Here is a 132722-nt window from a genome sequence, read left to right on the forward strand (position 1 = left end):
GTGTGTGTGTGTGTGTGTGTGTGTGTGTGTGTGTGTGTGTGTATCCTTCTGGAGAACCTTGCCCCGGCCCTGCAAGTATTGTCTGGTGTTGTAACTGAGTCTTCAAAAAGCCATTTCACCATTCTATCAAAACAGCTGTTCAGAATAGTGAGAAAGATGGTAAGGACAGTGAATTCCATGAACATGGGCCTATTGGCACACTTATTTTTCTTTGAAGTGAGTTCTTTGATCAGAAGCTTGCTATGTGGAATACCATGATGGCAAATAAGGCATTCTGTAAGTCCACAGGTGGTAGTTTTGGCAGAATCATTGCATACAAGGAAGGCAAATCCATATCCAGAGTGAATGTCAATTCACATAAGAACAAAATGCTCCCTTTTCATGATGAAAGTGGTCCAGTGTAATCAACTGCCACCTAGTAGCTGGCTGATTACTCCAGGGAATAGTGCCATAGGGGAAACTTGGTGTTGGTTGTTGATGCTGCCAGATTGGACACTCAGCTGTGGCTATGGTGAGGTTGACCTTGGTAAGTGGAAGTCCACGTTGCTAAGTCCGTGCATAACCTCCATCCCTACCACCATGGCCACTTTGTTCTTGAGCCTACATAGAGTGATGACAGGAGTAGCTGGGGAAAGAGGCTGACTGGTAGCCATGGAATGAGTCATCCTATGCACTTCATTGCTAAAAATCCTCCTCAGCTATGGTCACTCTTAGGTGAGCATTCACATGGGACATAAATATGTCTTCATGTTTTTTTCCCTATTCAGAGGGTCTTTCCACATATATCTTCCCTAAATTTCTTTGTTACCAATTTTGTAACCATGTTCTTTCAAGTCCCTGGCCTTCGAGTCAAATCATTGCCTACAGCCCATGAATCAGTATATAATTATATACCTAACCATTTCTCTTTCCAAGCAGAGTGAACAACCAAGTGCTCTGCTCAAAGTTCTGCCCCCTGGGAAGATTTCATTTCACCACTATCCTTCAGGCAATATCCCAGAAATGGACTATAATGCTACAGCTGTTCACTTTTGATGGTACCTGTATGTCATGCAGAATCATCTGCAAACCAGGCCCAAGTCTTCTCTTCTGTTAACTGAATGTAAGGATTGAATGAGGTCATAGGTACAGGTTGGGTTAGTGAAGTCAGTGTAGCAGGAATGGGAGCATGAACATTTGAGCCACTTATTCATTTAACTTATTTGTGCCTTCAAGGCCTCCTTGAGCCATATCACATATATACTACTTCCATTTGATGATGTAATGCTTCTGTGTATGCTCAAATTTATGTCTTGGTGATTCAGATAACACCAAGTTCATAACCCAAGTTGCATAGTAATTTGATGGCCCACATGACTAGGCATTCAGTCTCTACTACTTTCTCAAAAGGATAGTAGTTTTCTGTGGAGAATGGTAGGACTTTGCTCCAAAATCCTAAGGGCCTATAGTGTATTTCACCTATACGGACCTGCCAAAGGCTCCAAACAGTATCTGTATCTGTCACTGACACCTCAAGCACCATTGGATTTGCAGGATCATGGGCTCAAGTGGCAGAGTAGCTGGCATTGCAGCCTGACCTGTTATAGAGCTTTCTCTACTAATCACAATTAACATCAAAATTAGCAGCTTTTCGGTTCACTCAGTAAATGGGCTGAAGTAATACACTCCAATGAGGAACATGTTGCTTCCAAAATCCAAAGAGGCACAATTGGTGTGTGCCTCTTTTTGGGTTGTAGGAGGGGCTAGGTGCAACAACTCATCCTTCAATTTAGAAAGGATATCTTGAAATGTCCTTTACCATGTCCTTTAGACTCTTAGAAATTTCACTGAGGTAGAACCCCTGAATTATTGTTGGATTTATTTCCTTCTCTCTGTTATGCAAATGTCTTACCAATAAATCTAAAGCAGCTGCTACTTCTTGCTGACTAGATCCAGTCAGCCTAAGGTCATCAGTGTAACAAACCAGTGTGATAATCTTGTGGAAGGGAAAGGCAATCAAGATCTCTGCAAACTGAATTATGACACAGGGCTGGAGGTTGATAATCCCCTTAGGTAAGACAGTGAGGGTGTATTGCTGTCCTTGCCAGCAGAAAGCAAACTTCTTCTGGTGGTCCTTATTGACTTGTATGGAGAAAAAAAAGCATTCGTATGCCAAGTAAAAGGATATGTTAATTTGCTCAAGCAATGAAACCACATCTGATACAACAGCTGCAATTGGAATCATCACCTGGCTAAAATTATGATAATCCATGGTCATTCTCCAAGATCCATCCTTCTTCTATGTAGACCAGACAGATGAGCTGAATAAGGATGTGGTGGGAATCACTACCTCTACATCTTTTAAGGTATTGATGGTGGCACTAATTTCTGCAGTCCCTCAAGGAATGTGGTATTATTTTTGGTTTACTATTTTCCTGGTTAGAGTCGGTTCTAGAGACTTCCCTTAGTCTTTCCTGCCATAAAAGCTCTAACTCCACAGGTCAGAGAACTAATGTGGGAATCCTGCTAGTGGAGCACACAGTGTGTCTATTCCAATTATGTGTTCTAGAACCCGCGGAGTTGACCACAGGATGGGTTTGGGAACCCACTGGGCACACTCAGATTTGGACCTGAGCTAATATTTCACTGATCACTTAGTATCTACATGGTTTGGTTTGACTAGTGAACTACAATGACATTTAGGTTTCCTGGAATTCATATCAGTTCAGAGCCAATGTCTAGTAGTCCCAGAAAGGTTTGATTATTTACTTTTCCCCAGGGATTTATCCTGATAAAAGTTATAGGTCCCTTTGGAAAGGGATGGGAGAACTGTTAATGGTATAAATTTTTATCAGGCCTCCTCTTCATTCAAGGGGTTTTGGGTGGTTAACTGGCTCGAGTCTGGGAATTGATTGAGGGACTGTGACTCTTTGTTTTTGTTCCGGTTAAACTTTTGTTCACTTGACCTAGAATTTTTCTGTTTATACAATCAAGTAAGAATTTAGTCATTTTCATATCTCTTCCACTTTTAGGAACACCACAATCAGATACAAAATGCCATTGGTTTACATGAGTCAGACTGTTCTAATTGCTGCTTTGATTCTGTCATCTATTACCATAACCATGTCACCCTTGCCTTTGGTGATTGAGTGCTACCACTTGGCCCCTGCCTCCCTGTAACCCAGTTACTCCCACTGCATTTAGGTTTCCCAATTCAGTGACAACAGTTACCACTGTAAGGTCTGACCTATAGAGAAGAGCTGTCATAGAGTTCTTCAAGGATGCCAGGATTCTTCTTACCAATTTATTTCTCACAGTAGTGGTGAAAGGCATGCCTTTTAAACCCTTCCATTGTGAGTGAGTAGGTCTTAAAAGACAAATTTACTCCAACATTCCAATATTTCTAAGCCTTTAATCCCTTTCCATTAAACCAAGGCAGGTCTGACATTTCCAATTTATTCACCATAGGCTGGCCGCCTTTTAGTCCATGTTTCAGCCAACCAACCAAACTATGAGAGTCCTTCTTCACTCCCCAAAGTACAGCATTAAATGCAGAACCTCTGCTTACTGAAATTACTTAAGTAAATTCAGCCTAACCCAAATTTATGCTCTTTCCACACCCTCAATATTGTTTTACACACATATTCCACAGATTTCTGTCTGTATAAGTTAGGAAGCTTAAGTAGTTCTTTTGGAATGTAGTACACTTCCTTATGAGTTATACCTCATACCTCACCTTTAGGGGTCTGCTGCAAGGAGTCTAGTTATAGGTCAAAAACCAAAGAGGGTGGGGCCTCTGAGTGGCTCAGTCAGTTAAGCATCTGACTTCTGCTCAGGTCATGATCTCGCACCTCATGAGTTCAAGCCCCACATCGGGCTTGTGCTGACAGGTCAGAGCCTAGAGCTTGCTTTCAATTCTGTGTCTCCCTCTCTCTCTGCCCTTCCCCCACTCATGCTGTCTCTCTCTCTCGCTCTATCTCTGAAAAAAGTTTTTTAAAAACTAAAGAAAGGAGGGTTTGTGGGAGTGGGTCATGAGGAGAATCAGCATTGCTTGTATGACAAGTACATCAGAGAAGGCCATTACAGTTTCCTCAGGCAATGCAGGGTTAATCCTCACAGAATAGGGTGGGATGCAGTGAGTGGAGAGGCTGCTGCTACCACTTGGGAGTGGGGAAGCCACTGCTACTGGGATGGGGAGGCCATTTCTATTGAGTGTGGTGAGACTATTTCCACTGGGAGTAAGGAGGCTGCTTCTACTTAAGGGGGTAGAGAGGCCGCTTTCACTGCCAAAGAAGACTCATCAGACTTTAGGGGCTCAATGTCACTAATTTCAACAGAATCTTCCCACATAGCTTTATTCCAACTTACAGGAACCCATTATTTCCCCATCAGGTGTCCTCACTTTAACAGTAAACACCCTGTGAGAGTTGGAGTTCAAATTGTACTGAATTGTACTATAATTTAGCCAGACCCAGGATGAGATTTTGTCTTTAATTTTCAGTAATCTCAGTCCTGAAACTATAGGAGATAGGGATATCTTTCAGGGCACCCATAGAAGCTTTCACGTTTTTATGCTTGAGCTGTGAATTCCAATCTCTGAGTTCATCCTTTTCTTTCACTATTTGTCCAGCTAATTAGGAGCAACAGTAATCTCAATATATTTGTTAGTTTTCCAAAAATGTTCAAAAGTATCATATGCACAGTCTCCCAACTCCTTGCTTTTTTTAAATGTTTATTTATTTTTGAGAGAGAGAGAGAGAAAGAGCACAAGTGAGGGAGGGGCAGAAGGGAGACACAGAATCTGAAGCAGGCTCCAGGCTCTGTGCTATCAGCGCAGAGCCTGATGCAGGGCTTGAACTCACAGACTATGAGATCATGACCTGAGCTGAAGTCTGTCATTCAACTTACTGAACCACCCAGGTGCCCCATCTCCTTGCTTCTTATAAATGGTTGATTGAAGTATCCAATAGAGATAATTTGTATATCTGTGTTGCCAGATTGTATCATGGACTATCGGTGCCATCTTTACTTCTGGAAATAGAGTCATTAGTGTTTCTAAATTTAATCAGGTTAGAGATGCAATTCTGGAAAGCCTAGAACCAATCCAGAAAAAATTGCCCTTAAAATTTTGTTCTAGTCTGGGCTGCCTGGGTGGCTCAGTAGGTTGAGCATCCGACTTCGGCTCAGGTCATGATCTCATGGTTCATGAGTTTGAGCCCTGCCTTGGGCTCTCTGCTCTCAGCACAGAGCCTACTTTAGATCCTCTGTCTCCCTCTCTCTCTGCCCCTCTCCAGCTTATGCTTTCTGAGTCTCTCTGTCTCTCAAAAATAAGAATAAACATTAATTTTTTTTTTTAAATTTTAGTTCTAGTCTGTGTTCTCCAGAGAAACAGAACCAATAGGATGCAAGACACACACACACGCGCACACACACACACACACACACACACACAGACACACAGATCATGGGAATTGTCTTATGTTGTTACAGAGGCTGAGAAGTCCCACGGTCTGCATTTGGTAAGCTTGGAGACTCAAGAGAGCTCATAGTGTAATTCCAGCCTGAATCTAAAGGCCTGAGAATCAGAATTGCTAGTGGTCTAAGTTCTAGTCCAAGTCCTTTTGGTTTTTCAGTCAGGCCTCCAGTGGAGTGGATGAGGCCCATCCACATTAGGTAGAACAATCTGCCGTCCTCAGTCTACCAATTCAAATATTAATTTCATCCAGAAACACCCTCACAGATGCACCCAAAATAATTGTTGGCCAAATATCTAAGTACCCTGTGACCCAGTCCAGTTGACACATAAAATTAACCATTGTGCTCCTTCTTTCTCACTCATTCATTTATACCAGCATAAATGCATATATTCTTGTTTTTTCAGTGGGTTTTACATATCTCACTTTCATTACTTTGGTGCTGAAATTTTCTCATATTTGGTTTATGACAGCCACTTTCAACTGATATCTGTGTCACTTGACATGCTTGCATTTTTCTTTTAGGGGCTTTTTTTTCTGGCATAACTATTCCAGGCCCACTTTATACTTTCTTTCCCCAGCCCTGAAATTTAGCTGTTTCTCTAAGAAGGCCTGATTTCTCTTAGCAAAAGATGGTGTTTTTAGAATTGAAGATCTTGGTATTTAACGTGCTCATTGTTACTGGGGTGGTATTGTTGCTAGATCCACTCAGCAGAGAGAGCTAGGAAAAATATCTTATATGTACATACATACACATATGATGTGCTTTTAAATCTACCTATGTATGTGTATATGTGTATATGTGTATATGTGTGTGTTTTAAAAAATGAGTTTCCACCAACATACCAATACTCTCAATTCCCATCCAGCATCTAACACACTGACCTAAGAATTTTCAAACACCGTACCTTTCTATATATATGTAAATCCCTTCTCTCAACTCAAAATATTTACTGACATGTTCATTTTCACGTGTATTTAACCACTCTTCCAACCATACCAGCCATGTCCTCAAGACCCCAGCCTCACTGCTGCTATTTCAGTTTCAGTTTTTCTATCACCTCTTTGGCCCTTGAGCATGCTGCCACCTCCATGTCTCATGGTCACACTGCCACCTCTAAGGGGAGGCAACAGAAGGGAGCTTCAACAACTTCTTAGTATTATATTATTTATTTATTTATTTATTTATTTATTTATTTATTTATTTATTTTAATATATGAAATTTACTGTCAAATTGGTTTCCATGCAACACCCAGTGCTCATCCCAAAAGGTGCCCTCCTCAATACCCATCACCCACCTTACCCTCCCTCCCACCCCCCATCAACCCTCAGTTTGTTCTCAGTTTTTACAGTCTCTTATGCTTTGGCTCTCTCCCACTCTAACCTCTTTTTTTTTTTTTTTCCTTCCCCTCCCCCATGGGTTTCTGTTACGTTTCTCAGGATCCACATAAGAGTGAAACCATATGGTATCTGTCTTTCTCTGTATGACTTATTTCACTTATCATCACACTCTCCAGTTCCATCCACGTTGCTACAAAAGGCCATATTTCATTTTTTCTCATTGCCACGTAGTATTCCATTGTGTATATAAACCACAATTTCTTTATCCATTCATCAGTTGATGGACATTTAGGCTCTTTCCATAATTTGGCTATTGTTGAGAGTGCTGCTATAAACATTGGGGTACAAGTGCCCCTATGCATCAGTACTCCTGTATCCCTTGGGTAAATTCCTAGCAGTGCTATTGCTGGGTCATAGGGTAGGTCTATTTTTAATTTTTTGAGGAACCTCCACACTGTTTTCCAGAGTGGCTGCACCACTTTGCATTCCCACCAACAGTGCAAGAGGGTTCCTGTTTCTCCACATCCTCTCCAGCATCTATAGTCTCCTGATTTCTTCATTTTGGCCACTCTGACTGGCGTGAGGTGATATCTGAGTGTGGTTTTGATTTGTATTTCCCTGATAAGGAGCGACGTTGAACATCTTTTCATGTGCCTGTTGGCCATCCGGATGTCTTCTTTAGAGAAGTGTCTATTCATGTTTTCTGCCCATTTCTTCACTGGGTTATTTGTTTTTCGGGTGTGGAGTTTGGTGAGCTCTTTATAGATTTTGGATACTAGCCCTTTGTCCGATATGTCATTTGCAAATATCTTTTCCCATTCCGTTGGTTGCCTTTTAGTTTTGTTGGTTGTTTCCTTTGCTGTGCAGAAGCTTTTTATCTTCATAAGGTCCCAGTAATTCACTTTCGCTTTTAATTCCCTTGCCTTTGGGGATGTATCGAGTAAGAGATTGCTACGGCTGAGGTCAGAGAGGTCTTTTCCTGCTTTCTCCTCTAAGGTTTTGATGGTTTCCTGTCTCACATTCAGGTCCTTTATCCATTTTGAGTTTATTTTTGTGAATGGTGTGAGAAAGTGGTCTAGTTTCAACCTTCTGCATGTTGCTGTCCAGTTCTCCCAGCACCATTTGTTAAAGAGACTGTCTTTTTTCCATTGGATGTTCAACTTTCCTGCTTTGTCAAAGATGAGTTGGCCATACGTTTGTGGGTCCAGTTCTGGGGTTTCTATTCTATTCCATTGGTCTATGTGTCTGTTTTTGTGCCAATACCATGCTGTCTTGATGATGACAGCTTTGTAGTAGAGGCTAAAGTCTGGGATTGTGATGCCTCCTGCTTTGGTCTTCTTCTTCAAAATTACTTTGGCTATTCGGGGCCTTTTGTGGTTCCATATGAATTTTAGGATTGCTTGTTCTAGTTTCGAGAAGAATGCTGGTGCAATTTTGATTGGGATTGCATTGAATGTGTAGATAGCTTTGGGTAGTATTGACATTTTGACAATATTTATTCTTCCAATCCATGAGCAGGGAATGTCTTTCCATTTCTTTATATCTTCTTCAATTACTTTCATAAGGTTTCTATAGTTTTCAGCATACAGATCTTTTACATCTTTGGTTAGATTTATTCCTAGGTATTTTATGCTTCTTGGTGCAATTGTGAATGGGATCAGTTTGTTTATTTGTCTTTCTGTTGCTTCATTGTTAGTGTATAAGAATGTAACTGATTTCTGTACATTGATTTTGTATCCTGCAACTTTGCTGAATTCATGTATCAGTTCTAGCAGACTTTTGGTGGAGTCTATCGGATTTTCCATGTATAATATCATGTCATCTGCAAAAAGCGAAAGCTTGACTTCATCTTTGCCAATTTGGATGCCTTTGATTTCCTTTTGTTGTCTGATTGCTGAAGCTAGAACTTCCAGCACTATGTTAAACAACAGTGGTGAGAGTGAGCATCCCTGTCGTGTTCCTGATCTCAGGGAAAAAGCTCTCAGTTTTTCCCCGTTGAGGATGATGTTAGCTGTGGGCTTTTCATAAATGGCTTTTATGATCTTTAAGTATGTTCCTTCTATCCCGACTTTCTCAAGGGTTTTTATTAAGAAAGGGTGCTGGATTTTGTCAAAGGCCTTTTCTGCATCGATTGACAGGATCATATGGTTCTTCTCTTTTTTTTTGTTAATGTGATGTATCATGTTGATTGATTTGCGAATGTTGAACCAGCCCTGCATCCCAGGAATGAATCCCACTTGATCATGGTGAATAATTCTTTTTATATGCTGTTGAATTCGATTTGCTAGTATCTTATTGAGAATTTTTGCATCCATATTCATCAGGGATATTGGCCTGTAGTTGTCTTTTTTTACTGGGTCTCTGTCTGGTTTAGGAATCAAAGTAATACTGGCTTCATAGAATGAGTCTGGAAGTTTTCCTTCCCTTTCTATTTCTTGGAATAGCTTGAGAAGGATAGGTATTATCTCTGCTTTAAACGTCTGGTAGAACTCCCCTGGGAAGCCATCTGGTCCTGGACTCTTATTTGTTGGGAGATTTTTGATAACCGATTCAATTTCTTCGCTGGTTATGGGTCTGTTCAAGCTTTCTCTTTCCTCCTGATTGAGTTTTGGAAGAGTGTGGGTGTTTAGGAATTTGTCCATTTCTTCCAGGTTGTCCAGTTTGTTGGCATATAATTTTTCATAGTATTCCCTGATAATTGTTTGTATCTCTGAGGGATTGGTTGTAATCATTCCATTTTCATTCATGATTTTATCTATTTGGGTCATCTCCCTTTTCTTTTTGAGAAGCCTGGCTAGAGGTTTGTCAATTTTGTTTATTTTTTCAAAAAACCAACTCTTGGTTTCGTTGATCTGCTCTACAGTTTTTTTAGATTCTATATTGTTTATTTCTGCTCTGATCTTTATTATTTCTCTTCTTCTGCTGGGTTTAGGCTGCCTTTGCTGTTCTGCTTCTATTTCCTTTAGGTGTGTGGTTAGATTTTGTATTTGGGATTTTTCTTGTTTCTTGAGATAGGCCTGGATTGCAATGTATTTTCCTCTCAGGACTCCCTTCGCTGCATCCCAAAGCGTTTGGATTGTTGTATTTTCATTTTCGTTTGTTTCCATATACTTTTTAATTTCTTCTCTAATTGCCTGTTTGACCCACTCATTCGTTAGTAGGGTGTTCTTTAACCTCCATGCTTTTGGAGGTTTTCCAGACTTTTTCCTGTGGTTGATTTCAAGCTTCATAGCATTGTGGTCTGAAAGTATGCATGGTATAATTTCAATTCTTGTAAACTTATGAAGGGCTGTTTTGTGACCCAGTGTATGATCTATCTTGGAGAATGTTCCATGTGCACTTGAGAAGAAAGTATATTCTGTTGCTTTGGGATGCAGAGTTCTAAATATATCTGTCAAGTCCATCTGATCCAATGTATCATTCAGGGCCCTTGTTTCTTTATTGACTGTGTGTCTAGATGATCTATCCATTTCTGTAACTGGGGTGTTAAAGTCCCCTGCAATGACCACATTCTGATTAATAAGGTTGCTTATGTTTATGAGTAATTGTTTTATATATCTGGGGGCTCCGGTATTCGGTGCATAGACATTTATAATTGTTAGCTCTTCCTGATGGATAGACCCTGTAATTATTATATAATGCCCTTCTTCATCTCTTGTTACAGCCTTTAATTTAAAGTCTAGTTTGTCTGATATAAGTGTGGCTACTCCAGCTTTCTTTTGGCTTCCAGTAGCATGATAAATAGTTCTCCATCCCCTCACTCTCAATCTAAAGGTGTCCTCAGATCTAAAATGAGTCTCTTGTAGACAGCAAATAGATGGGTCTTGTTTTTTTATCCATTCAGATACCCTATGTCTTTTGGTTGGTGCATTTAATCCATTTACATTCAGTGTTATTATAGAAAGATACGGGTTTAGAGTCATTTTGATGTCTGTATGTTTTATGCTTGTAGTGATGTCTCTGGTACTTTGTCTCACAGGGTCCCCCTTAGGATCTCTTGTAGGGCTGGTTTAGTGGTGACAAATTCCTTCAGTTTTTGTTTGTTAGGGAAGACCTTTATCTCTCCTTCTATTCTAAATGACAGACTTGCTGGATAAAGGATTCTCGGCTGCATATTTTTTCTGTTTAGCACACTGAAGATATCATGCCAATCCTTTCTGGCCTGCCAAGTTTCAAAAGAGAGATCAGTCACGAGTCTTATAGATCTCCCTTTATATGTTAGGGCACGTTTATCCCTTGCTGCTTTCAGAATTTTCTCTTTATCCTTGTATTTTGCCAGTTTCACTATGATATGTCGTGCAGAAGATCGATTCAAGTTACATCTGAAGGGAGTTCTCTGTGCCTCTTGGATTTCAATGACTTTTTCCTTTCCCTGTTCAGGGAAGTTCTCAGCTATAATTTCTTCAAGTACCCCTTCAGCACCTTTCCCTCTCTCTTCCTCCTCTGGGATACCAATTATGCGTATATTATTTCTTTTTAGTGTATCACTTAGTTCTCTAATTTTCCCCTCATACTCCTGGATTTTTTTATCTCTCTTTCTCTCAGCTTCCTCTTTTTCCATAACTTTATCTTCTAGTTCACCTATTCTCTCCTCTGCCTCTTCAATCCGAGCTGTCGTCGTTTCCATTTTGTTTTGCATTTCATTTAAAACGCTTTTTAGCTCCTCATGACTGTTCCTTAGTCCCTTGATCTCTGTGGCAAGAGATTCTCTGCTGTCCTCTATACTGTTTTCAAGCCCAGCGATTAATTTTATGACTATTATTCTAAATTCACTTTCTGTTATATTATTTAAATTCTTTTTGATCAGTTCATTAGCTGTTGTTATTTCCTGGAGGTTCTTCTGAGGGGAATTCTTCCGTTGGTCATTTTGGATAGTCCCTGGAGTGGTGAGGACCTGCAGGGCACTTCCCCTGTGCTGTGGTGTATAACTGGAGTTGGTGGGTGGAGCCACAGTCAGCCCTGATGTCTGCCCCCAGCCCACCTCTGGGGCCACAGTCAGACTGGTGTGTGTCTTCTCTTCCCCTCTCCTAGGGGCGGGATTCACTGTGGGGTGGCGTGGCCCGTCTGGGCTACTTGCACACTGCCAGGCTTGTGGTGCTGGGGATCTGGCGTATTAGCTGGGGTGGGTAGGCAAGGTGCACGGGGGCAGGAGGGGCAGGCTTAGCTCGCTTCTCCTTAGGTGATCCACTTTAGGAGGGGCCCTGTGGCAGCGGGAGGGAGTCAGATCCGCTGCCGGAGGTTTGGCTCCGCAGAAGCACAGAGTTGGGTGTTTGCACAGAGCAAGCAAGTTCCCTGGTAGGAACTGGTTCCCTTTGGGATTTTGGCTGGGGGATGGGCGGGGGAGATGGCGCTGGCGAGCGCCTTTGTTCCCCACCAAACTGAGCTCTGTCGTCCGGGGGCTCAGCAGCTCTCCCTCCCTTTGTCCTCCAGCCTTCCCGCTTTCTGAGCAGAGCTGTTAACTTATGACCTCCCAGACTCTACATAGTGCTTGCTGTCGGAACACAGTCCATCCGGCCCCTCTGCTTTTGCCAGCCAGACTCGGGAGCTCTGCTTGGCCGGTGCCGCCCCTCCGCCCCGGCTCCCTCCCGCCAGTCCGTGCAGCGCGCACCGCCTCGCCGCCCTTCCTACCCTCTTCCGTGGGCCTCTCGTCTGCGCTTGCCTCCGGAGACTCCGTTCTGCTAATCCTCTGGCGGTTTTCTGGGTTCTTTAGGCAGGTGTAGGTGGAATCTAAGTGATCAGCAGGACGCGCCAGTGAGACCAGCGTCCTCCTACGCCGCCATCTTCCCTCCAACCTATATATTTAAATATAGTATGCATTTAGAATATATAGATTTAAAATTCACAGATTTAGATATCGAAAAGAATTCCCCCAACGTCTTTGTAAGAGTAGATAATTCTACTGAGGCATGAATTTACATTAAACATGCAGGGCTGTATTTAAAAGAAAGTCATTTACTGTGGGAGCTTTAAACACATCCACAAATTCTTTGCTAGTCTTCCCATGAATAAGGGCTAAGCTTAATGATTTGCCTTTAACAAACAGAATATGGCAGAAATGATACCACATTATATCCAAGGCCAGATCTTATAAGATGATCTATCTCTTTTCCTCTTGGGATGCTCTCTTTTGGAGCCATGCTATGAGAAACCCCAGGCCATATGGAGAGTCTACGTATAGGTTCTGGCCAATATCCCAGCTGAGGTCTCAGATTATATGATTACCAGCTTATGTGAGGACTCCAGTCCCCAGCCATTGTATGACTGTAACCACATAAGATAACCTGAGCACAAACTGTCTAGCTGAGCCCAATTAACTCCCAGACTCATGAGAGAGAATAATAATGAAACATTTGTGTTTCCTGTAGGCTGCTGAGTTTTGAATGGTTCATTACACAACAGTAGATAATCAGAACATTTATCTAATGACTGTGTCTATCCGCTTGTCCAGAATCTGATCTCAACACAGATTTGCCATTTATATTTTATTTTATTTTATTTTGTTTTATTTTATAATTTTTTAAAGTTTATTTATTTTGAGAGAGAGAGAGAGAGGATGCACAAGCAGGGGAGGGGCAAAGAGAGGGGGATAGAAAGTAGGTTCTCTGCTGTCAGCGCAGAGCCTGACATGGGGCTTGAACTCATGAACAATGAGATCTTGACCAGAGCCAAAATCAAGAATCAGATGCTTAACTGACTAAGCCACCCAGGCACCCTGCCATTTATATTTTTGTATGGTAACTTATTTAATTCTTATAACAACTCTATCAAGTCAACATTAAAATCACCATTTTTTAGAGTTGAAGAGTAATATGTTATTATGGAAACTTGAGAAATTAAGTCTCAGACAATGTTAAAGGGTCTGCTGAACTCATTTTTGTTTTTGTTTCTGTTTTTTTCAGAATCTAAAACCTTGATTACCTCAAAGCTTTTTCATTTATTCCCTTTGACTTGTATACAGCATTTAAAACCACACAGCATCACTTTCTTTAAGAAATTTTCCTTTTTTCTAGCTTCCATGCCATTATAATAGCCAAATTTTTCATCCACTTCTCCAACAATTTCTTCTCTGCCTTCTTGACTCTTCTTTCTGCCCCCCATTTCCCACGGTGACATTTCCCAAGGTGAAATCTGAAGTATTCTCCTCTCTTTACAGTCTTTCCCAGAAGTCTTCTCTCACTACAATTATCATTTCTAAACAGATAAATTTCCCTATCTGTATTTATAGCCCTGATTTTTTTCTGTATTTATATTTTCCAGCAAATAATTCCCTCTTTAAAACCTCAATGTCATCCCAAAATACAATTAGCATCAGAATCACACTTTCAACTTACTTATCAAATATGACTCTGTCTTTTGACATACTTATTCCAGTCTTTGGCATCATTACTTTCTTAATATATCCAAAGTTTAAACTTTATAATCCTTTGATCACTGGGTGATGAAGTCCTGATTCTTTTTTACACTGGGTGATGAAGTCCTGATTCTTTTCATCCTTTCTATTATATTTGACATTACCCCTATCTGAGCAGTTGCCTGATAACTGGTTGCTAGGCTTCCAACCTCTTTCTTCCCTAAGCTATCCTACTTATTACTATGAGTTCATATGACTAAAGTATTTTCATATTAAATCCTGATTGAAAATTTCCAAATGCATCTCCTTATTTAAGACATAAAGAGTCTCCAGAACTTGACCACAACTGTTTTACTAATTTTCTCATCTTCACCTCTCAAATGTAATTCCAGCATCAGTTGGATAGGTCTGTTCACTGTCCCTTAAAATTTCTTGCACATGCGGGGCGCCTGGGTGGCGCAGTCGGTTAAGCGTCCGACTTCAGCCAGGTCACGATCTCGCAGTCGGTGAGTTCGAGCCCCGCGTCAGGCTCTGGGCTGATGACTCGGAGCCTGGAGCCTGTTTCCGATTCTGTGTCTCCCTCTCTCTCTGCCCCTCCCCCGTTCATGCTCTGTCTCTCTCTGTCCCAAAAATAAATAAAAAACGTTGAAAAAAAAATTAAAAAAAAATTTCTCCTTTGCTTTCTAGAGTTCTCTCATTTTTTCCTATTTGTTCAACTTCAACCCTCATTGCATTCTTATCAGCTCAAGTGGTGATAAAAGGGCTTTGAAGAAAAATAAAACAGTATTAAAGGGAGATATGTATATGTGAGAGGTGGGAGGTATTAGTTTATATACAGTGGTCAGGGGATCCCTCTGTCTCAGAGGAGATCTGAAAGAAATGAAGAGAGATCCACAGATATATCTGAGAGAAGACTATTCCAAACAGAGGAATCAACAAATGCAAAAGCTCTGCACCAGAATGTTCTTGGTGCAGTCAATAAACAAGAAAGACCACAGGGCTAGGGTAGAATGAGCAAAGGGAAAGATTTGGACATGAAGTCAGGTAGGTTGGGGTGCAGCTTTTCCAGAATGGTGATGGTCGTTTTAAGGATTGTGGCTTGACTCTGTGTAAGAAAATCATTGGACTGGAGGATTTGGACATAATGTCATCTGGTTTATGTGTTAGATCAGAACTTTATCATGGTGTCCCTTCTCTGGAAATATCAGGAATCTGGAAATTCTCTATAAAATCAAGAAAACCTCCCTTTTAACAAAACTCATTTAACCTATGGATTATTTTACTATAAGTATAAATCGTAATATGTTCAATATTTGGAGATTTCAAAAATTTATGTGCTTGTTTCTTAATTTTTTTTCTGCTTTTTTTCTTTGTTTTTGGTGTTTTATAACATAATTTTATTCTCCAAAGTAATACATATGCATAGTTTAAAAGATAAATATTGGTACAAGTTTATAAAAGAAATGGTGTTCCTGTCTTCTGCCTTTCCTACCTTTGACTCCTGCTCTCCAATCTAGCTTTTTACGTTGTTGTTGAGAAGTTTGATATTTGATTTCTACACTGTTACATTCTGTTTAATTAGCATGAAGTGAGGGTCTCTATTCACACTCTCAACTAATCCCATTCTAGGACATTCCCTGTTTTCACAGATATCTTGTGCCTCTAATTTCTGACCTTTTGCTCTTACTTGGCAACACTTTCTGTTGGCACTTAAGTTTTAACTTATCTGCTCTGTTAAATTAGGGACCACTCAATTATCTATTTTCCATCTTCCAAAGTTATATTTAAATATCCTGTTTTCTTAATTTTTCCACTTATTTTTCTTGTGGGCTTTATACTTCTTAGAAATTTCTTTATATGGATTTGTGGACCTTTCAGGGATTAATATGCCATGTTTAAAGGAAGTTAAGGATTTCAGAATTTTAAGACGTAAGCCTATCTTTCCACCTTTGTTTAAAGAACTCCAATTTCCATATACAGTCTACTATAAAGTACATTCCCTAATAGTGCAAAGTAACATCTGCTAATATAAAAGTGCTTTAAGATAAGAACTGAATTCATGAATAACAAATCAACACATGTTAGTCAGGGTCTAACTAGGCATCAAGAGGATATAAAAGACCATATAATATGGTCTTTTCTTTTGGAGCACTTACCATCTTGTTGGAATGATAAAGCATACACACTATCATAGCAGAGAGTTAAAGAGTTTATTAGAAAAATAGAAAAATACTAGAAATGGACTTGAATAAAAAAATGGATTATTTAATTAAGTGGACTAACTAAGATAGGTGATTCTGAGAAGAATGGGAATGTATGAGTAAAGGCATGAATATAAGTTTAAACATAAAAACGATCAGAAAATAAAATACATTTGCAACACTGATACCTACCTATTTTGTCCACTTTATGTAATGTTTTTGGGAGGATTTTGAAGGTTGTAGCAATAATAAATCTCAAAGAAATGTTAGTGACCTTAATTATTTATAGTCATTTTAGGCCTTAAAATAGGTTTCTCTTCAGACAGATTTTTTTGAGTTTTTCTGTTTTAGCTACATGATTCGAAGTGGAGATCAGCCCCTGTGTCTGGCAAAGCTAGACTTAATTGGATTAGCAAATGCAAGTCTAGAATTTTAAATACCAAATTTGTGCACATTCTTGGCATTCTAAACCCATTGAAGGCATTTCGGAATGCTTAGAAGTCTCCAAAGGGTCCAGACTAACCAATCTACCCACTCGGGCAAAAATTTCAAACTAAGGAGACGACATTTTCATTTTAAAATGTTTTCTAATTTCTCAGTGTACCACTGCAGTTTAGCTCCTTGCTCGTGAGCCTAAGTGTATCAGAGAATATACTTCTTATTCTCTTTTCTATCTCCCTGGATAGTTGCTAGGCTTTTATGTACCCATTTGCAATTTTCCCCATTTGTTAAGTGAATGTTAAATACAGTTACTGTATTCAGACATGTGAGTGCTCATCCAAATGTGATCCTCAGTGAAAGAATGTTAATATCCCTTTCTTCCCTTACTGCCCTCATCTTTACAATCCTGGGAGTTTAACTAACTTGCCTTTATGAAGTTTAACTTTGCTGATAGCTTTCAATCTTCTTCAATGTTTAATTCAATTCTACTGTTCTGACATAAAGCCTTTCTCAATTCTAGTATATATTTAACCCTACATTACCTGAATTGTGTTTTATCACATATTTACACTCTAACATGTACTACTTCTCTAATAATATGATATATATTTGATGTGATCAGTCCCCCTAGATTGATGAAGAAATAAGTTTCAAAGATGTCATATTATGTATAGCATGTAGTTTTGCTGGTAATTCAATCTTTCATTGGACATATATAAAGTAATTTTACTGCAACTGATTATAACCAGTCATAACTATGTTTCAATTGTGATAGTCTTAGTTAAAACCAACAATCTTTCAAGACATACATGTTTCCCTAAAAAAATACATTCTAAAACTAGGTTTTTGCATGTGAAAAGTATTTTCACCTCAGAAGTTAATTTTCCACCCCAGAAATATATTTTCATTTCAGGAATCTTGAAATTCATGGATAAAATGTTTTCAGTTGTTGAACTGTATGTTCGGTGAGTGGAGTTTTATGAAGAGACAATGAACATCAAAACTCCAGCCTAATCTTTAGCAGTTCTTTTGCACATATCTTCCCCTTGTACTCTAACTTGAACTTTGAACTAGTGGCTAGATCTAAGCAAAGATGAAATAACATGTGTATCTTTTTGCCTTTGCATTCTTACTTTCACACACTCTTTCGGTTTTAGGTTACTCTGTATTTAAAGACTAGTCTCTCTGCACTTTTTACAAACAGAGCAATAGACAAGGGAAAGAAGGAAGGGGGGCAGGTAGGAAGAGTGGGAAAGAAGTAGGAAGGAAATTGGTCGAGTCATATTTTTCATTGTTTATAGTTTTCTTCAAGAGGGTTAAGGAGGAAGGGTTAGATTTTAGAGCTTGGAGCCTTTTCTACCTTCTTTCTAGTTCATTCCTTCATTTTTTGGGAGTCATCAAGAAGTATTTCCTCTTGTCTTACCTAAAACACATCTATTTCTATGCAGGTGCTGGAAGCATAGCTTCTCCTCTGAAATGGGCTTTTAAAATCTTGTCTTGAATAAAGACCGCCCTCTTCTTGCAAGTGAGTTTTCTATCAGCTGTCAAGGAAACTGAAGTTTATTGATATCCTTAGACTTTAAGATTCCTTAGCTTTTTTTGAACATCTTTAGAAGTAACCTGGACACCCAACCTTATAAACTTATATCAGAGTAAAAGACACCTGGTCCATGGTTCATGAGATATCCTGTGGCCATGTATGCCTTCAACATTTCAAGATAACCCATCATAAACATGGCCTTTTGTAGAAGAAGAAAAAATATATTGGGAAACGGTAACTTCAAGAACATTGCTTTGTGTTTGAAGTATCATGTATTATCACCATAGTAGTTAACATTTAATAAACATTTACTTGGGTTAGGTACTGGTCTATGTCCATTCCCTACAAAGATCATGTAAGGTCATTGTGTTTATTTCCTGCTATAACAAGTTACCATAAATTGAGTGGCTTAAAACTCACCTGTATTCTCATATAGAGGCCAGAAGTTGAAAACCAAAGAATCTACAGGGCCATATTCTCTTCGAAGGCTCTAAGGGGAATATCTGTCCTTGCCTCTTCCAGCTTCCTGTGGCTCAAGCATTTCTTGGCTTGTGAATACTGCCAATCTCCACCTTCAAGTTCACATGGCCTTCTCTTCTCCCTGTGTGTCTCTTCTCTGTGTGTCTCTTATGAGGGCACTGTCATTGGACTTAGCATCCACTCAGAAAATCCTGAATCATGCCTCAAGATCCTTGACTTAATTACATCTCCAAAGACACTTTTTCCAAATGAGGTTACATTCACAGGTTCTGGAGGTTAGAACACAGACATATGGGGACTACCATTGAACCCACTACTGTCATTAAAACTTTTTTAATGGGTGAAGAAACCAAGGTTCAGAAAATCCACATAACTTGGTCAAGATTAGGTAAACAATTTGAATCTGGATTAATCTCTCACCAAAATCTGTGCTACTTTTATTACATTGTCTCTTATGTGAAACTCTGGATTGCATGTTTATCTTGAGGAGAGTTGGAAATTTATAAACACAGTGAATCTTACTCTCTTTTCTTATTAGCCTGTGCTATTGTCATCCTAGTGCCCCTCCAAGTAAACCTACCTTTACCGGGAGACATACCAGTGGAACTCTTTTTTGATAATATGCCTCAAGCATAGTTATCCCAGTTATCCCAAGTTAAAGCACTAATAAAGAGCATCAATTCCCCCAGCAAATCAATCACTGCACTGCCTAAAAAACAGTTGCCTGATATGTTTTGTCCAGTCTTAGCGATGTTTATGGCAAAAAGTCTAGCTTGGTACCATTTACTCCATGATAGCTAGAAGGTGAAACTCTATTTAGACAATTAAGCAGAGAAGTAGAGTATTCTATTTGTACTTTAGAAGGGTCACTCTGCAGTCACAAGTGAATTGGTGGGGAACAGGATTAGGGACAGAAACACAAACATGTGACAGTGGCAGCAATCTTGGTGAAAAATTACTTCTTTAGTAAATATATATTTAGTGCTCACTACATTGTAGGCATGATTCTCATTTTAGTATTAACTTGCTTAATCATTACAAGTCAGGACCAAGTACTAGTGTCATCTCTGTTTCATAGACTGGAAAACTAAGGGACACTGAGAATAAGTAATTTGACCAAGATACATAGTAGGGCTGGAATTGAACCCAGGCTGCCCGACTCGAGTCCATGATCTTTAATACATACAATGCTATGGTAAGAGGCCCAGACTAAAGCAATAGAAATGAGTAAGCTTTGCTTCATGTGCCTGGAAATGATGTGCTTCCCTTTCCAGACATTATTATCAGCAAACATTCTGAGTTTCCAGTGTGAATAAAATGATAACCTCGGCATCTTCGGGGATAAGGAAAGGGATTCAAAGGAGAAAAGATTCTCAGCCTACAGTCTAGATAAAGAATGTTAAAAAGACATGAAATCATGAAATAAGTAATCATCAAATTAATATACTGCAGAGGAACTCCTGAAGGGCTAAGCAGATGTTAAGTCACAAGTGCAAAGATAGGAAAGACTATAAGATATAAAATCAGAGTCTATTTTTATATAGGTTACACTTGACAATAGAAAGTCAGCCATGGTCCTGAGAGCAATAGCCAGCAAGTCTCTGATGAGAACTTGCCTTATAATTTATGAAATCATTTGCCTCCAAACCAAATTCCCCAGCTATAAAATGGGACTAATGTTATAACAATCAAAGCATAAAACACTGAATTAATTTTCATTGAAAAAGGACCATGAAATTCTCTGTAAAAATGCACTTTGGTGCAAATGCTGAGGGAAAGAGCTTAAATGAATTAGGAAATAATAAACCTACAGTATGAAAAAAATGATGAAAATTTGCCATTCTTGGGCCAAAGTATGAAACAAAATATCTGTTATTTTGAAATAACTTTATTTGAGAGGTCAGGAAAAATAGCAGCTGAGGCTAAAATCAAAACCTTCAGAAAGGTTGTGAGCTCAGAACATTGGGTTTAGGTCAATGTGTCATGTGTACTAAGTTAAGGGTGTCTTCTGAATTTTGGTGGCAAACAACCACTAAGATTAAAACATGCCATAAAAGTCATATTTTGAAAACTGTGGTTTACATTCGTCTGTAGAAAACTGGGTCTTGCTGATAGCCCAAATGTATGACTTAAGCCATCTGCTACTTCTGCTGATATGAAAGAGAATGACATAAATGTCCCTTATAGCAGTGATCTCCTTAGCTCTGCTTAGCCCTTCAGGAGTTCCTCTGCAGTATATTAATTTGATGATTACTTATTTCATGATTTCATGTCTTTTTAACATTCTTTATCTAGACTGTAGGCTGAGAATCTTTTCTCCTTTGAATCCCTTTCCTTATCCCCGAAGATGCCGAGGTTATCATTTTATTCACACTGGAAACTCAGAATGTTTGCTGATAATAATGTCTGGAAAGGGAAGCACATCATTTCCAGGCACATGAAGCAAAGCTTACTCATTTCTATTGCTTTAGTCTAGGCCTCTTACCATAGCATTGTATGTATTAAAGATCATGGACTCGAGTCGGGCAGCCTGGGTTCAATTCCAGCCCTACTATGTATCTTGGTCAAATTACTTATTCTCAGTGTCCCTTAGTTTTCCAGTCTATGAAACAGAGATGACACTAGTACTTGGTCCTGACTTGTAATGATTAAGCAAGTTAATACTAAAATGAGAATCATGCCTACAATGTAGTGAGCACTAAATATATATTTACTAAAGAAGTAATTTTTCACCAAGATTGCTGCCACTGTCACATGTTTGTGTTTCTGTCCCTAATCCTGTTCCCCACCAATTCACTTGTGACTGCAGAGTGACCCTTCTAAAGTACAAATAGAATACTCTACTTCTCTGCTTAATTGTCTAAATAGAGTTTCACCTTCTAGCTATCATGGAGTAAATGGTACCAAGCTAGACTTTTTGCCATAAACATCGCTAAGACTGGACAAAACATATCAGGCAACTGTTTTTCAGGCAGTTCACAATATCCAGTTTAAGTCTGTGATCCTTGAGGAGGAAAAGTCACAAAGTGAGTCCCACGATTGCCCAGTTCTGGATTACTGACGCAGTTAGAAAGTGGTGGGTGGGGCATCATTGAGAAAGGGAGCTGTCCCAGAAATCTGTGATGGACCACCTTAAGTCCATGACTGAGGAGTCCATGAGCTGTATATTCTCAGGACAAATCACTCACAGCTTAATAGCTACCAGCTGCTATAAGTGTGAGAGCTTAACAAAGATATTGGAGGTGAAACAATACCTACCGACATTGAAGTTCCAGCTTTGCCAGAGTAGAGAGATTTTTCTATGAAGCCTCTATAACACCCCTGACATCCAACTGAGACACCAGAAAGGCATTTTAGAAGTAAGGACCATACCCTAGAGTAAGACCTACCATAAAATTGCCTTAAGAAATCCTAATACCTAGTTCTCAGGAGATCCATAAAGCAATAGAGTTTGGAGGTTGAGTCCCACTAAGTTAGAAGGGCTGACAAAATACCTTGGGTTTTCCATAGCTCTTCACTAATAAAGCATAAAATCAAACCTATACAGATTCTAAGGGATTAGCCAGCAATTGAACTTGTTGCCAAATAGAAAGTGAGGAAAATAGAAACATAGAAATGCAATATATAGTTAAGAAAGAAAGTCAATAGAAACAGTTGATTTTCTGCAAGGTAATTCAATGGGAAAATGATAGTATTTTCAACAAATGATGCCAAAACAATTGTAATGTGATCTAAATGTACAAAACAATAGATTTCAACTCTTACTTCACACCATATATAAAACTAACTCAAAATTGATGTTATACCTAAATGCAAAGATGAACACTATAAATCTTTTAGAAACAAACATAGGAAAACAGAAAAACGAGTAACCATAAAAGAAAATATTGATAAATTGGATGTCCTCAAAAATTCAAACCAATTGCTTTTCAAAGGGGAAACTCAAGAAAGTGAAATGGCAAGCAACATACTAAAAGAAAGTACTCATAACACATATAACTGACAAAGTACTTGGATATAAAGAACTCATACAACTTAATGATAAAACAATCAACCCAATTTTTTAAAATGGCAAATGAAGTAAACACATTTTATAAAAGGCAAAATACAAATGGCCAATTATGTAAAAAGATGTTCAACATTATTAGTCATTATTGGAAATATAAATTAAAATCATAATGAAATACATTTCAAAACTATAAAATGTCTACAATTAAACAAATTGGTAATATAAAATATTGGCAAGGATATGGAAAAACAAGAATTTTCATAAATTTATGGTGAGATATAAAATGGCATGACCACTTTTAAGAATAGTCTGCCATTTTCTCTAAAGTTAAACATACTTATCAAATGACCTAGCCAATCTTTTCTGTGGTATTTCCTGAAAAGAAATGAAAACTCATGTGCAAAAAAGACTTGTACATAAATGTTCATAGCCACTTTATTTATAGTGGCCAAACAGCCCAAACAATATTATAGAATATCATAAAATCAATACTAGTAAGCAATAAAAAAGAAATAAACTATTAATACATACAACATGGAGAAATTTCACAGATATGTTGAGTAAAGAAACCAAGAGTTCATATGGAAAAATATATTTATATGAAACTGTAGAATAAGTAAAACCAAATCATAAAGTGATTAAAAGCAGAGCAGTTTTTACCCAAGTCAGAAGGTAGGGGAGCAAGATAGGAGATGATTATAAAGTGATGCTAGCAAACTTTCCCAGGAAATGAAAATATTCTATATTTTGGCTGGAGTGTGAGTTACACATGTATACATTTGTCAGAATTCTTTTGAGCTTAAATCTATGCATTTTATTGAATGTAAATTCAATTCACTTCCTTAAAAAAATTAGATCCTTCATATCCCAACTTCCACCCCACTCTGCAGCCTAATCTCAAACTGTTTCATCTTGAACTTTAAATTTTCTCCATTTTAGGTATTTCTTACCTCAAGTTTTTGCGTAAACTGTCCCTACTACTTGATAATCTTTCCACTTCTTTTTCATCTTGAGGAAAGTGTTTCCTTCTAACACTAGATTGGTTAAATGCTCTTCCCATCTGTTTCCAAAGCATTCTAGCATAATGCTCAGTAGAGAATATATTTTGTACATTCTTATTACATGTTATTGTTTTTGCTTGTTTGTCTGTCTTTCCTGTAAATGGTAACTTCCCTGAATATAAGTACTGTGTCTATGGGGCGCCTGGGTGGCGCAGTCGGTTAAGCGTCCGACTTCAGCCAGGTCACGATCTCGCGGTCTGTGAGTTCGAGCCCCGCGTCAGGCTCTGGGCTGATGGCTCGGAGCCTGGAGCCTGTTTCCGATTCTGTGTCTCCCTCTCTCTCTGCCCCTCCCCCGTTCATGCTCTGTCTCTCTCTGTCCCAACAATAAATAAAAAATAATAATAATAATAATAAGTACTGTGTCTGCTTTGTTTGCCACCATACCTATCAGAGCCTTGGCTTACAGTTGGCACTTATTACATATTTGTTGAATGAATAAATGAATGAACCAATAAATGAACAAATGAGCTCACATAAACCTCCTGAAATCTTTAGGTAGATTCTCAGTGATTTCAACGTTCTGTTTTCTAAGTAAAATTAATTGAGGGCTTCCCCTTCTGAATGTTATTTTTGGTATGGCACCACACATTTTATTATAGGCATTTTTTTTTTCTAAATGGTATTTCTCAGAAGCCATCGTTTTTGTAGGAGTAGTGAGTCACAGAAATGCAATTCTTGGCTGTGCCTTCCCCCACCATCCCGTCCCCCCCAGCTAGCCAGACCAAACATTCCATAGTAACCATGTTTTTGATTGTCTACAGGATTTCTGTCTGATTTAGATTGTCTATCAAGATATTTTATAGTCTTCTTCCACTCTGAAAAGTGTAGCATATTTTCCCTTCTTATAATGTTCTCTGCTTTTTTGCAAATGCTTTTGAAAAATAAGTGCCTTACATATATATTATATGTAAATATATATATATATATATATATATATATATATATATATGAAGCCTAAAAAGATAAATTCTTATCTACTCTGCCATGGTTTCTTGTGTCTTTTATTCTATTTTGACATGGAGTTTCAAACCTTTTAGGAAAAACTATGCTACTCTTCGTTCAATTCAAAGTATCAGAGAGAATATTAGGGTCCCCTTCTCAAATAGCTTAAAGTCTGGTAGGAACTTATAAACAAACCGTTGTCTACTCTATGACACAATAAAGTCATGTCCAGGTACTAGGGATTGGAATCTGCAACTCTGTGTACATTATATCTAGTTGTTAAACACTCTTCTAAGATAGGCATTAATAGTCCCACTTTACAAATAAAGATAATGAATTACAGGACATAGTGTTTTCAAAGTCACATAACTAATAAGTGGCAGATCCAAAATCTAGGCCTGTCAGAATTTTAAGCCTTTGTCTTTATATGTGTGCAGCATTGCTCTCCTAAGTGTAGTGAGGGAAGAAAATTAGGGAGTCAAGAATGAACCACAGTTTTCCAGCTAAGTAGACTGGGTATCAAGTGGTGGCATCCATGTTCTGAAACCAGGTATGCAGGTAGAGGGACATGTTTGGAGGAGAACATGGTATTTGGAGATATATTAAGATTAGTATTTAATGATATTGAGACAGGGATGCCTGTAGGCCATTATATTCAGCTACTTCAGGTGATGGAAATGAAACTTTGGAGCACAAGTTGTATGCTTGGGTTGGAGATGAAGGTGTGAACACCAAAGTACCTATGTAGTGGTACTTTGGGTATATATTGAATCACCCAGGAGGAGTATGCAGATTGACAAGAGGGTTAAATGTCCAACTTTGATTTATTGGCCTCTAGATTCCTCTTGTATATCTTATATAAAAATCTCATGCATGTATCACAAGACATCCAAGAGATACGATATAAACATCATTGATATAAACTCCTCCAAGTTTACTACTTCTGTTTCTGTTCTCTTTGGAAGCTATTCATCACTTAACAAATGATAAAATTTTTTCTTTCTTGAACATGTTATGCTTAAAACCATTTCCTTTAATGCTAAAGAATGCAAGTGGACCTCAGAAAGACTGGAACTTAGAATTAGAAAGCTATAGGGAGAGCCAAGGATGACCTCATTCCATTTTCTATTCCTGCTTCTCGCTGTATGTCTGGTTCATCTTCTCTAAGCTCCTCTTTGCTCCTTCTGTCCTCTCTCTCTGCTCCCAAAGCTGACTGAAAAAATATGACCACCCAGAGTAGAATATGCTTACTAAGAATTTTCCTAGTCTTGAGTTCCTGTTGGTTTTCCTTTCTCCACATTGTGCATGTATTATTTTTAATCCTTACAATAACACTTCAAGACTGAAATTATTCTTTCTGCATTATATATGAGGAAACTGAAGCTGAGAGAGATTGTGGCCTGCCAGGTCACTGTCATCTGCTGGGGATTCAAAAATGAAAAGACAAGGCCTCTGTTTTCATGGACTTCATAGCCCAATATTGAAGCAGATATTTATCATTATAGATACAGACATAAATTCTTATTACCAAATTCTGTGAGAAGTGCTGTAATAGCTCTGTAAAAACACATTGTGTAATGCCTGGAGAAGCAGGGAGAGCACTGTATAAAGGACATTTGAACCAAAGTTGGAAGAATGTGTAGCTCTCTAGGAGGTACAAAAGGGGTAAGTGACATTTTAGGTTGTAGAGGCATAAGGGTGTTTATTATAAACAGGGAAAGCAGTGCTGTCCATGTTTCTTTTTCAACCTATGGCTCACCTTTTGAGTTGGCAGCCAGAGCTCAGGTGTGCTTTATGTGAGCTTGGCTACAGCCTTCTAAAATGGTTCAAAATAATCAGATTTCTAGTAAGCTAGAGAAGAAGACACTTGAGACCTAATATTTGGCTCAATTGGTTAAATGTCTGACTGTTGATTTCAGTTCAGCTCATGATCTTGTGGTTCATGAGTTTGAGCCCCACAGCCTGCTTGGGATTCTCTCTCTCACTGCTCCTACCCTGCTCACTTTCTCTCTGCCCCTGCCCTGCTCACACACGGTCTCTCTCTCTCAGAATAAATAAATAAACTTAAAAAATTAAGTCTCTCTTTTGCTTCTGTAGTTTTCTTTTTCTCCTCCCTACACACCCACCCCACCACAGTATAAATCAGCACAGACAACAATGTGGGATTTGGCAGTAATTGCTATTAGTTTTGAAAATGAATACATACCAAAACTTAGGCATTACAAAAGCTGTTTGTGTTGCACATTATACTTTGTTTTAGGCTATCCCCAGGTGTATTTGTCAGATTATTTGTCAGATATATTTCTCCATCTTACAGTCTATATCATCCTGCTCTGTATAGAACTTTTGAAATATCCCACCAAATAAGATGACTCTGGATTCTGTACAGACTTATTTGGCAAGGTATGGGTTACAGCCTTGCATATGTCTCTTCAGAAATAAGGTTGAAATGTAGGTGCTGTCTATATACAAAGCAGCTGAAGACTGTAGCTTGCTATGAAGGAAGAAAAGTACTGACAAATTTTACTACTTATGAGGTGCATTTTCTCATAGCCAAGTATACCCTAAGAGATGTTTAAAAAAAAGTTTTTCCTTAAGCCATAAAAAAATCTTAATCAAGAAAGCTTTAGTGCACAAAACATGATATTTAAGTTTCAGTAGAATTGTACCTGAACATTTATTTATAAACTCATTCTATTCCTGAAGTTCTGAAGAAAGTGGATGGGTGTTTCTATAGAATTCTCTTTCAGCTTAGCATTTGTCAGTAGGACAATTCAACATGAATGTCTTTTCTGCATGCCATTTTATCAGAAATAGCTTTATTTTTTGAACCCTAGGTCTTGCTGGTTCAGGACATAAAAAATATTGCCTATACTAAATTATCTCATTTTATCTCATATAACTAAAAATTGACTAGTCCAGAAGGACTCAGGTAAAAGCCAGCACAAATTTATTTAAGTATGTTACCCTACTGGCCCTCACCACTAATGGGGATGGCATACAATGATGGCATGTAACTTTTGTAAACATTTTTTGTCCAGGCAATTGTATGGGTATGTAATAAAAAATGAAAAAATATAACATATATTTGGTAAGGTGAGAGTATGTCTTCTTCACCATTACTGCCAGCCATATAGCCCCATCTCCAGAGGCATTTACCATATCCAGACTTTCTCTGTCCTTCCAGAGATATTATGTACGTGTGTGTGTGTACATGCCCATTCCTTTAATTCTATACAGATGGTAGCACACAATACACCTGTTTCACATCTTGCTTTTTCATTTAACACATGTTGGAGTTGTTGCCTATCAGTTCATGCAGATATGCCTCATTCTATTTAATTGCTGCTTAGGATTCCATTATTTCATTGCACTGTAATTTACTTACCAGATCGCTATTAGTGGAAATTCATGTTATCTCCAGTTTTTGCTAATATAGACAATGCTGCAGCGAATATACTTTGAATATATATGGGATTATTTGTCAGATATATTTCTGGAAGCATAATTTCTGGGTTAAATATGGGGAGTGGAAGTAAAGGCATTTTTTGAATAAAAGCTTGGAAATGATCAGAGATTTTAAGTCTTAGCTTAGCTCTATGTCTCTTTCTCTTAGTTCTGTCTCTTTCCTAGGGATTCCTAAGCTGAGACTACAGTACATTTCATTCTACTTTACAGACTACTCTGAATTCTTTTGTCTTTTTATCCTGTCTGTTCCATCAATTATCAAATCTGGATTAATCAAAACATGTGCCTTCTTCACTGTATACCTAGACTGTCAACTGTTTGGGGGAGACACATGTAATTTGGCTCTATTACAAACTTATGTTTCCTAAGATCATTTAGAGACTTCATACTATTCATAAATCCTTTTACTTACACCTAACTCATTGTTTCCTATTTCCAGCATTGGCCATTCCACTGGCTGATCTGTAGTTACAACTTTCTATCTTACTTTTACCACCACAGGGAATGGCTTGGTTCCCTACTTATTACAGAAACACAGCTCATTAGCTAAGAACCCCCTTAATTTCTCTTTTAATCCTCAAAATTTCTACATGAAATCTTCTGATCTCAAAACAGGAGTTTCCCTTTCACTAACCAGTCCTAATCTTGCCATATTTTCCTATTCCCACTGCCTCTCTACTGATTGGTTTACTCCATGGTATAAATAAATTTTTAAAAATAAAAATCCACTCTCTACCCTTTATTTTCCTCCAGTGATTGCTTCCCATTTCTTCCCAAATAGCATTCTTAAGACAGCAGGCCAAAGAATAGATATTGCCACCATGTCTAATTTCCTATATGCTTGCCCATTCACTGAAGAATGCCTCTACCACAGCACTGTGGTCTCCAGAAAATGTCAAATTTCCAAGACTTTTGAGTAGTCTTGGGCATCATCATACTTGAATATTTCCCCACATTTGACACTTGATTTTCCCCGAACCTCAACCCCTCCAACAAAATTTCTGTTGTTTTCATTATAATTTCACTTCTTGTTTTCCTTTCCTTTTTAAAAGTAAACTATTCTAGTTTCTTTCTGACTTTAAGTCTTTAGGTCCTGTGTTCCCTAAGGTTAAGTTCTTAGCACGTTTTTCTTCTCTTTTTTTTTTTTTTTTTTTTTTGGTTTGTTCCCTGTTATTATGGTGTGAAGTCTGAATTCTTTAAATTCTTTTTTTGTTGTTGTATTTGACACACAATGTTACATTAGCTTCAGGTGTACAGCATAGTGATTTAACAACTCTATACATTATGCTATTCTCACAAGTGTAACTGCCATCTGTCACCATACAGTACTACAAATTACAGTATCATTAACTATATTCACCATGTTGTATCTTTCAGCCTCGAGACTTACTCATTCCATAACTGGAAGCTTGTACCTCTCACTCTCCTCTGCCCATTTTACCCATCCCTCCAACCGCTCCCATCTGGCAGCCACCAGTTTGTTCTCTGTATTTATGGGTCTGTTTCTGCTTTTTTTGTTTGCTTTGTCTTTTAGATTCTACACATAAGTGAAATCATGTGGTATTTGTCTTTCTCTGTCTGATTTATTTTACTTATTTATTTTACTTCAGCACAATGCCCTCTAAGTTCATCAATGTTGTCACAAATGCAAGATCTCATTCCTTTTTATGGCTGGGTAATATTCCATTGTATGTATATACAACATCTTTATCCATACATCTATTGATGGATACTTAGATTGCTTCCATATCTTGACTGTTGTAAATAATGCTGTAACCATAGGGATGCATATATATTTTCAAATGAGTATTTTCATTTCCTTTGGGTAAATACCAGTGATGATCTTTATTTTAAAAACTTTGTCCCTTACTTGTGGCTTCCTGACTCAATCATCTTCATTTACATTGAGCCAATGGCTAAGATGATGATGATGATTGTAACAAAGAGGAGGAAGAAGAGTTAACCTGAGCAATGGCATGTTTCAAGGTACAGGGGTTCTCCCTTTCTTTTGTGGATGTTGTCGTGAGGAATGTGAATTTTGGAAACACTGAAAATATTCATTAAATAGAGAAAAGTTGTTGCTTCTGTATCCCAAAATAAGGGAACATGTGGTCACCAGATGTGATGAAATAGAACTCCAGGTTCTCACTGTTTTCAACTTTTTAACCTTTTATCCCAAACTACCAGGTCCCTTTTGCATGTTACCTCTGCCTAGAATACACCCATACCATTTCCAAGACAATGTTTCTAGACTCTTGGCTATATTTTCTTTTTTTGGTCTCAGCCATTTGAAGCAGAACTCCAGTTTATAACAGTTGTAAAGTATTTGGGGTGATGATAGCATCAGTTATTATTTGTCTGTTCAGCTTTCTTAAAGTTGAAGAAAATAAGCAAAGTTTTATGGAAATATGTCTTATCTTTACCAGTCACTGCTTGACTTTCCTCCATTCTGGAGCTCTAGGCCCATTTCACGCTCCTTTCCTGCTAGACCTGTGTGTATCTCCAGCTTTGGTCTCACATGCTGTATATCAGTGCCCAGCTCTACTGTTCCTTTTGCCAGATACAGCCAGTTTTACAAATGAAATTATACATTTGAACCAGATGAGTTTGGCTTGGTGATTGGCCCTGTGCACAGTCTACAATTTGGGTCAGACTTATGAAAAGTTTGGTGAATTTGGCACCATCTTTGAGGAAGTGTGGACTGTCTTAAAACTCCAAAGATAAACCTTTAGGATCTCAGACATTCCATCTTTTGTGGGCTTCCAGAAAAGGCCACCCTCAGCTGGCATGAGAGAGAGGGCTTATTTTCAAACTATTCAAGTCATGTTGTGACTAGAAGTTGAAGTCTGGTGCAAAACCATGAAAACTGAAGAGATAATTTGCACTGATCCTGGAATAAGCAGATTCACTCTACTGTGTAGTGACGCTGGTGTAGATGGTTCAGGAAGAGAATATTTCTACTGCTGAAGCATAATTTTATGATAGAGTTTCTTCAAGCTATTTGTGTTCCTTAGAATAAATATCATTTCTAAAATGTGAGAAAAAATAGGGCCAAGTTAGTTTAGGGAAGACAATGACCTGATTCCTTGTATCAATTAAAATAGATTTATACGTTCCAAGGTGTGGGATACCTCTGTGCTGTTCCTTCTTGTTGGCTTCAATAGGAATGAGACTTAAATTAGGATCCCAGTGCTAAGGCCTGAGAATTTTTTCCATCTCAGATTTTCAAAGAATCATAAAGCAGCTTGAAAGAAAGCCTCACTCACTCACCCTTAAACCTCCACTGAAAAATAAATAATTGAAGCCATTGCTGAGCATGATTAATGAAGATACATTATAATAATTTATTATACTGTTTTTGGAGGGCTGTTTTTCCTCCATTTTTTCTCATCTGTCTCCTATATTACCTCTACTACGACTCTGGAGACTGAGCAAAATGCAGATGTTAAGAACATAAAGATATCAAAAAGTTAGTTTTGGCTGAGTTAGCAGTGACCACATTACAGGTCTCAGAATTTCCCTCCTTCGTGTGGCTTTTTTGTAAGTTGGACAATAAATTTACTAGTATGCAGTTACTTCATATATGATCCAAACATGCTTCATTGGATAAAAGGGAGTAACTGTGAATAGGTCTGCAGGGAACTGTGAATAGGTCTGAGCCTTTGTACATCAGGCTCAAGTATGGATGGAGGGACCCAAGAATTTACGTAAACTTTTCAAATCTTACAAATACATTGCTTAAGACATTTGTAAAATTTTTAAATAACAGAAAGCCATTCTTATGCCTAATTACCACATATATTTTTCTACAGGAAGTCATATAAATTAATTATAATTTGTTAATGCTGGTGCTATTTACCTGACTATATCTCTACCTTTTGGTTGAGGTATTGCCTTTTTAACATTAAAGAACCTTCTTGATTGCACCACCTACCCCTTGCATTTATAAAGCCCTGATATTTAAAAGTGTTTAATCTCATACAGATGATCTGAATTCATCCTAAAACACTGTGCTAAAATGGTGTGTTTCTTACTTAAATTGTTAAAGCTCTTGTCTAGCCAATAAGAGCTTCTATATTTTTATCTCAAAAGACTGTATTTAGAGCAATGATTCTTAACCTTAGCTTCACATTAGAATCATCTAAGGAGCTTTAAAAAATTCTGATGCCTAGGCTGTAGCCAAGACCACTTAAATCAGAATTTTAGGACATGGCACCTAGGCATCAGTACTTTTCCTGGCTCCCTAGATGATTTCAACGTGTAGCCAAGATTGAGACTACTGATTTAGAAAGGTAGCATTTTGTGATGAAAAGAGCAAGGGCTTTGGAATCAAGCCAGTTCTTTGGTTGATATTCCATTTCCAGCATTTAATTCATTCATTCAAAAATATTTGAGCATCTAATAAAAAATAAAATGCCTAATATACACTAGAACATTCAATATATGGATAGAGTTTGTTATAGTAATAGTCACATACTATTAATAAAAGTATTTTATGAATGGCATTATATACATATAGAAAACAAGTATATTAGTTTAATAAGATTGCATTTTAAGTGCCTTGCTATGCTTCACAGTTAAATTATGTATGCTGTATTAATAAGGATGACAAAGCCAAATAGGTATATCTCACTCACCTTTGAGCACTTTAAACACCTTATACTTCCTTTAAGTGATTATTTTAATTTTACTTTGGAGTGTATACATATTATCTTCATCAGTGCATGAAAAAATTTCTTCTTTGGTACATGCTAAGCTCTAAGCTTCTTGAAAACAAACAGTGTTTTCTTACTCAAGCTGGCATCCTCTCTGAGCATAGTGAATCACTCTCCATGATACTAGCATGCAACCTGGTTTCTGAAACCAGTGTTATAAATAGCTTGCATTGTATTAGCTTGGCCATATTTGGGAGGCGATTAAAGATAGGATATCAGATGAATTATAAATTGCACATCCATATGGATCTATGTGTGTGTGTACATGCATATCTGCCTTTGCGTGTGTCTTTGTGTGTGTGTATATGTGAGTGTGTGTTTATAAAGAGATTTTATATTAAAGGAAACTGTGCTTAGCTTAGTTTGTTCCTTGGCTCATGGTCCCTGGTAGTAGGCATTTTCCTGAGCGTTGTCAGAAGACTGATCTTGTGGGTGGTCTGCCATACTGAATTTGGGAACGAAGATCTCAGCTCCAAGGCCCTCATCCTCCATAATGCCAGCAGACGGTACAGTCCATCAACGCCTAATTACTTCCTAGTAGTTTGAACCCACAATCTTTTTTGGTTTGGTACCAGAATCAACTTCAGAAGATGTTGAAGAAAGAATGTCTGGAATTGGGAGCCTAAATATGTAGACTTTCCTTTGGGAAGTAATTGATCAGAAGAACATGTGTTGTCCACAGTACTTATAAATGACAACTTTGAGAACGAAAGATTTTCTGACCTCATGGCAACTGTTGTCCACTATAATTTCTTCCCTGATTGTTTTTTGCCTTAGCAGCCTATTTTTAATAATAATTTGAGGTAGAAACCAGTTAATTAAAAAGATATCATTCTTTTAAGTACCAATTGGCTGTGTGTCTAACCACACTGCCCCAGACCTCACTTGCAGCTAACATCTCCACAGAACTGACTCCATGACATGTTCTAAAGTAACTTGGGGGAAAACATTAAATAAGGATAAGGAATATTTCTGAAAATGGTCTTTTAAGACAGAGAAAATATCTTTTAAAGAGTGATGAAATACAAGAGACTTTCTCCAATAAATTTATAGTCATGTAGACCATGATATAAAAATTCTAGGAACTATAAATAGGCTTAAATTATTTTATCCCCCTATTAAAAGGAAATCAGTCTCAACAAATTTTGCATCCTAATTAATCATCACAACTCCCACAACACCAACAAAGACAAAAGCCATGTAAATCTATTTAGGAAGCAGAGCAGAAAAATAGTGGTATGTACATGACAACTTCCTTCTTCTCTTAATACCTGTAAGGAAACATGCTGGTTTCCTATAGAGGGACTGACTAGCTTTCTTCTTTTTTTTTTTTTTTTTTTTGGGACAGAGAGAGACAGAGCATGAACGGGGGAGGGGCAGAGAGAGAGGGAGACACAGAATCGGAAACAGGCTCCAGGCTCCGAGCCATCGGCCCAGAGCCTGACGCGGGGCTCGAACTCACGGACCGCGAGATCGTGACCTGGCTGAAGTCGGACGCTTAACCGACTGCGCCACCCAGGCGCCCCTGACTAGCTTTCTTCTAATATGGATTATTTATTGTATTAAAATTCTGCTTAACAGAGTAATGTGACTGGGTATAAAATTGTGCTGAATATATTTCACCATTGCCACAACAGATCTCAGTCCTAATCAGTATCAACCCTAAGTATATATGAGCATCTTCTAGCAAAACTAAGTTAACTTTGGAAAGGAAAAAGGTACATTTAATCCTGATTCTTAAAGCTAATTTAAAGAACAGAAATCCTTTAGTTCTAAAAAGTAATACTGATTGTCATCAAATATTGTTAATTTGGAGGTGTTACATGGAGTAGGGAATATTGAAATAGGAAGAAAGGAGTCTGAAGTTTCCAAAGCACACCTATCAATCAATACTTAGAATTTGAATGTATCAGAAATCTAAAATAATTCTTCAGTCAATGGTTTCTGGTGTATCTTACCTGAAGAAAGAAGAGGCTAGCACTTGCTTCAGCAGCACATATACTAAAATTGGAATGATACGGAGATTGGCATGGCCCCTGCATAAGGCAAGAGCCTGTTGAAAGAAAAACTTAATGCTACTATTTCCATCCCCACCCAAATACCTCTGTGAAGTCCCATTCATTCTTCACAATGGTAAACAGACATCTCTGATGTACAAAGATTTTTGCATTCATATAACAAATTTCTCCTGGTTTTCCCCCACTATTAATCAGCTACTCCTGATTTGCTGTTGTCAATCAAATATTGCATCATTAATCCATTTACAGTAAAAGTGTAATAAATTTTGTAGTAAAATTTTGTTAGATCAAAAAGATCTTGTTTCATCCCTATATCATGGGAAAACACCTGCATTTTAGATGATAATTCTAAGTAAGTTTAAGAACACCAAGCTTGACATCCTGTAATACAAATGTATTTGAAAACCACAGGTTTTTAAAAATAAAACACCATTAATGCTTTAACTGATGAACCACAAAGCAAAATGCAAGCCAATGCAAGTCACATCATTTTTTCTAAAATAGTTGGAAAATTCAATTAAAAGAATGTTTTAAATGGTGTTTTAAGATGTTTTAAGATTAGTATTGGGCAGAGAAAGACAGATACCATATGGTTTCACTCTTATGTGGATCCTGAGAAACATAACAGAAACCCATGGGGGAGGGGAAGGAAAGAAAAAAAAAAAAAAAAAGAGGGTAGAGTGGGAGAGAGCCAAAGCATAAGAGACTGTTAAAAACTGAGAACAAACTGAGGGTTGATGGGGGGTGGGAGGGAGGGCAGGGTGGGTGATGGGTATTGAGGAGGGCACCTTTTGGGATGAGCACTGGGTGTTGTATGGAAACCAATTTGACAGTAAATTTCATATATTAAAAAATAAAAAATAAAAAAAAATAAAAAAAATATTAGTATTGGGGCTTGGGTCTTCCTCTAGACTTTATAATATATGTTTTGTGTAATCTTTCCCCTGTTCACCCTTATCTTTCCTCACATTTAGCATTGATTTAGATGATTTGGAATGGAAAGGTTTACCTTTCTCTAAACAAATCTTTCTAGCACAGAAGATTCACTGGACTCCCTTCCTAATTGGTAAGAGATACTAGATAATTCTTGGAATTCCCCTCTAAGAACTTTACTAGCATGATTGATCCATTTGGTGTTAATCTTCCCTTTATTCTGCTTTGTGATCTAGGTTATGATGGGGCACTGCCTAAGAAAGCTGTAGCACTAGTGAGCTGGATCCTAATTTCTTCTATAAAATTTCTTTTTTTTTAGTTAGGGTTTTGAGCTTAGCTTCTTACTATTTATATGAAGGCAAAATATAGCTGACCCAAAGATATTCTAATAGCACATCATGGGAAGACCAACCAGCCAAAAACATCATTTGATGTTCATTTTGTTCCCTAGTTTAAGGATAGAAAAGCAAATCACACCTTATATATAATGCCACAAATGTGCTTTCTTTGGTCGATTATGAAGAGTGGCATTGGATTTTAACACATTGATCTTTGACTTTGGGAGGTGACACATTTTATAATCATCTGATCATCTGATTTGCTTCCAGTGTAATCATTTAATTAAGGTATAAAGTTGTAATGAAGGCAACATGGAAAGTATTAATATTAATATTAATATGTAACATTTCTTGAATGTCAACATTGCCCTAGGAATTGTACAAAGCACAAGATTACAGTGCCTGCCAATTAGCTTAGCATACATCTGCCAATTTTTTTAAGCAATTACAAAATTTTTAAAAAGACCTAGAAAGTATCTTTGTAACCAAAAAGATTTGGCTAATCCCTTTCACCCAAAACCATTATCATTGATCTATTTTAATAATAACTGCTTAGAAATGCTACTTCCATTGTCTTAATAAGTGTGCCAAGAAGAACTAGAATAGCTAAATCTTTCTGTCAAGTTAGCAATGGTGTGAGGGGTGGGGTGTGGATAAATAACCCTAGCAAAAAATAATTTTAATCTAGAGAGCCAACTGAAGGAGAGATTGTGTCTCATCCCAATAAGCCTTTTAGCATAAGTCACTGTATGCTACTGTATATTCCCTAGATTAAACAGATTGTAAGTATCAGGTTGATTTTGAATTCTTCAGTGGTTTCACTGGCCACATATTCACAAAGAGGGAAAGCCAGTAGCTATTCTTACAAATACTTCCTGTGTTTTTAAAGTATCATCCTATCTCCGTTTTTCTATTTGTGACTAAATTAATGCCCCCCAACAAAAAAAAAAAAAAAAAGAAGAAGAGGAAGGAGACAGAGAAGGCAGTCACACATATGCTACCTGGTTTTCTTCACCACTCACTTTTCTTACTTTCCAAATTGACATCCACTCCTACCACTCAGGGAAAACTATTACAGATCTCTTGCAACCTCTGATTACCAAATCGAAAGGCTTTTATATAGTCTTTACTTGTTACTTTTACTTAGTCCTTGTTTTCGTGCAGAATGTGAAGCAGTTGACATTCAGTTAATACTATTGAACAGTCTCTTTTATTAATTTCTCTTTCCAAGGCTTTGCAGCACTGTTTTCTTCTGGGGTCCCCTTGCCATCTTCTTTTAATATCCTTTACTACCTCCTTATCTTTTCCACCTTCTAAACAGAGGCATTTCCATAAATTCTATTCTTGATATCTTATTTGCTTTCTCTTCAAAGACTCCCTTAATTCTCATGCTCACTGTATGAATTTAACTGTGAGATCGAGTCCACGTGTCTGTGATCTCCCTCTTGTCCCTCTGCTCTAGCCACACTGGCCTTTTTGGCATTCCTTGTATTTGTCAATCTAACTCTCACCTCAGAGGTTTTGCATTTAATGCTGTCTTTACTTGGATGCTCTTCCCCAGGTATCTAAATGGCTTCTTTCCCCATCCCCTTCAGCTCTCTGCTCAAGCATTACCTTACAGGTGAGGCTGTCCCATATCATCCCACGTGAAATAGTAATTCCTATGCTCCACACTCACTTTCATGTCTCATATTTATCTATGCTATTTTAACACTATCAGACATTATATACATTTTTTTGTTTGCTTATCATCTGTCTCCCCACCCTCTAATATATACCTTGAAAGGCTGGGATCTTTACCTGTTTTTGTTCACTGCTATATTCTCAGTGCTTAGAATTGTACACAGTAAGCACTCAGTAAATATTTGTTGCATAAATGTATGAGTTAGCAGAGTCATAAGAAAGTCAAAACTCTTCATAGGTCCACAATTCCTATATATGGCTTTCATTCATCTCCCTGTGGGATGACAGCAGTAGGGAATCTTCTTGGGTCACCTTTCAGACTATGGTATGAGGATTTGTATGGAAGTGACTTATGAAGGCACTTCTCTAGAGATAGTGCTGGAGAAAAGACACATTATTAGGCAGGAGATAACCCAGAATCTGACTCCAGTGCTTTTGTCTGGAAAGCTCCTTACAAGGTGAGAAGAATTAGTCAGACATCAGTTTTATTACAATCTTGAGTTCAGCTGAATTAATTACTTTATATCATCAACAATTTGAATTGTTAGCCAAACAAAGTTTATTGAGAAAGTCAGTAATGTATGGAAGCCAAGAAAGATTTTAAAATTCCATGGTCTTGGCAGGCCATTTCACCAATAACCAAATGATATGCCACTACAAATCACAAAGGTTCTTACTTTGAATTTTCACTGTATTCATATTGGACTCTTCTAAGACTAGAGTATGGTCTCCCCATTACTTTTTATGTCCATAGGCCCATAAATCCCATTGAATTAAAAAAAAAAAGTCTTCATAAAAATATTCTGTCAAAAGGCTTTCTGTTAACAAAACTAAGTTTTTTTATACTCCTGAAAATTTGTCATAAAAATCAGAACTCTCTGAAGTCTGGTTAATTCACAGAACATTAGCTTGCTTTCAAGAAAGCAAATATCACAGTGAGTTCAAAGTAAAATGTTCGGGCACAAGAGTATATAGCCATGTTAGAAAAGCTTTTATTTTAAAATACTTCCTTTGAGGAACATTTGTCTAGACATGTCTTCTTGCCTCATGTGAAATTAATAGCTTAAAAAGAACTCTGTGAATAGTTCCAAATGCAAACTTCAAAATTGTTGAATAACTTAATAAGGATACATTTCATTCCTGGTTCACCAAATATGGTTTTGACAATGCTTCCAACAGTCAAGATGGTTTCTATAATGGAGAATGCCACATTATTTAATAATAATGACACCCTAAAAGGAGAACTATAAATTCTCCTTAAGACATTACCTGCACAGGCCATCTACTTAGTATTGGAAACCTAAATTGATGAAAATGTTCTTTAAGATCATTAATGGAGTCACAAAAGGTTTTCTAACTCAGAAAAAGTCCTATATCAGAGAAAAAGTCCAAGCCACTCCCCTATTAGCAAAGAGAACTGTTCACTTGAGCAATAATTGGGTAAAATAGCATTGGTTTTTGTGAAGTAGACACACACTTTGATGGAGAAAGTAGACTCACTGAGATTCTATACATAGTATCTGTGTCTCAGATACTCTTGCATATCTTGTCATCTTCAGTCCTCAAAAACAACCTTGTCACATAGTTTTAATTATGTGTATATTACTGATTAAAAAAAAAACAAACTTATAAGACATTCAGAGACTTGTGGCCAAGCTGGAATTTGAACCCAGGTCTTGTGACTCCATAGCCAGTGTTCTTTCCCCTGAATCACACTATCCCATGAGTCTATCCAATTACCTGAGACAGAAATGGTATTCACAATCTCTTGGTCAAAAAATATCATTAGCACTGTCACAGATTTCAGTACTCTACCCAAACTACTTCAGAAACTTCTCACAGAAACATTTACATTTTCTCGGCCTGTTCCAGATTCTATGGCTGTGTAACAAATTACCCCACAACTCAGTGCCAGAAGATCAACCATTTATTATATTCATGGATTCTTCAGATTAGGCATTTGAACCAGGCATAGCAGGGACAGAATGGCCTCTGCCCATGATTTCTGGGGCATCAGCCAGATGGCTGAGGGATTGAATCATTGGAAATCCACCTCATTCACATGTCTCTGGTTGATGTTGGCCATGGTCTTAGATCTTAGCTGTAGCTGTCAGCCAGACATCTCCATGTGGCCTGGGCTTCCTCATTACATGGTACTTCAGTTCTAAGAGCAAGACTAGCCCAAGGGGACTCAGAACCAATTGGGTATAACACCTTTTTGAAGTTAGGCTTGGAATTCACACAATGTCACTTCTGCTGCATTGTGTTCATTAGTAGTGAGTCATTAGGGCAAGCCCATATTAAAGAGAGGAAGAATTTGGCTCCGTTTTATGGGAAGAGTATTGGAGACTTTGCGAAAATTTAAAAGTTTTACATTATTACCACAGTGCTCCTACCTCTGGCTTCTGAGTGCTTTTGCTTGCAAAAGCTTGCCCTGTGACTCTCCCTTGAAGGACTGCCATCAAGTTAAGCCATCTTGCTCCCAATGTCAGACATACCTGAAAGTTGACATGAGGAAACCCTTTTTCATAGGGTGGAACATAACTCACATTCTAATTCTGCAAATTAAAAAAGAAACTTCCCTCCACAGAACTTTGCCTAAAAACACACCCTTGCTTGGTTCCTTTTTTTTCCCCTTATATTCTAGAACTTCCCTAATAAATTTTTGTACACAAATTTTTATCTCATGGTCCTTTCCCTGGGGACTCAATCTATGACAGGGGTAACTAGCATGTCCGCAAAATTATTCTGACTCAGAAAGGCAAATTCTGATGGTACCATCTTTACTGTCCCTAATCTGCCCCAAACAAGTAACACATAGTTGTTTATTCTAAAGGTTTTGCCAAGATTTATTAATTCACAGATTTTGATCATCACAAAAAAGTATTTGGGAATACTTTATATTTTAAAGATCTGAGCCTCTTTTGATGGTTGAGAGGTTCAACGTGGACTTTTTTTTTAATTTGAGACAGAGAGAGAGAGAGAGAGAGTAAATGCAGATGAGAGAGGGGCAGAGAGAGAGAGAGAGAGAGAGAGAATCCTAAGCAGGCTCCTGCTCTGTGAAGAGTTCATCACAGGACTCAAACTCACCAAACTGTAAGATCATGACCTGAGCCAAAATGCAGAGTTGGATGCTCAACCAACTGAGCCACCCAGGTGTCCCTCAACATGTACTTATATTAAGCTTTCTTCTCTAGTTAATTTCTAGTTAATTTCTTAAAGACACATTCCCTTTGCAGTAGAGCTTTAGATTTCTCTGAGCAATTAATTGGTCATTTCCCCACTAATTATATTTACATACATTATTTGTGCATCAAAGCAGAGAAAAATATATTCAATAGAATTTCCTTTGAAAAGACAATGGAGGGGCGCCTGGGTGGCTCAGTCGGTTAAGCATCTGACTTCAGCTCAGGTCACGATCTCGCGCTCAATGAGTTCGAGCCCCGCATCGGGCTCTGTGCTGATGGCTCAAAGCCTGGAGCCTGCTTCGGATTCTGTGTCTCCCTCTCTCTCTGCCCCTCCCCCGTTCATGCTCTGTCTCTCTCTGTCTCAAAAATAAATAAACGTTAAAAAAAACCTTAAAAGAAAAGACAATGGATGTGACAATATGGATTATAGGTACTATCACAAAAGGCGGATGCAATCATATGAAGTAAGTACTTAGGGAAGAAACAGCAGGAAGAAAAGAGAGCGCAGAGGGAAAGGGAAAAGAAAAGAAGAAAAAATAAAGGAGAGAGTGAGGAGAAACAAGAAGGTAGAGGAGGGAAGCCAAAGAGAGGGTGGCAGTATATTTTTCAGTGTGATTTCTTCACAGTGATCTCAGAATTTTTCATTAAATCTACAAACCATAATGTGTTTCATGTGTTGGGTTTCCTGCAGAAGCAGAAATAGAGAAAAATTTTGTGTTGAGTTTGTACAAGATGCTAAATCTAATTGATGCTGGAATGAAAACAAAAGATTCACTAGATGTTTGTCAGATACTTGCAGAGGTCATTGGGAGGCCACTGGACATTCCAGGTTCTGAAACTCGGAGTTTGGCACACTCTGTAAGGGTCAGGGAAGTCCCAAGTGACATCTGGGTTACACTTGTTTTTTTCCCAGTGAAGGGATGAGAGCAAAATGCCTTGTCATCACTGGGACTGCCACAGAATAGCCTGCCATAATGGTGAACTTTTTAGTCTACTTTATGAACATGGTTCAGTCTGGATGTCTCTTAGGATAGTTACCTTCATTTTTAATTTAGTGAAAACCTGTAGCAACTCATAATTTCCACTTAAAATAGCATTTGTGGTTCAATGAGTGAGATGTTTTCTCAAACTAAATTTTCTAGAATCTTCATTATTAAGTGGCAGTGTTGTAGTATAGATTGAGAATATTCCCTATTTCTGTGCTTTCAGAAATATCTAGGAAGCAGGTTAAATCATGTTATTTTGCCCATTTTTTAATGAAATTTAAATTTCACTTGCCAGTGATCTCAGAACAAACCCCTGGATCCTATAAACCCTGAACTACCAATACTTCATACTTCTCATAGTGTGGAATTAGAAGTTAGATTCAGAGACATTCATTTTGGTGATACCATGCCTACCAGTCAGGGTTCTACAGAAAACAAAATGACACAATCAGAGGGGTTGAACTGAATAAATTTTGGAAGAGATTATTTACAGAGGCATAAGCAGGGCCAGGGCAACCAGTAAGGTATGACTGAAGTATGCAGGGACTATTAACAGCAAGAAACCATTGTCACTGCAAGGCCTGAAGAGGCAAAAAGAGAAAACATTTCTACTAACAGGCTAATGAGAACTGGGACTGTGAGAAAAGGGCCACTGGAGAGGAACTGTTACCTTAGGGGCACAGCCACTAGCATAACTGCAGTCAGACAGGGAGAGAACAAGAGGAATGAATATCCCAACCTTTCTTCAATTTCCTACTGGCTCTGCTCATTGGCAGGACCTACAAGAAAGCCAGAGGATAAGGGATCTTGGTTAACTACTCCATAGAGGTCAACTTTCCAGCCCAAAACAAGGCAGAAAAACTGAGAAATTAGGGGAGGGAAGATGCTAGCAAATGGAAAATAACCACATAAGAAGTTTAGAATATCATTAGAATGGACTGTGTTGCTTTTTTCCAGTGCTATAGGAAGCTCTTGTTTCTTTTAAACTTATGAACTATTTTTAACCCACCTGAGTTTTACCAGGTTGAAATGAACATGAAACCATAAGACAAAATTGGGTAAAAGTCTATTGTTAGGGTAGAAAATCCTAAAATAACTTACAGACTTATAAGTTCCTAACTGACTTGGAGCTTCAGAAGTGGAAATAATATGTAAACAGAAATTGAATGCAGGAGAAAGTGGAAAATGAAGGAGACTTTCTCTGCCTAAAATCTAAAACCCAGGCATCCAGTCAGATTCAGGAGGGACCTCAGAACATACCATCCTTCTTCTTTGTTCTACATGAGACAGAGCGATCTGAACATGTTGCACAACTAGAGCTATAGAATTTTACAGTTCTTGTGTCACACTTAGTAAAGGAATACTCTTAGCTCAAAATGCAGACATGTGTAAGTTTAAAATTCCTACATGAATGAAGGATTTTGAATACCTTATATAATAAGATACTGTTGGATCTACTAGATGTGTTATTTTAGGAAAATGCAGACATTTTTATTATCAGAATCTCATTTCTTTCAGAAGAATGGTTACCTTTGGATGGGAGTAATAAATGTTTTTCTCTTATTTTTTAGCATAATATTTTTTAACTTACTGCTGGTTTCTGAACTTTTTCTTATTTGAAGGCATAAAAAACAATTACTTTATCACCTCATTCCTGTATAGTTTAAATTATATTGAACATGACTAGAATGAGTGTATAAATTTATCTCCCAAGCTAGGACACACTTGAAAGTAAAAGGAGTTGCTAATATTGTTTAAATTCTATAATTTTTTGAAATGTTTATTGACTGAAAATATATTTTATACAATTGGCAGAACTACAAAATACCTTTATTCCCAAACTATTTCCAGAATCAAAGTTCTAGTTGCAAAAAGTGGAAATAACATATCCATGTAAACTAAAGCAAAAGTTTTAAAAACCTTTTTCTATTGAATGTCTGAACATCAGAAATTACATGAGCAGAATAGTTACTCTCAATTCAGTTAATATACTTTAATTAGTTTCTTAATCATATCCATCTCCATTACTGTGTCTCTGACTTTTTTTGAAGAGTATGTTTTAATATGGCCTTATTTAAAAAAAAAACTCATAAAATTGTTTGAATGTCTTCAAAACTGAGGGAAAAAAGGAATGGGGATGGGATGAAGAAGAATAATAAAGGAAATAGAATTTTTTTTCAAAGAAAGATAAAAAGAGGAAATTGGGCTTTTTTTTTTCAAAGATGAGAGAGTCTTACAGAATTTCACTAACAATTTTCAGATTGGAAAAAAAGGAATAAATTTTTAGGGTTACTGGGGAGTACAAATCAAAATGCTTTCCCTTTTCTTATTTATTTGTGATACCTAAAATCTCCCTATTAAATCATTCACTGAATCTGTAAGACTAGGTTTCCTGAAATTTTAGTCACAAGTACTCAGGAGGCTAGCTCCTCAGACATTAACAACTAACACTGGACGGGGGCTCAACTTTCCTGCAGTTCTAATCACAGCTAAACATACTAGGTATGAAACAAGAAGTTATATATACAGAAATTTGGCTTCTATTGATCTCACAGCCTCTTTAACTTCTCCAGTTTATAAATCTACCCTCACTTAGTTCCCACTACCATAGGAACATTCTCTATAGATGTTTTAGATTTTCTAAGAGTAAGATGCTGAAATGATAAACCATGAACTAAATTTCTTGTAAGGGAGAGACACTAGAAGGTGGAGAAGAGAAGGTTCCAAAGATGAAATTGGCTACCTTCTAAATTTTGCCTAAGGACTCACTGTTGAGCTCTGATGTTATGGGCTGCTCGCCATAGTATTAAACCAAACTGGGAAAATAAGTTGGCCAAAGATTGTCTTGACCTGTTTTAGTTGTATAATTGCAAATTCAGATTTCCAAACTCTGAGTGTCTGGTGCAGTTGTTTCTGTAGTGAAGCCTACAACAGATTTTAGCATCTGAACATTTAGTATCAAAGTTCATATAAATGGTTACCTGTTCCAAGATAGAATTCTTGGTATTTCTGAAATATTTTCCTTCAATGATAAAATATTTGTCTTTTACTGAGGTGCAGATAAAGGAAAACTCATCCTCATTCCCTTACTTGCCCCCCATTACCCTAGGCAGTTGTTTTTCTGCTGGAATGAATGGAATTTTGCAAATTCCCAAGTCTTTCAAAATAATACAACTTATAGGACAGAGACATCTTTCTCTTAAATTGGCTGAGCATTTTCATTTACTCAGTGGGAAAAGATAAATAAATGTGGAGGAAAATACTACATGTTGCCAGTTCAGAACATTATGAACTGCTCAGAGCAATTTTAGATCCTCTTGAACTGTCTTTATTGTCCTTTTATCTACTTCACACTATAGGGGAAGTATATAAAGTATATATACTATATACCAGTATATAAAGACTGGTTTGATTTCAGCCTTTTAAAATTTGTTGAGATTTGTTTTGTGGCCTAGTATACGGGCCACATGAACATGAAACTATTGTTATTCTGTAGAAAGCGTATAAGTATAAAATAGGTCAAGATGGTTGATAGTGTTGTTCACACCTTTATATTCTTACTCATTTCATGTATGCATGTATGTTTGAATAATTGCTGAGAAAGGAAAAGTTGAAACCTGTAGCTAAAACTATAGATTTGCCAAATTTCTGCCTTCACATTTGTCATTTTTTACCTCATGAAATTTGAAGCTCTGCTATGGGTATGTACACATTTAGGTGTACTACCTTTTCTAGGCCCATTTTGAATTGACCCATTTATCATTATGAAATATCTGTCTTTATCTCTGATGATATATCTTATTTGATATCTATTTTGCCTAATGTTAATATAGCCACTCCAGCTTTCCTTCTACTAGTTGCTCATGGCTTCTATATATTCATCGTTTTACTTTAATTCTGTGACCTTATGTTAGAAATGGTTTACTTCTAGACATATGGTGAAATCTTGCTGCTTTATCCATAGTGACACCACTGTCCTGTACTTGGAGTGTTTAGGCCATTTCATTTTAATGTAAATATCAATGTTGTTGAGTTTAGAACTACCATCTTTCTTTACATTTTCTATTTTTTCCCAATTTTTCCTCTTTTTTCCTGCCTTTTTAAAAATTTAAATATTTTATAGAATTCAGTTTTATCTCTAGTAATGGCTTATTCATTTTTAGTGCTTCTTTGGGTTTTACAATATGATTTTTTAATTTACCTATCACATTCTACCATCAAATTATATTATACCATATATGTATCAGAATCTCACAACAGTACATATCTATTTTCCCCCATCTATTGTTGTTATCTATTTTGCTTCTCTATGTTATAAATCTCAGCAAGTTATTATTTTTGCTTTATCTTTTAAAAATAATTTTAAGTGCTAAATGAAATTTCTTACATTTACCCACATTTCTACTGTTTGTGGCATTTTTCATTCCTTTGTATAGATCTGGATTTCTATTTGGTGCCATCTTCCTTTACATTTCCTTTAACATTTCAAGTACTGTAAGTCCTCTGACAATGAACTTACTGGTACTGCTTTTGCTTTTCGGTTTCAGAAAGTTTTTATTTTTCATTTTAGAAGGATATTTTTGCATAGAATTCCTTGTGTATAGATTCTTTTGAACATTTAAAAGAATCTTTTTATTTCATTTTAGCTTCCATAGTTATAGCAAGCATTCTGTGGATCCTTATCTTTGTTCCTTTGAATGCTCTCTGTTCCTTTTTAAGTCTTCTTTTCCTTTAGTTGTTTTAAAATTTTTCATTTCGGTGCCTATCTTCAGCAGTTTATGATTTGCTTTGAAATGGTTTTGTGTTTATGTTGCTTGGGCTTATTGAGATTCTTAGATCTATACGTTTATACTTTCATCAAATGTGGCAGATTTGGGGCCATTATTTTTTTTTTAACATTCTTTAGCTCACTTCCCCCCTCCTATAACTTAAACTACAATTATGATAGACTCCGCACATTATTCCATAAGGCACTGATGTTTACTTTATGTTTACTTTATGTTTGTATTTTTAGTCTTTTTCTATTTAGGTACAGTATCTTTGGTTTTTTTTATCAATTTCATTACGAATGAAAGTAAACAATATTTTTTAAATGGTTACAGACTGTTTATTACAGATTCTCTGTTCATAGCCTTTATTTATTATCTATTTAGATTGCTATTCTTTCCTTGTACATTTAAGAAATTAGTCCTGTATATTGAAGATATTTTATATTCATTCTTTATCCATTTATTTTACTTGTAGAGTATGTATGTATATTTCCCTACAGAAGTCTACAAATTTTTAACGTATGTATTCAAATTCATTTATTTCCTTTATGATTTTTTTGTTTCCCATTCTACATAGAAGGGCCTACCTCATTTCAAGAAATAAAATAGTCTCATTTACTTTCTCATATTTGGGGTTTTTTTAATTTTGAAGCTCAAAATTTTGATTTATCTAGATTTAGATTTGAGCACTGGAGTAGCAAGGCTTTTTCCTATATACATAGCTAGTTTCTCTAATACCACCTCCTGGATAATCCATCTCTCTCTTTTTTTTTAAGTTTATTTATTTTGGGAAAGACAGAGACAGTGCGAGTAGGGGAGGGGCACAGAAGGAGACAGAGAATCCCAAGCAGCCTCCGTGCAGAGCCCAATGTGGGGTTCACAGCCACAAAACTGTAAGATTATGACCTGAGCTGAAACCAAGAGTCAGATGTTTAACGGACTGACCCACCCAGGCACCACGATAATCCATCTTTTTACCCACTGATGGTACTCATCACCCAAATCAGGATTAGGTTTACCTGTGAGTTAGATACTAAACATAAAAGTGTCATACACAAGAAAAAAGTATATTTTTCTGTTGCAGTGGAGGCCAGTAGTCTGGGGTTTATATAGTGGCTCTAATCCATTAAATCCCCCAGAGACACACACTGTCTCACTGATGTACTATCTCTAAAATGTGGGGCTTTTGGGTCCAAATCAAATGGGAGTCAAAATGTGGTGCTATTTGATTCAGATAGGTTTCATTTGTATGCTAAGCAACAGGATGAAGAATAGGATGAAGAAGAAAACAAGAAAAGGGTGAGACATAAATTGACTTTTAAGGCAGTTTCCCAAAAGTTGTTGCATAACACTTCAGCTTAAATTTCATTGGCTAAAACTTAATCTCTTGGCTAGACGTATTTGTAAAAGATGCTGCAAAAAGTATTGTTCATTTTGAGCATGCATGCGCCCACCTAAAAACGCCTGAGCTCTGGGAAAAGTCAACAAAAGACTATTAGGGGTAAAGTGGTGGTCTCTGCCAGACTCCTCAATACGATACCATCAATCCCAGTGGATTCTTCATATCTAGATTCTCGCATTTTGCTCGTTCTCACTGTGAGTTTTTCCTATGCCAGTGCTATTCTGTTCTAATTAACATAGACTCAGTCTCTATATCAGGTAAGATTAGACCATTACCCTTTTTCCCCCCAGAGTTTCCAGATTTTTGGTATGTATTGAACAATCCATAGTAAAGTAAAATTTTTATATACAGAATTTTTACTTCAGAGAGATATTCAGTGCTCTGGAGAAACGCCTTAGTAAATTTCCTGAGAGATACTTGAGCCACTGCAAGGCACCAAGACATCAGGAAAGAGGGTTCCTACTGTATAACACAGAAGAAGATTGTGGACTTGGAGGGAAAATTCAATCTGTGAGGGACTGAATAGAAAGCATTTCTATTGGTGGGATATGAAATCCTTCTCTGCATGCTCTTCTTCTGATTTTAGTTTAAGTCTGCCAAATGTACAAATTCTTAAAGAGACCATTTCAGCTGTAGAAACTAAAGAGGAGCTGAGTATCAAAGTGAGATCAGTAAGCTGCGGGAAGAAAAAAATTACTCAAAGAGCCTCAAAGCAAAAAGGTCATGGGATATAGATCCCAGAGATTTACAGAACTCTTATGAAGGGTTTAGGACTTTCTTAGATTATGAAATTAAAGAGGTGAAGGCAGTCCTAAGAATGTCTCACAGGTTGAGGAAACTCCAAGTGACACCTGGGTGTCGAATCATTTTGTTAAATCCCCCAGCCCATGTACAAAATATAAAATATCTCAAGTCATTTAGTAGTGTTTTATTCAGCATGTATTAAATTTATAGATTAATTTAATGTGAATTGGCATCCTCACAATATCAAGACTTTTCTTTCTTAAACAAGACATGTATTTTTACTAATTGAAGAAAATTAAAGCATTTTAATTTACTTCTTATAGAATAAATTTATTGCTTGTTATTTTCTTATAGTTGCAGTTGTGAAAGCCATATTTACATTATTTTTTATAATTGTTTAAATATAGTCAAACTATTAATTTTCAGATCAAGTTTGTAAATAACAACGTTTCTTAAATTATATAGTATTAGTTAAACTCTGCCACAGCACAACAAATGGGTTGAATAATTTCAACCACATACAATTTGAGATCATATTATTGTGGGGTTAATGAGGCAGGTCTATATAGGTAGCTAGGTCTATATGGGTCCACTTGTAAAATCCGAATCTATCCCAAGTCCTGATGGCAGTTGCCACTCTCACTTAAAAATCACTGAGGAAGGGGCACCTGGGTGGCTCAGTCGGTTGAGCATTCGACTTCAGCTTAAGTCATGATCTCACGGTTCATGGGCTTAAGACCTGCATCAGGCTCTGTGCTGACAGCTTAGAACCTGGAGCCTGCTTCAGATTCTGTGTTTCCCTCTCTCTCTGCCCACCTCTGCTCATGTTCTGTTTTCTCTCTCAAAAATAAATACGCAGTAAAAATTTTTTTAATTAAAAAAAAAAGGCAATGAGGAAAATTCTGAACCTGGTGGCTGGCTGGAATTTACAGCATAGCAGCAGTAATTCCAAATCTCTGTTATTTGGTACCTCTTTTTTTAGCCAGACCTGGGAATATTGGCCCACAAGAATTATGAGGAGATAGGGACTCATATTGTGTTTCCCATATTGTGTTTCGAAAGACACAGGATTTCATGCCACATACCTGCCTGCCTCTCCACTTTATGCCCCACCCCCCACCATAAAATGAGAACTTTAGTCTACCCCCATGTGAGAATGAGAAGTAGAACCAGTGGCCAACCACACGATATCCGAATTTGGATGAGTCGGGGTTAGCTTATGACACAATTTCTTTGCTGCAATTGGAGTCATTACCTGATTGAATTTATGAGAATTATAAATTCTCTTTCATTCTCAACATCCATTTGTGTTCTGCACAAATGGATGTATTCTACCTTAATACCTCCATTCCATGGGTCAAGGAACCACAATGATGCCTCTGCCAATGGCTGAATAATGTTCTTCCCATTATGCATTCCAGAACTTGGGCAATAACCACAAAGCGAATACAGGGACCACTGGGCTCACTGAACAGTAGACCTGAGCCAAAACTCTGTGGGTTATCTGACAGGAACACAATGATATTTTGGGTCTCCAGAAATAGTGTCCCTCAGAGCCAGTGTGGCCAGAATGATAGGGCTGCTTCTATGGGCAAAAATACTTTGATGGAATTTGGGTATTCAGGGTCCCCTGCTTTACTAGAATCTGCCCAACTGTCCCATAATAATTTTCAGAATCCCTTTCCTTCCCAATCAGCATCTTTTTTTTTTCAATATATGAAACTTATTGTCAAATTGGTTTCCATACAACACCTAGTGCTCATCACAAAAGGTGCCCTCCTCAATACCCATCACCCACCCTCCCCGCCCTCCCACCCCCCATCAACCCTCAGTTTGTTCTCAGTTTTTAACAGTCTCTTATGCTTTGGCTCTCTCCCACTCTAGCCTCTTTTTATTTTTTTCCTTCCCCTCCTCCATGGGTTTCTGTTAAGTTTCTCAGGATCCACATAAGAGTGAAACCATATGGTATCTGTCTTTCTCTGTATGGCTTATTTCACTTAGCATCACACTCTCCAGTTCCATCCACGTTGCTCCAAAGGGCCATATTTCGTTCTTTCTCATTGCCACGTAGTAGTCCATTGTGTATATAAACCACAATTTCTTTATCCACTCATCAGTTGATGGACATTTAGGCTCTTTCCATAATTTGGCTATTGTTGAGAGTGCTGCTATAAACATTGGGGTACAAGTGCCCCTATGCATCAGTACTCCTGTATCCCTTGGATATATTCCTAGCAGTGCTATTGCTGGGTCATAGGGTAGGTCTATTTGTAATTTTCTGAGGAACCTCCACACTGCTTTCCAGAGCGGCTGCACCAATTTGCATTCCCACCAACAGTGCAAGAGGGTTCCCGTTTCTCCACATCCTCTCCAGCATCTATAGTCTCCTGATTTGTTCATTTTGGCCACTCTGACTGGCGTGAGGTGATATCTGAGTGTGGTTTTGATTTATATTTCCCTGATGAGGAGCGACGTTGAGCATCTTTTCATGTGCCTGTTGGCCATCTGGATGTCTTCTTTAGAGAAGTGTCTATTCATGTTTTCTGCCCATTTCTTCACTGGGTTATTTGTTTTTCGGGTGTGGAGTTTGGTGAGCTCTTTATAGATTTTGGATACTAGCCCTTTGTCCGATATGTCATTTGCAAATATCTTTTCCCATTCCGTTGGTTGCCTTTAAGTTTTGTTGGTTGTTTCCTTTGCTGTGCAGAAGCTTTTTATCTTCATAAGGTCCCAGTAATTCACTTTCGCTTTTAATTCCCTTGCCTTTGGGGATGTGTCGAGTAAGAGATTGCTACGGCTGAGGTCAGAGAGGTCTTTTCCTGCTTTCTCCTCTAGGGTTTGGATGGTTTCCTGTCTCACATTCAGGTCCTTTATCCATTTTGAGTTTATTTTTGTGAATGGTGTGAGACAGTGGTCTAGTTTCAACCTTCTGCATGTTGCTGTCCAGTTCTCCCAGCACCATTTGTTAAAGAGACTGCCTTTTTTCCATTGGATGTTCTTTCCTGCTTTGTCAAAGATGAGTTGGCCATACGTTTGTGGGTCTAGTTCTGGGGTTTCTATTCTATTCCATTGGTCTATGTGTCTGTTTTTGTGCCAATACCATGCTGTCTTGATGATTACAGCTTTGTAGTAGAGGCTAAAGTCTGGGACTGTGATGCCTCCTGCTTTGGTCTTCTTCTTCAAAATTACTTTGGCTATTCGGGGCCTTTTGTGGTTCCATATGAATTTTAGGATTGCTTGTTCTAGTTTCGAGAAGAATGCTGGTGCAATTTTGATTGGGATTGCATTGAATGTGTAGATAGCTTTGGGTAGTATTGACATTTTGACAATATTTATTCTTCCAATCCATGAGCAGGGAATGTCTTTCCATTTCTTTATATCTTCTTCAATTACCTTCATAAGCTTTCTATAGTTTTCAGCATACAGATCTTTTACATCTTTGGTTAGGTTTATTCCTAGGTATTTTATGCTTCTTGGTGCAATTGTGAATGGGATCAGTTTCTTTCTCTGTCTTTCTGTTGCTTTATTGATAGTGTATAAGAATGAAACTGATTTCTGTACATTGATTTTGTATCCTGCGACTTTGCTGAATTCATGTATCAGTTCTAGCAGACTTTTGGTGGAGTCTATCAGATTTTCCATGTATAATATCATGTCATCTGCAAAAAGCGAAAGCTTGACTTCATCTTTGCCAATTTGGATGCCTTTGATTTCCTTTTGTTGTCTGATTGCTGAAGCTAGAACTTCCAGCACTATGTTAAACAACAGCGGTGAGAGTGGGCATCCCTGTCGTGTTCCTGATCTCAGGGAAAAAGCTCTCAGTTTTTCCCCATTGAGGATGATGTTAGCTGTGGGCTTTTCATATGGCTTTGATGATGTTTAAGTATGTTCCTTCTATCACGACTTTCTCGAGGGTTTTTATTAAGAAAGGGTGCTGGATTTTGTCCAAGGCCTTTTCTGCATCAATTGACAGGATCATATGGTTCTTATCTTTTCTTTTATTAATGTGATGTATCACGTTGATTGATTTGAGAATGTTGAACCAGCCCTGCATCCCAGGAATGAATCCCACTTGGTCATGGTGAATAATTCTTTTTATATGCTGTTGAATTCGATTTGCTAGTATCTTATTGAGAATTTTTGCATCCATATTCATCAGGGATATTGGCCTGTAGTTCTCTTTTTTTACTGGGTCTCTGTCTAGTTTAGGAATCAAAGTAATACTGGCTTCATAGAATGAGTCTGGAAGTTTTCCTTCCCTTTCTATTCCTTGGAATAGCTTGAGAAGGATAGGTATTATCTCTGCTTTAAATGTCTGGTAGAACTCCCCTGGGAAGCCATCTGGTCCTGGACTCTTATTTGTTGGGAGATTTTTGATAACCGATTCAATTTCTTCGCTGGTTATGGGTCTGTTCAAGCTTTCTCTTTCCTCCTGATTGAGTTTTGGAAGAGTGTGGGTGTTTAGGAATTTGTCCATTTCTTCCAGGTTGTCCAATTTGTTGGCATATAATTTTTCATAGTATTCCCTGAAAATTGTTTGTATCTCTGAGGGATTGGTTGTAATAATTCCATTTTCATTCATGTTTATCTATTTGGGTCATCTCCCTTTTCTTTTTGAGAAGCCTGGCTAGAGGTTTGTCAATTTTGTTTATTTTTTCAAAAAACCAACTCTTGGTTTCGTTGATCTGCTCTACAGTTTTTTAGATTCTATATTGTTTATTTCTGCTCTGATCTTTATTATTTCTCTTCTTCTGCTGGGTTTAGGCTGCCTTTGCTGTTCTACTTCTATTTCCTTTGGGTATGCTGTCAGATTTTGTATTTGGGATTTTTCTTGTTTCTTGAGATAGGCCTGGATTGCAATGTATTTTCCTCTCAGGACTGCCTTCACTGCATCCCAAAGCGTTTGGATTGATGTATTTTCATTTTCGTTTGTTTCCATATATTTTTTAATTTCTTCCCTAATTGCCTGGTTGACCCACTCATTCGTTAGTAGGGTGTTCTTTAACCTCCATGCTTTTGGAGGTTTTCCAGACTTTTTTCTGTGGTTGATTTCAAGCTTCATAGCATTGTGGTCTGAAAGTATGCATGGTATAATTTCAATTCTTGTAAACTTATGAAGGGCTGTTTTGTGACCCAGTATATGATCTATCTTGGAGAATGTTTCATGTGCACTCGAGAAGAAAGTATATTCTGTTGCTTTGGGATGCAGAGTTCTAAATATATCTGTCAAGTCCATCTGATCCAATGTATCATTCAGGGCCCTTGTTTCTTTATTGACCATGTGTCTAGATGATCTATCCATTTCTGTAAGTGGAGTGTTAAAGTCCCCTGCAATTACCACATTCTTATCAATAAGGTTGCATAATTGTTTTATATATTTGGGGGCTCCGTTATTTGGCACATAGACATTTATAATTGTTAGCTCTTCCTGGTGGAAAGACCCTGTAATTATTATATAATGCCCTTCTTCATCTCTTGTTACAGCCTTTAATTTAAAGTCTAGTTTGTCTGATATAAGTATGGCTACTCCAGCTTTCTTTTGGCTTCCAGTAGCATGATAAATAGTTCTCCATCCCCTCACTCTCAATCTAAAGGTGTCCTCAGATCTAAAATGAGTCTCTTGTATACAACAAATAGATGGGTCTTGTTTTTTTATCCATTCTGATACCCTATGTCTTTTGGTTGGCGCATTTAATCCATTTACATTCAGTGTTATTATAGAAAGATACGGGTTTAGAGTCATTGTGATGTCTGTATGATTTATGCTTGTAGTGATGTCTCTGGTACTTTGTCTCACAGGATCCCCCTTAGGATCTCTTGTAGGGCTGGTTTAGTGGTGACGATTCCTTCAGTTTTTGTTCGTTAGGGAAGACCTTTATCTCTCCTTCTATTCTAAGTGACAGACTTGCTGGATAAAGGATTCTCGGCTACATACTTTTTCTGTTCAGCACATTGTAGATCTCGTGCCAATCCTTTCTGGCCTGCCAAGTTTCAAAAGAGAGATCAGTCACGAGTCTTATAGATCTCCCTTTATATGTTAGGGCACGTTTATCCCTTGCTGCTTTCAGAATTTTCTCTTTATCCTTGTATTTTGCCAGTTTCACTATGATATGTCGTGCAGAAGATCGATTCAAGTTACATCTGAAGGGAGTTCTCTGTGCCTCTTGGATTTCAATGCCTTTTTCCTTCCCCAGTTCAGGGAAGTTCTCAGCTATTATTTCTTCAAGTACCCCTTCAGCACCTTTCCCTCTGTCTTCCTCCTCTGGGATACCAAGTATGCGTATATTATTTCTTTTAGTGTATCACTTAGTTCTCTAATTTTCCCCTCATACTCCTGGATTTTTTTATCTCTCTTTTTCTCAGCTTCCTCTTTTTCCATAACTTTATCTTCTAGTTCACCTATTTTCTCCTCTGCCTCTTCAATCCGAGCCGTCGTCGTTTCCATTTTGTTTTGCATTTCGTTTAAAGCGTTTTTCAGCTCCTCCTGACTGTTCCTTGTCCCTTGATCTCTGTAGCAAGAGATTCTCTGCTGTCCTCTATACTGTTTTCAAGCCCAGCGATTAATTTTATGACTATTATTCTAAATTCACTTTCTGTTATATTATTTAAATCCTTTTTGATCAGTTCATTAGCTGTTGTTATTTCCTGGAGATTCTTCTGAGGGGAATTCTTCCGTTGGTCATTTTGGATAGTCCCTGGAGTGGTGAGGACCTGCAGGGCACTTCCCCTGTGCTGTGGTGTATAACTGGAGTTGGTGGGTGGAGCCACAGTCAGCCCTGATGTCTGCCCCCAGCCCACCTCTGGGGCCACAGTCAGACTGGTGTGTGCCTTCTCTTCCCCTCTCCTAGGGGCGGGATTCACTGTGGGGTGGCGTGGCCCGTCTGGGCTACTTGCACACTGCCAGGCTTGTGGTGCTGGGGATCTGGCGTATTAGCTGGGGTGGGTAGGCAAGGTGCACGGGGGCAGGAGGGGCAGGCTTAGCTCACTTCTCCTTAGGTGATCCACTTCAGGAGGGGCCCTGTGGCAGCGGAGGGGAGTCAGACCCGCTGCCGAAGGGGTGGCTCCGCGGAAGCACCGAGTTGAGTGTTTGCGCCCAGTTGAGTGAGCAAGTTCCCTGGCAGGAACTGGTTCCCTTTGGGATTTTGGCTGGGGGATGGGCGGGGGAGATGGCGCTGGCGAGCGCCTTTGTTCCCCACCAAACTGAGCTCTGTCGTCCTGGGGCTCAGCAACTCTCCCTCCCTTTGTCCTCCAGTCTTCCGGCTTCCCGAGCAGAGCTGTTCACTTATGACCTCCCAGATGCTAAGTTGTGCTTGCTGTCGGAACACAGTCCCTCGGGCCCCTCCGCTTTTGCAAGCCAGACTTGGGGGCTCTGCTTGGCCGGCAGGCTGCCCCCTCTGCCCCGGCTCCCTCCCGCCAGTCCGTGCAGGGCGCACCGCCTCTCCGCCCTTCCTACCCTCTTCTGTGGGCCTCTCGTCTGCGCTTGGCTCTGGAGACTCTGTTCTGCTAGTCTTCTGGTAGTTTTCTGGGTTAGTTAGGCAGGTGTAGGTGGAATCTAAGTAATCAGCGTCAGGAGGCGTGGTGAGCCCAGCGTCCTCCTACACCGCCATTTTCCTCCCAATCAGCATCTTAATGTTAACAAGTGAGACTCTATAAGTGAGAATTCAATTTGTCTTGTAATTCAGCTACATATCAGAGTGGACTTTGGTTTTGGTTTTCAGAAATGTCAGCCTTGCTACTATAGGAGATAGGAGTTTCTTTGAGAGTAGTTATAGAAGCAGTACCCTGAGCTGGGACTTTAAAGCCTTCTTTTCATAATTTTTTCCCCTAAATTCTCTACACACTTAGAAGCAATCAACCAACTCCATTATACTTATTTTCACTAACCTTTTCTGTGGCAGAAAATATTTTGCAACCCAAAGCCTTGCCTTCTATAGACACCTTATTACAGGTAATAATTTGAGTAGCTCTTTTGCCACTGAATGCCATCAACAACAGTGTTGCCTTTACCATTGGAAATAGTCATCAATGCCCTTAAATCTAACTATATCAGAGAACCAAAAAATCCCCAGAATCAATTTAAGAACTCTTGTTTGAGATCATGTTCCTTAGGAACTACTTTTCATAGTAAGTTCTTTACCATTCAGGGTTCAATCTGAGAAGTAGAACCACTAGGACTGTGTGTGTGTGTGTGTGTGTGTGTGTGTGTGTGTTCGTGTGTTAAGAGAGAGGTAATGCAGCTACTCCAATTTAAGTTTTTCTTGAGACTTCTTCATTGATCCAAGTGTTACTTGAAAGTTTGTTATTTAATCCTCACATATTTTGGGTGATATATAGCTATCTTTATTTATAGCTGTCTTGTTATTGATTTCTAGTTTAATTCCACTGTGGTCTGAAAACACCTTGTATAATTTGTTTTTTAAGACTTCTTTTATGTCCCAGAATTTGGTCTCTGTTGGTGAATGTTCCATATGAGCTTCAGAGGACTGTGCATTCTTTTGTTGTTGGATGGGAGATTCTATAAATGTCAGTTAAATCCAGTTGCTTGACGTTGCTCTTCTGGTCAACCCTGTCCTTACTGATTTTCCTCCTGCTTGATGTATCAATTACTGAAAGAGGGGTGTTAAAATTTCCAGCTATAGTAGTGGATTTGTCTGTTTTTCCTTAGAGGTCTATCAGTTTTTTCCTTATATATTTGTATGCTCTATTGTTAAAGTACAAACAGGCTAAAGATTATGTCTTCTTGGAGAATTAACCCCTTGCTTGCTTTGTTGCTTCAGACAGTTTTTTTATTTTTTTTTCTTGCCTATTAGCACAACTTGGGATTTTTGTTGTTGTGGAAAACTGGACATGGTGTATCAGGTGATAGAAACTGAGGTAAATGTGTTGTATAGTGTGAGGTTTAATATTAATCTGGTTAGGAATTGGGTTGTGTCTAATGTTTGTTCTACCTGTAGATGCCAGAGCCTTCAATTTCCTCTAGTGTCCTTGCTTTTGTCTCTCCTGCTCTCCTTGGGTTTCCCTAAGAACCCCTTTTACAAATAGAGTCTGCTACTTGCAGCTCTTTCGTCTGCAAACCATTGTTAGGATACTAGAGCCTTGTCAATGTGGCAATAACCTGGGGGTAATGTTCTATAATATTATGATTAAGTCTGGCTTTTCATAGGTTTACATCCCTGGGCTGTGACCTTCACAAGTGTTTCTTATCTTTTCCCCCTCTTAGATGAGTCTGGAAGTCTAGAGAAGGCTGGAATGTGTAATTGCCCTTCCCTCACATGGAATAAGGCTTTGATAATGTTTTCTTTTGAAGAATAGGCCTTTGTTATGGGGAATGCTCTGAATTTGTTTCAGAATGGTTACTTTCCACCTCCCACTGTCAGAAACACTAGGGAATTTTTATTGGTTTTCACCTGAGAACTGGATGGGGTCCCAGAGGTAAAAGCCATGAAAGTGCAGGTTCATCTTGGACTGTAGTCCCCAGGAATTTTCCATCCATGCTAGTCCCCACTCAGGAATCAGCAGTTCCTCAAACTTACCACTTAAGTGTTTTGACCTTAGCAGCTTCTGTTCCAGGTAAACCGATATCAGCTGTGGACCTCTGTGTTTGCCTGCCTCTGCAGATATCCTACAGAGTGTATGCTTAGTAGTTTGCCCTGTGACCTCCTTCTCTAATAGGCCCAAGGAGAGTCATTGATTTGCAGTTTGCTCAACTGTGTTTGTTTGTTTTTATAGGACAGTAGTGATGGCTTTTAAATTCTACGTGTTGAAGCTAAAACTGGAAATTGGATTCTTTTTTTGTTTAATACTTTAAGTCCAATCTTTTCAGTAGGCTATGTCTCAGTACTGATCATTTTCTATGAAATTATCCTAGAACAGTATACTGCACTTGTAAATGGCAAGTTCAGTTCTCTCATTTTATCTTTAAAGTTTTTTTTCTGTTCCATCATTTCTGTATACTACCTCAAGGACACCAATTTATCTATACATGATTGGTCTTTGTTGTCTATCACTATAGCTCCTCCTTACTTCCTTTTATCATTTTGTCTATTTTAACTGCATTCTGCAGCATTTTCTAGAGCTCATCCTCAGCTTGCTCTTTTGTTGTTCTCATTCATTACTTGCTGCTTATAAATAATTAATTGGTCTTACTATAATTTTGTTTTGCCTCCAGTTCATCATCCAGTCTCACTTTTACCTTATTTTTGTTGCGATCATTTCAGCATGATTTCTTCTTTCAAAAATTTCATCTTTGGGGAACCTGGATGGCTCAGTTGGTTGAGCATCCAACTCTTGATTTCAGCTTAAGTCATGATCCCAAGGTTATGGGATCAAGCCCTGTGCTGGGCTCTGTGCTCAGCGTGGAGTCTGCTTAAGATTCTCTCTCCCTCTCCCCGTGCCCCCTCCTTTACTTAATGCATGCGTTCTCTCTCTCTCTCTCTCTCTCTCTCTCTCTCTCCAAGCAATAATAATAATAATAATAATAATCTTTTCTCTAATTTTATTTAATGCATAAAGATTTTTTTATTATTGATGTCTTCATCCAAAGTGAATTATTTTCCTGGGTTGCAAAATTATGTGCTTACATTTTTTAAAATTTTGCTTGTTTTTCTGTATTGTTTTGGTGTAGTGGCTCTGTTTCACTTTGCCATTTCTTTTCCCAAATATATGGATAGTTTCTCCCTGCCAGCTTTCTACTTGATCTGGTCTTTTTTGTAACCTCACTGAATATTTGACTCAATTCTATCTTTGGCTTTTTAGTTACCTAGAAAGGGGCAGTGGTGGGATGGAGGTGAGAAAGAAGAGCTAGACATGTGCCTTGATTCTATTCACATATTTTGTCTTTAACCTTTTTCGTTGGAACTTTGTTAAACATCTTTCCTCAGATTTTACTCTTGTTTCTTTGAGGGGAACCTCCAGATCCATGAGGGTACTGGATTATTAACCCATTTTTTAGAGTGAGTCCTTCAGTTTATCTTCATTAAGTCTTTGGCTATATGAAAACATCACTACTTAGCTCACCATTCCCCAGCCATCTTTTGTTCCCCACCCACAGTTGTGGTTACATTGGGGAAATACTAAAAATTCAGAAGTTCTTCCAACAATCAATGTGATGCTTTTTAGCTATGATGGAAAAGTATCCAGTGTTTTGAGGAGTGGTATTTTCCTTTTATTCTCATCTTTCATTTTTCCAAACTTTTATTTATTATAGACAATTAGCTCTGGATAATTCTTCCTGAAGTATTTCTCTCATGTTGTTGTAAGCCAGAAAAAGCAAATTGTGACTTTTTTTTAGTTTTTTCACCTTCTCATTCACCTACCTTTCCATCCTCTCCCATCGGCCATCGAGAAACTTTTCAGGAATTTGTCCACTCACTTTCTTCCCCATGGTACAGCTTCTGCTTATTATCTCTCTCTCTCTTCTCTCTCTCTCTCACTCTGTGTGTGTGTGTGTGTGTGTGTGTGTGTGTGTGTGTTGTATTTGGAGGAGGAGGTGGTAGGTAGGGAAATCTTACATTATTATTAAAATCTTCATTATCCAAAGGTACTCTAAAATTTAGAATTCATCATTGCATACCTTTTCTTGTTAGAGGATTGTTTCTCTTTTCTTTGTTAATGTTACTTATATTCATTAATAGTTTAGGGTGGAAGCTTCTATAATCCTATATTTGCTGTTATGTTTCCTCAATAAGTCCTTTACTATAGTTCAATATCTGGTATTGATCAAGCAACCCAGGTTTCTTAGAGGAAAATTGCTGTGAAAATGAGCATAATGAGCATACTCCTTAAAATGAGTTATCTTCCTGTGTGGAAATTTGGATAACTGGAAAAAAAGGCTGAGTAATTGAAATCCATTCATGTACTGAGGGTATTGAATGGATTTTAGTCATCACTATCAATTTCTTCTGTGATTAAATTTCTAATAGTCTCATTGATTGTGCTGAGTTAATTATAAAGACACAAATGAGAGGGTGAGTTAGGAAATAAAGGGAGGACTGTGTAATTCACACATCTGATAGTCACCACTCTCCTGCCATTCCCTAACTCCATGTCCAGATATATGAAAGCTGACCTGGGTCTCTGAAATGACAACTTACCAAAAAGACATTTAATCTTGGAGATGAGGAATCTGCAAAACAGATGTAGTGATGCTGAATCCAGGCAAAACTATGAGATAAGTGAAGTTTGTTGTCTGAATCTCTTAATCCTTTGTTTCCTGGATCACACGCTTCTCAAAATCCTTATATCCTAACATTATTTCCCCTGTCTCAAATTCTTTTTTCACTTTAAGGAATAAATAACTGGTGAGGGACCTTACCCAAGGGGTAGTTGCATGTAAGCAGGATTAAATCCTTAAGTAAAAGAGTTAAATTGTGGAATATAGGACTTTAGGATTCATCAAGCTTATAAAACGGGTTTCTTTTCCTGTTGAGGCCTCTTGAGCCCCTGAAATCATATTATTTAATAATGCCTAATTCTATTCTTTGTATAAGGAAAACCCCCAATGGTAATTAATTTCTTTCCAGGTTTTCCATTCTGCTGAAATTGGATACAGCTTTTTGTATTCATTCAGTAAATATCAGTTTATTGTTATTTCTTTAACTCAGTAGTGGAGAAGTCAGAACTATTTTTCAACAACTTTATCATTTTACTGGTTTTGGTATCCAGGTTATGTGAGGCCTTACATACTCTACTACTTTTAAAACCTTATACATTAAAATCTTTAAAATAAGGCTGAGAAATATAGCCTGTGAGTTTTTTTGATTGAACATTTGCCAAGACCAGATAGAATATATCGAATCCTCCAGGCTTCTGTTATGAAGCCTTTCTCATTTTCTCACAGTTCTTTAACTTGTGACATTGTCTCAGATTTCAGCAATGCTGTGGTGTATAGTTTGTTCTTAGGATATGCCCTGGCCCTGAGGGATTTCAGGTAATCTACTGATAATATTTTTATTAACCCCTCTCTTTGGTTCTCCCAGCTTCCAAGGAGATCTCTAGAATCCCTTTAACTTGTTTCTACAGAAAGGGCTCAAATGTTGCCTTGATTTCAGATTTAAACCCTTGTCGCTAGGCTACTCTGGATATATTTAAAACTCTCTGGTTCAAGGTAGGAGCATTTATATATTCCTGTGCCAAGTACTATCAAGTCAAGAACTATGAAGACAAAAAAGTAGACTTCTTTCTATCTTTGACAGTTGCTCATGTCTCTTCATATTCCTGTGAGCATGATAGATCTTTGATGATAGTGGGGATGGTGGTATAAGCAGGAGAAGTCTAAACTACATGTAAAATGTGTCAGATGGTCATAAGTGCCGTGGAGAAAAGTGAAATAGAGAAGTGAACTGAGAATGGTAGGATGGAGGGGGATTACATTTTAATATAAGGTAGTCGGGCAAGGCTTTATTGAGAAGGTGACATTTCAACAAAATGTGAAGATTTGGGACTGAACCATGCAGATATTTGGAGGAAGAGTGTACCAGGAAGAGTAAGCAGCAAGTGCAAACACTGTTGAGAGGTGAAAGTGTTTGCAGTTTGTTTTAGGCATGGCACAGAGTGTGGTGTTAGCAGAGTGGATTAAAGAGCAGGAAGTGATAGGAAATGATACCAGAGAATTAAGAGGATGGATGGAAGATCTTAGAAGCCATTTTAAAGATTTACTTTCTCTTGTTTGAGTGAAATGGGCTATTAGACATTCTGAATAGAAGTCTGACATGGTCTAGTTTATGTTTTTTAAGGGTTCACTTTAGTTTCTGTATAGAAACTAAAAAGGGTAAAGGTGGAAGCAGTGTATCCAGTGTAATATTCCAGGCAAGAGATGGTTAGGACTCAGACTGTGGACGTAGTATTAAAACAGTGAAGGGCACCTGGGTTAGTCAGTTAAGCTCAGTCAGTTAAGCGTCCAACTCTTGATTTCAGCTCAGGTCATGATCTCACAGTTCATGAGTTTGAGCCCCACTGTCCATGCAGAGCTGGCTTGGGATTCTCTCTCCCTTTCTCTCTCTGCCATTCCCCTGCTCACATGCTCTCTCTCTCCCTTGAATAAATAAATACATTTAAAAATTAAAAAACTTTTAAAACAGTGAGAAGTGATAGGATTCCAGGTAGCTACTGAAGGAGAGTTAGTAAGATTTGCTGAAGGACAAAATGCTGAAATGAGAAAGAAAGGAGTTAGGGATATCTCCAAGATTTTTGAACTTCAGCTGGTAAAAAAACAAGTAACTGAGATGCAAGAGACTGTGGGAGGAACAGAAATTGTGAGGGAAGAAGCTCAGGTGCTCAGTTAGGAGATACCAAGTAGAAACTTGAAATTCAGTTCATTAAATTGAAATGCAAAAAAGTCCAAATAAAAACCTGGCTGTTATCAGCATATAAATGGTATATAAGGAGAAGAGATCCAAGCACTCCAGACAGCATTACCCATGCTTCTTTATCCTCCAGCTTCTTGTTGGTTTTGGCCAATAGGAGTCATTTGCAGGAGAGCAGAGAAGAGAAAAGCAAGGTCGTGGGTTGGGAAGGTCTCCCAGCTCATGTCCATGTCAGGCAGCCCCCTCTGCTATTCTAAAAGGTTTCACATGCTCTGGTCACCACTTCTTCCCTTGCTCTCTAGGCCTAGGAATGATGGAGTGACAACTGTTTCTCACTGTTACCAGTCCTGGGTGCTTTGCCACCTCTCATTGGTTCCCTTGACACTATCGACTCCATTTAACTTCTTTATGTTACTGCTTCAGAGGATGCCATCTGTTTTCTGCCAGGACCCTAATGATATAATAGTAGATCCAGTAAAAATAGATTGGAGGTGGTAGCACTTGAACCCTGAGGTCCAATCTATTGTCAGTGATTATTGATAATTATATATAGTTATTAAAATTATTTTTATTATGATTTAATTTGCTTTATTTTATTCTTACAATCAAGTGGATTAGAAGCATATTATAAGGAAATAGTAGTTTTGACCTGTTGAATGACCTTAGAAAAGTCATGTCACTTTTCTGAACTTCAGTTGCTGAGTGAGTTAAATAGACATGGGAACTTCTGCCTCTGCTTTCAGAAGTCCATAAATAATGAGTTTGTACCTCCTTCAGGGTCTTGGAAGAAAGTTGTTGGAGGAGAATAAAGGCTGATTGCTTACTGTTAAATAATTTCACTGGTACATAAAACCCACAAATGCTAGCTAGAATTGGAAGAGACAGCTAAGGACAGGGAAAGCCTGTAAATACCTGCAAGGACGAAGTCATTTCAAGATGTGTTCAGTAATTTTTTGTGTGTATCAGAATAGATTCTTCCAGTAAAAGACATGTAACAAAGGCAGAAAACAATCTAAAGACTTTGGAATGACAATCTAAAAATTGACAGTTACCAGCATGTTTCCTCTAGGTCTCCTTGCCGAAAGCTATATCCAGGAATGACAGAGTCACGCAGCCCTGGAGTTTAGCAGCTGAGCACCTCTGGATCTCTGGCCTTCAGCACCCAAAGTATAATTCTTAAATCTACACACTGTCTCGTGCAGTGTTTTCTCCCCTCCTCTTCAAATAATATCCAATTACTGAGTGCTGTTCTGGGAGAACCTGGGGAAATGCTAGAAGGAAACACAGCTGAGAGCCACTGTGGTTTGACAACTCTCCAGCTACTTTGAAAATATTTTGGCAAAAACAAGATTTTAAGTAAAACTGTTTCCTTTGGTAACATACCCAAAACTGCAGGTTTTACATTTTCAGTACTATGATTTGGGCCAAAAAGGGAAAAGAAAAGAAAAAGAAAAAAGGGGGAAAAGTTTTTCTAGAGTGTGGAAGAGAGAATCTAAGGAAAAGAGAAAACACTTTGCATGAGAAGCAAGAATGAGGGCAAGGAGGAAACATATGGAGACATGTTTAACATTCTCTCCTTACTTCTTTTCTCTACTGAGGAATTTCTCCCTGTCAGAGCACAGCATTCTCTTTTGCCCTCAGATGACCTGGAAGGAATTCTCTGGGGATGACCAGGCTAGGATATGTGTTACTGCTTATTATAGGATGATGGATAGTCAACTGGGGAAGGTAAAACCACATGTGGCCATTCCACACTGCAGCCGATACGGGAGGGGATGAAATGGAATGATTTTCATCTGCACCCACTAGTTGGTTTTTAGAGGATATGCTTATCTTTTCTTGCTTCATTTTCTTCCTGGTCACAACCACACATGAAATCCCTCAGTACTTGAAAATTCCAAGCTCTCTACTATCTCATAGCTTTTGTAAATGCTATTTTCTCTACCCAGAATGCTCTGCCTCCAACCCAGCACTCTTTTTCAGAGTATCCCCCCCTTACTCTCCAGATGATGTTAGCTTCTAGTGTTCTCTTTGTGGCTGTCTGTTTACATATTCCGCAATCACCTGTAAATTCAATGAGGGCTTGGCCATCAACATATCCCCAGGGTCTATCATATTGTGGATGTTTAAAAGTATCAGCCATTTGTCTGAACCTGTCTACCTTTACTTGCTATTTCTTACTGTACTCCTTTCCTAATAACCTACTCCTCCTTTGTTTTTATTCCCCCTTATATTTCTCTTTCCATTGTTTTTTTTCCTAATATGCTTTCTCTTCCTCCATAGTTTAAGACCCAAGATAAAGGATGTGAAGTAGAAAGCATATTCTAAACTATAGAATATTAAAGCTAAAATGTGCTTCACAGATTATTCAACTCAGTGCCTCCAGTTGTATGATTGTACTGTTTCTCAAGGTCACACACAATTCTAATTTATATTAGAATTGTGTAATCTTGACTGTATTTAGTCTTCCTTTCATCGTTGTCATGCTTTGGGGGATGGAGGACCCCAAAAGTACTACTCATTTCTCTACCACACAAATTTCCTATCATCCAACAGTTGAAGTCTTATTGGAGAGGGAAAAAAAATGCTTCCTAGATCCTTCCTAAATAGTTGCTGTTCTAAGAATAAAACTTAGAGTCAAACTCTGTCCTAAACTTCCCTCAAATTTAAGACGATCCATCTTGGAGGGGAAGGGAAAGAGTCAAGTTCAATGTTCAGTACCTAAAATAAATGCTCATTTGAGAATGGGCCCAAAGGTCTAAGACACTGTTAAAAGAGAGAGAGAGAGAGAGAGAAATGGTGGTCCTCATCAACAATGAGGATAACAATAGCTAACTGACATTTGTTTATTACTATTTATCTGGCACTGTTCTGGAACCTGTCCTAAATGAAATGTATTCACTTATTCCCCCAAAACACTGTGAGTTAAGTTCCATTATCTCCACTTTACAGATGAGGAATCTGTGGCATAAAAATGTGGAATAATGTATTTCAATGTCTTTAACTAGTTAAATGGAAAGCTAAGATTTGAACCGGAAGAGCATACTGCAAAGCCAAAACTCTGTGGAACACCTTGAATAATGTTTCTAGCCCAAACACAATAAGTTAAGACTTCGCTCTACAGACCAAATGTTTAACAACCTCTCTGGAAGATCTCACTCAGTATAACCAAGTTCCATGAGGTCTGAGATAATTTGAAATCAGAACCTTGGGAATGGTGAGTCCTTTCACAATTATGTATCTAATTAGGTGGTGTGTTCCTGAACTAATTCTGAGATTTTGTGTTGTCTGTCTGCACTTTTCCAATAACTTTCACTTGTGCCAATTCAGTTAATTCAGGCAATAATACTTGCGTTATATCTTCTCACAAGCTAAAGAACCTCTCAAGGACATGGTCTTAACAGAAGTGAAGGGCAAGAGGCTCCTGAGACAAGCATTTTGTTTCTGCTTCACCATGGCATATGGAATAAAATCTGTGCTATATAGCCTTGCACAATCAGGGCCCTGCCCACTGCTTGCCATGGTCTCCAGCCATTCTCTCTGTTGTTCCTTGTGCTCCAGCCATTGAGATCTATCTTCAGCCCCTTGAACTCACCAACTTCGTCCTCCAGGGCCTGTGTTCTTGTTCTTTCTTCTACTTAAAACACCTTTCCCATATATCTTCCCATGACTGGATCCTTGCTGTCATTAAGGTCTTAGTTCAACCATCACTGCTCAGTAAACTCTTACCTATCTACCCTTTCTTTGTTCCATTCAGCATGGCTGTAATGATTTTAGGCTGGAAAAAAATTAAAACGCCAATAATCCCTAAGCAACAACAACAACAACAAAGAAAAGAACATTCAATAGATCTCCTACACAACTTGCTTCAGTAATACCACTTCCTAGTATCTTGACAGGGTAAATTATTTATTAAGTAAAAGTGAACAAATAAGATTATACAACATCAGCCAAAAATAAATTTGATGATAGTGTAATTAATGTAAGGAATTCTATCTGATGTACTTGAGTAATAGGACCAGTGGTTTATTTAAGCCACTCCTTGTTTCAAATAATAAAATCAAAAAACAAAATCACATGAAAGATACATTTTTTCTCTATTCGATGAGTGCTGTGGTCTGAATATCTGTGTTCCTCCCAAATTCATATGTTGAAATTCTAACTCCTATAGATGATGATATTAAAAGGTAGGGATGTGGGAGATGCTTAAGAGTGTGGAGCCCTCATGAATAAGATTAGTGCCTTAGAAAAGAGGTTCTAGAGAGATCTCTTGCCCCTTCCACCATGTTAGGACATAGCAAAAAGATGCCAGCTATGAACCAGGAAGAAGACCATCACCAGTCATGACAATACCTTGATCTTGGACATATCAGCCTCCAGAACTATGAAAAATAAATTTCTGTTGTTTATAGTTCACCCAGTAAGTGATATTTTGTTGTAGCAGCCTAAACAGGCAAGAAACTGACAAAAGATAAATGTACCTGGCCCTTTAAGAGAAATATCAGATAATTGAGAAGCAAGTTAAGAAACAAGAGTAGGAGTGGGGATGACGAAGGTGTAGAACATCTCCTTTTTAACCTACTGCAGAGTTTAATCTGGAGATAATTTCTATTAATCCTGACTGTCATGAAGCAATTACTGTCTAAGCATCAGTATTAAAGAGTATACATACATCCACTGTGGGCCAGTGAACCAGTTATCAATTTGTGACCATGCAGTCAAAAGCCACAAATGATGTAGTGCTTGGCTGCATTTTCCTTGAGGTATTGAAGTCTTTTCTAATGATATTTCATGAGATAGCTTTATCTAAATTCCACTTGTTCCTCGTGTGAACCTTGTTCTGCAAAACTCAGAATTGCTGTTCACCAAGCAAGTATCTGTTACAAATTTTGAACAATAAATTAATAGAGCTATAATTTGTAGACAGCAAAAGGTGTATTAAACTATTAAATAGTTGCACTTTTAAATATGGAATAAAATATACACTAGATTTATTCAAAGAGGGCTTTGCTGACAGTTAACAAATTTATCAAGATTAGCTTACATTACATTTCAGGACAGTTATTAATCAACCTGGAGACTATATTCCACCCTAAACACTATATTCAGATTGACTTTTTAAATTAGCTACACAATGTGAGAGACTTTTCTAGGATCCAATCGCAAAGCAGCCTGGGATATATAAAAACCAGCTTCAGTGATCTGGGTTTATGGCAGGGTTTCTCAATCTCAGCACTACTACATTTGGGGTTGATTATTCTTTCTTGTGGGGGACTCGCTGGTGTATTGTTGAATGCGTAACAGCAACTTTGGTCTCTACTCACTAGATGCCAGAGGCACCTCCTTTCCCAGTTGTGACAAACAAAAACTTTTCCAGACATTGCCAAATGTTCCCTGGAGGAAAAATATGCCCCTTGTTTGTAGAGTAGGTAAAGAAGCCTTCCAAGTATCCAGAATTTAGGAGCATGACCTTATTCACTGGATCCAAACCTCAGGAAACTGTACCTAAGAACATGGCCTCTCAACTACTTCTAAAAGCAGACTCATGTGTCCACTGATGGTTTGTTGAAGCTAAGCAGTGGTAAACATATAATATACATATACCATATAAGGTTTAATTTATATCAGGTCTTTAGAGAGAACATGCCTCCTGATTTTGGCTCCACTTGGCGCTTTATTACCTTTGTTTATTTCATTCCAACCTCCTTGTCAAAGGGTTTCTAGAAGGGTGAGAACTTGGTTTACTGTCACATTTTGTAGCTAAAACTGCTTTAAAGTTATTTGTAATTCTATGACATTAGAGATCTCACCATCAAGTTGCCTGAGGCATATTTTTAAGGCTCAAGAAGGTTTAACTCCTTTAGCCAATCTTACTGTTTTCATTATTTCAACTCTTCCAACCCAACTGTGTGTTCAGAATATACAAGGACAAATAATAGTTAAATGATCATTTTCTAAGCAATTCACATTACTCAATATTAATTCATTCTAAAAATGGTTGGAATCAAAATAAGGCCAATCTCAAAATATAGTGATAATCCCAGAATAAATTTATTGATTTATCATGAGATATCATGAGGCTCTGTTCATTTATGAGTGTGTCAAAAATTTCTTCTTTACATTTATATATTTATCTTTGAAAGTATGTTCCACAGGGTATCAATCCTCTCATTCCTTAGGGATTCCAAACATGGCCCCATCAGACCATCTGCCAATCTTGGTCACCACAAATAATTAACCCCACCATGAAGTATTTAAAATATGTAAAGGTTAAAAGATCATAAAAATGAGACCATATGTACAAACATACCACGTGTGCTTTGGCAAAGGAAATGTACATGTTAAGACAAATCTTAACAAGCCTGCCAGAAAGTTAGATCAAAACCAGGACAAAAAGATTCTTTTCATATAAGCCTAGGTATTTCCCTAGCACTTACCCTGAGGTTAGCTAAGATGAAGACAACCAATATACCCATACATATATCTGCCTGGCAAATCCAGGAAGATCCTTAATGGCTGAGAAAATAAAAGACCTAGAACCCTGTGTTTGGGGAGGTGAACTGCCCTGATCCAAATCCTGGCTCACAACTAATTGTATCATCATCTTAATATGCTGGCAAAATATATAACATCTCTGATCCTCAATTTCCTCATCTATAAGATGGAAATGATTATATATTTCTTCTGGAATGTTTTCAGGAATAAATAAGATAAACTGAAAGTGTTTAGAATTTTTTTTCCCATCACATAATGAGGGTTACTATTCTAATTAATACAACAAATATACATCCAGTCTCCTCAGGACTGCTAACATTTTGGTGCCCACTCTTAGTTATTTTAGATGATGCTTCAAGGAAACACTGTATTTGTAAAGATGCATCCAGTTTTGTTAAGTGGCTACACCACCAAAGCCAGATTGAGGAAGAGCATATATAGTCAGAATCTAGTTGTGCCCAAGCTTTTGTGTTCCCTGAGTAGGTCATCTGCACTGGAATGGGGTTTATCTCACTGATGGGAAATAGCCAAAGGACTCTTCTTGAAGATCACCAGAAGATAGTAAAAAGTGGGGATGTTGGAGTAACTAGGAAGTGGCTTCAACCCATGCATTAAACACTTTCAATTAGTGAGAATAACCTGTACCCTGCTTATGCTGTTTGAATGAGTGGACTGTGAAACTGTCAAAACCTAGGAAGAAATTACTTTTAGATAGCCAATAGTTGGGCTTATCCATGTCACACTCCCCGTCCTTTAGAACTGATTATTTAATGTTTATGACACCACTATGCATCAAATTGTTAAATTAAAAATTACTAAAATAAAAATTTTTAAATTGTTAAGATAAAAATTCACTCTAATAGATAACTAAGTGAATTAGGATTAGTTTATATAACCCTGAAGCAGGGGTGGGGGGGGGTGGTGAGGGGTAGTTTCTCATGCTTTTTTTTTTTAATGTTTATTTATTTTTGAGAGACACAGTGCATGAGTGGGGAAGGGGCAGAGAGAGAGGGAAACACAGAATCTGAAACAGACTCCAGGCTCTGAGCTGTCAGCACAGCCCCCAAAGCAGGGCTGGAACCCATGAACTGCAAGATCATGAACTGTGAGCCAAAGCCGGATGCTTAACTGGCTGAGACACCCCTAGTTTCCCATGCTTTTAAAGTCTTTTAGAACTTAAAAAATAATGAAATATACCAGACATTACAGAAATGTATAAAGAGTAATAAAGCAAACTTTTGCTGAGGCTGTAGGACTTCAGGAGTTCCGGCATTAATCTGAGGTCTCAGTTCCTACTCTACATCTTGCTAGTTCCCCTCCCCACCTATAATACCCAAGCCTCAGGGCCTAGAGATTGTCAAATGCCCACAGCAGCTAAAGATTTGGTTATCAGTTTCACACTTTACTTTCTCTGAGCCATAAATTTAAAAAGATATGTAAAATATTTCATTCAGCCCTCTACATGTTTTTAGTGGGAATTTTTTTCAGGTTATGTAGCCCCTTCATTAATTTTTTTTTTATCAGAATGTATTTATTAGTATGAATTTGAGATTTTTTTAAATTTCATTTTAGGTATATATTTGTGTTTCTAAGATATGAATTAAGACTTACAATATTAAGATATGAATGACAATAAAGACAAAATGACCATGAACAGAATTGGTATGCTATATAAATTATTGTAAGGACACACAGTTTTCCATGGTAGAGAGTAATTTTTGTATTTGAATTTCTTTTCAATAGTTCCAAAATAATAACTAAAAGAAAATCAGTGATTTTGTTATTACTCAGTGGATGTGAACTCTAAACCTAAACTACCCTCTCCCTTTCCAAAGGCCCTTAGGATATTTTCCCAATTTATAAATTCCCCATTCTAGTGTAAATTATCCTTGGAGAATGGAATGTAAGTGCTAGCAAATCCACTTAGCTGTCTCCATCTCACCTAAAAGTCTGTTGAGTTAATGAGGAAATTCAATCTCTCTCTCTCTCTTTCTCTCTCTGTGTGCGTGTGTGTGTGTGTGTGTGTGTCTGTGTGTGGTGTGTGTGTTATCAATCCTCAGAATTCCAAAACTTACGCAGTGAATAAGTGCGGAATTGGTTAACTTGCTGGGATTCGGGTGAGCCCTGGGATATCATCAGGTGGTAAATCTTGCAATGGTAACCATCTTCCATAAGAACACTGACTTACACTCCTCTGTGCGTGCTTCTGGCCAACTAAAGCCTGATACCTCCTGCCAAATTTCTCCCTAGAGGATCTGAACTCCAGCTCTGACACCATTGGTGGTCCCATTCAGACCTTCTTGGCCCCGCTGCATGGGAAGGGGAGGAAGGAAGGTGTTCTATCCAGTTTTAAGATGAGGAAACTGAGCCTCATCAAGGTTAATTTTTATGAATTTAAATAATAAACAGTGGAACCAAACTGACTCCAGAGCTCATAGTATTTCACTATACTGCATTGCAAATATAAAAATACTGTTTTGTAAAAAGCTGGCAGCCAGCAGTGCAGTAACTGATTTTAGGGGTGTTTTAAGTGGTTGGGGTTACGCTGGCTGCTTGTGGGAAGCCTAATTTGTTTGGAACATGGCCTGGCACATAGTAACTGTTATATAAGTGTTTGCCATTTGCCATTGCCACAAGCATGGACTCTGAGCAGCTTAGGTGTCACAAGCACATCATAACTATCATGTGTCCACTACTGTTTCCTGGATTCAGACTTAAGAAGGGGACAATTCCCTTAAAGCACAGGCAAGTTTACGCCAGTGAAAATTTCTGCAAACTGGAGTAATGTTTCTATAATGCTCAGTAAAGCCACAATAATGTCAAGAAAGAAAACTATTTATGTAATCCCATCTGTATAAACAAGATTAGATCTTTGTAGTGCTCCTTAACTTTGTTGGTATTCTTTAGCCCTTTATACAGGCTGCTTTATCTCTCCATACATAAAGATACCAAGTTATAAGAAGTTTGTGTATTCGATTCAATCTATGTCATTTGGATAAAGGCTCGACAAAAGTATCCCTCTAGAATGCCTATTAAGAAGGGATCTTCTTAGGAAAATAACAATATAAATAATGTTAAAGGAAAAGTATTTAAATTATCCAAGGTAACACACATTTTTAAATGTCTTAAACTTTTCCAGAAACAACACAATGATAATATCTAATCATGAAATCTCTTTCTTAAACCAGATTCACAAATAAATTCTACTGGAAAATTCTTCCTATTAGCCTGTCTTCTTCCAGTTTTCACTTTATTAAGATCCTAGAGGCTGCTATCTCCCAAATATATTTTTCATACCCAACCTAAGATTTTTTTTAATAGAATTTAAATTCTCTTTCTTAATAAGGCACAGGTCAAGCCATGTTCTTAAATCCAGTTTAACTAGTAATAACGATGACTTTTGATTAAAAACATTTTTTAATAAATAAATAAATTCCCTCTCTTACTATCTCTACTTTTCTATCTCTTTCTGATATAATGATTTTAATAATGACCATTAAAAATTTCAAATATTTTAAGACCCACAATCTCAGGAATATGTGTCATATAAAACTTGTATTTTTTAAAATTTTAGTTACAGCATTTATAAAATTGGTGAATAAATTAATATTATTTATTTTGATTCTACAATGTGCTTATAAATTACCTAATGTTTAGGAAATCCATACTATTAAAGCTTTAGAAAATTAGATGGCTATGTTCTTGGCAGTATTGAATTTGAATGTTTGTGAATAAATCTTTTATACAAATGATAATTTCTAATGTTCCTGTTTAAAGAAGAAGATATATATATATATATATATATATATATATATAATCACACACACACACACACACACACAGAGTTTATAAGAAGTTTGGCCAAGTACTAAGAAACTTGAATATCTCTGTCATTTCAAGTTTAAATTTTTTGATCTTACTATGTGGATTTTCCTGAGAGTCCAGACTTAAACACTTTCTATATGAAGAGAAATGTTCTATAGTATCAGTCATAAGTCCACTCTGGTCTTTAAAAATATCCAGCAAGCCTCAAATGAGGCTTCATTTTATTTATTTAAATGAATTTAAATAAATTCATTATTTCTTCAGCATGCTTTCCATGTTCTTCTTTTAGGACATTGCCCCTCTCCCATCCCTAATCCTCTTTGTTCATTGAAGCAGCATGCGGTCCAAAGAGCATCTGCCATTTTCTTACATGATCCCACAATCTTGGCACATGGCCCACACCTAGCCAGTTAGTGTCCTTCCCGGAGAAGAATATCCTTTCTTCTATGACCATGTGAGAACAGAAGCTATTGCCCCCAGCTGTGTCCCTCATTGTATAGAAAATCTCCTATCTTTAAAAGGATAGCACAAACTGGTATTCAGAAAGAAGGCAAGGTATGTGAAAGAGTGAAAAGACAGTGACAGAGAAAGTGAGAGACAGAGGAAGAGACAGAAAACTGAAAAGGAGAGACTCCAGTAGAAAAGGAGAAGGGAGAATTGAGATTATATCAGTGTGATTGTCATATGTGTTGTTTTGGGTCTTGCTCCTTCTCTGGCTCCTGCCTTCCAAGGCTTGGTCTTTAAGTCTTTGCTTCTATCTGTAAGATACTTTGTTATCTTTTCAAAGTTCTCCCCTGCCCTTCAAGTAGACTATCCTTGCAGTCAAAAGATTTCTCATAGAAAGAGCTATCCCAAAGTCTCTGTGGCCCTGCATTTGGATAGTACACAGTTTGATAACATGGAGAATTATTTGCATTTTCCATTAAATTTTAACCATTCACCAAATATTACATCAATGTTATAAGGAAGGAGGAAAAAAAATCGCCCAGCAGGTATTATGATTATAGGAACTATTATTTCAAAGATAAGTACCTGAAGGTATGATTGAACTGAGAATGACAAATCAGGCCCAACTAGGACACATAGATGGGGAGACTGGTCCAAAGTAATCCTCCTAGAGAAATTTAGACTATGTAAGGGTGTTGAAGGAACCTGAGTCTTAAGTTACTCAAGTTTTATTTTACCTTCATCACTCCTGGTATATTATAGCACCCTTGCTGCAACAAATTATAACACACTTAGTGACTCAAAATGACACAGATTTATTATATTCAGGCCTGGAAGAAGTATAAAATGGGTCAGCAGGGCTCTGGGGAAGTATCTGTTTCCTTGCCTTTTCCAGTTTCTAGAGACTGCCCACATTCTTTGGCTTGTGGCTTCATATAATTCCAGTTCTGCTTCCATTATTATATCTTTTTCTCTATGACTCTCCTGTTGCCTTCTTATAAGGACCCTTATGATTATATTGGGCCCACCTGATAATACAAGATAAACTCCCATATTAAAACCCTAAACTTAATCCATGTACAAAGTCCCTTTTGCCTTATAAGGTAGCATATCAGGTTCTGGGCATTAGGGTGTAGACATCTTTGGAAGGACATTATTAGCCTACCATACCTGGTACTGCTTCTTGCAAAAGAGTGCCAAACTGTAGATCAGGAATAGGTGACTTGATACATTATCTCAAGTTTGTCTGGAGAGGACATCAGTCCTAAAAGCATCACTATGCATCTCAACATGGGATTCTTGTGGGACAAAACTTAGGACCTGGTGTATACCTTCCATTTTTTTTCCCTATGACTATAGAGCAGATGAGTACTTGTTAGAAACCTCAAAAATGCTGAGAAGATGTCAGTGGTGATGCAAAAATTTTTCTTCACACAGCAGGAACAGATCCAGCTCTAAGAACCCATTTGCTCAAAGTCTTTAGGATAGGACATTCTGCTTACCAACAAACTGGCCAGGGCGCTTATCTAGATTAATAGATCCCCCAAAATCTAGAAACATGAGAAAGAGACAGATTCCATGCTGCTGATAACCAATATTCTCACTGTTCTGAAATCTATGCAACTACTGCTCTGCTATCAGGATAAGTGAACATGTTCTGTGAGTCCTGGTGTACAGAATGCTAGGGACATTTCTGAAAACCACCTGGCCTGCCACTTGCAAAGCAGTCCATAGTTTCACAATAGCAGGAATCCATTACTACCTGCAGTGTAAAGGAAAGTGGATCTAGGACCACCCAGTAAAAGTTGGAACCACTGAGAGTCTGTCAAGGGGAGGTTGAAACTAATGAAGGAAACACCACTGTTGCAGGAAACTCCACTGAGGCAGTGGGTGGGGCAGGGGAGGAGGAATACCCTGGCTTCTCCCTTCTTCCCATCTACTGACCTACCACCAAGCTCAGGAGAAAGCTAGTTGGCAAGAAAGCCTGAACACACACACACACACACACACACACACACACACAGAGTTTCCTAGAATACCCACTCTCTTTCACCTTTCCCTAATACAGGAAGAGCAGGGAAAGGGCAAGCAAGGGATCAACACAATAGCCAACTAACTTTGAGAAATATTGGGATAAACGAAGAACAATTGATTTCTTAACTATAGGATATTTCATATGCACTATGATTTTCCATGGAAAGGATATAGTATGTGGTTGAAAATGAACTCTTTTATGCCATGTGCTGTGCATATGTAGTCTTAATCTCTTTATTTAAGGACTATCCTTTCAGAAACTTTATCTTCAGCTAGACTCACCCAGGAAGGTAGGACTGATTTTGTGGAAATGTTCTGAATTGGCTGCAAGAGTAAATTATCTCTTAATAGACACCATCTACCCTCTTCTTAGGGGAGGCAGTAAAGAAAATTCCAAGTACAAAAAGAGATAAAATCTTTATGGCATTTTCTCTGCTTCCCATAGGGGCCAAATTAGAATTTGCTTTTTACTAATACTTGCATCCAAGGCCCTGGCATTCTGGACTTTGAAGACTCAAACTAGAAATTGAACAGTCAAGAAAAATAAACCCTCTTCCAGGGCACCATTTGAGGGAAATCTAGCTTCTTATGGTCCCTTTACATTTGTTTTCAGCTAATACAATCCAAGACGTTTTGCTAAGACTGGTCCACCTGCCAGACATTCAGCAGTCTGGAGACATTCTCAAGTAGTAGAAGAGGCAATGAAAATAAAATGGCATGCAAAACATGATGTTTTTCTACATGCTTCTCTTACCATAGACACTTAAAAAAACAAAAATAAAAAGTAATTACTGAAAGCTATCACAGCACGATTTGCTGAGTCACTAAATTAAGGTGTTTTTTTTAATAGACCTGTTTATTTCTAGAGAACTGTTGATTTTTAATAGAGATGTTACTATTTGAGTCCAAATGAGGTTTTTTTGTCCACTTATGTATCCAAAGCTAAGGCTGTGTCAAATAGTAGTTACTATATGTCAGACACAAAGAAATTGTAAGAAGAAAGACAAAGTTTAAGGGAACTCTAAACTTTATCAGAGTTCCTTTGTTGAAGAATTCATGTGCTGAAAATATGGCAAAAGAATTTTAAACTTGGTATCAAGATAGATTTCATGCTGGCCCCCCACTTAGTATCTGTGTGAACTGGAATGGGAACTGATTATATCTGATCTCCAGTTCTTTTATGTGGGAATTGAAGGTGATAATGCATGTGGGAATTGAAGGTGATATTCCTTAGGTCATTGTTGGGAGACAAAATGAGATCATGTCTGGGATAATAGTTCTAAATTATCAACTGCTTTTCTAAACAAGAGGATGACCAAAGAAGGATGCACACTTTCTCTGGAATTATGCCAGTGGCCTTAACATGCTAAGATACCTAAAAAATGAAATCAGCCTTCTTTCTTCCTTGTCCTCAGAGACTTAAACTTTCTACAAGTAACTCATAAAATTAGCACTTCACTGGAAATGAAATCTGATTTAAGGAGTATCAGCGTTGAGAAACCTCTTGGAGGCCAGGGATGTTTCTTCTTTCATAATACTATGAATAATATTCACATGGTTTTAGAAATTACTTCAATATGCCACATCTCTAGACTGCTGGTTTTTTCTTCTGATTTTCCTAGAAATTATCTTCCCCACATCCCTGCTATGAATTACTCTCTACTGCCTAACCCACATTCTTGGTAGTAACTATCAAGTTAATTGCTCTTCCTTTGCATAGAATGCTCTGAGCCCTCTGAGTACCAGCATTGCATTTAGAAACATGACAATAGGTCACACATAAAGAAGGAATTTGTCCATATCTGAATCATGTAATAACGTCAGAATTAACTTCAGAAATCATAGTATGTAATGGTTTGCAAGATTTTTTATTAGCACAAGCCTTTTATAAAATGAAATCTTGGGTAGAGTGCCATATACAAAATAGACTTGACCAAAACTGCCTTGGATAAAGATGGAGTGAGCTCTAACATATTACTCAGTCTTTTTGTTTCATTGGGGATACTAAGGTTCTATTATACCGTTTGAACACCACTCTATATAGATCAATCTCCCCTTCCTTCCAGGGTTCCAGTCTCTTCTACAATAACCACCAATGGTTTGTTCAAGCTTTCAACATTTCCAGTGATGTCCATCCTCCCAAGGTAGGCCATTCTATTTTTAGAAGCTTTGTTTATTTAGAAATACAAAGTTTATTCTTGTTTTGTTGGTTTCCTTGTAACTTCTGTTTGTTGAACCTAGAATAAAACTGGATTGTACTGTATTCCATGTATTTGAGTCAATGACCATATTTCTCTGAAAACATTTTTTTACAAACTAAACATCTTGATTTTTTTCAACTTTCTCATCATGTGAGAATATGTGGTCCTAATTTCTGTTCAAATCACTTTCCTTTGGGTTTCCTTCAGTTTGTCAATGTCAGTTTTAATTTGTGTGCCTAGAACTATGAGCAGTAACTCCTATCTTGAATGCAACCATCAACTCTCTCATTTTGAGCATTTCACTTCAGTTAATATACATGGCCTGATTCGATTTGGAGGAGACTCATGGAGCTTAGTTAACTAAATCCCTGATACCATTCCTGAATGTCCTACTGCAGAATGGTCTCTCATACTTTAGACTTATAAAAATTTTTCATGGCTTCACATGGTCATTTTCTTTTACTGTGGCTTATGAAGCCAACCACATGGTTCTGTTAGAAATATGTCCATGTTCTTATCATTTATAGGATCTAGTTTGTAGGATTTGGTAAATAAATGACTGTATTATTTATTCACATTTTATTCGTCAATCACAGAGACACCATCTTCTTAATTTTCTGTAGATCTTTATTGATATAAATTCTGTTGCAAAAAAGTTGGTCATTATTTTAGATCAGAAATATCTAATCATGACTACTCATTTATATCTTACATAAAGAGCTTTTGTACTATAGAATTTTTGAGGTTTGAAGAGGGCTGACTATAAGCCTGAAAAGATAGGAAACCTGCTAAGTTGATTTTGTTATTCTTCAATGGTCCTGAGTCTGTAATTCCGAAAGTCTACCCTCAAACCAAAGGTTTTAGATGAATTTTTAAGCAGCAGAAGATCAGTCTGAATTTTCATTTTTCCCTAGGAATTTTTTCAACTTTGTGGGTTTTAGCCAGATACGTTGCCTTCCTTGAACATAGTTTCATGTGGTTTTATAATATTTATTCAACATTATTTTCCATTAGTTCTCTATTTTTAATTGTTGGTAACCATTTCAGTGTGTTACTATTACATGGTGCAGAACTGATTTATCCACATTAATGTCTGAGGAGACCATGACCCATTTTATTTGCTGCATGGTTAGCCCCGGTATTCATGGCAGGTTTTCTGAATATTTCTGATGAAGTCTTTAATCACATGTAATTCTGAAAACACATTCCCATTTAGTAAGACTTATACAGGATGGTAAGCCCAACATGGCAAAAGGTTTCTAAAAAATTCCATAAACATTAAGCATATTTATGTCATAGCATTAAGTTTGGTCAATTTGAAACTTACTGTATTGTAGTATAAGAGACATTTTGTTTGCTTGTGTTTACTTTCCCAGGAGTAAATGCGTTTTGGTTAACCACAATGGCAAACTTAGTCAAGACATTTATGTCAACAAATCCTACTGCTTAACAAAGTCACATTCTTAGTTTCTAGGACAGCAGACTGGATTCTAAGTAATAAGGTGTTTATAAGGCATGCTGTAAATCTGGGACTATAAACATGTCTACTTTTCTGTTAAACCTGCTGCTGTGCATGAGGTACAATAAGCTCTCTTTTCAGTTTTATGGTGGCCAGTATGTTGGCTTCCCAATCCTGATTGCTGTTGATTCTGCTGTTCTCAAAGCCTCCTGCCAAGCTCTTGACCCAAGTCACGCTCCTGGTGATGTCATGATGCCACTAAGAATTTGCTCATTCACTGTACCTGAGAGTCACATACCTTCTCTATTAGTCACACACTACTTGGAGAATAACATTGTGAAAAAAAGCAGGTCTCTCCTTCCCCTATTTCAAAGGTATCACATTTTTAGGTCTTTCATAATGAGCTTATAGATATAGTAAGATGATTATTGTTTTTACAGAAATTATTTTTAACAAGGATTTTTCTCAAGAGTTAACAATACTACTTTTGTTGTTTTGACAAGAAACAAGATTTTGTCTGCATTTATAAGTACAATTTATTCCAATTCAACATATATGCATGAAACACAGTGCCTGCTATTTGAGATTATCTCGAATAATCTCAGTTACTAATGCCAAATATCTGTAGGAAAAGAAGAGAAACTGGTAGTAGATCTGGGTATTTAAATTACATCATGTCAAATATATCTATATGGAAAAATCTGATCACCTAAGTTCTTCACTTTTCACCCAAATACTATTTATATAGATACACCTTGCATCTTGCCTTACTTCACACTTTGATTCCCTGACCCAAATTACTCATAGATTAATGTTCCAGAGATCCTGTTAAATCAAATATTAAAAACAAAAACAAACAAAACCTCAACAAAAAATTTCTTAAAATCAGCCGGCTTTGAGCTCAGTCCTAAGCAAATAGCTCTTGTATTTGTATACTTTTTGTTCTAAGTTAACATCAGTGTTTTAACCAGGCATGAACAATGACTCAATACAAATGACTAAAAGCCACAAGTTAATTTCTCATGGACTATGATGGACTTGGAGCTTATGCTCTATCTTTGATATGTCAGAGTGTTTCCTCCAACATTTCATTTAATAAATGAGGTGGTTTTTTTGGTAGAAAATTTTCTTCTGCTACCTTCAGGAAGAAACTCCATCAGTAACTCTTTAACCAAACATTAGAGGCTATTTCTGTAAAGTTCTTTGAGTTACTTTGTCCACAATTATACCTACATATTTGATATTCAGATTTGACAATTAACATGAATTAGGCAAAAATCATTTTCTTAAACAGTTTTTCAAATTTCAGTGATATACAGACATTTTGCAAAAGAAAAAAAGTCCTTGTGGATCCCGCATGTTAAATTATTTTTACCATGATGTTAATTAAATGGAAGATGATTTTATACTATAAAATGTAACCACCTTTCATGTTCCCCTGGCGCTTCAGTCCAGCTATGCACCTGGCCCCATGGCCACCAACCCCTGCTGCCTGGGGCCCTGGGACTGGCCCTGCCGAAGGCATGGTGCTGCCGGACCAGAACAACTTCTGGAACGTTTTCCAGAGGGTTGATAAAGACGGGAGCTAGGTGATATGGGATAACAAGCTTCAGCAAGCACTATCTAACAGTACTTGCGCTCCATTTAATCAGTGACTGTCGGGTCAATCATGTCTATGTTTGAGAGAACAAGGCTGCCGTGAACTTAAGTGAGTTCACTGGTGTCTGGAAGTACATCACAGACTGGCCGAACATCTTTCACACTTATGACAGAGACAACTTTGGGATGATTGATAAGAACAAGCTCAAGCAAGCCCTGTCAGGATATGAGCTCTCTGACCAGTTTCACAACATCCTCATTTGCAAGTTTGACAGACAAGGATGGGGGCAGATCATGTTTGATGACTTCATCCAGTGCCACATCGTCTTGCAGAATGCTAGATCAGTGAAAGTGAAGTTTCTGTGGCCTGCTAAGTGCAACAATCCATGATTTCCGCACTGAGATTGACAGATATATTCAGGCATTACCATTTGGATCAGGTCGGCTGGATTCAGGTGTAGTATGAACAGTATCTGTTTATGGTCTTTAGCCTCTTATAACACTGGCCTTTGCAAATAGCAACATGACTTATGGAAGGAAAACTAAAAATGCCAAATCTCCCTTTAAAGAACAGGACAAAAATGCAGCTAGATACTGTTCTTCTTTTACATTTTAATTTTTTTATGTTTATTTCTGAGCATGAGAAATAAGCAGAGACAGAGCATAAGTGGGGGAGGGGCAGAGAGAGAGGGAGACACAGAATCAGAAGCAGGCTCCAGGCTCTGAGCTGTCAGCACAGAGCCCAATGCAGGGCTCAAACTCACAAACCGTGAGATCATGACCTGAGCCTAAGTCGGATGTTCAACTGACTGAGCCACCCAGGTGCCCCTTTACATTTTATATAATTAACATTTGAAGGCTAAGCTAAGCTTAAGGCTAAGCTTTGAGGGCTAAGCTAACATTTGTGCATAAGCTAATTAAGGTTTTTGCAAGTGTAACAATAGTTATAATCATTATTCATATACAAACATTTGATTTGAAACTGTTCACTTGTCCCATGCAAAAAATTCATCATGTGCATTTCTAGATAGCTCCAGTTCTATAGTAGAAATACTTCTATTAGCCAATAAGAATTTTAAAATAATATGGAACTTGCACAGAGGCTTTTATGTGCCTTACATTTTTAAAACAGGATCTATTGTGTTTGAATATGCAACATAAGCAATAAAGCAAATGTGCTTCTTGTTCTGCCCCCCCGCAAAAAGCTAAACAAATGTAAAAACACAAATAAACTCATGACATCCATAAAGTTCAATATTAATTTAACATGTTACATAGTTGCTTTAATTATACAAAACTACTATTTGTACTGTGATTATGCTTTTTAATATCACTGCACTATAAGCTTCATAAAGACAGACCCATGTCTGGGTTTTTTCACCATTTTGAATTCTTAGAAAATTGGGGAGGAAATGAATCAATGATCATTGTTAATATGGGCAACTTTTAACATATTGAGCAGAACAGGGGGTGCTTGGGTGGCTGAGTTGGTTAGCATCCAATTCTTAATATAAGCTTAGATCATGATCTCATAGTCCATGAGATTGAGCCCCGTATCATGCTCTGCACTGGAGCTGAGTCTGCTTGGGATTCTCTCTCTTGGTCTCTCTCTGACCCCCCTTTTCTCTCTCAATAAATAAACAAACTTAAAAATAATCCACAACAAATAAAACTCCAGGACCATATGGCTTCCTGGGTGAATTCTACCAAACATTTAAAGAAGAAATAATGCCTATTCTCCTCAAACTATTCCAAAACATAAGAAAAGAAGTAAAATTTCCAAATTCATTCTATGAGGCCTGCATTACCCTGAAATCAAACCAGGCAAAGACCCTACCAAAAAAAAAAAAAAAAAGAAAAGAAAAAGAAAAAAAGAAAACCCCAGAAAACTACAGGCCAATAAAATATTAGCAAACTGGATTCAACAATACATTTAAGGGATTATTTACCACAGTCAATTGGGATTTATTCCAGGGATGTGAGTATGGTTCAATATTTGCAAATCAATCAATGTGATATAGGTGATACAATGTGATACAACCAGGAATAAATTTAATGAAGACGGGGAAAGACCTATTCTCTGGAAACTTATAAGACATTGATGAAAAAAAATTGAAGATGATACAAACAAATATACCCTGCTCATACTACCCAAAGCAGTCTGTAGATTCAATGCAATTCCTATCAAAATACCAATACCATTTTTCACAGAAGTAAAACAAATAAACCTACAGTTTGAACAGAACCACAAAAGACCCTGAAAAGCCAAAACAATCTTCTAAAAATTTTTATATATTTATTTAAGTAATCTCTACATCCAAAATGGGGCTCGAACTCAAGACTCCAGGATCAAGAGTCTCATGCTCTTCCAACCAAGCCAGCTGACACCAGCCAAAGCAATCTTAAGAGAAAAGAACAAAATAGGTTTCAAGATATACTACAAAGCTGTAGTAATCAAAACAGTATGGTACTAGCACAAAAATAGATATGTAGATCAACAGAAACAGGATAGACAGCCCAGAAACAAACCCATGCTTTTATGGTCAGTTAATTTATGACAAAAGAGCCATGAATATGCAATAGAGGAAAGAGTCTCTTCAATAAACGGTGCTGGGAAAACTGGAAAGCTACCTGCAAAAGAATGAAACTGGACCACTTTCTTTACACACAAAATAAAACAAAAAATGGATTAAAGTCCTAAATGTGAAACCTGAAATCATAAAACTCCTAAAGGAAAACATGGGCAGTAATGTCTTAGACATTGGCCTTGGAAACATATTTATGGATATATTTCCTCAGACAAGGAAAACAAAAGCAAAACTAAACTACCAGGACTATACCAAAATAAAAGTCTTTTGCACAGCAAAGGAAACCACCATAAAACAAAAAGGCAACCTACTGAATGGGAAAAGATATTTGCAAATGATATATCAGATAAGGAGTTAATATTCAAAATATAAAAAGAACTTATTCAACACCAAAAAAAAAAATCCAATTAAAAAATGGGCAGACAACCTGAATGAGCACTTACCCAAAAAGGACATACACAATCAAGTGGGATTTATTCCTTAGATGAAAGGGTGGTTCAATACTCACAAGTCAATCATCATGATACACCACATTAATAAAAGACTAACAATCAGATGATCATTTCAATAGATGCAGAAAAAGCATTTGACAAAGTACAACATCCATTCATGATAACCCTCAATAAAGTAGGTTTAGAGGGACATATCCCAACATTTTAAGGCCATATATGAACAAACCACAGCTCATATCATCCTCAAGGGGAAAAAATGAGAGCTTTTCCTCTATGGTCAGGAACAAGACAGGGATGTCCATTCTCACCATTGTTATTTAACATAGTACTTAAAGTCCTAACCACAGCAATCAGATGACAAAAAGAAATAAAAGGCATCCAGATCTGCAAGGAAGAAGTCAAACTTTCACTCTTTGCAGATAACATGATACTCTATATAGAAAACCCAAAAGAATCCACCAAAAAACTAGTAGAGCTGATACACAAATTCAGTAAAGTCTCAGGATACACAATCCATGTACAGAAATCTGCTGCATGTCTATACACCAAAATGAAGCAGCAGAAAGAGAAATTAAGGAATCAATCCCATTTACAATTGCACCAAAAACAATAACATACCTAGGAATAAAACTAACCAAAGAGGTGAAAGACCTGTACTCTGAAAACTATAAAATGCTGGTGAAAGAAATTGAAGAAGACACAAAGAAATGGGAAAACACTCGATGTTCATGGATTGGAAGGACAAATACTGTTATAAAATGTCTATACTGCCCAAAACAATTGACACATTTAATGAAATCCCTATCAAAATACCAACAACATTTTTCACAGAAGTATAACAAACAATCCTAAAATTTGTTTGGAACCACAAAAGACCCCAAATAGCCAAAGCAACCTTGAAGCAAAGCAAAGCGGGATGCATCACAATTCCAGACTTCAAGGTATATTTCAAGGCTGTAGTGGTCAAAACAGTATGGTACTGGCACATATATCAATAGAATGGAATTGAAAGCCCAGAAATGAATCCATAACTAAATTGTCAATTAATCTTTGACAAAGCAGGAAAGAATATCCACTGGGAAAAAGACAGTCTCTTCAACAAATGATGTTGGGAAAACTGGACAGCTGCATGCAAAATAATGAAACTGGACCACTTTCTTATACCATACACAAAAACAAATTCAAAATGGATTAAAGACCTAAATGTGAACCATGAAAATCCTAGAAAAAAACACAGGCAGTAACTTCTTTGATATTGGCTGAAGCAACGTTTTCTAGATATATCTCCTGAGGCAAGAGAAACAAAAACAAAAATAAAAAGCTTCATCAAAATAAAAAGCTTCTGCACAGCAAGGAAAGCAATCAACAAAACTAAAAGACAACCTATGGAATGGGAGAAGATATTTCCAAATGACATATCTTATAAAGGGTTAGTATCCAAAATATATAAAGAACTTATCAAATTCAGCACTCAAAAAATAAATAAATTATCCAGTTAAGAAATGGGCAAAACACATGAATACATGAATAGACACTTTTCCAAAGAAGATATCCAGATGGCTAACAGACACATGAGAAGATTTTCATCATCACTTACCATCTGGGAAATACAAATCAATACAACAATGAGATATCACTTCACACCAGTCAGAATGGCTAAAATGAACAATACAAGAAACAATAGGTGCTGGCGAGGATGTGGAGAAAGGGGAACCCGCTTCACTGTTGGTGGGAATGCAAACTGAGCAGCCACTCTGGAAAACAGTATGGAGTTTCCTCAAAATGTTAAACATAGAACTACCCTATAATCCAGCAAGTGCACTACTAGGTATTTACCCAAAGAATACAAAAATACTAATTCAAAGGGACACATGTAACCTAATGTTAATAGCAGCATTATCTACAATAGCCAAGTTATAGAAACAGCCCAAATATCCATCAATGAATGAATAAATAAAGATGTTCTTTTTCTGTGGCCAAATAAACAAGACATATGAGAAGACTGGTAATCTGGACCCTAATATCCCTCCTACTGGATGCTAAGAAAGGATAAGGTCATTTTAGTTTGCATTAATAAAACCAGTTAGTGATGGACATTACACTTCATTTTTTTAGCCCTGATATAGCCAGAAGCTTTCTTTCACATACTGCAATCTTTGCCCACCACCCCAACATACAGAAAAGAGTTCTTCTAAAACTTCGGTCATTATGTTTTCTCCTAATGCAGATTATATTAATGGAAATTAAAACCAACAAGGCAAAAACTAAAAAAAAATCTAAAGTACTTCCTCATTAAAAACACCTCACATGAACCTTCTGTATCATTTATGGACATATCTAAAGGTAGCCCCTTTCAGCTGCCAATTATTTTCAAGGCAAATAAGATTTCTGATAACAAGCACTATAGTGGATCTGTTTGCTTCTTCATGTCAGCCTTTTCCATCACTGTGGCCTTGCTAAGGGTTGTGGCCATGTAGCATATGGCCTCTGATATAATACTCTTGGGCCAACACAATCTTTGTTCTTCTCCAAAAGGTTATGTTGTAAAGACTCAGCATCCCCACACATTGCTAAAACAGGCTACCTAGCTTTGAGAGAAATAATTTTTCTAGCATATTCTGGGCAACTCGGCACTGCACTTTTTCCATAAAAAAAAGAGTGAAGAATATGCAGAAATACAATGTGGCCACATTAATTGCTGCATATTTTATTCAGTAACTCATGGCTCTCCAAGCGAATGTAGATGCAGAGGTTTCCACCTTCAGTTTTGTAATATCAGCTTACATCTTCCCCACTGCCAGAGGATTTCTTTTCCTTTCAACAGATACTGGTTTCCTGCCCAAATTTTTTAACTTAAATTTGTTTGCTAGAAATCTAAATATGTCTTTTTAACTAGAGAATACTAATCACATCTCTATTTCTTCTAAATGGTGTGAAATAGCTATTTCACTGCACTGTCTTGCAATTTTGTTCTCAGAGTTTATTAGGACATTTGCCTCCACCCTAATGCCTCTAGGCTACCTGTTTTGTTTTTTCTTTGTGTGTAATATTTTGTTTTCTCTTCCATCCGTGTCAATGTTATTTGGCACTGCAGGTTGCCCAAATTGTCCTTGACTTTACAAAAGCCCTCTTTTTTGCAACCTCTGTTTTTTTTTTTTTTTTTTTTTTACTTTCAATGTATCCCTGGGTTAGAAGTCAGATTACTTGCCTTATTAAAATTCTATATGAAATAGAAGTTCACTGTGACTGCATATCAGAAGGTCTCTTCAGTAGAGATGAGAGCCAGAGTTTGTACTACTGGAAGCCATTTCAATAGGTCACGAGTCTTTTCCCTTCTTTTCAGGTACTTGTTAGTAATAGCTAGAGAGGAAAGATGGCTGACAAGTGAGTGACTATAATAATAGAATTAGTAAGAAAGCAGGATATGGAAAACTAGCAGCCCCAGCACTAGTTATGTGGTAATGTCATAGACCTTCATGAATGTCCAAGTAGATTCCCTTTATATCCTCTCTTGGCAAATGCCAAAAGGTATGAATTGGAAGCCACACTAAAAAGCTCTGTAAGCTAGCTGCAGCCCTCTAAGTCCAATAGAATGGACAGAGATTTCATTCTTGAGTGTTATATTGCCAAGAATGCCTGTTGAATTGCAAATATCTCTGGAGGTGATATCCCATTTAGCTAATCAGCTGTCAATATCTAACTATGAAATCGTTCTCTGATTAGGTACCATACAAAGCCCTGATAGGACACAAGGCTGGTAAACTCTGAGAGAGAGGAGGTGGTGCTTGACAGCCAGTTTGAGGGTTCTGGTGCCTGGAAATGGAAAGATGAAGAGGGAGAAATCCAACAAAGAGAAAGAAAGGGAAAGAAAGCATTGCACAACTTCGCTTCCCTCATGATTTTGCTAAAGAGAGCACCAGATCTATAGATACTTCTTTTATGATCCCATTCTAAAGTTATATGGAAGAAAAGTCATATTCAATCCTTATCAGTCTTATTAAAAACAAAAATTTCTCCCTCCTTGGCATTTTCCTGAGTCTTTATAAGTTTGTGAAACTCATCCAAACATAACTTCAAACAAAAAATACCTCGAAACATAGATTCCCTAGGGGAGTAGGCTACCTTTTTGAAAGGGCTCCGAGGTAAAGCAGTACTTCATATATTATATATGAAGTATATTTTTATACTTGTTTAAATGAATAGAAAAAAATTTGCTCAGCAGAGACTGACGAGATACTCATCAAATCTGTTTATTCTTCCTAGGCACATGGCTAAATTACATTTACCAATCCTTTAACATTCTAGACTATATAACTAATTCTTACTCATGGAATGAATAGAAATGAAAAAAATTTAGAATGTAACTTTTTCATATTTGTTTTCTCTTATTTCTATCTATTGGCTGGATCACGCTAAGGCGACCTAAAGAAGACACAAATTGAAAGTAATATGACCACAGCATGGGGAGAGCAGAGCCCCACTTCTGACCCTCATTGGGTTATGAGTGAGAAATAAAGCTTTGTTGGGTCAAATACTAACATTTGGGGTTTATTCAGGAGCTAGTATTATTTAATCCTGACTCACAAAGCTGTTTAAGAAAACAGAGAAAACGGGAGTGCATCCAACTTTAGCTCAGGTCATGATCTTGTGATCCATGAGTTTAAGCCCCACATCGGGCTCTGTGCTGACAGCTCAGAACCTGGAGCCTGCTTTGGATTCTGTGTCTCCCTCTCTCTCTGTCCTTCTCTCTCTCTCTCTCTCTCTCTCTCTCTCTATCTCTGCCTCTCTCTCTCTCTCTCTCTCTCTCTCTCAAAAATAAATGAACATTAAAAGAGAGAGAAAACATACATCATATTTGGGTAAAACATAGGACTCCCCTCATTCGTGGATAGGTGGGCCAAAATCACAATGTGTGATAGGCCAATTTAGTAAGCTCTGATTTCTCAACCTTCAGTATCAATAGTCTCAAACAGAACTCCAAGGGCCGGGGCGCCTGGGTGGCTCAGTTGGTTAAGCGTCTGACTCTTGGTTTCGGCTCAGGTCATGATCTCATGGTTTGTGAGTTCAAGCCCCACATCGGGCTCTGTGCTGACAGTGTGGAGCCTGATTGGGATTCTCTCTCTCCCTCTCTCTCTGTCCCTCCCTGATTCTCTCTCTCTCAATAATAAATAAATTTTAAAAACAAAATTGAAGAAACAAAAAAAAAGGAACTCCAAGGGCCGAACCAGGGAAGAAGCTAGGATTAACACTAGACAATGAAAGATCTGTATATTGTGGGTAACACAGGAACAGCATTAGTCATAAGAATCAAGGTGCAAGTGGAGATGCATATAGCTTGAATTGTGGTCATGCTGCTTATTAATTATGTTATCCTGGGCATGTTGTTTAGCACCTCTGTGCCTTAATTTTCTCTGTAAAATGGGAAAAAAATAGTAATGATGGTACTAATGGTACTGTTTACCAACCTTGAATGGGAAGGTTAACTGACTGATATATGCTAAGTACTTATAATAGGGCATGGCACAGAGAAAATACTATATGAATGTTTGCTACTAGTATTAATTAGCTGAATGGCCCTGAGAACTTATATATTTCTGAATATTAATTTTTGTGTCTTAAAAAGAAAGCTAGTAAAACCACTCTGTAATTGATAAAGGGGGAGGTAATACTATAGTACTTTGGTAGATTATTAATTAATGACCCCCAATGACTTACAATTTTGGTATCCCATTGACTCTGGGTTTGGCCATGTGACTTCCTTTGCTTAATGAGATATCAGCAGATGTGACACAAGCAAAGGCAAAATAAATATTTGTATATCATGGCTTGCTCTATAGATTCAACACAACCCCAATCAAAATTCCAGAAAATTATTTTGTGAATATCAATAAACTGATTCTAAAATTTATATGGAGAGGTGAAAGACTCAGAATAGCCAAATACAGTAATGAAGGAGAAGAACAAAGTCAGAGGACTGACTCCACCCAATTTCAAGGCTTATTATAAAGCTACAGCAAGCAAGACAGTGTGGTATTAGTGAAAGAATAGACAAACGGATCAGTGGAACATAATACAGAGACCAGAAATAGACCCACATAAATATAGTCAACTGATCTTTGACAAAGGAGCAAAGGCAATGCAATGGAACAGAAATACCTTTTCAAATGATGCTAGAACAACTGAACATCCACATGAGAAAAAAAAAAAAGAATCTAGACATAGATCTTATACCTTTCACAAAAATTCAAAGTGGATAATAGACCTAAATGCAAAGTGCAAAATTATAAAACTCCCAGAAGATAACATAGGAGAAAACCTAGAAGACCTTGCATACTGTAATAACTTTTTAGAAGCAACCTCAAGGTATGATCCATGAAAGACATAATTGATAAAAACTGGAATTCATTAAAATTAAAAGCTTCTGATCTTATATTATAAGAGATATGATAAGAGAATGGAAAAACAAGCCACAGTCTGGGAGAAAATATTTACAAAACACATCTCTGATAAAGGATTGATATCCAAAATATACAAAGAACTCTAAATGCTCAACAAGAAGACAAACAACCCAGTTTAAAAATGGGGGAAAGATCTGAACAGACACCTCATCAAAGAAGATATGTAGATGATAAATAAGCATATGCAAAGATGTTCGACATCGTATGTCATTAGAGAATTGAAAATTACAACAACAATGAAGTACCACTACACACCAAAATTCAAAACACTAACAATACCAACTAAGCTAGGATGTGGAGCAACAGGAACTGTCATTCTTTGGTAGTGGAAATACAAAATGGTACAGCCACTTTGCAAGACAATTTGTCAGTTTCCTACAAAACTAAACATATTCCTACCATGGTATCCTATAGTTGTGCTCCTTGGATTTACCTATGTGAGTTGAAAACTTATATCCACACAAAAACCTGTACATGGATGTTTATAGCAGCTGCATTCATAATTGTCAAAACTTAGAAGCAACCAAGATATCCTTCAATAGGTGAATAAATAAGCAAACTATGGTGAATCCAGACAATGGAATATCATTCAGTGCTGAAAAGAAATGAGCTATTAAGCCATGAAAAGACACTGAAGAAATTAACTGGATATTAATAAATGAAAGAAGCCATCTGAAAAAAAAAAACTACAGTTGTATGATACCAACTCTATGACATTATGGAAAAGGCTAAACTATAGAGACAGTGAAAGGATAGGTAGTTGCCAAGGGTTAGCAGTGAAACTACTCTGTATGATACTATAATGGTGGATACATGTCATTATACATTTGTCCACACCCATAGAATGTACAACACCAAGAGAGAACTCTAATGTACACTGTGGACTTTGGGTGATGATATGTCAGTGTAGGTTTATCGACTATAACAAATTTACCAATTTGATGTAGGGTTTTGATGCTGAGGGAGGCTCTGCATCTGTGACGGTAGAGAGTATATGGAAATCTCTGTATCTTTGCAGAATTTTTCTGTGAACCTAAAACTGCTCCAAAAAATAGTCTATTAAAAAAATACCATGATAACTTATAAAATATCTGATATTTAGCCTCTAGTATATGGTAAGAACTATAGCAGACAGAAAGGAAGGAAAGGAGTTACAGATGCAAAATTAAATATATGGTTTATATCCTAAATACTCATACTCTAGTTGGAAAGACAGTAAAAATAAACCAAGTAGCTAGCCCAGTTGCACCTCTCCTCCCAACCCCCATGAAGACCTGTCTTTGGTTGTGTGACATTTATTTGCAACATACAACTTAGAATCTTATCCAATCACCTCTAAAACACAGAAAATTACTAAGAGAAATGCAACCAAGATCTTATACAACAGGTTGAGAAGTCAAAAGACTACAGGGGCCAGTTTCACAAGTGAGTAAAGGGAGGCAATATATAACAGAGACTTGCAGACAGGGGTGGAGGTAGGCAGAACCGTGATCAAACTGGAGCATGCTTGCCTGCCTAAAATAATTCACATTCATAAGAAATCCAAACAAACTAAAACAAAAGAAAGAAAATTTTAAAATAAAATAGCTCATGTCTCATTGTACAATTAATTGTGGACCTATTTTCCCTAAGTATAGGCTTTAAGTATCTCTCAATACAAGGCATTTTGATAAACAGATCCCTGCTGCTAGAGAATTTAGAAATTCACTTTAGCATATATTGTACATAATATTTACAGTGGGTTTTAGTTATCCACTTCTATGTATCAACCAGAATAACAATTAAAATAGTGCTAATAATAGAAAACCTAAGAATTTAAAAAAAAAAAAAAAAGCTCATATGCCTGCTCAACAAAAGTGCCAGATGGGATCTCTGTCCTCAACAGCATTCCTTAAAGACTAGGCCACCAATCAATTAAGCAGCACCTACTGACTGAACATTTACTTGCTTGGGAAAGAACTATAGGATCAATAAAACACATAAGAACCAAAACATTAAATGACTTGGGTTGAAAAATGAGTCGTTTCACAGGCAAGAAGGGTCTAAGGACACATGATGATTAAACTTAATGAGGTATCCTGGGTGAGATCTTGGAACAGAAAAAAGACACTGAGTAAAAACTAAGGGAATCAAGTATGGACTTCAGTTAACAACAATGTATCAACAAGATATAACAAATATACCTATATCACATCAATATAAGGTATTATTTATAGGTAAAACTGGGTGCCAAATATGTGGGAATTCTGTGTACTATGTTGGCAATTTTTTAGCAAATCTAAAACTGCTCTAAAAAAATAAAGTGTTTTTTTTTTAAGTTAATTAATGACTGATATAGGGATAAATCCAGGCCTCTTGATTCCAGGCTTCCTTGCTTTTCCCACAGGCCAGCATTTGTAATCTGTTTATGTCATGGAAGCCTTTGGTAGTCTGAGAAACATAAAAGATAATGAATTACAAAGGAAACAGATGCTATTGAAATGCAGTAATCAAATAGTAAAAAACCCACAAATTTGTTATGTTACGGATATGTGTGTTGTCATTAATATATCAAATACAAGATCTAATGATAGGTCTCTTACCTACTATAATTTTGAAATGTGAGGAATATAAATGGTAGTTCAAAATACCTGCACTTACTAAAATTATGATATGAAGATATTTTTTATTTATATTGGTGCAGAGTCGTAAATACTAATACTACTATGGTTTGTTGCCTACATTCATAATTTAAGGAAAAGTTAAATTTCAGTTAGATGTGAAAAACTGCTATAAATTTTTCCCATCCTTGTTCGTAGGCCACACATACCTCCACTGTCTCCTACATTCTATCCACAGTCGAACAGTTAAAATCTGTGGACTACGAAAGTACTTGCATTTGCAGCCTCTCTAAAAATAATCACAACTGAGGTTCTATAGTCAGACTACAGTCAGTAGTCTTCCCAGTCTTGGATTTATGTCTCTTTGGATACCGAAACAAATTTTTAGAAAAATGCTGTATTGCAATGACTCTCTCCTTTGCCCTACACATCCTCACCTTTGTTCATCTTATTCTTCTCCTTGGTCTGATGTCCTTAATACCCTTATGAAAAAATTGGAGGTGAATCTGAATGTTCATCATTTTTTTTTTGTTATTCACAATATGAATCTAGAACTTCCTCTAGTTTGTTTATATTTTCTTCCTGTCCTGTCTTGGTAATGAGTTCCACATGCTTAACTAAGTGCTTTATATAGGAATACTCTCTTTAACTTGTCCATATTCTCTCCACACAACATTTTCTCTGAGAAATGGTGAAAAACAGCCCACATTCAAATCAAATTTCTAAAGATTTACCTGTATAAATACTATTCATCTGTGGTAGGTTTACATCTTATCAGTCATGGATATTTAAATATTCCTCTGAGATGTGGCTTTCTAAATTTCTCTGTTGCCCCATCTCCCTCTCACCAAGTTACTAGGAATGGAAATCCCGTGGTATCCAAGCTATGCCATCCAAAAAGTGCACATAGTATCTTGCCCAGAAATGGCTGGTGACTAGGAGCTTGGCAGTGCTAAGTAAAATTTTGTAGGTAAACACTTCAAAGTATTCCCCTGATGGCTTTCTTCATCTTTACACAAACTTACCTGTTGATGGTATCTGTCAGTGCCTCCTTCCCAGTAGAGCAGTGTTGGCCCCACAAATCAGAATTTCTGTTTGCTGAGAATGGAGCCTGGAAATAACTCAACCACAAGTAATCTGAAAACATTTACCTGCCTAAACCAATCTTTCTTCCAACATGCCAGCTCAGGTGTTGCCAAGCGTGGAGACATCTCAAACAATGTGCTTTGTTTCTGAAAAATATAATTAATCTACAATGATTGAAGTCTGACAAGATATCCTCAAGCTATCCTTTATTTTGTTTTCTTAAGAGCCACTTTACATGAGCAATTTAATATTATAAAGTCTGAAAAAGACTTAAGTGAATTTAAGGGAACTGGTTGACTCAATTTTATTTGATTTTGACCAGATACTTCCAACTAATTACTAGTTCTTACCAATACTGTCATGTTAAAATATAAATAATGTGGATTTATAAGAGCAGAGGCTATTTGATTTTATTTTTCTACTCAAGCAAAAATATGCCTGGGCTTGCTGAGCACTTAGAAAAACTTGCTTTTTAGCTATCTTTGTCCTGAAACATGAAAATAATACATATCCCTGAATGGATTTTTTTTTTACTTTTCTGTGATCCATTTCTGGGTCCTTAGTAAAAGAATGCCACCTTAGTAAAATCAAGTCCTCCTTAGTTCTCCTTGACGAGCTTTATGCCATTGACAAAAGCATTCCTCTATGTTTGCCTCCTCCTCCATGATTTCAGTCAGACTAAAGACAGTCCTTCCAGATTTCCTGCACCTCTTGGGGTCCTGGGGTCTCTGGCCAGAAATCAGGCTGCGGTAGCTGTGAATGTTTGATACTGATTATTTTCCTCTCATTTCCAAGAAGGAAAAAAAAAAAACTATTAACAATAAACATTTTCATTCAAACTGTGCTTTATGGCTTACACTTATCTTAAAGTTGTGAGTCTTTGTCTTTTTGACCTAAACAATAAAATTCTGTTGGAACTTCCATAGAGGTGCCCACTTTTAAATGTGCCAGGTTAAGGACATTAAACATATCACCTCTCTAGAATTACATTCATTTCATTAAAAATAGATATTTTAATGCCAAAAAAAAAAGATAATGACATCAATTAAGAATAAAGAACAGTTGTTTTAGTAAGTTTATGAAAAGTTTATTATCTATCCTTTTTTGGTTTGTTTTGTTTTTGTTTGTTTTTTAGTTTCACCACTGTCTAGTCCAGATTTCAGGAATTATTGCTTTAGAGTATAATTTGGGTAAGATAAAATATCAGGAAATAGTGTGGGAGCCTATGACAGTCATAAAAACATGCCCTTCACATCTGTTACTTCAGGAGTATGACAGGAAAGATCAAGCTGTGGCCCTCGGGACCCACACGCAGGTCCACTTCCCACTGGCCACTCCCTGGCCACGACTCATGTTAGTAGGCATGATATGGCAGGCCCATCTGTCAAGATGCAGGACTCCTCCACTGAGTGACTGGCTGATGGACTCCCCATAGGCTGGCAGAAATTTTCCTAGAACTGAGCTGTACTTTGAGATATTTCCCACACATCCCTCCTTCCTTCCTCTCTCCTTCACAGGGAGGAACCATACCTACATCGCAGTCTTCTTCTCTTGTAGATATTAACACATCTCTTACAGGTTGAATCTTATCTAGATGACTGTTTCCTAGACGATCCAAACAAACACAAAGCCCTTTCCCATCCACTACTTCATTCACCTGTGCCTCACACCACCACTGGAAGAATTGAAGGATGGCTATAGTAAACAAGAGACAAGCATAAGTCAACATCCATGTGAAAGCTAGAACTGACGCTAGTCATTTTGATTCTCCAAGATTGGCTTTCTCTAAGTTTCCATTATTTTTTTTTCTCTTAAGAGAAGAAAGGAGAGGAGAGCAGAGGGGAGAGAGAGAGAAAGAGGAAGAGAGAGAAAGGGAAGAAGGGAGGGAGGAAAGGAGGAAAGGAGGAAGAAAGAAAAAAGGTCTCTTGATAAGCATAGGTCCTGTCTTATGTGTCTTTGTCCAGAACCCATATTCAATAAGTGTTTGTTGAGCTCAAGACGTCTCCCCTGTTAGAGGTAAAGCCATTCAGAAGGCATTTGCACTTGCAGATTAGGCAGCCCAGTGCAATCTTGCGCTTGCAGATTATGACTTTTAAACCCTTCTTTGACTTTGGTAATGGGAGCAGGTTTCATTCTGTCTTAGATTTTTAGGGACAATAAAATAGTAATGTTCAATTAACAATCAGGAAGGAAGATAATGAATAATCAGATTACAGCTCGCTCCCTCACCCATCTTCTGTTTACTCTCTGCCTTTCTCTCCATATTTCATACATTTCATTTATCATAAGCCAAAGTCCCAGTGCTAGGATTTCATTACCCAAGAGTCTAAGATCCTTCTTCTGTATTTTGGTGGAACTCATCCAAGTATCTCTTTTCAGTGGAGAATTAGATGTAGAGTTGATCCCTTCAATATCTAAGGGAATCCAGTAAAATCAAACCCCACATTCTTTGGGTAGTTTCATAGGAATCCCCAAATGCACTCCTTCCTACTTGTATTTTTTTTAATTAATTTATCTACCTACTGTTGCTAAGAGACCCATTTCTAATCTTTCCCACCTGGGTTCTGAAGCAAGCAGAGTGATTCAGGTATAATTTCACTTTCTCTTCATTTGGTTTTTTGGTTACTGTGATGAGCCATTTTCATCACATTTTTTGAAAAATAAATTTTCTTTTTGATTCAGAAAGCTTCTGGATTCCATTAAAATCACTCAGTCTGAGGGGCGCCTGGGTGGCGCAGTCGGTTAAGCGTCCGACTTCAGCCAGGTCACGATCTCGCGGTCCGTGAGTTTGAGCCCCGCGTCAGGCTCTGGGCTGATGGCTCGGAGCCTGGAGCCTGTTTCCGATTCTGTGTCTCCCTCTCTCTCTGCCCCTCCCCCGTTCATGCTCTGTCTCTCTCTGTCCCAAAAATAAAATAAAAAAAAAAACGTTGAAAAAAAAATTAAAAAAAAAAAAATCACTCAGTCTGTGAATCAGAGAGTCAGAATTTTAGAGCTAAAGTGGCTAAAGAATTATCCAGTCCAACTCTTTTGTGTTACATATTAATTCATTTAGGCTCTTGAGAAATACATATTCAACATCTTGTACATGGCAGGCACTGGGCTGGTTACTGAGGTTACATTCTTTTGGGAAAATGAAATACATAAACAAGTACTAAACAATGTAATTCAAGTGCAAAAGAAACCCAGAAGAAGGGAGGTTGTTGGGAGAGCCAACATAGAAAAGAACACCTAGAAAGATTCAAGTATTTGCTGCTGTGTGTCTGTTCTTCCTATTTCGTGTCTGGCTATGCTGCAAATGTTTTATTTCTAAGAACTCCTTCATGCTTCACACAACCCTATGAGATAGAAACTATTATGATCTCCATTTTAGAGATGAAAAAAACAAGTCCTGGAGAGGTTCAGTCACATGCCTGAGTAACACATCAGTAAATGGCAGAACAAGGAGGGCGTCATCCAGTTCCTATCCTCTTAACCACTGTGCATCCTGCCACTCTGACTTCGCCAGATTTCCCAGGTTAAACACTAAGAAGCTAGTGGTGAATCGAGTTGTTCTTATTACCAGACTAGCATTAAATTCTAGCTCCTAAGACCCCAGAGTGTCTATTTTTCTTAGTGGTCTGTCAGAGACTGATGACTCTCAAGTAACTTCTTAAAAAAAGGTAAGACATTCCCTAGAATAGCAACTCTGGGGTCCTTGTTTAGAAGTGCCCAAGCTTTGGATAGGGGAATATGACAAATATAAGACTGAACTTCCATTAAACAAAAAAGCACTGTGAGCAAAAGCGTGGTGTGTTTGGGTGAATAGTGAGCTTCTACCACATGCAAGGTATAATAATAATCAGGTTTTCAAAATACTCAGCCAGACTTCACTAGCCATTCTAAGATAGAAATGCACAGACAGATAAAAGACTGTGTTCATGTTTTATTTTAATCTTTGCCTCCCCGTTTGTGGTCTTAGAGGCCTTAGTATTGAAAGCAAATGATATTTCTACCTCCTCCTTCCCAAGACAGGAATTTACATTTTAATTTTGGAACACTTAGGGAAAAATCAAATGAAATGCTTTATTTACTTTTTTGAGACCTTTTTTTTTCTTCTTTCCAGGAAAAAAACCTATTGCTTTACTGAGTTGTAGACCAAATACCATAAGTCCCAAGGCAGAACTGGTTATGGGAATTATAGAAAATGTGTGTGTGCTTCACCCAGGAGGAAGGATCCCAGTTTCAAGGGGTTCCAGCATGGAATAGATTTGTATCAGAGCATAGGAGTTAGTTTACCTTGAACTGAACTTCAAATCATAGAGTTTATACATAAACAGGAAATACACTTTAGTAAATATGTGCTGAGAGTTCTACTCTATTAAGGAAAGTTATTTATGTGCGTTTTTGTCATGTTATTAGAAGTTTTGAAGCCCTCTAAACTATGAAAATGACAACAAAGCTACCAGTGTATAATTCTTTGAGTTTGTTTACCCAGCCTACCCTCTGCTCACCTAAGTAGGGTGGCCATAAAACTTATCATCCATCGTAGACACTTAGAAAGCAGAAGTATGAATTACATTGGGACACTGTATAGACCAAGACTGAACCAGCTGACTAGCACGAATGATCAGCCTAATCATGAACAAAATTCCCTTTTCAAGCAAAGAAACTGTAACAGCATGTTGTCTTATAGGCAGAACATGATGGTAAGTATGAAGCCATATTAATCGTCAGTAAGAGAGTTTCCCACTTGGGACTACATTGAACACAGAAATTTAGAGCTGGAGAGGCCAGTGTAATCAACTAGTTCAACTAAATGAAGAAGAAAAAGGAATTGGAAAGACACGTAGGTTTAGTTTACAAAGTAGGAAAGGAATCTAGGCCTCCTGACTCAGCTATATCAATCCATCTCTTGGATAGTTTCTGAGGCTCAGCTGTCAACTGAGTGACTAAGGTCCCAATGGAATGACCCAAAAGGGTCAGTCACTTCCCCTCCTAGCATCAGTGCCCTCCCCACCCTCCCATGAAACACCCTGTATGTTTTCTACCAGCTCCAACAATCACATGTTTAGCTCTTCTTGCTGTAGCACTAGTAGACAATAACACTAGTGGATAATAGCACCAATCATTTGAGCAGCACCCTTGGAAGTGAACAGGCTTGTTCTCATTAATTAGCACATTAATTAATCATTTATGTGGAAAAGCATTCACCAGTCATTATCACCTAGCAATAAACTGAGGTCTAAGAATAATGATATTTAGGAAGAAAGGTCAGTTCTGATGGGAGAGGAAAGGTCTTTAGGGAATCTGATACTGTAAATAAGAGCAGGTGATAGAAGACATTCAACACTGTGCCTGGGATAGTGGTGGTGGGCCATGTGAAGGTTCTGCATACTGAAGAAGGGATAGCTGGAGTGACTAAGAATGACATGAGAAGAGAAGAAGGTTCAGAAGACAAGTTTTGCATGGTGTATACCCTGGCAAAGGGATATGTTAGGGCTTCTTCAAAGTTAATTAAAAGCATGAGCTCATACATTGAGCAGGTGTGGGATGCCCAGAGCATCCAAGAGTGTTTTCTCTGCCTTTGATTATGGGCAGAAACTTAGAAATCAAAGACCAGGAATTAATTATCCCCTTGAAGGTAGGTTCCACTGAATGTCTCTCTCTAACTCTGTAGTATTTCCCCGCAAGTCAAGGTGAGTTGGCAGGAAGAGAGAGATGAATTAATCCAAATACAGAATTAATTTTTTTCTTATCACTCATGAGTAGCACATTCTGTTTTATACAATGAGGCCAGGAGGGTTGGAATGGATGCCTCTTGCAAATCTAAGAGAAAAAAATAATGAAATTCTGGCATTGTTTGGAATGAAGAAACAATTCTTTCTGGGGGATCAGTTCCTCTGTGGCAATATCCTTGCTGCATGAAACCAATGTTTAGATGAAGATGGAAAAATTGAATCAGTCATTCAGAACTTAATCACAGTATAGTCTTATTACCTATTGTATATTTGGGATATTATAAATGACGAATATTTCAGTTTTCACCAAGATGTTGAATGCCATGGAAGATTGATGGCTCTGCAGTGAGATCAAAAAATATTTCTCAAGTTTTTTACTTTAGATCTTCCAGAGAACCACTTAAGAAGTTCCCTTTTAGGGGCGCCTGGGTGGCTCAGTTGGTTATGCATCCGACTTCGGCTCAGGTCATGATCTCACTGTTTGTAGGTTCAAGCCCCACATCAGGCTCTGTGCTGACAGCTCGGAGCCTGGAGCCTGCTTTGGATTCTGTGTCTCCCTCTCTCTCTGCCCCTCTCCCACTCACATTCTGTCTCTCTCTCAAAAATAAATAAAACATTTAAAAATATTTTTAAAAAGAAGTTCTCTTTTATTGGATGGTACTCAGTAAGTATGCATTAAGTAATAATCTGTTGCACCTGATCTAAACTAAGACATACATTTTGGGTACATACATTTGGGAACAAGAAGCATTAGTACAGTGCTTTTCACACTCTGATATTTTCTATTTATTAATGCTGTTCTTGTCTATAAAACTTATCTCTTAACCTGGTGTGTAATGACCCACTGTTTGAAACATGGTATTCTAGGAGGCTATGAATCAGATTCCTGAGATAGGGTTTGTGTTTTGATGCTGATTTTCCATGGACATTCTGCATATACTTCCTTGCACATGTTATCTCTGCTGCAAAGTAGGAAAACTAGAGTAGTATATGAACAATGCCAAAACTAAGGCCTAGTAAACTCAGAAGCCAAATCAATTAATTTAAAAATAGAGAATTAGTTTCTGCCTGACTGGACTTTTCAAATCTGTCAAAATGGCCAATGCTATAAAATTTCTCTCCTACATATCTCTCTGGAGTTAATAAAATGACTGAGAAGCACTCCAAATCATTTTTTAAAGATCAAGAAATGAAGTTGAATTAATTTTAAATTTGTGATTATTATTGATACTGTTTTTAAAGTATAAGTTTCAATCACTGGAAAAAGTCACCATTTCTTTGACTTTTCAACAGTAATTTACATTCAATCCATTTGATGACCCTGTTTCATGCTTGAGTTTAGGTTGTCTGTATTAAGGTCATTAGTAAAGAACAAGGAGTCTGGTTATACACATGTCACTTTTAGTATCTCTCTAAGAAATTGGATTAAATTATAATATCCATTATTTGAGTTTTCAGTATAAGATACATCACACATTCAGGAATGGCTCACCCAATGAAATATATCTGTTAGCCACTGTTTATGAGCTAAGCGCATGGACTCACATTTTTACTTAGCACTTACTAATCAACAGACACTAGAATAGGCACTCAGAGCTGAATGTAGGCCATTCTAGGCCTTCATCCAGCTGCACAGAAAGCCTAACTAATGTCCCTTTCTGTGATAGGTCTGTCTTAAATGACTGCCTGTTCTGAACTCTAATTTTGACAGCAATATTTAGCCAGTATACACCTGGTCTAAGCATCTATACCAGTACCTAGGTTTGTTGAGGTTTATTCAATTTGGAGCTCTGGTAAGTCACTAATTGGAAATTAAAATGTATAGTTTCTATAATTTATTGTATTTAATTATACACTTAGCCATAATGAACAAGGTGGTTAAAATTTACAATTGATTTACATTACTTAACTATAATTTTTTGTAAGGAATTGGCTTCTTACCTTTCTCTTTGAGATACCAAAATGTTGTTGAGGGCAAGAGTTATGCCTTAGACTTGTTTGTAAGCTCAGAACCTTAGGATGTTTAGCACAAAGCAAGTGGGCATACTTACTTAGACTGATGGCAGCTAAGGAGATTTATTTCTTGGAATATACTTTGAAAATATCTGCTGACAGGCTTCTTCCTATTAAGGGTGACCTTGCAGCCCTTTCCCCTCACTGGGCTCTTCTACCTCTTGTAGTTTTGTTCTAGATGCTACGCCTTAACTATCATATTTTGCTGATGTAATGATGTCCCAACTGTACAAACTGAAAGTGGATCCCCATTTAGAAAACATGGGTGTCAAAACATGTCCTGTGTTAGTTATTCATTTCACACCTACCATTGTACATGGTATCCATTCTAAGATGGAAGGTTGTCCCTTCTCCCAGAAGTATAGAGGCTCAGGACTCTGTCTCTACCCTGGGGAGCACTATACTAGGAAGCAATGTTGGATGATGGTTCTGAGCATCACATGCCATAGGGTAGAGCTGAGGGAGTGTGTAGTGGGGAGTGATAACAATCAAGGAGGCAACCTCTTGTCAATAAGTCTCAAGTCAGGAAGACTTCACAGTGTGAACTTACTAAAAGCTTTCTAGAGGGAATAGAGGAGTGAGGTGGGGCTTAAAAGTGCACAAAGATTGAAGACCTGGAAAGCAGGTAGGACATTATTTCCACTATATAATAGCAAAGTAGGAAAGGCCAAAACTGTGTAATTTAACAGAGAGAACACAGAAATACTCCCCTGAATTTTTTTCATAGCTTCATTGAGATAAAATTGACATATAAACTTCCCATATTGAAAGTGTACAATTTGAGGGGCACCACCTGGGTGACTCAGTCAATTAAACATCTGACTTCTGCACAGGTCATAATCTTATTATTCATGAGTTTGAGCTGTATCGGGCTCTGTGCTGACAACTCAGAACCTGGAGCCTGCTCCAGATTCTGTGTCTCCCTCTCTCTCTGCCTCTCTCACTCTCTCAAATAAACATTAAAATTTTTTTGAAAGAAAGAAAGTGTACAGTGTGATGTTTTTACCTATATATACTTGAGACCATTGTCATCATGAAGATAATGAACCTATCCATCTCGCCCAAAAGTTTCCTTGTTCCTTTTGGAATCATTCCTTTCCACTTCTCCCCACAACCCCAGGGAAATACTGATATACGTTCTGTCATGACGGTCCACTTTAAATTAATTTTTCTATATGGTATGAGGTAAGGATGGAGGTTAGTACGTTGTTTGGTTGGTTTTTGCACATGTTTATCTAACACCATTTATTGAAAAGATTAGTCTTTTCCTATGAATTGCCTCAACAATTTTGCTCAATATTAATTGATCATGCATGTGTGGGTTTATTTCTGAATTCTCTATTCTGTTCCACTGATCTGTCTTTAGGCCAGTAACATTGTCTGGAGTAACTAGCATTGTCATAAAATCGGGTAATGGAAAGTCCTCCAACTGTATTCTTTTCAAAGTTGTATGGTTATACTAAGTACTTTGTATATAAATTTTGAGATCAGATTCTCAATTTCTACAAATAAGACTACTGGGGATATAACTGAGATTGTTTTTAATGCATATGTCAGTTGGGGATAAATAAACATTATAATAGTATCAAGTTTCTCAATCCATGAGCACAATATATTTCTTCCCCACTCAGAAATGTGTTTTAGTTTTCAGTGTGCCGCTCTTGCACATTTTTTGCCAAATTTATCCCTTAATATTTTTGTATCTTATGACATTAGAAATGGCATTTTTATTACAATATCTGATTGCATGTGGCTAGTATATGGGAATAAAATTGATTTTTGGATATTGACCTTGTATCAAGCAATCATGCTAAACATAGTTAATAGTTTAAAATCAATTTATATAGATTCCATAGGATTTTCTACATAGATAATCATGTCATTTGCAAATTAAGTATTTCTTCCTCTCCAATTTGAATGACTTTTATTTATTTTTCTTGCTTTATTGAATAGCTAGAAACTCCAATTCTGTGTTGAATAGAAGTGATAAGATGGACTTTGTCTTTCACCATTAGGTATGATATTAGCTGTAAATTGTTCATAGATGGTCTTCATCAGATCAAGGAAGTTTCCTTTTATTGCAGTAGGAATCCTGAGAATTTTTATCAGGAATAGATATGGGATGTGATCTAATGCTTTTTCTGCAACTATTGAGATCATATGGTCTTTTAATGTGGTGAATTATAGAAATTGATTTTCAAAAATTAAATAAACTTTGCATTACAAGGATAAGTTCCACTTGGTTGTGAGATATTATCTTTTTACTATATTGTTGGATTTTACTTGCTAATTTCGTTAAAGAATTTTTTTTTCGTTAAAGAATTTTCGTATCTGTGGTCTGTAGTTTTCTTTTCTTATAATGTCTTTCATCTTGCCATACAGGTAATGATAGCTTCATAGAATGAGCTGAGAAGTGTCCCTCCTTCTTTAATTTCCTGGAAGAGAATTGCTATCATATATTTATTAGATGTTTGGTAGAATTTTCCAGTAAAGCCATCTGGGCTTGGAGTTTCCTTGTGGGAAAGTTTTTAATTATAAATTAAATTTATTTAATAGACAGGGCTATTGAAGTTATGTATTTCTTCCTGATTGAATCTTAGTAGTTCGTGTCTTTAAAAGAACGTTTCTCAGGGCACCTGAGTGGCTTGATGGGTTGAGCGTTGGACTCTTGATTTCAGGTCAGGTCATGATCTCACAGTTGGTGAATTCGAGCCCCACATCTGTCAATGTGGAGCCTGCTTGGGATTCTCCCTCTCTTTGCCCCTCCCCTGCACTCACTCTCTCTCTCTCAAAATAAATAAACTTTATTCAAAAAAGAGAACATTTTTCATTTCAGCTAAGTTTCATATCATTGGCATAGAGTTATCCATGCTAATCCCTGATTATCAGGTCCTTTGTAGGACTTAATATTGGTAATTTGTGTGTTTTCTTTTTTTCCCCTCTGATCAATCTAGTAAGAGGTTTATCATTTATATTAATCTTCACAAAAAAAAAACAAGCTGTGGATTTCATTTATTTTTTAATTTCATTTATCTCTGTGCTTATCTGTATTTATTCCTTTCTTCATTTACTTTGAATTTAATTTGCTCTTTTTCTAGTCTCTAAAGGTGGAAGTAGAGGTCATTGCTTTGAGACATTTCTTCTTTTCTACTGCAGGTATTTTATTCCTATAAACTTTACTCTAAATACTCATTTACCTCCATAAAGTTTGATATCATGTTTTCATTTTGATTCAGTTCAAAAGAACTTTCTAATTTCATTTTTGATTTATTACTTGACCCATGGGTTATTTAGAAGGATGTTTGTTTTTAATTACTAGGGAATTTTCATATCTCTTTCTGTTATTCATATCTAATTCCATTTTGTTCAAAGAACATACCTTCTATGTTGGATTGAATCTTTTTAAATTTTTTGAGGCTTATTTTATGTCCCAGAATGTGGTTATCTTGGTAATGTTCCAGATATACTTGATACCTGAAAAGAATGTTTATTTTTTTTATTGTTGGGTGGAATGTTCTACAAATGCCAATTAGAGCAAGTGGCTTGACATTAAATCTTCTATATCCTAACTAGTGCCTGTCTACTTGAGAGGGAGTGCTGAAATCTTTACTATAGTTATTGGTATATCTATTTCTCTTTGAGTTCTGTCAGTTTTTGCTTCATATATTTTAAAGCTCTGTTAGTAACTGTAAAAATGTTTAAAACTGTGTCCTCTTGAATTGATCACTTTTAACAGCTTTATTGGGATATAATTAATATACCACAAAATTCACACTATTGTATTGCACAATTCAGTGATTTTCAGTAGGTTTTAGATGGTTTTGCAACTATCCCTACTATCTACCTTCAGAGTATTTTCATCACCCCAACAATAGACCATATACCCATTAGGAATAACTCCCTACTTTCTGTCTCTATTGATTGGCCTATTTTAAATATTTCCTACAAATGGATCATATAGAATGTGGTCTTTTGTTACTGTTTTTTTTTTCACTTGGCATAATGCTTTCATATTCATCCATGTTGTAGAAAGTATCCAAACTTAATTTTTTTATATTGACAAATAACAGTCTATGGATATACTACATTTTGTTTATCCATCCATCACCTAATGAATATTTAAATTGTTTTCATTTTTACCTATTGTTAATCTGCTATAAATATTCATGTCTAAGTTTTTGTGTGAATATATGTTTTTATTTCTCTTGAGTATATATATAGAAGTAAAATTGACAGTTAACATTTTGAGGAACTTCCAGATGTTTTCCAAAGTGGCTGCACCATCTGACAACCACCAGCATCATATGAGATTCCACTTTCTATACATTCTCATGAACACTTATTACTGTCTTTCTTAAGAATGTTAGCAATCCTAGAGAAAGTGAAAAGGTATCTCATTGTAGTTTTGATTTGCATTTCCCTGATTACTAATGTTGAGCATCTTTTCATATGCATATTGGCTATTCTTATATCTTTTCAGGAAATATGTCTATTCAAATCCTTTTTAATTTGATTATTAGTCTTATTACTGAGATGTAAGAGTTCTTCATTATGGATACAAGTTCCTTAGCAGAGATATGATTTCATAATATTTCTTCTCATCCGGGGGGTGTCTTTTCCCTTTCTCAGTAGAGTCTTTTGAAGCACAAAGGCTTACCATTCTGATGAAGTCCAATTTAAATAGTTTTTGTTGCTTGTGCTTTTGGTGTCATATTTAAAAGCCATTACCTAATCTGAGGTCACAAATATTTACTTTAATGATTTATTCTAAGATTTTTATAATTTTTACCTTTTCCACTTAGGTCTGTTGTCCATTTTGAGTTAATTTTTGTGTATAGTATGGGAAAGGGTTCCAATTTATTGTTGTGCATGTGGATATCCAGTTTTCCCAGCACTATTTCTCAAAAGACTATTGACTAGTCTTGGCAATATGTCTATCTTTATGCCATAACCACACTGTCTTGATTACTGTAGCTTTCTATTAAGTTTAAAAATTGGGAACTATGAGTCCACCAACATTCTTTTTCTTCTGTGAAATTATTTGGTGATTCTAGGACCTTTGAATTTCCATATGAATTTTAGGATCATCTTACCAATTTCTGAAAAAAAAATCTGGGATTTTGATAGACAATGCATTCAATATGTGAACATGTAGACCATTGGGGGAATATTGCCATCTTAACAAAATTAGGTCCTCCAGTGCACGAACATGGGATTTCTTTCCATTTAGATTTTCTTTAGTTTCAACAATGTTTTGTGTTTTCAGTGATCAACTCTTGCATTTCTTTTGTTTAATTTATTTCCTAAATATTTTTTTATACCATGATAAATGAAATGGTTTCATAACTTCATTTTCAAGTTGTTCATTGCTAGTGTATAGAGATACAATAGATTTTTATTGATTTTGTATCCTGTAAGTTTGCTAAGCTCACTTGTTATTTTTAGTCTTTCTTTTTATTTAGGGTTTTCTACATACAAGATTATGTCACCTACATATAGAGATAGTTTTACTTCTTTTCATTGTGGGTGACTTTTATCTCCTTTTCTGCACTGGTTTCCATGGCTAGAACTTCCAATGCATTGTTGAATAGAAGTGTCAACAACAAAACTCCTTATTTTTTTTTCTGACTGAAGAGGAAAACATTCAGGATTTCATCACTAAGTATGTTTTTTCTAGATGCCCTTTATCAGATTGAGGAAATTCTCTTCTATTCCTAGTTTGATAAATGTTTTGTAGTGAAAGGAAGTTGGATTTGTTTCTGTATCTATTGGGATATTCATGTGGTTTTTATACTTTATTAAACATATTGTATTACATTGATTGATTTTCAGATGTTAAATCAATCTTGTATTCTTGGGCTCAATCCCACTTGGTCACGGTGGATAATTCTTTTTATATGCTGTTGGATCTGGTCTGCTATTGTTTTGTTTAGGACTGTGGCCATAAGGTATACTGATACATAGTTTTACTTACTCTTGATGTCTTTGTCTAGTTTTGCTATCAGGGAATACTGGCCTCTTATATTGGGGGGCGAGTTTAAGAAAGATTCATAGTAAATGAATCTTTTTTAAAGGTTTGGCAGCATTCACCAGTGAAATAATCTGGGCCTGGATTCTCTTTGTGGAAAGTTTTAAAGAACTCATTCAGTCTTCATTGTTGTAGGTCTACTCAGACTTTCTGTTTTTTTCATAAGTCAGTTTCTGTAGTTGTGTATTTTTTTGTAATGTGTTTTTTCATCTAGGTTACCTAATTTGTTGGCAAATAGTTATTCATTAGCATTTTCTTATATTTGTTTTTATTTCTCTGAGGTTAGTAGTGATGACCCTTCTTTTATTCTTGATGTTAATAATTTGAGTCTTCTCTTTATTTGTGGCAAGTCTAGCTGGAGATTTGTCCATTTTGTTGATCTTTTCAAAGAACCAACTTTTAGTTTTATTAATTTTGTTGTTGTTGCCCTTCTATGCTGTACCTTATTTTTGTTCTAATATTTTTTTTTCCTGCCTTTCGTTTGGTTTGGAAACTTTTTCAAGTTTCTTAGGGCAAAAGGATAAGTTATTTATTTGGGATCATTTGTTTTTTTTTAACGCATTTACAGCTATAAATTTCCTTCTGAGCACTGCTTTTGCCTCATATCATATGTTTTGTTATGTTTTTGTTTTCATTTATCTCAAAGTATTTTATAATTTTCTATTTGATTTTTTTTTCTTTAACCCATTTGTTTTCTAGTAGTGTGTTGATTTCTACATATTTCTGAGTTTCCCAAGATTCTCTGTTATTGATTTCTGATTTAATTCCATATGTCCAAAGAACATATTTTGTATGATTTCAGTCCTTTTAAATGTATTGAGGCTTGTTTTATGCCTTGTTTATGTGTAGTGTTCTTTCATTCAAGACTGAAAGACTAGTTCTCCTAATAGGGCAGGTCTTCTGGTGATTAATTCTATCAGTTTTTGATTATCTACAAGTGTCTTAATTTCCCCTTCATTTTCGAAGGACAATTTTGCTGGATATAGAATTCTTTGTTGACGTTGTTGGCCATCTTTTTCTTTTATCACTTTCAATATGTTATCCCACTGCCTTCTGGACTCCATGGTTTCTGGTTAGAAATCAGCTATTAATCTTATTGATGACTCTGAACATAATAAGTTGTTTTGCTCTTGCTGCTTTCAAGATACTTCACTGTCTTTATCTTTTGATAGTTTTATTCTAAGGTATCTAGGTGCGGATCTCATTGAGTTTACCCTACTTAAAGTTCATTGAGTTTCTTGCATGTATAAATTAATGGGGTTTTAAAAATCATCCTGATCTTGGACTTCCAGCCTCCAGAATTATGAGAAATAAAGTCCCATTGTCTAAGCCACCCAGTCTATGGCATCTTGTTATAACAACCTGAAATGAATAAGACAGTCTCCTTGTACACTCGTGGAAGAGAGAGTTAGTATGCTCAGTCAGTAATTACACCCCTACAATTAGTCAGCCATGTGCTGATATGGAGCCCATAAAGACCTTTGCTTAAGAATTCCAACCCATTTTGATGTCCACAGAAAAGTGGGGATTTTAGTGTCTTCCCTTTCATGTTCAATTTGAAATTTCACCGTGCCCTCTACCAAGAACTACTCAATGCTCTTCCTCTTTTAGTCTCTATTTTCAAAGCTTACCCTTTTCCATGTTTTTTCTCCTTTCCTAATCATTAGAAGATTTTTAAGAAAAATCCTTCTTTAGGCCCTCCTTTCCATCTAATACCTTTGCTACTCTCCCAGCCTCTGCTGTGTATTATATGTTATTCACTAGTAAGCAAGTATGATATTTCCTTGTCCCCTTAGGAAAGTGGGCATATACCACTCCCCAGAAAAGGGGTAGAAAATAGTGGGATATGTGTGGTAGAAGGAGTGGGGGAAACCAATCCTGCCACACCCCTTTTATAGAGTGCCTTGAAGAAACAAGTTCCATAGAAAGGGGGACTCTGAATATCTGCAGAAAGTCCCACTCAAGTCTTCAGCATAATACCAATGAGCATGTGTGTGAGAGAAAGTTGCACAAAGTCAAGGAAAGAACTACCTGAAATGAGCAGTGGAAAAAAAACCCTAAAAGCTCTCAGAAATTAAGTCAAGGAAAATAAAGTTTGAAGTATAATATTTGATACAGTAGGGATTAAATGTAGTTCTCTTGGCCCTCACATTCACTTATCATTCCTTTACAGTATAGCTTGGGAAATTTTTCTCCTAAAGAATGTAGATTATTTTTACACATGCCCCCACTCCCAATCTGTACCCTGTACACCTCTAGTCCTTGTTAAGAAGAAAATATTCAAATGCCCAGCTTTTTAAAATTAATCTTTAGGTCTCTATATTAAAAAAAAAAAAAACCTTTCAGCTCTGCCATTAGTATCTGTTTCTTTTTTTTTGTTTGCTCCTTTTGCACAGCTATCTGTTTCTTTTATGCCCTGGTCGGCCATTGCCCACTGGGGTTGCTTTTGAGATGGTAAGACATACTTTGAATTTTCCAAGAACTGACATGTTAACATATGGAATTTTTTTGGAGAACATCTTTACCACCCCCCTCTTTTCTTAGAACAAACAGTTCTAAATTATCTGTTACTCTGCAAAATCTCATGAACTTCAACAAATGCAAACGTATTCAATTTGTGGAAAGATTCCATTCCAATATTTTCTTTTTGCATTTTTTCCTCACAGGGAACTTTTCCCCCTTGACAGTTTCTAAGATGTGAGGGACACTTAGTTCCTTGCTCAAAAAATAAATAAGGCAAAATCATGTTTTACGAGTAGTAATCTTTCATTCAGCAGCTGACCTCTAGGACTCTGGTTAATTTATTTTTAAAAGGTCTCAGAGATCAGATGACTACAATCATGTGAAAGCTTCCTAAGCCTAAATGGAGCTAATTTTTTTCAATTCCAGAAATTGGGATATTTTAGATTATTCTCCAGGTTAGTCTCCAGAATGCCATTCTCTCCTGTTTCATGAATGTGGCTGTCTTTTAACACTCTGATAGTAACACTTCATTCAATAACAAGCCTCACAGCAGGAATCTTCTTGTCTTTCCTTAAAACCTACAGACTGGATTCAAGGCAATCTGTTTAGCAAACTTTTGCACCAGTCCAAATCTGATGGAAATAAAAATATCAATCACCAATAGATTGCTCTAAGAAATAACAAGAAGAAAGTTTTAAAAAGCACTTGTTGGATACCTGAAACTAATACTACACTATATGTTAACTAACTGGACTGTAAATAAAAACTTTAAGGCACTCCTGGATGGCTCAGTCAGTTAAGCATCCAACTTTGGCTCAGGTCATGATCTCACGGCTCGGCTAATGAGTTCAAGCCCCATGTCAGGCTCTGTGCTGACAGCTCAGAGCCTGGAGCCTGTTTCAGATTCTGTGTCTCCCTCTTTCTTCACCCCTCCCCCACTCATGCGCACATGCTTGCTTTCTCTCTCTCTTTCAAAAACAAACATTAAAAAACTTTTTTAAATACAAACTTTAAAAAAATTAAAAAAACACTTTGTAAGTACTATTCTAAAGCCTAAAATACTTTTCCTTACACTTTAGATAAATTTAGGCATGCCTTATTCCTAGTCAACAAACTCTGTCTTACCCCAAAATGCCCCCATTCTACTGTAACGTCTTTGAGTACTGGGATTTTTTTTTCTGCTTATCTTTGTATTTCTGCAGCAAAAAAGGTGTTAGTAAAGACTCAGTAGACACTTTTGAGTTGAATTAATGAAACAGAACTCATTGTGTGGACTAGTGGATCTGCCTTTCCTAAAAAGAGAAACTTTGAGGAGGATTAGATTTGTTTATGTTTATCTGGGAGAAGAGAGATGTTTCTTTTATTGTACCTGACCATTCTCATATATAACAGAAGTCCTGTGAAGTATGATTTGAGAGTAATCCCTAACCCATAAAACATCCTTCATTGACACTTGAAAACCTGCTATTTAAAATTAATTTTTCCTTCAACTTGAAAAAGAACATCTGAAAAAAAAACCTATCCTTATCATATTTAATGGTAAGAAACTAGATGCTTTCCCACTAAGATCAGGCACAAGGCAAGGATGTCCACTCTCACTATTTGTATTTAACATCATACTGAAAGCCCTACCTGACATACTAAGTCAAGAAAGAAAGTAAAAGGTATGCATATTGAGAAGAAAGAACTAAAACATTGTTTGTTCACAGATGGCACAGTTATCTATGTAGAAAATCCCAAAGAATAAACAAAAAATTCCAGAAACTAACAATTATATCCAAATCCTGGTATTGCAAGATGCCAGGTTAATATACAAAAGCCAGTTGCTTTCCTATACACTAGCAATGAACAATTTGGAATTTGAAATGTAAAACAATACTATTGACAATCAGCACCTCCCAAAATGAAATGCTTAGTTATAGATCTAACAAAATATGTTCAAGATCTATATGATGAAAAGTACAAAAACAAAAGAAATCAAAGATCTAAATAAATGTTAATCCATATTCATAGATACAAAGACTCAGTATTATTAAGATATCAGGTCTTACTCACTTTATATGTAGATTAAATGCAATCCCATTCAAAATTCCAGCAGGTTATTTTGTGGATATGGACTGATTCTAAAGTTTATATAGAAAGGCTGGAGCACCCAGGTGGCTCAGTTGGTTAAGCATCCAACTTCAGGTCATGATCTCAAGGTTCATGAGATCAAGCCCTACGTCCCAGCTCTGCGCTGATAGTGGGGAGCCTGCATAGGATTCTCTCTCTCCCTCTCTCTCGGCTCCTCCCCAGTTCATTCGCATGCATGCATTCTGTCTCTCCCTCCCTCTCTCTCTCAAAATAAATAAATGAACATTTAAAAAGAAAAGAAAGGAATTGATAGGAAGATGGCGGCATAGGAGGACTCTGGGCTCACCGCGCGACCTGAGGCTGATTACTTAGATTCCACCTACACCTGCCTAACTAACCCAGAAAACCACCAGAAGACTAGCAGAACGGAGTCTCTGGGCAGACGAGGGGCCCATGGAAGAGGGTAGGAAGGGTGGAGAGGCAGTGCACGCTGCACGGACTGGCGGGAGGGAGCCAGGATGGAGGGGCAGCCTGCCGGCCAAGCAGAGCCCCCGAGTCTGGCTTGCAAAAGAAGACAGAGTGTGTTCTGACAGCAAGCACGACTTAGCATCTGGGAGGTCATAAGTGAACAGCTCTGCTCGGGAAGCCGGAAGACTGGAGGACAAAGGGAGGGAGAGTTGCTGAGCCCCAGGATGACAGAGCTCAGTTTGGCGGGGAACAAAGGCGCTCGCCAGCGCCATCTCCCCTACCCATCCCCCAGCCAAAATCCCAAAGGGAACCAGTTCCTGCCAGGGAACTTGCTCACTCAACTGGGCGCAAACACTCAACTCGGTGCTTCTGCGGAGCCACCCGTCCGGCAGCGGGTCTGACTCCCCCCCCCCCCTGCTGCCACAGGGCCCCTCCTGAAGTGGATCACCTAAGGAGAAGCGAGCTAAGCCTGCCCCTCCTGCCCCCGTGCACCTTGCCTACCCACCCCAGCTAATACGCCAGATCCCCAGCACCACAAGCCTGGCAGTGTGCAAGTAGCCCAGATGGGCCACGCCACCCCACAGTGAATCCCGCCCCTAGGAGAGGGGAAGAGAAGGCACACACCAGTCTGACTGTGGCCCCAGAGGTGGGCTGGGGGCAGACATCAGGGCTGACTGTGGCTCCACCCACCAACTCCAGTTATACACCACAGCACAGGGGAAGTGCCCTGCAGGTCCTCACCACTCCAGGGACTATCCAAAATGACCAACGGAAGAATTCCCCTCAGAAGAATCTCCAGGAAATAACAACAGCTAATGAACTGATCAAAAAGGATTTAAATAATATAACAGAAAGTGAATTTAGAATAATAGTCATAAAATTAATCGCTGGGCTTGAAAACAGTATAGAGGACAGCAGAGAATCTCTTGCTACAGAGATCAAGGGACTAAGGAACAGTCAGGAGGAGCTGAAAAACGCTTTAAACGAAATGCAAAACAAAATGGAAACGACGACGGCTCGGATTGAAGAGGCAGAGGAGAGAATAGGTGAACTAGAAGATAAAGTTATGGAAAAAGAGGAAGCTGAGAAAAAGAGAGATAAAAAAAATCCAGGAGTATGAGGGGAAAATTAGAGAACTAAGTGATACACTAAAAAGAAATAATATACGCATACTTGGTATCCCAGAGGAGGAAGAGAGAGGGAAAGGTGCTGAAGGGGTACTTGAAGAAATAATAGCTGAGAACTTCCCTGAACTGGGGAAGGAAAAAGGCATTGAAATCCAAGAGGCACAGAGAACTCCCTTCAGATGTAACTTGAATCGATCTTCTGCACGACATATCATAGTGAAACTGGCAAAATACAAGGATAAAGAGAAAATTCTGAAAGCAGCAAGGGATAAACGTGCCCTAACATATAAAGGGAGACCTATAAAACTCGTGACTAATCTCTCTTTTGAAACTTGGCAGGCCAGAAAGGATTGGCACGAGATCTACAATGTGCTGAACAGAAAAAGTATGCAGCCAAGAATCCTTTATCCAGCAAGTCTGTCATTTAGAATAGAAGGAGAGATAAAGGTCTTCCCAAACAAACAAAAACTGAAGGAATTCGTCACCACTAAACCAGCCCTACAAGAGATCCTAAGGGGGATCCTGTGAGACAAAGTACCAGAGACATCACTACAAGCATAAAACATACAGACATCACAATGACTCTAAACCCATATCTTTCTATAATAACACTGAATGTAAATGGATTAAATGCGCCAACTAAAAGACATAGGGTATCAGAATGGATAAAAAAACAAGACCCATCTATTTGCTGTCTACAAGAGACTCATTTTAGATCTGAGGACACCTTTAGATTGAGAGTGAGGGGATGGAGAACTATTTATCATGCTCCTGGAAGCCAAAAGAAAGCTGGAGTAGCCATACTTATATCAGACAAACTAGACTTTAAATTAAAGGCTGTAACAAGAGATGAAGAAGGGCATTATATAATAATCACAGGGTCTATCCACCAGGAAGAGCTAACTATTATAAATGTCTATGCGCCAAATACCCGAGCCCCCAGATATATAAAACAATTACTCATAAACATAAGCAACCTTATTGATAAGAATGTGGTCATTGCAGGGGACTTTAACACCCCACTTACAGAAATGGATAGATCATCTAGACACACAGTCAATAAAGAAACAAGGGCCCTGAATGATACATTGGATCAGATGGACTTGACAGATATATTTAGAACTCTGCATCCCAAAGCAACAGAATATACTTTCTTCTCGAGTGCACATGGAACATTCTCCAAGATAGATCATATACTGGGTCACAAAACAGCCCTTCATAAGTTTACAAGAATTGAAATTATACCATGCACACTTTCAGACCACAATGCTATGAAGCTTGAAATCAACCACAGAAAAAAGTCTGGAAAACCTCCAAAAGCATGGAGGTTAAAGAACACCCTACTAACGAATGAGTGGGTCAACCAGGCAATTAGAGAAGAAATTAAAAAATATATGGAAACAAACGAAAATGAAAATACATCAATCCAAACGCTTTGGGATGCAGCGAAAGCAGTCCTGAGAGGAAAATACATTGCAATCCAGGCCTATCTCAAGAAACAAGAAAAATCCCAAATACAAAATCTAACAGCACACCTAAAGGAAATAGAAGCAGAACAGCAAAGGCAGCCTAAACCCAGCAGAAGAAGAGAAATAATAAAGATCAGAGCAGAAATAAACAATATAGAATCTAAAAAAACTGTAGAGCAGATCAACGAAACCAAGAGTTGGTTTTTTGAAAAAATAAACAAAATTGACAAACCTCTAGCCAGGCTTCTCAAAAAGAAAAGGGAGATGACCCAAATAGATATTTTCATGAATGAAAATGGAATTATTACAATCAATCCCTCAGAGATACAAACAATTATCAGGGAATACTATGAAAAATTATATGCCAACAAATTGGACAACCTGGAAGAAATGGACAAATTCCTAAACACCCACACTCTTCCAAAACTCAATCAGGAGGAAAGAGAAAGCTTGAACAGACCCATAACCAGCGAAGAAATTGAATCGGTTATCAAAAATCTCCCAACAAATAAGAGTCCAGGACCAGATGGCTTCCCAGGGGAGTTCTACCAGACGTTTAAAGCAGAGATAATACCTATCCTTCTCAAGCTATTCCAAGAAATAGAAAGGGAAGGAAAACTTCCAGACTCATTCTATGAAGCCAGTATTACTTTGATTCCTAAACCAGACAGAGACCCAGTAAAAAAAGACAACTACAGGCCAATATCCCTGATGAATATGGATGCAAAAATTCTCAATAAGATACTAGCAAATCGAATTCAACAGCATATAAAAAGAATTATTCACCATGATCAAGTGGGATTCATTCCTGGGATGCAGGGCTGGTTCAACATTCGCAAATCAATCAACGTGATACATCACATTAATAAAAGAAAAGATAAGAACCATATGATCCTGTCAATCGATGCAGAAAAGGCCTTTGACAAAATCCAGCACCCTTTCTTAATAAAAACCCTTGAGAAAGTCGGGATAGAAGGAACATACTTAAACATCATCAAAGCCATTTATGAAAAGCCCACAGCTAACATCATCATCAAAGGGGAAAAACTGAGAGCTTTTTCCCTGAGATCAGGAACACGACAGGGATGCCCACTCTCACCGCTGTTGTTTAACATAGTGTTGGAAGTTCTAGCATCAGCAATCAGACAACAAAAGGAAATCAAAGGCATCAAAATTGGCAAAGATGAAGTCAAGCTTTCGCTTTTTGCAGATGACATGATATTATACATGGAAAATCTGATAGACTCCACCAAAAGTCTGCTAGAACTGATACATGAATTCAGCAAAGTCGCAGGATACAAAATCAATGTACAGAAATCAGTTGCATTCTTATACACTAACAATGAAGCAACAGAAAGACAAATAAAGAAACGGATCCCATTCACAATTGCACCAAGAAGTATAAAATACCTAGGAATAATCTAACCAAAGATGTAAAAGATCTGTATGCTGAAAACTATAGAAAGCTTATGAAGGTAATTGAAGAAGATATAAAGAAATGGAAAGACATTCCCTGCTCATGGATTGGAAGAATAAATATTGTCAAAATGTCAATACTACCCAAAGCTATCTACACATTCAATGCAATCCCAATCAAAATTGCACCAGCATTCTTCTCGAAACTAGAACAAGCAATTCTAAAATTCATATGGAGCCACAAAAGGCCCCGAATAGCCAAAGTAAGTTTGAAGAAGAAGACCAAAGCAGGAGGCATCACAATCCCAGACTTTAGCCTCTACTACAAAGCTGTCATCATCAAGACAGCATGGTATTGGCACAAAAACAGACACATAGACCAATGGAATAGAATAGAAACCCCAGAACTAGACCCACAAACGTATGGCCAACTAATCTTTGACAAAGCAGGAAAGAATATCCAATGGAAAAAAGACAGTCTCTTTAACAAATGGTGCTGGGAGAACTGGACAGCAACATGCAGAAGGTTGAAACTAGACCACTTTCTCACACCATTCACAAAAATAAACTCAAAATGGATAAAGGACCTGAATGTGAGACAGGAAACCATCCAAACCCTAGAGGAGAAAGCAGGAAAAGACCTCTCTGACCTCAGCCGTAGCAATCTCTTACTCGACACATCCCCAAAGGCAAGGGAATTAAAAGCGAAAATGAATTACTGGGACCTTATGAAGATAAAAAGCTTCTGCACAGCAAAGGAAACAACCAACAAAACTAAAAGGCAACCAACGGAATGGGAAAAGATATTTGCAAATGACATATCGGACAAAGGGCTAGTATCGAAAATCTATAAAGAGCTCACCAAACTCCACACCCGAAAAACAAATAACCCAGTGAAGAAATGGGAAGAAAACATGAATAGACACTTCTCTAAAGAAGACATCCGGACGGCCAACAGGCACATGAAAAGATGCTCAACGTCGCTCCTCATCAGGGCAATACAAATCAAAACCACACTCAGATATCACCTCACGCCAGTCAGAGTGGCCAAAATGAACAAATCAGGAGACTATAGATGCTGGAGAGGATGTGGAGAAACGGGAACCCTCTTGCACTGTTGGTGGGAATGCAAATTGGTGCAGCCGCTCTGGAAAGCAGTGTGGAGGTTCCTCAGAAAATTACAAATAGACCTACCCTATGACCCAGCAATAGCACTGCTAGGAATTTACCCAAGGGATACAGGAGTACTGATGCATAGGGGCACTTGTACCCCAATGTTTATAGCAGCACTCTCAACAATAGCCAAATTATGGAAAGAGCCTAAATGTCCATCAACTGACGAATGGATAAAGAAATTGTGGTTTATATACACAATGGAGTACTACATGGCAATGAGAAAAAATGAAATATGGCCTTTTGTAGCAACGTGGATGGAACTGGAGAGTGTGATGCTAAGTGAAATAAGCCATACAGAGAAAGACGGATACCATATGGTTTCACTCTTATGTGGATCCTGAGAAACGTAACAGAAACCCATGGGGGAGGGGAAGGAAAAAAAAAAAAGAGGTGAGAGTGGGAGAGAGCCAAAGCATAAGAGACTGTTAAAAACTGAGAACAAGCTGAGGGTTGATGGGGGGTGGGAGGGAGGGCAGGGTGGGTGAGGGGTATTGAGGAGGGCACCTTTTGGGATGAGCACTGGGTGTTGTATGGAAACCAATTTGACAGTAAATTTCATATATTGAAAAAAAACAGGTGCTGATTGGGAAGGAAAGGGATTCTGAAAATTATTATGGGACATTTGGGCAGATTCTAGTGAAGCAGGGGACCCTGAATACCCAAATTCCATCAAACTATTTTTGCCCATAGAAGCAGCCCTATCATTCTGGCCACACTGGCTCTGAGGGACACTATTTCTGGAGACCCAAAATATCATTTCATATATTGAAAAACAAATAAATAAATAAAAGAAAAAATAAAAAGAAAAGAGAGGCAAAAGATCCAGAATAGTCAACACAGTTGACTGTTCAGTCAGAGGACTAATGCTACCCAACTTCGAGAATTATTGTAAAGCTACAATAATTGAGATATTGTGGTATTGTCAAAAGAATAGATAAATGGATTAATGGAACAGAACAAAGAGCCCAGAAATAGACCCACACAGGTGATCAGTTGATCGTATGCTCCTTTTTGACAAAGGAGCATAGGCAATTCAGTATCAAAAGGACATCATTGCTTCAACAATGATGTGAGAATGACTGGACATCCACATTCAAGAAAAGGAACCTAGACAGAACTTACACCCTTTTCAAAAATTAACTCAAAATCGATCATAGCCCTAAATCCAATATGAAAAACTATAAACCTCCTAGAAGAGAACACAAGACAAAGTCGAAGTAACTTCAGGTTTATTAATGACTTCTTATATACAGCACCAAAAGCACCATCCATGAAAGAAAAAGTTGTTAGGTGCAATTTTATTAAAGTCAAAAGTTTCTGTTCTGCAAAGGACACTGTGGAGGGAATGAGAAGAGAAGCCATAAAGGAGTAGAAAATATTTGTAAAATACAAATACAGAATACCTGAACAGAAACCTTACCAGAAAAAATATACAGCTGACAACAATTCATTACAGAATTACATATTTAAAAAATGAGATACCACTACACACCAATTAGAATGACTACATTGCAAAATGGTTTACAATGCCAGGTGCTGATGAGGATATGGAACAACAGGAACTCTTATTCATTGGTGTTAGGAATACAAAGTGGTACAGCCACTTTGGAATACATTTTGGCAGTTTTGTATAAAATAAAACATAGTCTTACCATATAACCCAGAAATCTCACTTCTTAACATTAACCCAAATGAGTTGAAAACTCATGTCCATCCAAAAACCTGCTGTAAAATTATTTTTATAGTAGCTTTATTTATAGTTGCAAACACTTGAAAGTAACCAAGGTTAACGGCGAATGGATAAACTGTGGTGTGTCTTACAATGGAATATTATTCAGCAGTAAAATGAAATTCACTATCAAACCACAGAAAGACATGAAGGCATCTTTATATGCATATTGCTAAATAAAAGAAACCAGTCTGAAAAGACTACATATTATTTGATTGCAACTATAAGACATTGAAAACAGCAAAGTTACAGATAGTAAAAGGATCAGTGGTTGCCAGGGGTTTGAGGGAAGGGAAGGATGACTAAGTGAAGCACAGGAGAATTTTAGAGTAGTGAAACTATGATCCTGTAATAGTGGGTACACAACTTATACACATTTCTCAAAACCCATAGAACCCCACAACACAGAGTGAACTGTAATGTAAACTGTGAACTTTAGTTAATAATATCAATATTAGTTCATCAGTTATAACAAATGTGCCGCATTAATGCTAAATCTAAAAAATGAACCCTAATAACTAAAGTCTATTACTTAAATTTTTAAAAAATTCATTTTATTGGATAATTCAGAGGCATTTTAAAAATAATCTTTTATAATGTGAAATCCGTCTGGATAATAATTAACTGATGTTTGTACGTAAATGTGTGGACCACGTTAATATTCTACTCAGGAGTCTCTCTCAAGGTAGAATGAAAGTTCCAGTTTCCATGAGACTGGGGTTTCTGAAAGGGAAAGTAGGATTCAGAGAAAACCACTAAGTCAAATGTCACTTTCACATTCTGGTTATGAGCTGTCACAATACCATGTCTCCGTGGTAGAAACATTTTCTCATTCTCCATGTCTGAGTAGGGGAATAGATAGAGAATTTTTCTGATACTTGAAATTAATGAAAATTCTACTACTTAGGTTCTTAGTGGCAGCAAAATGGCTTCAGTATGCATTAACAGCATGTATTACCTAAGTTTGCATCTCATTTGGGCAAATTACTTCAGCGTCTCTCTAAAATAAAGATAATAACTGTCACTTCAGATCAAAGGGTTATTGTGACAAGTAAATGAGGTAATAATGCAGGTATTTACTAACATCTCAATAAAATATTAGCAATTGTTGTTATCACTGTTGATGTTTCTTGCCATAGAATCCTTTCTGATGATATGCAGACAAAATGCAGATTTCAGTATGCCTGGTCTAAGTTAGAGGACTTACTGAGGGTTGTAGGAGGTGAAGGGATAGAGACAAGAAGGATATCTGGATGAAAAAGAAACATTTTTTAATGGCAGCCATAAATCAAGCATGACGTACTTTGTTATCTCAGGAATCCTCATGGCAACTTTAGGAATTATCCCTTTTTATAGATGGAGAAACTAAGACTCAGGGTAGGTAATATCTCCATGGTACCACTAGTATTGTGCTGGTAGTGCTGGGGTCAAACTCAGAAATTTTCTACTTATCATGTGAATTTTTCTGTAAAGCGTGTGATGCCACCATGAGTTGAGAGATTAGACTTATTGGTTATTTGGGCTACTTGAGACTGCTCCAGCCATGTAGTCTTACTAGGCCTTTCTCCTGGTCAGTGCTTGATAAATATTAAATTTGTTGAGCATAATTTAGGAATGCCTGGGTGGCTCAGTTGGTTAAGCATCAGACTTCGGCTCAGGTCATGACATCATGGTTTTTTGGTTTTAGCCCTGCATCAGGCTCTGTGCTGACAGTTCAGAGCCTGGAGCCTGCTTCGGATTCTGTGTCTCCATCTCTCTCTGCCCCTTCCCCGCTTGTGTTCTGCTTTCACTCTCCTCAAAAATAAATTTAAAAAAAAATAAAAAAAGAATAAATTTGTTAAACATATTTTTAGTGGGTTTTTTTGCTTTTGTTTTTTGTTTTTTTGTTTTTGTTTTTGTTTTTCAGAGAGAGAGAGACAGAGCACGAGCAGGGGTGGGGAGCAGAGAGAGATGGAAACAGAATCTGAAGCAGGTTCCAGACTCTGAGCTGTCAGCACAGAGCCCAATGCAGAGCTCAAACTCACGAACCTTGAGATCATGACCTGAGCTGAAGTCAGACGCTCAACCGACTGAGCCACCCAGGAGCCCCAGTTGAACATATTTTTAAACAAATAGGACAGTGAATGAATAGATGAACTAGGAGAATCAAAATATACCAAATTGCAGAGTATTGAATATAAATCAAAAGTGATTCTATGGATATGTTGCCCAAAAGTTGCAGAACTTCTGGGGGTGGCTGGTGGTTCAGTGGGTTGAGCTTCCAACTTCGGCTCAGGTCATAATCTCGCAGTTCGTGAGTTCAAGCCCCATGTCAGTCTCTGTGCTGACAGCTCAGAGCCTGGAGCCTGTTTTGGATTCGGTGTGTCCCTCTCTTTCTGCCCCTCGCCTACTTGTACTGTGTATCTCTCTCTCTCAAAAATAAAAATAAACATTAAAAAAAATTTTAAGTTGCAGAACTTCTGGAATATAGTAATATTTTAAATGAACTAAGGACCGTCCCCATAAGAACTTGATAGTTTTGTAAGGAGAAAATTTCTTTTGAAATAGGAATGATTACCTCATTCATAATTATGTTTTGATTTCACTGGGATGAATTTTTTTCTAAAATGGGCACCCCTGTAGAGGATTGAGCAAACAGTCTTAAAGATTCACTTGAAGGTCACTCCATGAAAGGAGCACAGGTCAGAGCTAGGTCACCAAAGTCACTTAGTTTTTCTAAAGAACTTTGCTCCTACCTTACCTGAGTCTACACATTGGCTCAGCTGACCGGTTCTATTTTATTTTTCCAACTAAGTCTGTTCTAAGCTTCTGTTCACATCTTTCCTTTCTGTTCTTAAAGGAAAATGAATGTGTTACTTCCTATCTGAATCTCATTTGAATTTGTGTTTCTGATTAGAACTATTAATGAAAAACAGTCCTGCTGCTGCAGGTGCTTTAATTAAATTTTAATCAGCACTTATGAAGCCTACTATGTGCTGGATAATAGACGGAGATGAAAAAAAATAGTCCCTGTTCTTAATAAACTCATGGTCTAATGAGTAGGATTATTAGATAATTACCATTTAAATATTATTTCTGTCTTTATTATTAATAATAACATACACATTGTTCTGCAATAATATAGTAAAGCCTTTACATATAAAATGCCATAGAGAAGTAAAGGAATATGCAAGATATAAAGGGGTTGGTGGGTGGGAATTAACATTTTTTCATCAACCATGTACCAGAGCCTATGCCCACTAAATTCTTAAAACTATTCTTTGAAAGAGATATTTTACCCCATTCAACATATGGAATAAAGTACCAATGCCAGTCAGAGGTAAGATTAGACATTCAAACCCAGTCCTACTAACTCTAAGACAATTTTCCTCCAACAGTAGCCACCATTTCCTGAATACCTACTATGTTCCAGGCTCTGGAATAAGCAGTTTCATATGTCTAGATGGTTCATGTGATATTCCTGGATTTGAGGAAGCACTAATGCTTCTTGGAGAAGTGACGGATGATAGCTTTACCTCAAGCATCAGTTGATATGCATGGGAAGTGTTTCTGGAGTTGTATAGATTTGTCTTTTGTTTTGTGTCTTACTGGAAGATAAAGTACAATTTGGGGCAGGTGTCTAAGAGAACAGAGCAAACTAGGACAATGGAGGAGGAGCAGCAGCCTCCTTTCATCTATTCATCTCTCCCTACTTCCACCTTCAGCATTATTGGTTGGTTTTCAGCCCCTACATAAGAAGAATTAGGATAGAAGGTGTAAGTCCAGGTAAGAGTCAGGGCATAAACAGTGTTGATGTGGGGATCAGATTGAATTGGGACCAAACTGAATCCAGAATGGAGCATGCCCCATACCATATACTCTCTGCTACCCTGCAGAGAAGGAGGGAGCAGTGCTCTCCCAGTGGATTAACTTCCTAAAGTTGCTGTAACAAATTACCAGAAACTCAGTGGCTTAAAACAACAGAAACTTATTCTCTCACTGTTCTGGAAACCTAAATTTGAGATTAGTATCACTGGGGTAAAATTAAGGTATTGGCAGAATACTTTTTCCTCTGGAGGTTATTTTATTTAATTTGTTTTGAGGGAGAGAGAGAATGAGTGGGACAGGGCCAGAGAGAGGGAGAGGGAAAGAGAATCCTAACCAGGCTCCATGGGAGCCCAACTTGGGGCTCACTCTCACAAACCATGAGATAGATCATGACCTGAGCTGAAATCAAGTCAGATGCTTTACCCGCTTAACTGACTGAGCCACCCAGGTGTCCCTTCCTCTGGAGGTTCTGAGGAAGGATCTGTTCCTTGCTTCTTCCAACTGCAGGTGGTTGCTGGCATTCATTGGTTTGTGTCTATATCACTCGTCTTCAAGGCCAACATCTTCAAATCTCACTCTGTCACCTTCTCTTCTTTGTCAAATCTGCCTCTATCAGATATATATTATATATATGAAGGTATATGTGATTGTGTTTAAGGTTCACCCTGGTAATCTAAAATAGTTTCCCATCTCAATCAACCTGATCATCTTTTTTTTTTAATTTTTTTAATGTTTATTTATTTTTGAGACAGAGAGAGACAGAGCATGAACAGGGGAGGGTCAGAGAGAGGGGTCACAGAATTGGAAGCAGGCTTCAGGCTCCAAGCTGTCAGCACACAGAGCCCAATGCACGGCTCGAACTCACGGACCGTGAGAGCATGACCTGAGTCGAAGTCGGAGGCTCAACTGACTGAGCCACCCAGGCGCCCCTCTCTGATCATCTTAATCACTTCTGCAAAGACCCTGTTTCCAGATAAAATAATGGTCCCAGGTTCCAGGAACTAGAATGTGGATATCTTTGGGGACCATTTTTCAGCCTACCATGCCCAGAATCCCTGTCTTCCAAAGCAGTGGCTAAGAGCCTCATTCAGGGTCCACAAATCATGGGCTTCCCAGGGGAAAACAAAAGATGAAGAGCAACCTGCACTGAGACCCTGGAAAACTGAATGTGACCCTAGAAAACCTTGGTTGAGTGGGTGAGTAGGTGATAACCTTCAGGAGCAGGTATGAACTAAGAGCCATGGCAATTTGGAAATTGTTCTTCATGTGATTACATAGACTCTTGCAGCCTGCTAGAGGCTGAGACATTTGGATAAGCTGTAACCAGTATTTGACGAAGCAAAATACAAAAAAGGGTGATCATAAAGCAGCTTTATTTTCATCAGAGCTTCCCTTCATACTAGTTTGATGGGTTAGTAACTAGTAGTTCTTTCCCAACCTGGGATAGGACTCAGGTAGGGTTTGTAATTTTCTGAACCTTTTAAATATTAAAAATCCTCTGGTAAATCTCAATCCAGTAATTAAATGCCCAGTCCAGTATTAAAATCACAATTTTACACTTTATGTGAAGCTGAAGCTTCTTCCTTCCTCTGGCTCAGAGCTACTTCCAGCCGACACGCCTACAGTGGGGAAATAGGGAATGACTCACCTCTCTACTTCCCAGCCTTGCACTTTCCTTCTCCTTCACCTACCCTCATCCCTCCACAGTAGTCATTTGTGGAGGTAGGCATAACTAAAAGAAAGTTTTCACTGACTAAAAGAGATATAATCTGGGGCGCCTGGGTGGCTCAGTCGGTTAAGCGGCCGACTTCGGCTCAGGTCATGATCTCGCGGTCCGTGAGTTCGAGCCCCGCGTCGGGCTCTGTGCTGACAGCTCAGAGCCTGGAGCCTGTTTCTGATTCTGTGTCTCCCTCTCTCTGACCCTCCCCCGTTCATGCTTTGTCTCTCTCTGTCTCAAAAATAAATAAAAAAACGTTAAAAAAATTAAAAAAATAAATAAATAAAAATAAAAGAGATATAATCTGATATTAGTGCTCTCTGGTTATTGCAGATTCTCAGTATGGATTCTTTTTCTCATGGGCAGTTTTCCTCTGGGTTTCTCTAAAATTCTCCCACTAGGAACATCAAATAGTAATTCATAAGACACTGGCAATCCAATTGACTGCTAGGGAGCTAACCCCCTTAGGCCTAGGAACCCAGCAATCATCACACACACATGTCAATTGCCTCATCACTGGCTCTATTGGATAAAGTCCAGTTTAGCTGGTTCTCGGCTAACTCCCTCCCAAAGGGTCTCAATTATGTCCAAGGTAAGCTCTCATGTGACCTGCCTGTGCAGTTCCCAAAAAGGCAGTTTACCCCAGTGCAGCCTGCATTTCCTCTTCTCTACCATTTCAAGTTTCTAGAAGCCAAGAAGTTTACAACTTTGGGACAACAATTCCACTGAAAAGAAATATCTTTGCAGTTATTGAGATAATTTTCCATAAAATCCTTTTCCCCGTTTTTCTTCTTCCTGTTCACTTGGTATTTGAAACCATAAAGAATATAGCATGTAATTTTGACTTTCCAGGACTTGTACTAACTTATGTCTTTCTCCCAATTGATCCACACCATGTTACACTGAGTTCAGTGAAACCCAGGTACCTTTCCACCCTCTTCCTCAATGTAAAGATTTTTCCATTGCCTGAAGGGCCATATCTTCCTTCTCCAACAAGCACAGAGGTTTGGTTCTAATATATGTAACACAGGTGTAGTAAAATACACAGTCTTTAGCCGGCGAAAGAGTAGGACTCTGGGACTTGGCTCCAAATCCCTCTCTGTCTCCTTACCCTGGGAAGATTAAACTGTCCAACCTAGAAACTTTAAATCAGATTCTTTTTGTTTCCTAAAGCTTATACCAGTTGGCCCAAGAGGCCTTTTTTTATTATTTCCTTCTGAGTAGCAACAATACATGAGGAGAAAAGTCAAGTCTAGTTAGAGGCCAGATGCCCTTTAAGGCACTCGACACAAAAACCCTTCAGTAACCTCAGAAACCCTGGTTCTCAGGCCATAAGGCCATTTTGTTAAAGAAATGTGTTCTTTTTAGCCTTTGCTATTTTACCTTTTCTAAAATATTTATTTCAATTCTAATTTAGTCTCTTCACTGCAGAGGCAGATTGAAATATTCTGACTTATCTTCTAGAGAAAGTATTCAGGTTTCTTATCAGCAAAAATGGGCAGGGAAATTATTTTTCTAAATACATATATGTCTTATAAGAAAGTAGGACTTTTCTTCACAATTAAGTAATATTTAAAGCTTAATCATCTAGATAACAATATATATCATAGAATACATATTTGTTGACTATTTAGGTATCCATATAGATTTCCAATATATGTGATTTCCCTGAAAGACAAGTAACATGTGGTGGAATTTAATAGTTATATGGCTTTTATGGAAAGGAATACGTTGTTTTGCAGTGGAATTTTAATGTATGATAAGTGATATTTGAAGTAAGAATGGGTTTTTTTAATGAATCCTAGATAAGGAATGAAGAAGTAGCAGTTAATAAATTCAAAAATTCAGATTCAATTTTTACTTATACTTTTAAAATAACCACTTGTTATGTTAGACTTTTACCATACAGACTTTTTTTTACCATACAGACTTATGTTAGACTTTTACCATATAGTCCGGAATTATAAAACTATAAATCAAAATACATTGGAAACTCAAACTGTGTTTTAGTAAGATTAATTAAAGACTGCTACAAAATAGAAAGACTTCCAATTTTGCAGACATACATTTATAATTGATGCGAAGTATAAGCATGATTGTCAATAATAAATCTTTTTATCATGTGTTCTACTTGGAGGATTATAGCCAAAATTGCTTTTAACTAATGTAAATAGCATGAGTTTTATTTTTAGAGACAGAAAGACATAGGTTCAAATTCTAAGTTTACCACTTTCTAAATGTAACCTTGAGCAATTTACTTGGCTTGTCTGAAACCAGTTTCCTCACCAGTAAGGGAAATAGTAATAATATTCCACTAGTTGTAAACATTAAATGACTTATCTGACCTCCAGTAAAGCTGGAGAACCAATAAGACAGCAAATAATTAGAGACAAAATCTCAGGAAAGAAAGAAACCCACAGAGGTTTCTCCTGTGTCTCCTGGTTCCAGAAGAGGGTGCTGAGGAGGGCAGAAGTGAGCAGAACTTTGCATTGACTCACATGAGAATAATTGAAGTTCAGTGTCTGTTTTCAGCAGGGATTCTGAAAGGCAGCTTCTTAAGAATAATGGTGAATCAGAAGTAAACCAGCCCTCACAGAGACTGCAGCCTAGCTTCAAATCACATTAATCCAAAAATAAGAAAAGAGAGGAAAGGAGCACACACAGGTGGTACTAAGTAACAGTACAATGGATTTAAATTCAAGTGTACCCATAATTACATTAAGTAAAAATGTACTAAATACTCCAATTAAAAGACAAAGATTGACAGAGTGGCATACAATGTGTATATTCTTCATACTATAAGCCAAACCTAACATAAGGAAACCTAAAGTGCAGAAGTAAAAGTATGAAAAAAAAATGTACCACTCAATACTAAATGTGGTGGTTTTAAAATAACCCCTTGAATTCTTTGATAATACTTCCTTCAAAGGTAGTGCCAATCCCCTTTCTTTTTTCAAATTTTTTTTTAATGTTTATTTATTTTTGAGAGAAAGAGAGAGATAGAGCATGAGCAGGAGAGGGGCAGAGAAAGAGAGGGAGACATAGAATCTGAAGCAGGCTCCAGGCTCTGAGCTGTCAGCACAGAGCCCAACATGGGGCTTGAACTCAGGAACAGTGACATCATGTCCTGAGCTGAAGTCGTACCCTTAACCGACTCAGCCACCCAAGCATCCCACCAATCCCCCTCTTCAGAATGGGTTGCATTTAATGACTCACTTCCAATGAATAGAATGTGGCAGAAATGAAAGTGTGCAACTTAGCATAGGTCATAAAATGTGTTGTGGCTTCCTCCTTGACCTCTATCCCTCAGACTGCTTGCTCTGTGGGAAGCTAGCTTCCAGATCATGAGGACACTCAGGCAGCCTTTTGGAGAGGTCCATTTGATGAGGAATCAAGGATTCCTGCCGACAGCCAATATGCAACTGAGGCCTGCAGCCAAAAGGCATGTGAGTGAGCCATCTTGGAAATGGACTGTCCCCATTCCTGCCTTCAACCCCATTCAAATCTCGTGAAGTTGTAGCCCCCCTTGACAACCTTGTGAAAGACTAAGCTGCTACTATGTCCCTGACTCCCTTAAACTATTAGAAACAATAAATATTTGTTGTTTTAAGCTACTGAGTTTGTTAGTCAGGAATAAATAACCAAATCACTAACCAAAAGAAAGCTGACAGAGTTATATTAAGATGACAAAAATATATACTTTAGGGCAAAAATGAGAAACATTATGGAAAAGGGGCATAATTTAACAGATAGTATAATAATCACAAATTTGTATCACCTAATAATGTAGCCTAAAAACATAAAAGTAAAAATTGGTGGAATTATAAGAAATAAGAGGCAAATGCACATTCATGCTGGAACATTTTTTTAATATAATTTGTTGTCAAGTTAGTTAACACACAATGTATACAGTGTGCTCTTGGCTTCAGGTCAATTCCTGTGATTCATCACTTGCATACAATACCCAGTGCTCATCCCAACAAGTACTCTCCTCAATGTCCATCACCCATTTTCCCCGCTCCCTCATCCCCCCACCATCAACCGTTAGTTTGTTCTCTGTATTTAAGAATTGCTTACAGTTTGCCTCCCTCTCTGTGACTATTTTTTTTCCTTTCCCTTCTCCCATGGTCTTCTGTCAAGTTTCTCAAATTCCACATATGAATGAAAACATATCTGTCTTTCTCTGACTGACATATTTCACTTATCATGCTAGAACATTTAAAAATATACCTCTATATAAAACAGATAAGTGTTTTGTAGGTAACTACAAAAGTAACTCTGTAGATAACAGATAACTGTAATTGATAAAACAAGCAGACAAAACATTATATAAAATATTTGAACAACCCACTTAAAAATATATGTAATTGAATACCCAACCACTGCAAGCCACACATTCTTTTCAAATACACATGGGAAATTTTCAGAATTGCTAAACCGTAAAGCAACTCAACAAATTTCAAAAAAATGACATCACACAGAATACATTAGATGACCACAGATCAACGTATACTAAAAAGATAACTAAAGAATTCCCATATATTTGGAAAATACAAAATATGCTTCTAAACAACCTCTGGATCAAAGAAGAGATCACAATGGAAATTAGAAAATATTTTTAATTTAATGATAATGAAAACTGTGTGAAATTCAACTAAAATCATACTTTAGAGGGAAATACGTATATTAAGTTCATATATTAGAAAGAATAAAGGCTGAAAATCAGTGATCAAAGTATCCATCTCACGAAGTTAGTAAAATAATAGCAACTTAAATGCCTCAAAAATAGAAAAAGAGAACTGATGAAGAAAGGAACAGAAATTCATGGAACAGAAAACCAACATATAATAGGATCAACAAAGTAAAAATTGATTCTTTGAAAAGACTAATTAAATTAGTACACTCTGGGCAAAGCTTATTAAGAAAAAAAAAAGGCACAAATTCGTAACACAGGATTGAAAGGGTGATATAACTACTAATCCTATACACATTTAAAATATAATAAAAGGATATTATTTATAACTTTACAGATTTGAATTCTGTGATCTCTCCACAGTGATGGTTATCTTCTTATTTTTTCAATTTTATATGAACCTTCTTAATTTTCAGAATAGTTTTCTAAACTTTTCTACAAATTGCTGCCTCCATTTTCTTCAATTTTAAGTCTTCTTCTTATGGTCACTATTGAAAATGTTACCTCATTGGATTTTCTATACTGTTAATCTCCCATTTTATTTTGCCCAAGTCTTATTTAATAGAGAGAATATCCTAGATCATTATACTGAAGGGAAAAAGGCCACTTCATTTTTAAAAAGTTCTTTCTCTTTGATATGAATCAATTTTAGAACTTTTCACATGCTATTTCTATTCCTTTCTACTGCAAAATATTTTTTGTGGTTTCAGATTATTTTAATGTTTTTGTAATTTGATCATATTTGAGATTTTAAGATTTTAAACTCATCCAGAGCATCATATGTAAACGAAGAGGACTTTGTTGGGACCAAACCAAGGCCAGGCCTTATACAAACAAATGCCCCCAATATTTCTTCTTCCTCCTCCCTCCTTGCTCCCATATACACACATGGCAGTTTGGTGCTTCCACTTCTCTCTACCCAGATCTGGAGCTGGAAGGCAACTTGGAAGGCAGAAGAGGCAATGGTTGAACGAACTAACTGACTTTGAAATCAGTAATATCTGGCCATATTTAGGCTCCACCATTTACTGGCTGTGTGTGTAACTTAGGACAAACTGATCTACTGACAGGTTTTCTCAGTTTTCTAACCAGTAAAATTGATATAATAATAACCTCCTCACAAGTTTGTTGTGATGAATAAATAAAATTATGTATGAAAGTAGCTATAATAGCACCTGACCCATAGTTAATGCTCAGTAAATAGAAGCTAACAATAATCATTATCCCAGCTCCCCATTCCAGTTGGACTGCAAAGATGCATACAGCCAAGGGCCAGAGACAAATAGAAGTAGCTAGAAGTCTAGCTACTCAGTCAAAGGCTATAACTAAGACCTTATTATCCACCTTAAATTATGTCAAAATTTAAAGTAAAAAAACTAGCACCTCAAGCTTGCAGGTACTAAATATAAAATGATGATACCAGTATCTCAAAGGAAGCATTCAAGTCAATATTCAGCTGAAAACTTCTGTCAGGTAGACTTCATGAGGGTAAATGCCAAACACCTGTTAACACAGATCATACCTTTAAGTTAGTATAGCTTTTTTAGATGTATGTTAAACTTCACACTCAAATTTCTTCTCAGTTAACTCCAAAGATCTTCAGCCATCTGACACAAACTATCTTGCCCTTTTCTATGGAAAAAATCTATTCTACTTCTTAAAGTATTTTCACATCAAAAGATTAAAGCCTTCCAATCAAGAGGTAAGAATAGAGGGAGCTAGCTGAAATTGTTGATTATACAGGGTGTGTGTGTGTGTGTGTGTGTGTGTGTGTGTGTAGCTGATACCACTCTTGGAAGAGTAGAGGAGGGTATGAGTGACTACCCAAATACCTCAATAGCAGGGAAAGAACTATGTTTCTCTTCTTTGGAAGAAGCCACACATTCTGGAGATTGCTGAGGGAGGGGCAGGCAGGGCTTGTGGTACTCTATTGTTTTGAGTGAAAGAATAGTTTAAGTGTCATCATTTACATTGCTGAAAAGATCTATTATTCACTTAGTAATTTAACAATTACTTATTTCATGCTGTGTTCCAATCATGGCTATAGCCCTAAACTACAGAAACAAAGTAGACAAACACTGACCTCAAATAACTCATAGTCTATCTGGGAGAGCAACAAATAAGCAGATGACTAAAAGGTAGTGTGACAAGTGTGACAATGCTGACCAAAAAAAAAAAAAAAGTGGAGTCATGGGAGTGCTTGAAAGAGCAGAGT

General features: G+C 37.4%; 1 long non-coding RNA gene, 1 other non-coding gene and 2 pseudogenes across 2 annotated transcripts; 3 read left to right on the forward strand and 1 right to left on the reverse strand.

Annotated features, from left to right (window-relative positions):
- Positions 1 to 1316: 1316 nt before the first annotated feature.
- On the reverse strand, positions 1317 to 6554 carry LOC125916933 (uncharacterized; annotated as a pseudogene).
- An 11685-nt stretch (positions 6555 to 18239) lies between these two features.
- Positions 18240 to 78311, forward strand: LOC125916931 (uncharacterized). Its single transcript, XR_007456064.1, has 2 exons — positions 18240 to 18313; positions 78235 to 78311. It is a non-coding gene; the product is annotated as an uncharacterized LOC125916931 (long non-coding RNA).
- LOC125916935 (U6 spliceosomal RNA) lies at positions 34985 to 35085 on the forward strand. Its single transcript, XR_007456065.1, has one exon. It is a non-coding gene; the product is annotated as a U6 spliceosomal RNA (small nuclear RNA).
- Positions 78312 to 81258: 2947 nt separating the features above from the next.
- Positions 81259 to 83306, forward strand: LOC125916934 (programmed cell death protein 6-like; annotated as a pseudogene).
- Positions 83307 to 132722: the final 49416 nt, after the last annotated feature.

The sequence above is a fragment of the Panthera uncia genome, unplaced genomic scaffold (genome assembly GCF_023721935.1).
Source record: "Panthera uncia isolate 11264 unplaced genomic scaffold, Puncia_PCG_1.0 HiC_scaffold_1323, whole genome shotgun sequence".
Taxonomy (NCBI): domain Eukaryota; kingdom Metazoa; phylum Chordata; class Mammalia; order Carnivora; family Felidae; genus Panthera; species Panthera uncia.